The 144,179-nt window shown below is 41.2% G+C and overlaps 1 long non-coding RNA gene and 1 pseudogene across 1 annotated transcript; one reads left to right on the top strand and one right to left on the bottom strand.

Annotated features, from left to right (window-relative positions):
• The first annotated feature begins 37,980 nt into the window (after positions 1–37,980).
• On the top strand, positions 37,981–140,940 carry LOC131394024 (uncharacterized). Its single transcript, XR_009216041.1, has 3 exons — positions 37,981–38,098; positions 122,417–122,465; positions 140,911–140,940. It is a non-coding gene; the product is annotated as an uncharacterized LOC131394024 (long non-coding RNA).
• Positions 140,941–141,318: 378 nt separating this feature from the next.
• LOC131394132 (exocyst complex component 3-like) lies at positions 141,319–143,535 on the bottom strand (annotated as a pseudogene).
• Between the last annotated feature and the right edge of the window lie 644 nt (positions 143,536–144,179).

The following is a 144,179-nucleotide window of genomic DNA, read 5'->3' as shown; positions in this document are numbered from 1 at the left end:
GATTCTTTGTTCTATTTCTGTGAAAAATTGTTCTTGGAACTTTGATAGGGATTGCATTGAATCTATAGATGGCTTTAGGAAGTATGGACATCTTAACTATGTTAATTCTTCCAATCCAAGAGCATGGAATATCTTTCCATTTCTTTGTGTCTTCTTCAATTTCTTTCAGAAATGTTTTATAGTTTTCGGTGTACAGATCTTTCACCTCTTTGGTTAAGTTTATTCCTAGGTATTTTATTCTCTTTGTTGCAATTGTAAATGGGATGGTATTCTTAATTTCTCTTTCTGCTACTTCGTTGTTAGTGTACAGAAATGCAACTGATTTTTGTGTGTTGATTTTGTATCCTGCAACTTTACCATATTCGTTTATTACTTCTAAAAGTTTTCTGGTGGATTCTTTCGGGTTTTCTATATATAAAATCATGTCATCTGCAAATAGTGACAGTTTCACTTCTTCCTTTCCAATTTGGACCCCTTTTATTTCTTTCTCTTGCCTGATTGCTCTGGCTAGGACTTCCAGTACTATGTTAAATAGGAGTGGTGAGAGTGGGCATCCTTGTCTGGTTCCTGTTCTTAGAGGGATGGCTTTCAGTTTTTCACCATTGAGGATGATATTAGCTGTGGGTTTCTCATACATGGTCTTTATTATGTTGAGGTACTTTCCTTCTATACCCATTTTATTCAGAGTTTTTATCATAAATGCATGCTGTATCTTGTCAAATGCTTTCTCTGCATCTATTGAGATGATCATGTGATTTTTATTCTTCATTTTATTAATGTGGTGTATTACGTTGATTGATTTGTGAATGTTAAACCATCCCTGCATCCCTGGAATAAATCCCACTTGATCATGGTGTATAATCTTTTTAACGTATTGTTGTATGCGATTTGTTAGTATTTTGTTGAGGATTTTCGCATCGATGTTCATCAGTGATATTGGCCTGTAATTTTCTTTTTTTTTTTGTGTTGTCCTTGTCTGGTTTTGGTATCAGGGTAATGTCAGCTTCGTAGAATGAGTTAGGGAGCTTCCCCCCCTCCTCAATTTTTTGGAAGAGTTTGAGAAGGATAGGTATTAAGTCTTCTTTGAATGTTTGGTATAATTCACCAGGGAAGCCGTCTGTTCCTGGACTTTTATTTTTGGGGAGGTTTGTGATTACTGTTTCGGTCTCCTTACTGATGATTGGTCTATTCAAATTCTCTACTTCTTCTTGATCCAGTTTTGGAAGGTTGTATGATTCTAAGAATTTATCCATTTCTTCCAGATTGTCGCATTGGTTGGCATAAAAAATTACAATTCTTAGAAAATATTTGGGACATACATAATACCCATAGCAACTTTTATACAAAAAGAAATCAATAGTAAATAAACATCTAAAACAAAATGTGTAAGTGCCATGAATCAATCAAGAAAAACATTTCAAACTAATAAACATATGAAATTATGTTTCAATTAACTTGTCATCAAAGAAATGCAAATTAAAATAGCGATACTTTATTTTGCTCATGAAATTTGAAGAATTAAAAAATGGTTAACATGGAAAAGTTCTATAGTATATTATTTAGTGGAGAAGGGTGGTATCAAAACAATATATATAATGATATATCTGATCTCAATTTTATTTTAAGGTAGGCAGCACACACATATATGCACATACACACAAATTGCAAAGTGTTAACAGTGATTACCTCTGGAAAGTGGAATTATGGGACATTTCATTTTTATCTTGGTGTTTTCCTGTTGTTTTAACATTTTCTTCAATAGATGTGTATGACTTTTGTAATCAGAAAAAAAATATTTTTAAAATCAGCGTGGCCACAATGTGGAGAATGAATTTTAAAAGCATAAACCTAAAGCAGAAAGTGGGGACCAGTCTTGGTGGCTGGCAGGATGCAGGTGCTCATATGTTGGGTTTGAGGTACCTATTGGCCTTCCACTAGGAAAGAGGTTGCAGTTCAGAAGGAAGGTCTGGGTGAGATCTCTCTTTCTCTGTCTCTTTATCTATCTATCTATCTATCATCTATCTATCTATGTCTATCTATCATCTATCATCTATCTATCAGGAAGACATTCACATATAGATGATTACTGGATCCAGGATGGGATGCCCCATGGAGATTTTGCAAAGAGGGCTGAGCCTAGAACTTTGAGCAATGTCTACATTTAAGGGATGTCATTGAAGGTATTGGCCAAAGAGGAGACTAGGAACAAGTCTGAGAGGTAAGAAGAAAGCTGAGAGAGTGGAGTCATGGAATCCAAGGGAGGAGAAGATATCCAAGATCTAACAGAGGTAAGAGCCGTGAAAACGCCGGAAGATGCGACCCTTGACTGCTGAAGATAGGGGGCCAGGTTGGGGCTATGTGCATTTAGGAAAGAGGACGAGGTCAATAGTGTCAAATGCTGCCAAGAGGTGAGGAAATGAAGCCTTAGAAATTCAGCACTAAGGAGGTAGCGGAGATTTGGGCAAGAGCTAGTTAGATGGAGTAGTAGGGTGGAAGCCTGACCGAGGTGGATTGAGGAGAGAGAGAGGTGAGGAAGTGGAGACAGGGAGTGATTCCTCTTCTGAGAATCTTGGCTGTGAAAGGAGTGGAGGCAGAGAGGGTGCAAGCTACAGGGGCCAAAGGGGTATTTTTGTTTCTCAGCTGCTTTCAACTTGACCCTGTTTTTATGCTGATGAGAGAAACAGCAACAGTGTGTGGGGAAGAGTGTTGGGGGTGACAGTGGGGGGCACAGAGAAGATAACTGGTGGGATCTCCTAGGGGAGGAGCAGAAGTGGAGAAGATCTATTCCCCGGGTGGGACGTGCTTCATCTCAGACATGGTGGAAGGAGGCTGTGCGTGCGTGTGCGTGTGTGTGTGTGTGTGTGTGTGTGGGTGGGTGCTTGGCTTGCCAATGGTCTTAGCTGGGAAACAGAGGGGACAGGGAGAGCAGTTGCTTCCCAGAACACGTTCTCCATAAGTGGTTGGTGCCTTTTCAAAGGTAAATTGTTTTTGCAACTGAAAGAAGCATCGTGAAAGCCAGGGTCAGCCATGAGACTCTTATAGAAGAGAAAGAGTGGCAACATTTTCTGTGCTCACCTCTTAACCCCCAGTGGTGCCCATCCTGAGCATGTTTCTGCACCCTCCCCACAACCTGGCTGCCTGTCTTCAGCAACCAAGCCTGGCTCCTTTTAGGGTTTTCCCTCTCCTACTCCGTGTTAGATCTTGGATATCTTTTGACTTCTATTTTCATCGTGAAGTAGAAGCTGAATTAGCTTACTAATAGAGATGGAAGATGGAGTGTAATGTGGAATTTGAGAAGATTTAAAATACCAATTTTATTATGTGGGGGAAGAACAGGTAAAGGGAGCAGCAATGGCGAAGGCCTTGAAAGGGGGATTTGCTGGCTTCTTGGAGGAAGAGCAAGGAGGCCAGAGCAGCCAGAGGGTGATGAGGAAGGTGCAAGATGAGGTCACAGAGGGAGCTGGGGGTCAGATCATGTGGGAGGAGACTGCAGTGGTCTAGGAGAGGGATGCCTAGGGCAGTAAAGGGGGAGGTGGTGAGGAGAAGTCAGATGCGGGCAATATCTCATCCCAAATGACTTATAGAGGGATTGGACATGAATTCTGAGATGGGGCCAGGACGGTGCTGAGAATTTTAGCCTGAGTAGCTAATTGAATGGTGGTGCCATTACTGAGATGGGAAAAGGTTAATGAAGCAGACGAATCTCTGGCAAGACTGATCAGGAAAAATAGAGAAGATACACACGTGCATAATACATAGTTAAATGAGAGACACTACAGGTGAAATAGATTTTTAAAATGAGAGAAGACAATTTTAAGCAACCACAAGTCAATATATTAGTAAAGTAAGGTAAAATGGAAACTATTTGGAAGAGAATACCCAAATTGGCAAAATGTAGATTAAACTATGACAAAATCAACAGTTACTTTAAAAATTGAAATAATTTCCATTATTGCCTCACCTTCTAGTGTCTGCATATATATGTGTGTGTATATATAAAACAAATATATAAGTAAATACATTTCTAGGCTTTGTTTTATATATGAATTTTACTACTTTTAAGAGATAATAATTTTATATAATTTTTCAAAAACAGAAAATGAGAGAACACTGTCCAATTTATTTATGAGTGGAGGAAAAGTAGTTGATATTTTCTGCTTTCCTCACCATCTTAAATATCAAATCATTTCACCTGTACGTAAAACTCCTGTATGCCTTCACACAGGCCGGCAACATCTACAATTGTATTAAAGATTTTGGGGTGATCCTGACTCCTACAGTGATGAGCTGGTTCTGTGAGACTTAAAGAAAGGAGGAAGGTGGGTAGGGGACTCAGGGCAAGTATTGGGAGGTGTGTGGAGAAAGAGTGGCATGGACACCCCCTTGAAATGTTCTTGGGTGTAAGGACAACTGAACACGGGTCTGTTCTATATCCAGAGAGACTGGATGTGGAATCTTTGCTGGAGCCTTCCTGCTGGAAATTCCTGATAAGAAGAGTTCTTACGGTCCTTTATTCCCTCACTTTTCTTCACTCTCTTCCGTCAGAAATCTCCTTCCTGTTTTGTGGAAGAGCATGGCCTGGAGTCTGTCCACTGGGTGACTGCAGGGCCTGCCCGAGTCTTTCTGCCTGGATTAATTGCATCCCCTATAGGCACCCTCTGACTGTTGGTGAGTTCCTCTCCCTGGGGGATCTCCTGTCACCTCTCAGCTCAATCCCTGAGACACCCGCTCCTCTCACTCTGAAAACAGGGTGGAGGTTGGCCTTGGGCTCCTTCCCACCATCTGGGTTTGTGAAATAAAGCCGAATGGCAAATGAGACCTTTGGAAGTTCTGGGCAGTGACCTGAGTGGCAAAGGAAGTCTCCCTGCACTTTTAAAAGGTGGACAGCCATCTGGCCTGGCAAAGACATTCATTTTACATTTCCACTGGTACGCGACTGAAATCATTTACCATTAAGTTCTATTTGAATAAAATGGTAGTAGACATTTAGGTAATATTACAGAGCAATAAATGTTTAAGACCTTTGGGGTATGAGCTTTCCAAACGCAGTTCAGACTCAGATGCTGAAAATACTTCATATATATATTACATATTACATATATATATATATATATATATATAAAATCTTTTTCAGTATTTTGGTTCTTGCGCACGTAATGGAGGAATTTTCTCCCCTCTCTTTTTGTTCACATTTTGAATTGTTTAAGAGTTTCCTGGCTACAGTTCCCTCCCCCTCCCCTTTTCGTTTTTTCTTTTCTTTTCTTTTTTTTTTTAACTACACTGGGTAGAAGAAGCATGAGGGAAATGTAGTTAAAATTCAAAATGCTTCCCCTTTATCATTACCATGAATCAACACAATAAATGAGCCCCTTCAGAGCACGGTAATAAGAATTTGATAAATCATCAGCCAAAAATTAACTAGATGTCAAAACAATCTTTGGGAAGTGTGATGGATTAGGGGTGATAGCAGCAATTAATCTCCCAGCGTGAGTTCACCGGAGAGACACAATGTAGGGAGATGGATGGGGGGGGATTCGGGCCTTGCAAGGTCAGGACTCCACTGAAAGGAGTGGGTGTAGGCTGGAGGGGAGAGAGTAGAGAGAGGGAGGGAGAGGGAATGAGAATCATCTGAGTCTGCAATACCCAGGCACCCAGCAGCTGAGCTAGAGGTCAGTTACATGCCTTTGACAGCGTCTGCCTCCAGCTGCTCTCTGATGAGGCAAGCACTTTTCCTCTGGTGCTAATAAATGCCGCAAGTCGGCTCCCAGGGCTCAACACATGGCCTCCAAGAGTGGGAGGCTGCGGAGGGCTTGCTTTACAGAGACGGGTAGCTCCTTGTAAACAACAACCAGGAGGGAAGGGGTCTGGGAGGAGCAGGCAGGAGGGGAGGGCGGGGAGGGAGTCTGGGAAAAGCTAGAGCAGTGACAGGAGCACTCTGGAACTCGGAGTTCAGTTCTGGATGTTCCAGGGCGCAGCCCAGGGAATACTGATCGTTCTACAGAAAGAGGAGGACAGCCTCTGCAGGCACCAATCTCGTAAATCTCCCTCTTCTTGACAAGGCTGCCTCTTTTCTTTGCTTTTTTTTCCCAGTAGAGTTCACAAAATCTGAGGAAACGGCAATTCAGGATGAAGATGCAGACGAGCTCCTGTTTTCACCTTCTGGAGGGGCTGGAATCCTCAAATAGGGCCACATCTCCATGTTTTGTGATCATAGGTTCATGGACCTAAAGTGGAACATGTAGGCTGAACTGATGGGACGGTGACAGGTGATTGGCAGTGAGTGGAAGGAGGAGAAAGAGAGGGACGCAGAGCTCCATTTAGCTGGTGGCAGGATCAGACCTTCAGTTGTCACAGAAATGCTTCATACTCGTTGGGGAGGGGGAGGGCTCCTCTGGGTCCTATATAATGGCTGCAATATTTGGGATGCACTGGTCAGGCCATGGGAGTTGGTGTTCCTGGGTTGTTCCTTTAATCCCCCAGGGAAATAGAATTCTTTATTACCAAAGATTCCCAGAAGATTTACCTGGCCAGGGCTTTGATGCTGCTCCTATTAAATTTGTGCTTCCTGGCTAGCTTTATAATAACCATAAAACAATCATAATGTCTGGCAACTGTCTAATGTTTTTTTGTTTCCAAGCTCTATGAGAATCATGGGTCTTTCCCAGGGGACCCTTGATATTTTTCTATGATACACCTCCCTAGTCTACAACAACAGAATCCTAGAATTTAGCCATAGTCTATTTGAAACTCTTCGATTCTCACATAAGGAATGTTGGCCAAGAAGTTTAAATGATTTGTCAGGTATCACTGAACTGATGATTGGGAAAAGAACACCTGTGGAATTCCCCAGCCCCACTGCTAATCCTCTCAGCGTTGCCTCAGAGGGCATTTCTCATCTTTAAATTCTCCAGCTCTGGTATTGGAGGTGCATTTGAGGTTGAGTGACTTTGTATTGTTTCCAACACAACCCAGCTCAAATGCACAGCAACTGTCTAGAGCTGAACACTGTTTAAAGCAAAGACTAGTGCTCTCTAGATGCCAGGAATGAAGGATGGTAACCTGGTCTGGTCTTCAGGATAATGAAGAAAACTTAACGATGATACCAACCTCTGGAGAATGGAAATGGTTTCCTTGCTACTGACTCACTGTTGACCTTGAGCCAGTTACTTATTCTCTCTGTGTTGATTTTCTCATCTGTAAGGGGGAACACTCATCATTCTACCTCATAAGTTGTGAGGATCAAACGAGTTCGGTGAACAATGTCTGCTATGTAGTTCTTCGCAGGTGATGATTAAGGTTCTTCTGGAGCTGACAGTTTTGTCCTCTCTCCATCATGCCTATGAGCTCCCTATTGGCTCCACAGGTCTTAGAGTGCACGCTGGCTCTTGCTCTGTGATTAAAAGCTGATAAGAGGAAGTCTCCATGATACCAATGAGGAGGCTAAGGGTGTGGCACAGCCCACCCAGGCCACCTGGCCCCCCAACTCTGGTCAGTGCTATAACGAAAGGCCCAGAATGTCGTCCTCTTTTCCACATCAGTCTCAGAGTACTGCCTTGTTTTCTCCTGTTAATAGGCTACCTCACCAAGGATTTGGTGTCCAACATTCAAACAATATCCTGTTTTTGTATAGTACTTTACCCTTTCTCAAGTACCTTCTCATAAATTATCTTTTTCTTTCATGAGAGTTTTGATTAACCTGAGCCAGTCATTCTTTTCTATCCATTTCCTGTTAGCCAGCCTTGATGGGGAAGTTTCTGGATTCTTTTGATAAGCTGGAAACATAGGCCCAGGCTCTTTATTTTTCTTGCCACCATATTGTTTCAAACGGTCATGAGGGCTACGAGTTTAGAAGAACAGGCCTTTTACAGAGGTCCTGCTGTTCTCTCTCCAGATTCTGGGTAGGGGGCAAGGTAAGTGGATTTCTCTCTCCTCAATGAGAAGGGAATCTGAACACCAATGGGTTCTAGAAAGTGGAAGTTGCTCTTTGGGGCTCACAGGCCCAGACAATCCATAACAGTTCTTATTTCATTGCTCAATACAGTATCTAGGATTTTAACAGAGATTTTGTGCCTTTATTGTAAACACATTTATAAAGACTGACAGACATACACACATATGCACAAACCTACATCCGTAGTCATACATTCAGTCACATGTACATGGTCATATAAACTCACAGATGTAAACACACACAGATGCACACAGTAACATCCATAGAGCACACACAGAAACACACATACATCCTCACACAGTCACATATACAAACATAAATACACTGATTCACACACACACACATACTTAGACACAAAGTACCAACTCAGAAAAGAAACACAGCAGAGGCTTTTGCAGCATTCCACACCTTGCTGGGTCTTGAGATTGAGGGGGGTGAGCTTCTTGTGATCAGGTGCTGGGTACCATCCCTAATCCTTTGCTGCAATTCCTAGTGCTAGTTCTACACCGTGGATGCTTACTAACTACCCTTTCACTGACCAGATCAGGAACAGATGCTCAGTAGGCAGCTGTGCAACCTCAAGGTCAGAATCAGAACTGTTGTTAAGACATAGTCTTATGGGTTGAATTGTGTCCCCTCAATAAAGATATGTTGAAGTCCCAATCCCTGGTACCTCAGAATGTGATCTTTTTTGGAAATAGGGTCATTGCAGATGTAATTAGTTATGTTAAGATGAGGTCATACTGGAGTAAGGTGGGCCTCTAATCCCATATGACTAGTGTCTTTATAAGGGAAGTGCCATTTGATGACGGAGGCAGAGCTTGGAGTGATACAGCTGCAAGCCAAGGAACACCAAGGATTACCAGCAAATCACCAGAAGCTAGGAAGAGGCAAAGAAGGGCTCCCTTCCATGGTTTAGACAGATCATGACCCTGGGGCACCTTGATTTTGGACTTTTAGCCTCCCAAATGGTAAGACAATATTGGTAAGACAATAAATTTCTATTGTTTTAAGCCATCCAGTGTGTGGTACTTTGTTAAGGCAGCCCTGGGAAAGCAGTTCATATGCAGAATTTGAAAAGAAAAAGATGTATTCAATATTTTACTATAATTTTATATTTTGAAAATCAATCAAAACAAAATCCTCTTGTTTTGAAAGAACAAGCATCAAAAATAAAGCACCACACATTCTTCCAGGCTGGTGCATATGAGTAGAAGACATGAGCCATCTGCTCACATCCTCCGACGTGTCCTCATTTCCCTGGCATGGAGGCTGAACTCCTCATGGCGGCCTCCCAGGCCTGCTTCACCTGCCCTGGTGACTATCTGACTCAGCCCCACTTCTCTCCTCCTTTCTTGCTCCACTCCAGCCACACTGGCCTCCTCTCTCCTCAAACACACCAAGCGAGGTCCCATCTCATTGCCCTTGCACAAGTCTTCCTCACCTGGAATGTTCTGCCCCAGATAGCCTCTTAGCTCATTCCTTTAAGTCTTTGCTCAAATGTCACCTTCTTGGGGAGGCCCACAACCTCTAAAAATCACCTCCTCCTAATTCTCCTTTGTTCTATTTTTTTCCGTAGCACCTACCACCATCTGGCACACTATATAATTAACTTACTGTCTATGTATATTGTCTATCTCCCCATGAGAATCTTAGCTCCAAAAAAGCAGGAACTTTTTGTTTGTTTGTTTCTATTTTGTCTTCTGCCCTGTGCCTAGAATAGCGTCCGGCATATACTAGGTGCTCAATATATCTTTCTGAATGAATGGAAACTACTTTTCTGTATGTCCAATTTTTATGGATGTTGCTCTTGGGAAAGTGTCAGAATTCCTGGGATTTAATACATTTAGGTTTATCCAGAGGAGGCATAGGCTTAAAAACTAAGAAGCATGAAACTAGGCAAATTGTGGCCTTGACTGAGAGGCTGTACAGGCCAGTAAATGGAGCCCTGAGCTGGGCCCTGAGTGGCTCATCTATAAGAGACAGATGAGCCCACCTGCTGCCTGCTACCCACTTCATGGGGGATGTCGGGAGGATGAAGGAGATGATGCATTTAAAAGTGCTCTGAGGTCCTTAATCAAAAGGCCTTCTGTGGAAATGGAGTGTTATTACATAAACTAAACCCAGAAGTGTATCAGGAAATAGCTGAACTGAATCACAGCCAGTCTCAGAGCAATTTTTTTACCTGAGAAATTTATTTAATAGAACAGCCTACAAAACTATGATGCAATTTTCTTTCTTATCAAAGCGTTCCTACCTCCTAAATTCCAGCACAGATGCTATTTTCTTTTTTCCTAGACGATAAACAGATCCACGATAGAATTTCTGGATTGGACTGAGGGGTGGGGGCTGTGCAAATCACTGGGCCATGAAAATGCCTTTAGAATTTCTCTTCTTTTACAGCAGTTCTTACTACAGGGAACAAAATGTATTACTCAGAACAAATGGCTGCGTATTTAATTATGTCAAACCCGAAAGCACTTTTTGTTTCATATCTCAAGTGTTCTTTGTTGTGTAGGAGATGTGGAGAATTAAACTATGGGATATTACTTCTTTTTAAGGGCAGTAAATGTGACTTGAATGGTAGGTGCTCATGTCAGAACTACTGAGTACAGACCCTAGATACTATTTCCTTCTTCCTTTGCCTAGGCCTCATGCTATTTAGTGCCCTCTGCTGTCTGGAGGAAGTGTGGTAAAGCTTTGGGTTAATTGCCTAGCCTATTTACATCACACACAGTTTTTTTTTTCTTCGGTAGATTTTAGTGCAAATATTAACTAGCACCCATTACAATTCTGAATCCTATTAAGTTGCTGTTAAATGGCTCTCTTTGGCCACCCCAGTTGTTTAGAGAAAGCTGTGAATAAATAAGAGTTAATTTGCAAAAGTTGATTCTCTGTTCTTTGTTCCTGCTTTCAGAGTATATCCCCAGTACACCTGGCCCCGAGATGGATGGGATGAGGGGCAGGGAAAAATCAGGGCAGATATGTCACAATTTATAAAGAACTATCTCAAAGTACAGTTAGTTAGTACTTTGGTATCAAAAAAAGGACAGCTCTGGAAATTTCCCTGTTCATTCTTGGTTGAGCCTCATAGATAAATCCTCAGTCTTATATGTTTATATTTTAGGACTTTCCTCCAAATTTGTCAAAACATATTAATTCTTTGATGATTACTATTTTTTAAAAAATTATTTTTGTCTTGAGAGGTAGCATGGTATAGAAGTAGTTTAGACTTTGGAAGTCAAAGCTGGGTTAAAAATCTATGTTGTCTTCTTTATTAGCTTCAGTTTTCATACCTCTAAATGTGGAAAATAACTCCATAGGATTATTTTGAAGATTAAATGAGAAAATGTAAATAAAATTCTTATTGAAAGACCTGACATATTGTAGGCACCAAATAAATATTTTTTTCATTTCTCCTCTATGTTTGATTTTAATTACAAGCTCAAATCATATCTTTATTTCTATGTTCAAATAAAAGACTTCTCAGACACTTTTATTTTCTTTCTTTAATATGATACTATCCTGGCTTGTTGGTAGGGCAAGGGGCGACAGGAAAAGAGAGAGAGAGTCAAGGCTACGGGGACGTTTGCAATTATTATTATTTTTGTTGTTCCTGCTGAAAATGTGAAATAGAAGAACATTTAGCTGGGAGATCAGTCCAAAATGTATTGTTCTTCTCTAAGAAATATGTAACTTGGGCTTAGATAAGACATCTACCTGAAAGCAGGTTAGGAAAAGTCTTTCATCTGGAGGGGACGTATTACAGGGCCTAAGATTTGTTAATAGTTATATAAAACCATTCTTGACTAACATTTAAGCATGGAAATAAATAATGTCTCCTTAATTCCACTAATGGGTCAAAACATCCAGTATTTGTGATTTTATTTCTAGTTACCCTGAAAATTCCGAGGCTGTTGCTAACAAAACTAGCCTAGATTAGAAACCAACATTTTTCCCCCCTCTACCCTGAGAATCAATTGATTGGGAAGCAGAAGATGGTTAGTGTCAAGCGGAAAAAGCAGTTATGCCACCTATTACTGCCTCCTAAAGATGCCTTCTGGAGAGAAAGACACATCCTTTTTGGAAGCTTCTTTACACTTCATAGAGTTGACACTTCATTTTAGACATCTGATAAAACACTGAAAAGTTCTTCCAGATAAAGTCGTGGAGTTTTCAGTCTGTGGAGTCTTATGAACATCCCCAGTCTGGGTGATTGGAGATGGTTGCTGGTGCCTAGAAAAAGGGTTCTAGACTGGATTCTGTTTTCAGCGCCTCGTCAACTCTAGAGTTCTTTGATCTTTCAGCATTTGACCAGAGTGATGGAAATCAAATGAGGATGGGTAGGTGGGAGGAAGTCTTAGCGTCGTTAGCCTCTGGGTCCATAGTCACACTTACCTCAACATGCCTCAACCCTCATAAACGCATTGGAACAAAGCAAGCAGCTGGGCCTTGAAAGGGGATTTTGCACTATGCTGGTACTAACCAGTGGTGCAGAGGGAAACAAGTTTTTTTAAAAATTTGTATTTTGAAAGAACTCGTTATTTGTGAGACTGGACTATTTAAATTTCTACTGAGGTCTGTCTGTTTCTATACATTGTATTTCCATTTTTGTCTGGTGATACATATTGTAAGAAAAAATCATGGGTTTGAACTTATTTGAGTTTGAATTTCTGCTTTACAACTTACAGTGTGATTGTGTACATAATTTATTCATTCAATATTTACTAAATATCTGCTGTGTGTCCTGTGGTAGGGGTTTGTGTGTGTGTGTATAGTGGTACAGAAATGAATAAGACGTGTAGCTAGCCGTGTGCTTTGGTAGGAAGCACAGAAGAAAGGTGGAAACATGCACCAGAAGCTGTAGGGGCTGAAGACCACCCATCTCCGGTTGGAGTGGGAGGTGATCAGGGAAGATTTCCTGGATGGTGACATTTGAACTACACACTTGAAGGGCCAGCAGAAGTTAGCAAGGTGGTGTGGGAAGGAAGGGAAGTGGGAATCAAACACATTGAAGAACACGTGAACAATCACAGAGATCAGGAAACCCTAACATAGTCACGAGGCTGTCGGTAGACCCGTGTGGCGGGAACATTGGGTAGACGTGGTAGCGTAGTGACAAGAGATGGTGCAAGGGAGACAAACAAAGGCTAGATTATGAAAGTTCTTGCACAACATTCTGAGGACTTTGAATTCTCTTCTTAAGGTGATGAAGACACTTGTAGCATCTTAAGAAGTGGACTGACGCCCTCAGATTTTCAGCACAGAAGGACCAGTACAGAGGTGGAAAGGAAAATTGACTGGAATAGGTAAGCCCACACATCTGAAGGCTTGTGGAAGACTTCCTTTATTGCAGGAGTGAGAATCTGAGACTGGTAAGAGGAATGTGGGGGTTGCCGTGAGATAGTGGTTGGCGGAATATTTAGGAGTTGATGCTCTCTTCCATGGGAAGAATGGAATGACAAAAATAGAATCTGAGTGCAGTCTTGGGATTCAGCAATACTTAGCCATGGTGGAGGAAGAAAGGCAGGTAAAAAAGAGACAGGAACAGTCAGGGACGGCGAGGAGAACCTGGGAGGGCTGGTGTCATGGAAGTCAAGAAAGGAGGATCCAAGAAGGAGGGGTGAGTGGTGTCAAATCCTTCTGGGAGGTTGAGTGAGTTTATTAATAAGAGACCATTCGGTACATATGAGATCACTGATGATAGTTACTGATAAAAACATTGTGGAGAAAATAGGAGTGACTGGGATTGACAGCATAGGTGACTATCTATCTTCCCACTGTGCGTTCACCCACATTCTTGTTTTTGGTGTTAGCGAACAAGAGATCCTTGAAATTTGTTGCTTTTCATTTCTATTGTTGCAGAAATTTGACCTCTTTTTGAAGCCACATATGTTAAAGGGTTTGCATTCAACCTTCCTATTATAGCCGACTGGAGAGCATCATTACCAAGAGAAAAACTATCAAGTTATTTTGCATTTTGAAACCAGAAAGTAGGCAAGGGGGTTACATTTATTTACTCAGTTCAAAAAGAAAGAAAGAAAGACACATTGTGATCACAATTTCTCTAAGCAACACCATAAGTGCTATTATCCTCTGTGATTATTTTGACTTGATTTGAAATGTTTATTCACATAGTTACATAAATGACTAATCAAAAGGATTGTTAAAACTACCTTAACGTATGTGAAACACCTTCACAATAATGACAAGATTTGCAGGGAACTTATATTATGTTTTTAATTGCTTTTGTCAGTCAAAAATATCAGTTGAGCACCCACTGGAAGCTGAATGCTGCCTTTGAGCTGGGAGATGGCAATTCAAAGAAAGCAAGAAACCCTCTGTTAACTTGAATGCTTGGGTCACGCGTGCCCTAGTTAATCAGGTTTTCAGGCTAGCTCCTGGTGAACCCTTTATGAACTGTAATGATTTTTTTTTTCAACTCTTAAAAATATTGGTCAAACGTTCTGGAAAGATGGTTACCCTTGCATAGGTGTCTAGCTCCCTCTCTTTCTGATTCTAATTGAAATGACCAACATAATCTAAACATAGAAAAAATTCTATTTCAGGGCAGGAAACAGAGAAGGGAAGTCATCCACGTGGGAAACACTTGAAGAAATTTCATCTAGATACAGCCCAGAAGAGCTGGAGTCAAAGTGGTGAATCACCAGCTCTGGAAGCAGATGACTCGGATGCCATTTCCATCTTTACCAACAACAGAGCCACTGAATCCCACAATTCACTCCTTGGTGACTCAGTGTCCTCATAAATAAAATGAAGCTGCTGGATCAAATAATCCCCAGTGTCCTCTTCAGCTCCAGGTTTCTCTGAGACCACATTGATTAAGGCACAGTGAATATAAAGTGATGAACAGCATTAGTTCTCCAGTAGGCTACATGGATTCAAATCTCAGATCTTCCACATACTATGTCATGTTGGACAAGTTACTCAAACTCACCAAGCCTCAGTTTATAAATCTATAAAAGAGGCATAATAATTCCTTCCTCTCGAGATTGTTGCAAGGACTAAATTAGATAATGTATGTCAAGTCCGTAGCAAAGCATCTGGCACATGTTAAACAATGAAGAAAAGCTATTATTATTATCATCATTATTATTCATGATACCAAAGGAACATACCACAAATTTGTAATTACACTTGCACAGACCTGTATTCACAAATGCAATCTCCACAAATCCTGTTGGGAATGAGGTAGAAGATACATACTTATGCATATATATGTGTGTGTATATATATACTATATGTATTCATATACTTGTGTGTGTGTATTGTAAATCAGGTACAGTATACACACATAAATATGTAAAATATATTTACATTTGTAATAAGAAGTTGCTGGAATGAATAGAGACCAAAGCTAAATAAGATGAACTTGGGATGGTTTTCCACGCCATGTGAATTTTAAATGTTGTTTTGATAAGATGAAAAACGTCAGTATTGGTTAAGCAAGAGTCTGATCAGCTTGCATAGAAAGACAAAATAATAATAGCTAGTTAGTTTAATTGACACAGTTAGTAAAAATTAGCAAGCAAGGCCAGGAAAAGGCCTTAGGAGCTTCCTGGGCCAATGGAGACCCTGAACTTGACTTTCCCTTTCAAGATCCAGACATATGTTGGCCATAGGTTCATCCTCAGAGGCTGTCAAAAGCAGGGGTCACAGTCCCTACTGCAGGGACTCTGCCACACTCATTGACTGGTCTATTACCCTCTATCTGGCTAGAATCCCAAACTCCTGAGACAGAATCTAACTGGGTCAATTAGTTACCATACAGTATGGGGCACTCTTATTGGACAGAGTTGTTGAGTCAGACCGCCTCTTAGGCTGTGAAGTTTCCTGGTTTACATTTGGCTAGGGTTTGTTATGGAGTGAGTTGTGTTCTGCCAAAAAGACATGTTAAAGTCCTAAACCTCAGTACTTTAGAATGTGACCTTATTTGGTAATAGGGTCTTTACAAAGGTAATCAAGTTAAAATGAAGTTGTTAGGATGGGCCTTAATCCAATATGACTAAATTTGGACACAGAGATGTGCATAGAGGGAAGACGGTGGGAAGAGACAACGGCAGAAAGCCCGTGAAAACAGAGGCAGAGATTGGAATTATGCGTCCACAGCCAAGGACATCTGGGACTCCCAGAAGCTGGATGAGGCAGGAAAAGATCCTTCCCCTGTGGTGTTCAGAGGGAGCGTGGCCCTGCCGACACCTTGATTTTGGACTTTTAGCCTCCATAACTGTGAAACAATAGAGTTCACTTGTTCTAAGCCACCCAGTTTGTGGTACTTTGTTATGGCCACCTTAGAAAATGGATACAGGTGTCTTTCCTGGTCTTGTTGTTTGTGGCTAGGATGGCAGTTCACACAACCCACACTGGGGTACCGCCTGAGCAGGGAACAGCTGATGGCAGCTTTCCTGGGAAGGAGGCTGTGGGTGTTGTACAAATTGAGCATTTCGTAGATTAACCAACACAGACCTGATTGGGTTGAGATGAGGCTTCAGCAAATGTCTGCTGAGGTTTTATGTATTGGTATTTTACAGCATGATTCATTTATGTTTGCATGGCCACTCAAGTGTATGACTAGACAACATTCAATTAGCAGACTGTGACTTCCTTGAGGGCAGAACTGTGCTGCTGGCAGGCAGGGTAGTGTAGTGTTGTGGCTAAAAGCAGGGTTTCTGGAGCCCACTGCCTGGGTATAAATCCTCCCCTCTACCTACTAGCTGTGTGACCTCCAGTAAGTTACTTAACCTCCCTATGCTTCAATTTCCTCATCTATTAAATGGAGATGATCATAATAGTACTTACCTCTTGATCTAAGGATATTTTACTTAAGTTATTTTATTTAAGGCACTTAGAACAGTGCTGAGGACAACCAAACACTCCATCAGTGTTATTGATGTTATTATGTTAGTTTCCATATTCCCCAGAATCTAGCATGGGCCATGACATAGATTATGAGCTTGATGGCTATTTCTTGAGTTAGACAACAAAAAAATAGTGTGGTTTTGCGTAAAATTATTATGATTTGCCAAGTGATGGAGGACATGGCAGACAAGTTGGGGGATTTTAATAGGCAGAATCTTGGTCTGTAGCAATCACGGCAGAGGCCTGAAATGTGGGCCCTCGGGGTCATGGGACCTCCATGTTTTCTTTAAAGGGAAAACTGGGAACAGGGGCTCAAGACTGAGGCCCTCTGAGTCCTCATATATCTCTGACTCCTTTCATTGGGATTATAAGAGGCACAGGAGGGAAGGCCATTTAGAGGAAGACTGTTCCACACCTGCTGCGTTGATAAAAGAGCAGTTTAGTCACCAGGGCTGATGATTCATTGCCTCCAAATTGATTTGGGAAAGAAGTTTTCAATCCATTTCAGTATGAGACAGAAGGGAAAACAATTAGCCTGAACACACTGAGAAAAGAAAAAGAAAAATGACCCATTGCTTTTCAACTGAATAATGGATGCTTTTTTCTTGCAAAAAAAAAAACAAACAAAAAAACTAAAGACATAACTCTTTCCTTACTAAGTAACATATAAGTACTTTTCCCTCCCCACTGCTGTTTCCAAGCCATTTCATTGAAGTTTATTCATTGTTCAAAATTCTGGCAATATCTGTTTAAACTTCTGAAGCAGTGTCAACATTGTCAGGCCACCGTGACTCTGCCTAATATCACAAAAAGTGTATATAGACCATCAGCCAAAATGGCTAGAAAGAAAGGCCCATTGTGAAGCTAGAAGTTCACATCTGTTGAAATCCATGGAGATTCTTCGTCTTAGTGAGGCTTCCATTCACTCTAGTGTGTAGATGCGAGTCTTTACAGCAAGTCTGAGGTTTGAAATCTTGTAGTTCAGCAATGTAAGCACACACCATTGATTGACAGCTCTTCCTCTTAAAAAGAATGGGAGAGGAAGAAGGTATTCTTTAGTAAGGGCACTCTTGAGGCTGTGTATATTTTTAGGTTTGAGCCCTATGTAGTACAGATAGGCTGTGAGCCTGAGCTCAGACTTTTTATTTAGTGATCACCAGATACTTAATTTGCCAGGAACATGGTGCCAGGTCAGCAGGGCCAGGTATGCCCCTCCTTGCCACACCTCCTCTCTCCTTGGCCTAGGGAGCAAACATTCTCCTCCACTTAAAATGACAGGCCATTGGCACTTCGGGATGTGTCAGTACTTGGGGTCTTGGCTGTAGATGCCTCCAGAGAGCGGCCCCTTTGGAACTGGGCAAGAAAGACCCATGTTCAGGCCAACCTGCTAATGTGCCAATCTCCTGAGCAAAAGTTCCTTTTCCTTTGCCCTCATTTTTTCCCTCTGAGAAACTTGAAATCCTAAGTCAAGTGTGCCTCTAACAGTTTCAAAAGATTATCACTTTCCTCTTTGTCGTCCTTAAAATCTTATTATTGCCTTCAACTCCACCTCAGTTTTCAGGACCTGATCTAATTCTTTTCATTTTGAAAATAGCCTGGGGCCAAGATGGAAAAAGAAACAACCTGAAAACCAATTTTTAAGCAGTTTTTAACTTAACAAAAATGTCAAGGTATTGCACCTTTTAAATCTCAATAGATCTATTTGTAGAAATTATACCAAAATCAGCAATTTCCCTGTTCTCATCTTCCCTCTATCACTCCTTCCATGAATCTGTTGCAGAAAGCCTCCTGTGTCCAGGTGGCTGTGGGAGGCCCTGTAATTGGGTGTAATCAGATCCCAGAGAAGATTTTCCAAGGATGCTGAGATTCTTTTGTCAGAAACTTTTGAGAAGTGGAGTCGATATAATGAAGTCCAGAATTTTCCAGACTCCTCTTAATATATCCATCATGTCCAGCCCCATCATTGACATGTCGACTCTCTTGTTTCTGATTTAAGCTGTCAGACTCAGTAAAATTGCCCCAACAACTTTAGCATATGTGGCAGAACACTGACAAGATGTTACTTACACCTAATTAAGGCTGAGAGCGTAATAAACAATCCCAGCATCCTAGCAACCTAATTTCCTCTGGTTTTGAGTTTTCTGGATCTTGACCTCAGCACTTTGAAATTCAGGAGAATTTGATACAAAGATTCTTAGGGATATTGCCATTGCCACACTTGAACATCAAAATGGAAGATAAGAGTGCAGCAAAGAGAATTTGAGAAAAGAGGCAGAGAAGTCACATACAGGGCCAGAATGGATATCTGACCTGATAAGAACGGGTGGTTGGACTGGATGGCCTTTAGTTCCCCTCTGCCATTTTCAACTGTCTCTGTGGATGGGGATGAACCCAGTAGGACAGGTAGTAGATAAGCAGTAAAAAAATCTCTTGCTGGAATGGTAGAAAGGAGGAAATGAATACTGTGCTTAGCACAATGACTGAATATAGAATGTGCTAAACTCAATAACAAGCAAAACTGTTCCAAAAAGTCATTACTAATAAGGCCATGGGATACACTCCAGGGGGAAGAAAAAATCCCCTATGTTCTAGTTATTTAAAACAAGTTTTGATGGAACCCTCTGTGGTGACGCGGGATGGAGTCACTCCATCTTGGCCTGGGCGAGGGACTTGTGGTTGTCCTGTCCTCACTCTTTCCTCGCCACCTTTGTCTTATGCTGACATAAGACCTCTTTGTAGGACCAGCCGTTCCCTCCCATCCTCACATAGTGAGGTCACTGAACATCCCAGGATGGAGGGCAGCTTGACCTTCTCTACTCCACCCCTTCTCACAACCCCCAGTAAGAATTCACAAACCCAGTTAAGGGTGAAATTTTGCCATTTCCTCTGTGGAATACAGAGGTTTTATGTGATGACAAGTGAATGGATTTCTTCTCTGCTAAGTCTCCAATTCTCACAGAGTTGCCAGAGGCAGAAAAAAAAAAAATCAGCACTTTGGCAGCAATAAACAGCCTTTTGCCTTCAAAAATGCTTCCAGGTTTTTTTTTTTTTCTCTCTCTCTCTTTAAAAAGTTTCCTTTTGTGTGTGTATGTAGGAGGGAGAGTGATTTTTAGTTTTCTCTTGCTTGGTAGGAGACGGGGAAAAATTTTAGGTGAATCACAAGTTGTCCAGCTCCGTGGCCAAAGGATCTGTGAGGCTTCTCCCCTCTTTCATTGCCAGCTCCAGGGTCTCCTGCATTCCCTGGCAGGGCTTGCAGAGGGTTAGTTGCAAAGAAAATTCATCCTCTAATATCTAAATGATCCAGCCAGGACTCGAGAAGAACTCAATTTCCTGGCCTGACTTTTTTGGACTCTGATCTCTCCAGGTGTTGGGAACACTCAGGAAATAGGAGGCAGAACATTTATGCGTGTTTTTAAAAAGAACACAGAACACTTGCTGGTGGATGACCCAGACACTTAGCCAGGCTGTTGGCCTGCAGCAGAGTGAACCCTGGAAAAAAAAGGAAAGGTTAATAATTACTGACAAAACAAAATGAAAAGTGCCAGGGATTCACATGATTTGAAAGGACAAGCTCTTTTGGAGCTTCATGTGAAGCCAGGTGATGTCTCCTCTGTGGGTGAGTCTGTGGGTTATTCCAGCGTTGGGGAGAAGGGGAAGAGGGAGAGTGTTTAATAAGAGAATTATATGTTTTGTTGACTTCATCATGAAAAGCAATAAATTTTTTAAAAACAAGTTCATTTTAATAAATAGGAGGCTTATTTGGTAAGTTTAGTTCAGCAAGAGAATGGCGTTACCTTGGCAATGGCCAGGCTCAAAACATCACCTCCTGAGGCCATTGGCATTTTCGTTCACTAGAAAATCCTGTGTTCTGTGGTCTTTCTCTCCTCACCACCTGTTGGGACAGAAGACTATCAAGTTCAAGTCTCCTTCTGAAGCTGTCTGGATTGAGCCAACCCTCTGGCTTTTCTGACTGGCACTGTCTCCAGCCTTTCTGGGAAGGCTGAACAGCTTCAGGTAATCATGGACATTTTGAACTGGAAGGACTTTAGGGTTTGTGTTGTCCAACATCACACTCCTTACTACCACCATTTACGAGATTAGGAAACTGAGGTCCAGAGGGGTTACATGAGTTGCCCAAGTTTCAAAACTGATTAGTAGCATAATTAAGTTCCACGACCAGAATGTGATCCTCTTTCCTTTATCATGTCTCAAAGCGTGTTCTGTGTAATAATACAAGTTCTACAGTATGTTAATAAATTTTATGCAAAAGGAGAGTCAGAAAGAAAGAGAGAGAGAGATCCTTAATTAAAGAAGTTTAAGGGGGCCAGCCCGGTGGCATAAGTTTGTGCGCTCCACTGCAGTGGCCCGGGGTTTGCAGGTTCGGATCCCGGGCGTGCACCGATGCACTGCTTGTCAAGCCATGCTGTGGCAGTGTCCCATATAAAGTAGAGGAAGATGGGCACGATGTTAGTCCAGGGCCAGTCTTCCTCGGCAAAAAAGAGGAGGATTAGCATGGATGTTAGCTCAGGGCTGGTCTTCCTCACAAACAACAACAACAACAACAACAACAACAACAAAACAAAAAAAAAGTTTAGAAAATGTTGGGTTGAGCTAAATTAAACAGGTTTGTTTATAGTGAGATTTATTTCGTAATATGCTAACCCTTTTTGGTGCAGCATCTCAAAATATACTGCATCTCTAGAATGCACTTTGGGAAATATTTCCCTGCATTCAGCTCAGCCATTTTTTGGTTAGTTAAGTTAGCAAGTTGCTTGCTTTTACTCCTCTTGGCCTACAGCTTTTCAGCTGTCAACTACCAGGACAAATGTTTTATTTTGGGAAGAACACTAGTCTAGGGATGCGAGCCCTCGATCCATCAGTTCTGTCACGTCTATTCATACCTCCCTACGTCAACTGTTAATTTCTCTAGACCATGGTTGCACCATGTGTAAAAAGGTGGTGTGGACCCAGTGATTGTCTCTTTGGCTCCTTTACTACTTCTGAGGTGAGATTGTGGTTGTTTTCTACCTGAGTCTGGGAAAATGCAAGGAGAGAGATTTGACCATCATTCAGGAGGTTGATCTCAAGCTCTCAAATCCTTAGGGATTTCTGTGTTTAAAAAAGTTCTAAGCAGAAAATATCTCAACGTTGAGAATGCTTCATCCTTGATAGCTCTGAATCCCAAAATTCAAAGTTTCAGGTAAAAATTAAAAAAAAAATAAAATTAGAAAAAAAGGTAGCCCCCCAAGTGTTTACACTTCAGGGAAAACAAAGGTGCTTTGAATTCTGGACCAAAATCCGTGTCAGAGAGCCATTTCATTGCTCCAGTTCACTCCATTCTTAGTCCCTGATCTAGACACTTAGTTTGCTGTTGGCACCTGGGCTGGAATTCCTGAGGGTGATTGACAAATAGAAAACAGAATCTCAGTCCATTTCAGCAGAGTGCATGATTGATAGCAAGTAGGGTTGAAAGGGGTGTTATAGAAAACAGAACAAGTGAATGCCCCAGCTGTGGAAAACACCCGTGAAAGATCATAGGCGTCTCTCTCAGCCACTAGATTCCTTAGGTACTTGTCTGAGGCTTTAGGGCTCCTAGGCCGTCATGGGTCATTTCTGCTCACCAAGTGCCAATGGTGGTGAGGTAACAATGCAGGGGGAAGTTAGGGCAGTTTCTTTCCCAACTGCATGCTTGAGATGAGTGTTTGTCAAAAATAGGGGTCCTCTTGTGATCCTGCCACTTTTTCTAGTAATGTGTGGAAAGTTCTGGATTAAAAGTGTTCCCCTTCTGTTTCCTCATCTGCCTCCTCACTCTCTGACAGGAAGATGAGGAAAGGGGGTTGCGGCCTCTCCTGTCAGGGCCGGGTGTGGATTCTCAGGGAAGGCTGGCTTTGCTCCTCTGGCTTTGTCCTTGGTCCTTGTGTTTGTCCAGGACTCTCTGGTGTCCCTTTCTTGCTTCTTCTTTTCCAGCTGGGCTGTGTGTGCACTTTGGGGAGTCAGCGGGAGAGGTGATGGTTGCTGACCCCCAGTCATTAATCAAGCTGACTGAGTCATTTCACAGCCAGGGCTGCCGCTCATTGGCTCTGGGAACTGCCTAATAAGATGACAAGAGGCAAGAGTTTATTTCCTGTCCCTGCGTTCCTGAGAGGAATGCGATGACTGAGTGGAAGAGGGCTGGGGCAGGAGCAGGGAGTGGAAATAAGGGGAAAGAAAATGGACTTTGGGGAAGCTGAATTGAGGAGATGGGGTGATTTTTTGAATGGTGAGGGTTTGGGGATTTTTATAAACCATAATCCTGACTAGTCAGACTGAAATCCATTGCCTCCCATAAAGAAATTTAACAATGTGTTCAGTGAAAGGGACTTAGAAGACTGTTCCTTCAGTCTGAGGTTACCTTGTGGCATAGGGTGCTGGTTCCCTCTCCTTGACCCTGGACTCAGCTTGCCCCTGGCTTTTTTTCTGAAGGGACCTTTGAAGACCAGGGAATGGGGGGTGGTTTCTGAACTGTTGCTCCCTGGTTGCTGCCAAATATCTGTCCTGCCTCCAGGGACAATCTGAATCCAGCCCTGTGTTGAGAAACCCCAAGATCAATATGGTAGGTATTTACCTCCAGGGATCCAAACTTCCAGCCCATTAATCATCGGGTCATATGGAGAAGCTGGGTCCCTCCATTCATGATGTTCCCATCTTTGGGGAACTCCTCTAACATCCCACAACTGGCAACAATTTTCTAAAATTAGAGTTTCTCTGTTTCTTTCTCTCCCCTTCCACAGACCCCAGTTTTGCCTGTCCGCCCACCAGCCCTGGTTAATGGGTCTTTTGTTCTGCCTGGGGCTGCCTTGCTAATCAGGGTACGTCATATGGGAACTATCAAGAGAGCAAGGGTCTGCTTAGGAAGGAGAAAGCAGGCAAAATCTGAGTAAGCTTTCATGGTTGTGTGACAGAGTGGCATCCAAGAGAGAATGGACAGGACCTATGGGCAGCGAGGGATACTAAGAATGGAAACCTGCTAACTATCACTCAGGGCTCGTGAAGCTTGTATTAATCTTGACTCCCCACACCCCTCAACATGGAAATGTTTTTTCCAGCTTCACAGATCCCTTTCTGCTTTGAAGTGGGCCATCTCTTTCTGGATTGTTGTTGCCTGGAAACTGTAGCCCAGCTTTGGTCTCAGAAGGCATCTCAGCGGGCTTAAAAGTCTTCCTATTGCTATCCTTCCAGTAGGGGCCATCGCTAAGGAAGCCATCTCCCACCAAACCGCCACATTTCAACAGGAAAAGCAAGGGAAGCAGGAGGCTGTGTTTATAGGTTTGGGGTAGAGCAGTATCAAAAATTTTTTTTTCTAAAAATACCTTCAAATCAGTGTTATATTATAATCTCCTAAAAGAAAGAAAAGATACCCTTCACTCATTTATTTAATAACTACTTATTAGCATTGTTCTAGGTGCTAGTAATATATGAACAATAAGAATAAGATCCTCAAAGGCCCTCCTCACTGTAGCCCACACCCTCAGACAATAACAGCACACACATAAATAAACAAGATGATTTTCTTATGGCAAGAAACACTGTCTAAGTGCAGAACACAGCACACTGGTCTCAGAGTTTTCTTTTCTCCCAAATAATCATAAAAATGAGATTTTTGTTTTGTGCTTTAAAGCTTCACATACATGTCACACTGTCCTCACAACAACCTCATTGTGGGCACCGCAAGCATTATTATTTTCACTTTACAGATGAAGCAATGAGGCACAGAGAGTTAGGGACTTGCACAAAGTCACATGTCAAACTGTAGAGCCAGGACTTAACACCGGATCTTCTTACTCCAAATTTAGTGCGACTTCCTCCATAGCTTGCCACTCCTCCACAGCTCCAAGATTATGGGGTCCGTGAGACCTACTTTGACAATAGTCAGGGACTGAGAGTTAAGGATAAAGAGGAACGTATGTTAGTGGGGGAGGGCTGCAGAGCTGTTCAGCCAAGAATGAGTTTTTCATGAGAGCAGGAAAGTTCCTTAAGTGGCCTTTGGCTTAGCGGAGGCTCTGCTTCATCTCTTCTTGACGTTGTCCCTGGGAAGAGGGGAGCTGGGGTGGGTGCAATGGGGGACGTGGGGAAACTTGTCATTTCAACGTTGTCTGTTATCCATCCACATGGCCCCTGGGGCCCTATTTTCAGACTTGTCTGCTTGCCCAGAAAGGGGCAGGCCCAAGTTTCACAGAAATTAGAAGCACATACACTTGGCCTAACCAACAGAAATGATGAAGAGATGCATGCTGGTTCAAACCAGTGCCTTCAACACTCAGGAGCAGGAGGGAAACTTTTTTCTGCCTGCTTCAATGTGAAGATCTCTAATTAGAATCAGAGCTGCATAGAATATTAGAATTGCAATGAATTTTAGAGATGGCAGTCCAACTACTTCATTGTACAGACGAAGGACTGAGAGGCAAAATGACTTGGCTAGAGTCACACAGTGATTTAGCTAATGCCAGAGCTGGGGCAGGGAAACAGCCCTCCTGACTCCTGATCCAGTGCTCTTCCCTCCCCATCTGTCTGCCTTTTGAGTTAGCTGCAAAAATTGGAGCTTGGTGACAGCTCAGGCAGAGGAGCGGTTGCTGGGCTGGAGGCCGATTTCCACCATCACCTGTGTCTGTTATGTTCAGCCTAGTGAACACCTCCTTGAAGCCTCTGGCAGCCTGGTCCTGTGATTACTGCAGAGAGAAGGTGGTAAATCAAGGTCTGTGCGGGGAACAGCATCATCAGTTCTGGCATGTGTATCTAAGCAAGAAGTGCCTCTTAGGTAGACCTCACTCCCCATTGCAACTATATCATACCCTTTACAAAAAGTCACTTTGAGGTCACTGTTTTTTGTCCAGTATTTCAATACATTAAATGCAATTACTTCATTGTTGATTTACCTGTCATTACAGGCATGTGTTTGAACATGATTTATTGAGTGAGTTTTGTGCCAGTTGACTTGCAATAGATTGCACAATATTCAAAGGGGCTCATTTGCTTGGCATTACATTAGAGGCATGATGATTGCAACACAAAGCAATGTAAATGAATTCTGAGAGGCTCCATCATTCATGTTGTCATGTACTGAATCCTATTATTATTTATTACCATAATTGTACTGTGTTTCCTGGGGCGATAAATTAGGACTGATGGGCCCCGCTGACAGTCAAGGGCTGGACTCGCTCTATATAATTTAATAGGGATACTGTAGGGTCTGTGTGTTTGGAGGAGATTTTGGTAATGGTAAAAATGAAAGAGAATTTTTTTTTACAAAAAGTACAAAAACCTTCCAAGGTTTTTTTTTTTTTTTTCTTCTTTCATGCCTTGGCTGCATTTTAAGGCCTTGACAAAAGCTGAACTATAAGGAAGAAAAGTTCCGTCTTTCAACACAAGATGGTTAAAGCTCACTGCCTCATGCCACAGGCTTTTCCACATTGAAGGCTGACAGGTGGTGTTAACTTGCACACAAACAGGGCATTATCGTGCACAGGGAATCTAGAACCGGCTGAGAACACCGTGGTCAGCACGATGGCAGTCACATTAACTTAAGACATTAACATATAAAGGCTGCTGGACTCTGGGTATCTCATCTAACAGGGCCACACTTCTGAAGAAATTGAAAGGTATGTTTTCCTGGAAAAACAGAGAAGGAGCAACACAGATTATAGATAGAGAATTGCTTTACAAGATGTTAATGTGCTGTGCACATACCAGCATGAGATATTATTAAAATCACACAAGGCAAGTGCTGGAAGCGATCTTAGAGATGACTCAACTCAACCATCTCATTTTACTGATGGGAAAACTGAGAAGCAGGAAGGACACAGCCAACAAAAAAGAACAGTCATTGGAAATACCGGCTAACCCAAATCATATGAATATTATAATCAACTGGTCTTTTGGTTTGAGCGATGTCCGAGGAGTGCTGAGGAGAGTGAAGTGTAGAACTGGACATTAGCACAGGGGATGGTCGAGGGACAAGCCCCAGACAATCTTAAACCTCCCCTTGGATGTCTTTTGTTTAATAAGAAAGGAGTATGACTGTGAAAAAGAAAGTGGCTGTTAGTCAAATGGTGCTAGCCAGAAATCTCTTAGAATCCTCACTTAGCATAAATCCTATTGGATCAATTTTATTTCAGAAAAGAATCAATCTGTCTTTGACCCTGGATCAGAAGTCAGAGATTTCATCATGGCATGGAAAGAAACTTGATAGTTCATGCACGTACCTTGGGTCCTCTGTCTTATCTATTGCAAGCACAAATATCCTGTTTGGGGCTCAATGTATGTAAAAAAGGGGATCCTACTGAATGAAAGTAGGAAAGAAGTAGAATTCTGTTCAGGGAGTTAGGGAGTTAGGAAAGAATTGAAACCAGGGTCGGTTTAGGCTGATAGACATAATCTTCTCAGTAGAGACCTCATCTAAGTAGTTTTATTTTCTATTACTCAAGAGCTTAGAGGAAAGATTTCATCCCACTTGTCTGAAGTCAGCTGTGTTTATGTGTGGCAGTAAACGGTTTCATTCAGATTGATTCAGGCAGTGCCATAAAATCGATGCATTGCCACCTAGTCAATCGGATCGGATTGTTAAAACAAGTGAACTAATCAGCCACTTCTTAAAAATCAGATCAGATCATCAGTGTGTGATTCGCCTGTCCCCTGGGCAATTGGCATTATAGTCAGAATCAACCCCAAATGAGCGAAGCCAAAAGCCTCCTATAGTTCTGGCCCACATTAGCCCCATCCTTATAGTTAAGGCACCAAGAAAAATCTCCACGTTTGGCCAGCTGCGCACACGATCCAAACAGCACCTTATGCACCCCATTCGGTTGGAGATGGCAGTGGGCTTGGCATTTTCACGTCTCATGGCAGGTGGCAGGGTCTTCTGTTTTACAGCATTAAAGAGCAGTCTGGAGCAGCAGCAATTAAGGAAAGGAGGTCGAAAGCTGTTGGAGAAGGAAAGTAGCTGGTTGATGCCTATTACCTTACCCCCTGAAATGGGCTGCTGGATTTATGGGTGGATCCCCAATGCAGAGTAGCCCCATCATGTCTCTCTGGATGACCTCAGGGGTTCTGAGATATCTCAGTCAAAAGATAAGCTGCATCTAGCTTCACCTCAGGCTGACCCTCGAGGTTGAAGTCTTTTCGTCAACAAGGGAAGGCAGGTAATCAGACCATTGGCAAAAGAAGCCCTAAACTGGGTATTCAGGTTCTGATTCCTGCTTTCAGAAAGATGCTGGCTTGGGGCCTAAGTGGATGCAGTGTCTCTCCATCAAAAATTTGTTCTTGCTGGCGTCCTGTCTTTTGCAGGACTCAGGAAATTAGCAAAGTGCATTTATCTATTTATATCATGATTGTGGCCATATCAGTCCATCAGAATAAAATCACCACCACCAGAACATGGACTAGATAACAGCATTATTGGGATAAAAGGCCCCAAATTATAAAATAGTAATATGATTTATAATTTTGACTTTAAAACAGAAACATATCATACATAATTCATGAGATTCTGCATGCAGGGTAGATTTTTGTGTGTCCAAAGGCCAGCCCGGGGCCCAGGTCCAGGATGCACAAAAGCCACCCACCCTTTCTTATGACTACTGGCAGATTTGCTGGGCCAGGACTCACAACTTGAGCAACTTACCAGACCAGGAAAGGTAACAAAATAAGAGTAGTGACTGGGTGGATATAAGTTCGTTTAAGTTAAGAAGGTAAATATGACAACATGGAAGATGTTGGGCAAAATCCATACCTATTAGTCAGTGGTCTGAGCCCATCACAATGTGAGTTATTCTTGTTCTAGACTAGGAACATTTTACACCTAATCTACCTCTTAAATATCTTCTTGTACGTTTTTTGATAGTTTGCAAAGATGGAATTGAAAATAATTAAAACGTAAACACTTGTTGTGTTTAGAGATATTGTTAGCTCTCGTTTCCTCCTTCCTCAATCGTTTTCACAGAGACAGAGAGAGACAGAAAGAAAGCTGCTCATGCTTGCACACATTTTTGTTTAAATCAAGCCAATGGTAGCCCAGTGGAGCTCAGGTGTGTCTTCCCCCAGGTACTAAGGACACAAAGTAAACTAATGTGCTTCAGGCAGCAGGACCCGGCGGGAGGCCCAAATCTGTGGCCTTTCTCCTTGAAGCCCCTGTCTCAAAGTTGCCTGAGCCCTCCTCCCACCGCACAGGCTGGTTCCTTTCTTTGATTTCCTGTAAAGGATATTCTCCCAAGGTTTGTACAGTGTTTTTGATCAGAATGGCCCCTGCCCACAAGTCTTGCCAGCCGCTCAGAGACACCTCTTAACCAAGTAGAGGATGACACTTCCCTTTGTTCCTCAGCCACTGCAAAGGAAGCTTACTGCAATGAATCCCTGTAAATTCTCTGAGGTACTGACCTGGAAGGCGGCAGTAGTAGAGGGGTCAGAATGTGCTGAGTAGGGAGGTTGGCTGATGAGGAAATACCGTGGTCGAGAGAGAACATTTTAGGGCCTTTCTTTTCCCAGGAGAAAGCTTTAATGTGGCTAGTTATCCCAGGAGTGGAGTGGGTGGGCTGAGAAAGAGAGCTTGAGTTTTGGTAAAAACCAACTTGGTTTAAAATCCCGAGTCTGCCATTGTAATGTGCAGCCAGGGTTGAGGACCCGTGGCTGATAGGACTGGGGAGGGTACCCGGGTGGGGAGAGGAAATGTTTGGATGAGGGTAAGAGGAGGGAATGTGGACCAAGGGTCCCGCAAGGATAATGAGAGGCTTCTTCTCTAAGTCCTGAACAAGCCTCGTTCTTTGATTTTCCTTATACTTTCCCAAAGGGAAGTTTCATTTCATACTGGTGGTAGGAGGGCTTTTGGTAGAAGGACACAGGGAGTCCTACTTCCTTGTAGAGAAACAGTATCATTGATAACTTGAAACCCAATTAGACCAGGAGGGAAATGCTTTGTTGGGACTAGAGGGGCCAGAATAGAGTTTTAATGAAAAACACATTTTATTTCTAAAGTAACTGGTCTTATGTTTATTCCAGAGAAAGTCCTCAGGGTGCAGAGGAGAGAAATGTAATAAAATGATAATGAGGGGGCCCAGGACCCTCACAAAGGCACTTGTTGCTGTTAGTAGTTACTTCAAGGAAGTTTCCTGCTGCTTCTCCAGGCTTTTGGCTGTGCCTGGCAGACCCTATTCTTATCCCAAATCAGTGCATGTGGAGGCAGCCCCTCCAAAAGCTGAGAGAAAAGTGTGCTGAGAGAGTGGCTCTAGAAATGGAAACAGAGAGTGGAAATGGCTCTTGTTCTCATCACTTTGGTGTAATCAGACTGCCTGCACAGCCCGCAGCTCTCCAGGTGTGCACGCCAGCTGTGGTCTTGGATGCTGAGCTGGACCATGCCTGAGCCACCAGCCCTCCCTGGCCAGGCCTGAGAGCAGGCTGATGAGCCTTGTGGGCCCTTCCCCTGGTCCCTCACCCTAACCTCGACATCTCACCACTCGACTGTGTAGAAGAGGCAAGGAAGGGCGACACACGCCTCCAAGGAAGGAGAAGGCTTCATTTGGGTCTAGAAAAGCTCAGAACTCCTGATCCTGGGCTTCTTGTCAATGGCTTCTTCTTAAATTCGAGGCAGCTTTGCCCTGTTTGTACCACAAGAGCCACATAATCGTACTTCAGAGAAAGACGATCCCTAAAGAGCACGGAAGAGTCAACAACTGTTACCTGTTTCCCTTGCCATATTGAACACCAAGGCCCTTGGCACCATTGCTCACTAGTACTCAGGGTCTTATTTTTGATGCCCAGTGGAATTCCCTCTACTCAGGGCTGTGCTGACAATACATCTTCAGGGCTTACTATGTAAGAGTACGTTACATATAGTATCTCATTTAATTCTTACCACTATTCCATGAATGATTACCATTATCTCCATTTCATTATCTACATACCGGAAAGGATAAGTGGCTTATCCAAGTCGTACGTCTGGTAAGTAGATTCAGAATTTGAACCTGTGCTCCTAACCTCTGCACAGTTAAGTGAGGAGTAGGCTGGAGCTCCCCCCAGTGGTCATCGTGTGAAACCGGCAGTTCCTACATTAATTGATTTCTGCCTAATTGCCCTTCCTCTTCCGTTACTGCCCACAAGTCCCTCTCCACCTCTTCTTCTCAAACTCTGGCCATTAACGTTACAGTCTTAAATCCCAAATTTCATTCTCTCTCCACTTTAGCCTTTATTTTCATTCCTATCCAGAGTCCTAAACTCTTATTTTGCCTCCGTCTAATTTGAAACTGTGCACTCTATCCCATGGGACTCTTTATATTTAAAAAAAAAGCTCACAGGTCTCTCCAAATAAGCCTTTGTACATCTTCCCACCTCCTAGCGTTAGGCAACCGCTGTCTTTTCTCTGAAGACACCATTGCCCTTGCAATCATCTCCGACGTGTCCTTTTCTTATTCTTTTCTCTCAGCTGAACAGAAGGTGAGGTTGGCGTGGCTGTTCTCCCCACCACTTCTCCCAACCATTGTCCTGTGACCTTTACCCAGCAACCTTGCCGAGCTGAAATTCATACAGACTTGCTCTTCTTAATGCAAGCAATTAAGCTCGTCGCTTTCCTCAATGCCTCCAGCATCTGGCTCTCAGTCTTCGTTTCCTTGCTGAAGTCCAAGGGACTCCAACATAAAAATTGATCCCCTCCCAGCTCTGTGCTCAGGCACAGTGCAAGTTCCACATCCTCAGAGAGTTCTGTCTGCCTCCGTGGAGCTGCTTACCTGGCGTTACAGTCAAGATCATCTTGGGCAGCTCGGCATGAAGTTCTCTGGAACTAATGCGACTAGGTTTGAATTCTAGGTCTGCCACTGCATGCTTCCGAGCAAATGGCTTCGCCATCTTGTTCCTTAATTTATTCATCTGTAAAATGGGATGATAATAATACTACCCTACTTACTGGGGTGTTGTAATGATTTAATGAGATAATACGTAGAAACTGCTTAGCATACTATTTGGCACTTTGATACTACAACCAGTTTTAGCTGTAATTATTATTATTATTATTATTTTTTTAATTTTTTGTTTATTGCAGTAACATTGGTTTCTAACATTGTATAAATTTCAGGTGTACATCATTGTACTTCTATTTCTGCATGGACTACATCATGTTCACCACCAAAATACTAATTACAACCCATCACCACACACATGTGCCGAATTATCCCTTTCACCCTCCTCCCTCCCCCCTTCCCCTCTGGTAACCACCAATCCAACCTCTGTCCCTATGTGTTTGTTTATTGTTGTTATTATCTACTACTTAATGAAGGAAATCATACGGTATTTGACCTTCTCCCTCTGACTTATTTCACTTTGCATTATACCCTCAATGTCCATCCATGTTGTCACAAATGGCTGGATTTCATCGTTTCTTATGGCTGAGTAGTATTCCATTGTGTACATATACCACATCTTCTTTATCCATTCGTCCCTTGATGGGCACTTAGGTTGCTTCCAAGTCTTGGCTATTGTGAATAACGCTGCAATGAACACAGGGGTGCATGTACCTTTACAAATTGGTGTTTTCAAGTTCTTTGGATAAATACCCAGCAGTGGAATAGCTGGATCATATGGTAGTTCTATCCTTGATTTATTGAGGAATCTCCATATTGTTTTTCATAGTGGCTGCACCAGTTTGCACTCCCACCAGCAGTGTATGAGAGTTCCCTTCTCTCCACATCCTCTCCAACACATGTTGTTTCCTGTCTTGTTAATTATAGCCATTCTGACGGGCGTCAGGTGATATCTCATTGTAGTTTTGATTTGCATTTCCCTGATAGTTAATGATTTTGAACATCTTTTCATGTGTCTGTTGGCCATCTGTATATCTTCTTTGGAGAAATGTCTGTTCAGGTCTTTTGCCCATTTTTTAATTGGGTTGGTAGTTTTTTTGTTGTTGAGATGCATGAGTTCTTTATATATTTTGGAGATTAAGCCCTTATCAGATGTATGGTTTGCAAATATCTTCTCCCAATTGTTAGGTTGTCTTTTCGTTTTGTTGATGGTTTCCTTTGCTGTGCAGAAGATTTTTAGTTTGACGTAGTCCCATTTGTTTATTTTTTCTATTGTTTCTCTTGCCCGGTCAGAAGTGGTGTTTGAAAAGATGTTGCTAAGACCGATGTGGAAGAGCGAACTGCCTATGTTTTCTTCTAGAAGTTTCATAGTTTCAGGTCTTACATTCAAGTCTTTAATCCATTTGGAGTTAATTTTTGTGTATGGTGTAAGGTAAGGGTCTACTTTCATTTTTTTGCATGTGGCTATCCAGTTTTCCCAACACCATTTGTTGAAGAGACTTTCTTTTCCCCATTGTATGTTCTTGGCTCCTTTGTCAAAGATTAGCTGTCCATAGATGTGTGGGTTTATTTCTGGGCTTTCGATTCTATTCCATTGATCTGTGTGTCTGTTTTTGTTCCAGTACCAAGCTGTTTTGGTTACTATAGCTTTGTAGTATATTTTGAAATCAGGGAATGTGATACCTCCAGCTTTGTTCTTTTTTCTCAGGACTCCTTTAGCTATTCGAAGTCTTTTGTTGTTCCATATAAATTTTAGGATTCTTTGTTCTATTTCTGTGAAAAATGTTGTTGGAACTTTGACAGGGATTGCATTGAATCTATAGATTGCTTTAGGAAGTATGGACATCTTAACTATGTTAATTCTTCCAATCCAAGAGCACGGAATATCTTTCCATTTCTTTGTGTCTTCTTCAATTTCTTTCAGAAATGTTTTATAGTTTTCGGTGTACAGATCTTTCACCTCTTTGGTTAAGTTTATTCCTAGGTATTTTATTCTTTTTTTTGCAATTGTAAATGGGATGGTATTCTTAATTTCTCTTTCTGCTACTTCGTTGTTAGTGTACAGAAATGCAACTGATTTTTGTATGTTGATTTTGTAGCCTGCAACTTTACCATATTCGTTTATTACTTCTAAAAGTTTTCTGGTGGATTCTTTAGGGTTTTCTATATATAAAATCATGTCATCTGCAAATAGTGACAGTTTCACTTCTTCCTTTCCAATTTGGATCCCTTTTATTTCTTTCTCTTGCCTGATTGCTCTGGCTAGGACTTCCAATACTATGTTAAATAGGAGTGGTGAGAGTGGGCATCCTTGTCTGGTTCCTGTTCTTAGAGGGATGGCTTTCAGTTTTTCACCATTGAGGATGATATTAGCTGTGGGTTTCTCATATATGGTCTTTATTATGTTGAGGTACTTTCCTTCTATACCCATTTTATTCAGAGTTTTTATCATAAATGCATGCTGTATCTTGTCAAATGCTTTCTCTGCATCTATTGAGATGATCATGTGATTTTTGTTCTTCATTTTATTAATGTGGTGTATTACGTTGATTGATTTGCGAATGTTAAGCCATCCCTGCATCCCTGGAATAAATCCCACTTGATCATGGTGTATAATCTTTTTAATGTATTGTTGTATGCGATTTGCTAGTATTTTGTTGAGGATTTTCGCATCGATGTTCATCAGTGATATTGGCCTGTAATTTTCTTTTTTTGTGTTGTCCTTGTCTGGTTTTGGTATCAGGGTAATGTCAGCTTCGTAGAATGAGTTAGGGAGCTTCCCCCCCCCCCTCAATTTTTTGGAAGAGTTTGAGAAGGATAGGTATTAAGTCTTCTTTGAATGTTTGGTAGAATTCACCAGGGAAGCCATCTGTTCCTGGACTTTTATTTTTGGGGAGGTTTTTGATTACTGTTTCGATCTCCTTACTGGTGATTGGTCTATTCAAATTCTCTACTTCTTCTTGATCCAGTTTTGGAAGGTTGTATGATTCTAAGAATTTATCCATTTCTTCCAGATTGTCGAATTGGTTGGCATATAGCTTTTCATAGTATTCTCTTATAATCTTTTGTATTTCTGAGGTGTCTGTTGTAACCTCTCCTCTTTCATTTCTGATTTTACTTATTTGTGCCTTCTCTCTTTTTTTCTTGGTGAGTCTAGCTAAAGGTATGTCAATTTTGTTGATCCTTCCAAAGAACCAGCTCTTGGTTTTATTAATTTTTTCTATTGTTTTTTTGGTCTCTATTTCATTTATTTCTGCTCTGATTTTTATTATTTCCCTTCTTCTACTGATTTTCGGCTTTGTTTGTTCTTCTTTTTCTAGTTCCTTTAGGTGCATTGTTAGATTGTTTATTTGAGATTTTTCTTGTTTGTTGAGATAGGCCTGTATCGCTATAAACTTCCCTCTTAGAACCGCTTTTGCTGTATCCCATAAATTCTGGCATGTCGTATTTTCATTTTCATTTGTCTCCAGGTATTTTTTGATTTCTTCTTTGATTTCTTCGTTAACCCAGTCGTTGTTCAGTAGCATTTTGTTTAATCTCCGTGTATTTGTGGCTTTTCTGATTTTCTTCCTATAGTTGATTTCTAGTTTCATACCGTTGTGGTCAGAAAAGATGCTTGGTATTATTTCAATGTTCTTAAATTTATGGAGACTTGTGTTGTGGCCTAATATGTGATCAGTCCTGGAGAATGTTCCATGTGCATTTGAAAAGAACGTGTATTCTTCGGTTTTTGGATGGAATGTTCTGTATATATCTACTAGGTCCATCTGTTGTAGTGTGTCATTTAAGACCAATGTTTCCTTATTGATCTTCTGTTTGGATGATCTATCCGTTGGTGTAAGTGGAGTGTTAAATTCCCCTACTATTATTGTGTTACTGTCTATTTCTGTTTTTATGTCTGTTAATAATTGCTTTATATCTTTAGGTGCACCTACATTGGGTGTGTAGATATTTACAAGTGTTATATCCTCTTGTTGGATTCTTCCCTTCTTCATTATGTAATGACCTTCTTTGTCTCTTTTTACAGTTTTTGTTTTAAAGTCTATTTTGTCTGATATGAGTACTGCTACCCCAGCTTTCTTTTCATTGCCATTTGCATGGAGTATCTTTTTCCATCCCTTCACTTTCAGTTTGTGAGTGTCTTTAGGTCTGAAGTGTGTCTCTTGTATGCAGCATATATATGGGTCTTGTTTTTTTTATCCAGTCAGCCACCCTATGCCTTTTAATTGGAGCATTTAGTCCATTGACGTTTAAAGTAACTATTGATAAGTATGTACTTACTGCCATTTTTTAACTTTTTTTTTTTTTCCTCAGTGTTTTAGTAGTCCTTCTCTGTTCCTTACTTCTTCTATACAGAATTGATGGTCACTTTAGTTTGACCTCTGTCTGAAAGCTGTACTCTTTAACTCCCCTTCTCCCTCCTTTTATGTTTTTGATATCATATCTAACCTCTTTTTTGTGCATTTGTATCCATTTCCCTCTTGTCATGGAAATAGATAATTTTTCCTATTTGTGGTCTTCTCTTTTCCCCTTAAATCAGTCCCTTTAACATTTCTTGTAGCACTGGTTTCTTGGTGACAAACTCCTTTAATTTTTGCTTGTCTAGGAAATTTTTGATCTCTCCTTCCATTTTGAATGATAACCCTGCTGGGTAGAGTATTCTTGGCTGTACGTTTTTTCCTTTTAGCACTTTAAATATATCATGCCACCCTCTTCTAGCCTGTAAGGTTTCTGCTGAGAAGTCAGCTGATAGCCTTATGGGGTTTCCTTTGTATGTAACTTGACATTTTCTTGTGGCTTTTAGGATTCTCTCTTTATCTTTAATTCTGGACATTTTGATTATGATGTGTCTTGGTGTGGGCCTCTTTGGTTTTATCTTGTTTGGGGCTCTCTGTGCTTCCTGTACCTGGATGTCTGTTTCCTTCCTTAGGTTAGGGAAGTTTTCATCTATTATTTCTTGAAATAGATTCTCTGCCCCCTTGTCTCGCTCTTCTCCTTCCGGGACACCTATAACACGGATGTTAGTGCGCTTGATGTTGTCCCAGAGGTCCCTTAGACTGTCCTCACTCTTTTTAATTCTTTTCTCTTTTACCTGTTCACCTTGGGTAATTTCTTCTAGTCTTTCTTCCAGCTCACAGATCCGTTCTTCTGTATCCTCTACTCTGCTTTTGAGTCCCTCTAATGAATTTTTCATTTCCAGTATTATATTCTTCATTTCTGATTGGTTCTTTTTTATATCTTCCATTTCTTTGTTGACATTCTCACTGAGTTCATCTATTCTTCTCCCCAGATCAGTGAGCATCCTTAACACTCTTAGTTTGAACTCCCTGTCAGGTAGGTTGCTCATTTCTGTTTCACTTAGTTCCTTTTCTGGGGTTTTGCCCTGTTCCCTTACTTGGAATGTATTCTTTTGCCTCCTCATTTTGCCTCTTTCCCTGTGCTTGTGTCTACGTATTAGGTAGGTCAGCTATGTCTCCTGCTCTTGGATAGGTGACCTTATGTAAGTGATGCCTTAGGAGGCTTCCAGTGTGCTTCCCTCAGTTCTCAATGTTCCAGGGGTGACCCCTATGTGGGCTATGTGTGTCCTTCTATTGTGGCCTGTTGGCTCTCCCTGTAGGCACCCAGGGAGACCCAGTTATGCTCCTGGCCAGCTGTTGTAATGCTCAGCTGCTTGTAGTTGTTGTGGGCCCTTCAGTCTCTTTATCAGGTGTGGGGAGCCCCAGCAGAGTTGGCTGCAAGTTCTAATACCACATTTGTGTTGCAGTATTTCTTTTAAGGGAGTAGGCCCCCAGCGTGGCAGGTTGTTAGGCTCAGGGCCTTACAATTGCTATAAGCCTCTAGCCTATTAGGTCTCTTGTCAGCTCTCTGAGGACTGCAGCTGGGTGGGGCTGGCCTCAGGCACAGGAGTGCCCAATTGTTTCAGGCTTTGGAAGGTGGAGCAAACCTCCTATGTGGGTCTTTGAGAAGCACAAGTCTTCTGCAGCTGACAAGCCCTGTTGCCCACAGGTCCACACACACAGTCAACAGTCCTGCTCCGTGTGAGCGCCCCGACCTCCCCAAGCGGACCCAGTCTCTCCACGGCGGGAGCCCTGCACACTCTGCCACCGCCCCACACTCTCCACCCGCTCCTTGTGCACACCCTGCCCCACTCAAGTTGGCTCAGTTGCCAGGCTGCAGAGAATCCAGTCACCAATCTATGCAGGCCCACAAGTTGCCTGAGGGCTTGTTGTTGGGTGGGGCCAGTCTCTAGGGTGGGCTGCCTGCCCTGGCTGAGCTGGATTAAATCGGTGCTCTAGCAGGTGGAGCAGACCCTGGGCTAGCAGGCCTCAGGGAGTACTCCAATGGCGTCTGTGTCAGCACGCTCACACCAGGCCACAACAATGGCCGCCGCCAATGTCCCAGTCCCTGGAGAGGTCTCACCCCTCACCGAGATGCACTGAGGGCCTATCAGGTGAGTCTCTTGTCACCAAAGCACTGTGCACCTTTCTTTCAGGTGATTTTAGGATGCTTTCTGGAACGGGTGAGTTTGTGTGCGGGCCCTTTAAGAGCCAGTTTTAGTTTCTTTGTGAACCGGGTTTTTTGGGGGTGCTCCCCAATGCTTTAGTAGCAGGCAAAGTCAGATATTATGCCGCTGGTCTCGATTGTGCTGGGTCCACAAAATGCCCACAGCGGGGGCGCTCCCCAGCTCAGGGCCCCGCGCCTCCAGGGAGGCTGCGTACCTGTGAGCTGCTCCCGGCGGCCGTGAAGCTGGCGGCTTGTGAAGGCGGCGTTTTTCCTCTCCGGAAGGGAGTCTCTGCCTCTTCTACCCCAGTTAGGATTGTCCGTTGTTGCAGGAGTTCCTCTTATCCAGTTTTCAGTTCTGTCTCAGGGGTAATTTTTCCACGAGTAGTTGTAAATTGGCTGTGTCCACGGGAGGAGGTGAGTTCAGAGTCTGCCTATGCCGCCATCTTGACTCCGCCCCTCTGTAATTATTATTATTATAATCACTGAGAATTCCTCTACCTCTTAGATTTCTAACTCTTAAATTTTGTGAGGTCATAACCTCCTCTCTGCTTTATTTTTCTTACTCCCTCATTTCATTAAAGCAGCTTTTAATTCTCATCGGGATCTTGCCCATCCTTCATTCCTCGTTGGCTTCCTGGGACATTCTGAGTGGTACTTCTACAACCCCTTCCCCTCTCTGGCTCCACTCCCTTCTCATCGTCTCCCTCTCAGTGGATTGCCTCCTCTTTCACCCCTCGAGATGACAAAGCTCTCCAACCTGAGAAGCTTCGAGGCCTTGCCTCTCACTGAGCACCTCTGCTTTTTCTTTGTTTGTCGTTTTATCCACCATCACTGTCTTTACTCTTCTCACGAAGAGGGAGGACTGTACTTTTTCCTAATCCCAGTGAGTCTTTCCACCTACACTCTTAACCCCCTCCCTTCCTACTTCCTCTGAGACTGTGATTCCACAAGTTTCCCCAATCCAGTGGTCACATTCCTCATCCACTCCGTAAGCTGGGCCTTGTTGAGAATCTTTCCTCCTCTAGCTTCCAGGAATCTGCGTAATTCTGGTTCCTCTCTTAATCGATCACCTCCCCCTCCCCTTTGAAAGACTTATTTGATATCTTCTTTCTTTTCCACCCCATAATTGTAAGGTATTCATTAGGCTCTGCCTATTGACTTTTATTTTCCATCCTATGCTCTCTCTCTAAGTGGTCTACTTCACGCCCATATCCATGTCTTCTATATCCATGTCTAGCTCCATGATTATATGCTGAAGATTCAGGTGCACATCTCCAGTTACCTACTGGGCACAAACATCATGGGTTCAGTTATCATCTGAGTTGAGCTGTCACCTGTGTTAAGTTATCATATACCATCCACCAGCCCTCCCTCAACATCCTTCTTCCTAACTTCCACATTTCTGTTAATGGTACCACTCTTCTCCCTTGTCCATAGACTTGAAACTTTGGAGTCAATGTTGAAATTTCTCTTTACTGTAATCATTGCATCAAATCAGTTGCCATTTTCCTTAGAGTCTATTTCCAGAATGTCTTTCATCTCTGTCGCCTTTATACTTCTGATGCCTCTAAGTTGACTCAGGGCCTCATCTTCTGTATCTATCACACTACCTGCCTAAGTAATCTCTTCACTTCCAGATTCTCTTCATTCCAATATAGTCTTCCTTTATACTGTTATTTGTGTGTTGCTTTCTAAAGTCAACTGTGTTCATGACTCAAGTCATTCAGTCAATAATTTATTCAATAATTCATTCATTTCTAAAATTTATTGAGTTCCAACTTTGCACAAGGCCCTACAGATAGGTAGACAAAATAAAACACAGCATTGTTTACATAAAGTTAGTAGCTAACTGCTATAATGTACAACTCCAGAATCTCAGTGGTGAAACATGGTAGAGTCACAGCTCAGTGCAGATTTGAGGAGTGCGCAGAGTTTCGCACAGACTTTTGATGCCCGGCCTTTCCATCTGATGGATTCATCATCTTCTAGAACTCTGGAGATCTCTTCTAGATCCTTTGCATTTGGTGGGCAGAAAAGGGAGCACATGAAAGCATGTATGAGAAGGCCTAGAGGCCAGGTCTGGAAGTGGCACACGTTACTTCTACCCACATATCATTGGCAGAACTGCATGGGGCTGGGAATAGTCTACTGAATGCACCAAAAGAAAAGGAGAAGCAGAGATACAGGTGAGCCTGAGCAGCCCCCGACACTGAGAGCATACAGGGTTTTGGAAGGGCAGTCAAATAAACTGACAATTGAAACGGAATGCACCATCCCCACTGATTTAAGAGCAGGATTTGAGCTTGACTTTCAAGAAATCCCCAACTTTAGCTCTAAGAGACTTTGTCCAGTTTAACTCCTCTGGAAATCTCTTGTGCTCCAAATAGACCTGCTTGTTCCTAAAGCAAACTTTGTGTGTTTTTTTCCCCTCTGGGTCTTTGTGAATTTCCTCAAGAATTTTCTTCTTTGCCATCACCAATTCACCTGACAAAGTCCCACTATTCCTTCAAGACCCATCTCAAAGGCAGCCATGAAGTCTTCCCTGACGTCCTTCCCCCTTTTAAAGCATTCGCACCTCTCTGTGCGATGCATTTTCCATTCTGCCGTGTATTATAGTAAGGTCTCATCTCATTTCCAGACCATGTGCTCTAGAGGAAGTGTAGGCAGAGGCTGCTGCTGCTCTTTGCATCTCCCGAAACACGTAGCACAATGTCTTGAACAAAACTAGGATACAAGACATGTGCTTTATTAAACTGAATCCTCGTTTTTCTTTGTCATTTCTTATCTCCCCAATCACACCTTAAACTCAGGAAGTTTAAGGTATTCCTAACAAAGTGCCTTGTGTGTGACCTTAATACGTGTGTGTTGCTTGGTTTACTGGTTAATTGACAAAGACAGGGCATGGTGTAGACAGAGTGAAAGAGACTTAGGTTCTTGTCCTGAATCTACCATGCGCTAGTTGTGGGACCTCAGGCAAGCCACTGTACTTATTTAGGCTTCAGTTTGATCATTTATAAAATAAAGGTTGAACTAAATGACTTCCATGTTACTTTCTAGTTCTAAGAACTAGTTTATGCCTTGCTGACTCTTCCAGGAATGCCCCTAGGGCTCTGGGTGGGAAGCAAAATGGTTCAAAGAGAGCCCAGTTTTCCAGGCTGCAGTAAAGAAGCTAGGTAAAGAGACAAGGATATGCTTAGTTAAGTTGATGCATTATGAGAGGTAGAGGGAGAAAGAATGAAGGACAGAGATCCTGGATAGTCTGGGGAAAGAAGGTGAGCTCAGGCAAAATGGTGAGCACTTGCAGATCTGCAGCATGACGAAGCTTGGAAAGTAGAGGTTTTCAATATGAATGGGAAAGTGGAGGGCTGCCACCCTGAGGGAGTTGGGAATTCATCAGGGTATTTTCTTCATCATCATAATTGACATTTCATCTTGGATGGGGCTGAGGACAACAGGCATCCTGCAATGCTCTGGGCAACCCCACACATCAAAGAATTATCTTGTTTCACATGTAATTTTCAAATGTCCCACTGGACATATACTTGGGTGAAAGGCCTGTTTAGAATTATCTGAGCCTACATCTATATTATGTGTAAACACCAGAACATTTTTTACACTGTTTTAAAACTCACTGAATTTTTCAGTAAAGCATCAATTCTGTAAATTGACAGAAAATATTACTTTATTTTATGTGAAACGTCACCAAAAGTTGTTCATCATTTAGGAATATTCACTAACACAATGCCATTGCATTGTTTGAATCACAATAAAATATGCCAGTATCAGTCTGCATTTGTCACTGTTGGGTTCCAGTGATTGCATGTAGAAGAGCAGGCGCCTGAATCTACGTGCTGTCTTCTAGAATACTACACTGTGTGCTGTCTTCTAGATAGTCATGTTGTATATTAACATATTGAAATCCTTCCCTTGGATTTCTCCTTTGCATCATTACAAGTAGGGTGTTATACAATTTTTTAAATTATGTGTATAGGTCAGTTATATTATTTATGAATCTCACTTTAGAATAATAAATGGAGCAGTTTAAATACTTAATATAAAGGTAACATTAGATGTAATTGGACCAAGAACCACTGATGTAAAGAATTGAGGAATTAATGAGAAGCTGGCCATAGAAGATTACATGGAATCCACTTGTATTCTTATTGGGACAAAGTTAGTCTTTGATTCTACTATATGGACTTGCAAAAGTGTGACTTATATGTAGTTCATCCATTTCTAATATCCTCACATCTATTAAAACAAAAAAACTCTTCTCCTAATTAATATTTTCTTAATGTTTTATGGTTCACTGAAAATTTGCATTTAGTATATTTCATCTGGTTTTCACAACTAGCCCATGAGTAGGTACTGGTCATTATTATTATCCTCATTATTTGCTGAGGTAGTTGACATAATTAGAGGTTGAGTGACTTGCTTTAGGTTATCTCTCTGGTATGTGGTGACACTGGAACCTCTTAATCACATTTTGTTGTTGTGTCACTCACACTGGAACGACGACATTTTATTAGTACAGAACGTACAAACAAACATAGATTCAAGCATTGACTCTGAGCCTCAACAGAATTAACATCTCGTAGAATTTCTATGAGAATAAAATGAGGTAATATAGGTAAAGTGTTAAGAACAGAGTTTGGCATATGAAAGGTATTCATTACTGATGAGTTCCTTTCCAAACTCCATGGTTACAAGAAGTTACCTTGGTTATTCTTCTAGATGCAGAAAAGACTGGGTGTACTGGATGGTCATGGAGAGCTGGAAGTATCTTGTGTATGAGTGGAAAATGTAAGGGTAGGCTTATATAGAGATCTTCTTGCTTTGTCAGTGGTCAAGACGTATGCTAGGTTTTAAATTTTTTTCCCCTTGTGCCATCTTTGTTAAAGCCACTATGCACTCCTCATCTAAAATGAATAGGCGTGAGAGCTTGACATTTGATCAGTAGCTTACTCCCTACTTAATTGCATTGGTGGAAAGCTTGGCAAACAGGAAGATGTCCAATCCAGCCCTGGAAGTCTCAGAGGAGGCACCGTGGCCCCAGCACAGCTTTGAATTTCCTCCCACCCTCATCTCCCAAGCATGAACCCAACCTGAATAAACAGAGGTGGAGGAAAACAGGAAGCAGTAAAATAACCCAGTGGAAAGTAAGCACACAGTAAAAGGCAGAGACCTTCTCTCTGCCTACTCGGCTCTGTGGGAAGCTGAGAAAATCAGAATCTACGAGGAAAGGCCCTTCTTGTGTTTTGGTCTGTCTCCAATTCTGCCCACTCTTCTGCCAGCACACCCTGGCATGTGCACATACACATGTACACAGAACCCTACTTCCCCACTCCCTGTCCTTCCCATGCTGATCCTGCGGAGGTTCTGCAGGACCACAATACATTTGTTCTAAATTAAACTATGGGTAGAATACTATTTATCAACATGTTTCTACAATGTTCATCTCCCTCTTTATTAAGCTTTTCACCAACGCTGTTGAATGTGGAGCTGGCTATTGACCCAATCATGCCCCTAAATAAATCACTGTCATAGATGAAAAACTTTGGACTAGGGGTCTGGAGTCCTGGATTGTTGTTCTAGCTCTGCCTCTGCCACCTTTGAAGTCAGATCACTCCTCTTAGCTTCAATTTCCTTGTTTGTCAAATGACAGTGCAGGGATAGATGATATCTAAGGAAAGAAAACAAGACACTCTGCATCCTAGTCTAAGCCATGAACATGCAGAAGCCCTTCAGCTACTTAGGATGTGTGGAGTTTTTCCTGATAAAAGGAGATGTGATAACCACTTGAGAGAACATTCCTCTGGCCTAGAGACAGACTGTCTCTGGGGCAGCCAATCGAGTCTCTCAGATCTCCTAAAAGGAGTCCCTACGCAATGTGCAGAGTTAACCTTGCATTATTTTGAAAGTATAGTTGTAGGCTTTTCTATCATTAATTTAAAAAGGGCAATGCACAATGCATAACTGGTCCTATACATAGCAAAATATACATTCTGTAACATACATTTGCTATTGCTTCTCTAAACTTTTATCATTCAGGAAAGATTGTTTCTAGGAGAGGAAAGAACTGGATACCTTCATCCCCACACCTACTCCTTCTCTAAATATGACCATTATCCCAACATTCCTTTGTGAGCGAGGTTTGTTGAACATGACCTCTGCGCTAACATGATCTATAACATTAAGAAACATGTAGAAACCTCAGACCATCCCTGTCCCGGCACAGGAACAAGGAGCTGGTGTTATTTGGCTAAATGCCTCCAGAAAGTTTGCCAGATAGCCATAATCGAGGTCCTTGTCTCCTTACAGTGGGTAAGGGACCATGCATGCCTTCCCATGACTTTGGACCAATGAGTTTTTATTACCCCGCACCTGATAGATAAAACTTGCCTTTCCATCAAAAAAGCTCTTGCCTGTAACCCCTCTTGGGCACCACTAATAGGTTTTTGGCTTGAGGGTTGCTGCATTATGGTTTCTTGGTGGGGTGGGGGAAGGAAGGACAAGATATGTTTTCAGAGCCTTCTGTCAATACACAGGCAGGTCTTCTCCAGACAATGAGACCACTGTGCTGGAGAGGAGCGCATGCTTGGGCCGATCCCAGGCGGCTTGATTTAGGAGGTGTGCAATATCTGCCAGGCACCACAGAGGCATTGTGATGCCAGTTACATGCCAGAGGAATCCAGGATTCAGAGAGGGATTTAAGCACCTGGATTTGTCGACTTGCTCTGTAGGAGCTTGGCTGAGTTTCCAATTTCCCTCCGCATTTTAGGACGTATATTATTCAGTAGCTTGAAGATGTGTTCAGTGCAGTCTTAACTTGTGCAGCCTTTCCAAAGTTGTGTTTTGACTTCCTGTCCTCTTATTCCACTTCTAGCAACCTGCAGACGTTCCTGAGCTCAGGACCCCATTGATCCGTGTTTTCTTTGAACTCTGCTCTGGGACTGAGGTCAAACTGGCACCTTCACGGCCTTGAGAATTCGACTATTGCCAACTCGCTTTATTACTTTGAAGTGAGTCATGGTGCCATCAACATACCATGGGGATAGTCTTTTGGAGGTGATATTATATTTAAAACAGAAGTATAGATTTACAGATTACTAGCACAAGCATCTTGAAGAGGTTTGGAATGTGAGTAAGCCACTATCACTACTGTTGGTTTCAGAAACACGCCATTTTTATTGTGATTTAGGGGTCAGGAGGCATGACCACTGTGACCCGAATGTCACAATGTCCTCCTCTCTGCCCCTCTCCTCATTCATCCCCTGGCATATTAAATTACCGAAATTCATATTATTGAAGCTTGTATTTCTGAAAATGTAATTCTTTGCATATTTGTCTCCTCTCTATGAGCAACTTAAGCCGAGGGATTATATCTTTCCATTTTTTTTTTAAATCAGTTCAGAAAGGGCCTGGCATATGAAATGTCTTTAACAAATGTTTATCAATAAATTAATGGGATTCATATATTCTGATTTTAGACAGGAAGCTAAAGAGTATATAACCTTAGTCAAATTACTTCATATTTATAAGCTTCTAATTCTACATCTAAAAATAAAAGAGCTTTCATTAGGTAATTTTTGAAGTTCCTTTTAGCTCCAACATTCTAAGATACCTTTTCTTATTTAGAGATGTCTTGGGTTAGGTTTTGCCCAAATTTGATTATTGTACAAGGGAAACAGTAAAGCTGAAGTTACAGGCTTGACTCAAGAAATATTTAGAATAAGTTAGCTCAATGGCATTTCTAAGGCCCATTAAGAATTATAACATCTTTCTCCACGGTGGGTGGTGCAAACTGCGCTGTTAATTCACGCATTAATAATTCTACGCCTGGGGCTTAAATTGGAGAGAGGAAGTATAAATGCTGGCAGTGCTCCCCACATCTGTCAAACATTTAAAAACGGGTGAAATGCGGTTAAGATAGGTATAAATGGTAGTCTTTAAAGGGAAATATTGGGGTAATGTATTACTTTTTGTTTTTTTACTTGCTTTCTTAGGATCAAGGAAAAAAAGAGATTTTGAGCAAATTATAGGGAAACAAGTGCTGGCTACGGAAATGCGTCAGAAGGAGGTGACACATAGGGAAGACAGATTCTAGGTCTCTCAGATGATGTCTCCATCCCGCTGCTGTCACCACTGGGAAAGAATTTCAAATAAAAGAAGTAAAATGCTTTTCTAGTATAAATCTCTTGTCTGAAGTCACAGAAGTCTACATATGGATTGCTGTGGGAATTCTGATACCCTCCCAGACATTTTTTAAAAATCCAGAAGAGTCCAGGATTAAAAGGAAGTGCAAGGTAAGGCTTGATCTGTCCCGTCACCTTTAGCACCAAGTTCCTGCTCTGGAATAAATCACTGCCCTCTACTTTCTCTTAAACCTCCCACAGCCGCTGTCTCTCTCCCCATGTGTGGACATACCCTTCCTTCTCTATTCAGCCAGCAGCACAAGCCCAGTGCGATTGCGTGTAACAGACTTAGTGCTATTCAGGGTGAAGTGGAGGGTACTACATTGTAGCACAAAATAACAGATAACCTGAAACCATGTTTTCAGCCTTCTTGCCACAGAAAAGTTTTCAGAAAATATCTCTGTCCTTAGCTGCCCACTCTTGCCAGCGGTTGGGGCCACTTTCACTACGGCTCTAAAAATTTCTTCGGCTTCCTATTTTGTTCTCCATTTCAGGATCCCCATTCTTTTCTGAAGCATCAAAGAGAATATCACCAAAAGCTTCTGGGTTTGATTTGACTTAGTACTTAGACTACTATTACTTTTGCATAACCAGAAGAGTCCAGAGAGGTTCAGAGTAACTAGCATGTCTTCTATATGACAAAGGCTGCAATGATTTCTTTTCTAAAATTGCATTTTCCTCTTGCTTGACATATGTATGTGTAACTCCTTATATTTGTACAATATTTTGTTGTCTTCCTTTTTCTGTCATCCAAAGTGGCGTGGGTCATATTTTAGCACCAGCTGGCTGTGGCTGCCATCCCTGCAGCTCTGAGCATTTCTTCAGTCATCTAAGCAGTCCTCCTGCCTCCCCAAACTTGGGTGTGCACCAGTGCCACCCTAAGAAGCATTTTAAAAATGCATTCTCTTGGGTACCATCTCAAGCCTAATAAGAAGAATTTAGGGAGGGGCGTAGTTTGAGTTCAGAGCCATTGATTCTGAAATTTAAAAACTCTTCCCACGTTATGCTTAGGTAGCTGGTCTCAGGACTGGCCACTAGGAGCTGCTGCCAGAGAGCACAATGCCCCCCTAGGGTCAGTCCAGTTTTCTCTGTCCCTTCCTTCTCTCCCTTCCCCCATTTCTATCTTGCCTCCTTCTCTCCCTTCTGCTTTTTTCTCTCTTTCCCTTTTCCTCCACCAATTATTAGGGTCTCAATATGTGTCTGGTACTTGCCCTCATACTTTCGTTGCTTTGCCCCATTGTGTTAGAGTCACACCACTTCAGTCCCCTTTTGCCTCTACCCAGCCTCAAACACCCCACGTTGCGAGGAAACAACTCGGTCTCCAAAGACATTGACCTAAGCATTTCACGAGTTTTCATCTGTCCTCTCGTATCCAAATGTTTCAGGAGCATTTGGGGAGTCTTTCCAAAGTTACTATGATGTTGCTTGGGAAATATTAAGATATTAATCCTGTATCTCATTTGATGGTGACCATTATCATTTGCAGTGGAGCTGCTCTTCACTTCTATCTTCTTTTAGAATCATTTATAGCTGAAAATGTCTTACTGGCCCAATGAGGCTGAATGTAACATTTATAATAATTTCTAGATAAAAGACAATGGGGAAGATCCATCTCTTAGGAAACCAGTTTGGTACCTCCAGGGATAGTCTCTAAGCCCAGGAAGAGGATACGCTACTCAATTTCTCTGTCTTTCTTTTTTTTAATTTTAATGCAATGAAAACCAGACCATTTAGGAATTATTCTAATCCCAGTTTCAAGTCCCATCCTTTTCTCCAGTCATGCACGTATTTAGACTTTTTATTCCTTCATTAACACAGGGAAAATGCAGACCATTATGACAGTTAGCAGACATAATTTTAGACAAATACAACTTTTTATCAGATAAGCCTGCAATAAGTATTTGATGAACAAGGCTCTTCAATATAACTTCCAACACTAATTTAATGAGAAGTATCAAATGAATTTTTTTTATTCTGATATCTCCCACGAGACAAATGATACTTTGCAGGCCTATTTTTAACAAATGAATTATTGACTTAAACTGGCACAATTAATCACAATATAATGGGATCAGAGGATGTTAGGGGCTCATTCATCATAGCTGATGATGAGTACTGACTCTTCCGAGAAATGAAACTCTTTAATCACTCCTAGATTAACAGTTACATGCTTTCAGATTTCAATCATAGGAAACTGGCAGCGTAGAATGAGAAGGAGCCAGTGCTAGAGGAGAAAATGAAAGGAGGGCATGCAAAGTGGGCTGTCTGCAGTCAGGAATCCAACTCTGGCCAGGACTCTTCAGTGGAAACAGAAACACCATTCATTAGAAAGGCAGTGTTGGTAATGGGCTGGGAACCGGGATGGCAATTAAAATTCTTGAGACCTGGGTTTAACTCTTCCATTGAAAGTCTGTGTGACTCCTGACAAGCTGCTCGGCTTCTCTGAACTTCATCTTCTTCGTCTGTGGGATAAATTTAGTACAAGTCTTCAAGTAAAATTCATGTGAAGATCAAATGCGATAACCTATGTCCTCATGTTTTGGACAATTAGAAAGCAGAGTTCCTTTCATGTGATCCTTAAAATTGCTTTGGGACTGTTTTCCATCTTCAGGTCCCATACCCATTAGATACTTTTGACTAACTGAAGAAAGATGCAAGAAAATGTGAAAGCCAAATAAGGAGCTCAGAAGGAGAAGGTAGATCCACTAATTCAACAAGCGTGCCAACTTCTATCTTAAGTCCTACTGTTATAGAAAGATGAGTCAGATATGACTCTTGTTCTCCAGGAGTTCACAACCATATTGGGCACACAGCAAGAGAGTCACGTCGTTTGGACACATGGAAATGTAAAAAGGCAATAAGGTTTTATTTTATGTTTTTTCAATCAAATGCATGCACATAGTTAGAAAAAATCAAATGGTATGGAGGCTGCTCCCCTTCCCTCCCTTCCCCCTGCGTACTATGGTGATCGTATTTCCTAGTTTGCCCAGTTCAGTCCAGGTTTATGCCTATTTTCCCAGCATAATTATTAATAGCATCTGCTTTTACTCTCAAAAGTGTCTAGGTTTGGATAACACATTTCTGGTCAACCTAATTTTAACCCTGTCTTTCTTCTTTTTTGTTATTGCCAAGTATCTACATAATATCATCATATCTTTATTTTCTTTAACTTATCCTTGTGATATTTAGTCCACTTACTCCCTATCTTTCTAGATTTGGCGTAGCTCACACCTCCCTTGGCTTCCTTCCCCTCCTCCCAATATAGTTAAGTAAGAATTCCAAGTTTCTTCTTTTGTCCCGTCTGCAACTTCAATCATCATACTTAAACCTCCGTCTCATATTCTGTAAGGATAGGTCTCTTGACTCCCCATTTTCATGTTAACACTCGCCCATTCCCTCCATTTCTATACCCTCTTCTCCCTCCTAACTGGCATGTGCTATACGTTTACTTTTATATCATCAAGGTTGATTTTTCAACCTGATATTTTACTTCTTCTTACTTGTACATTTGCTAGTCTTTGTCCTTGATCTCTTTTCCCCAACATATCTTTCTGGGAAACTCCTCATTCTTTCATTCTTCAAGAAGCTGCTAAAATCCCTGCCCTTTTGTGATGTTTTTGTTCAGAATTCCAGCAAAGCCAAGTATTTCAGCTTTCTGCGTCCACAGACCTCAACAGGTTCCACTCTACTGCAGTCGCTGCTTTACACTGCACATGCCTTCTGCTGAATCTGAGCTCCTTGGGGAACATTTCAGTTCTTGGAAGATAGTACCCATTAAATAAATATTTTTGGCTTATATGTTTGTCTATATAAATAAATATCAGTTCTGATTCAAAATGGCATTTGGCTTAAAGCCCCTTGTGTAGCCTCTTACTAAAATATTTTTCACTAAAATATTGATTAAGGTATAGAATAAGATATTTTAAAAATTCATACCACCACCAAAATTTTGTACTGACAGACAACCGGTGGCAAATATTTAACATAACCTGGACTGCTAATGTACAGATGCTTCAGAAATGAAGATTTGGGTCCAGGCAAGAAGCCATGACTAGCTGAGGGAAAGAGAATATGGAATGAATAGAGGAAGAAAGAAGTTATAAAGACTAGCAATGACAACATAACCAGTTACATAAAAGATCGTTTCTTCCTTACCTCCTCACTTGGATCATTTCTTCCTTATGTCCATATATATATGTGAACATCACTCCAAAATGAATGAAATGATGTGGGACTTTTGTATCTGCTTCTGGGAAGAGGAATTTCCTTAGGTTGTATGAGGAGTGTATTTGCATCATATTAGGTGGAGCCTTATTTTTCTATTGTCTTTATTTAGAAGTTAAATATAGTTAAAAGATGCATGTATGATGTCACATTGATAAGGGTTGGACTGTACTGAATTGTTTTATTATCAACTTGGTTGACTTTTCCTAGAATCTCCTTCGCAGTGAGACATGGCCACAAGAGGTACTTGCACGAGATTTGGGAGGCAGAAGGTTATGATAGTTTAGTTGTGGTATCAGACTCACAGGGGCCAGAGAATTCCAGCTTGTCTTTGGATCCTTCAACTCCATGTCCAGCTTTTCTTTTCAACTGCCGCCTCCATGTCCAACTTCTTTCCAACTGGTCCAGAACCAGACACTTGACTGTGACCTATAGATTTCTTCCATAGATTTTTTTTCCTCTCCATGGCCTCACTGTAATGGCTGGGTGTACTAGACTTCTTAAAGTAGCCTGTTATTCACTTCTCTGACCCTCCAAATCCCCTTTCAGACAGCACTCCCCAGGTCCTCCGGTAATTCTGTAATGTCTAATTGCTATAATAAACTCCTTACCCCATAACTTATAGTTGTTCTGTTTATCTAACTGAAAGCTGACTGACGCAGACATCATTGGAATAGACACAGAAAAGAGATTTAGAAGACAAGGGAAAAATTCACAGAGTTACAACAGTAGTAGAAGACTGTAACACATTTCTCTACATCTTTTATAGATCAAATAGAAAAACAATAAACAAGTTATGTAAGTCCTGAATAATATAATTAATAAGGCTATATGGGTAAATGTATATATGTTGATCTTTGTATCCTGCAGAGAACATCCTTTATTTTCATCATCTATAAAACATTTATGAAATATTGATCTACATTATGTCCCAAAGAAAAACTTAGAAAATAATTATAAAAAGCAGGAACTTGGATCAATGGATAAGCCTTGAGTATTTGTAACAGATGTCACAGATGATGCTATCAAGCTGCACTAGAAATAATATAAAAGATAGAAATCAGTATGACCCAATAAACATTTGTTTAATACTCTGACCCAGGTACTATGCTAGAGGCTGGGGGCGTGTGAAGAAAAATAGATATGACCCTTACTTCCTGGTGCTCACAGTCTCACAGGGAAATGGAGAGGACGTTCTAAGCAGGCACAGAGCATGGGCTGTAGCTTGGAATTGAAACTGAGCGTTGAGTGTCCCAGGTATCATGCTGGGAAGTGAGGACAGTTTGTGTCAGGGAGCAATTGAAATAAGATTGTTTATATATGAAGAAAACAGATATTGAGAAACCCAAAAGCATTTGAACTTTATCCACTTGAAAGTGGAAGACACTGGTGGTTTGAGATGTTTCAGGAAGATTAACCTCAGAGGTAGATTGGGGTGGGGAAGCAGCACTGCAGAGAAATTGGAACATGAAGTTCCACTAGAGAGAAGGGCTTAGTGGAGGTGAGTCACAGTGGAATAGAAAAACAAGACAACTGCAAGTAGTGTTTCAAAAACTTGGGGGCTGCTTTGAGATAGGGAGGAAGGAGTCAAAAGTGATTATACCAGTTTAAAACCTGGATGACTGTTAAATTGGTGACACCGTTGACAGAAATAGGTTATTAGTGTTTTCCAATTTCTCAAATGTGTTTTCAGACTTTCAAGAAAGATAACAACCTAAACACAGGCGTCTAACCTTTTGCCTCTAGAGTCCTACAAAGCTCACCTATAGATAGTAACGGGGTTTATTCTGCATTGGAAACTAGGAAAGGTGCAGGACAAGCTCCAGAAACTTGAAGGAAATTTTACTGGAGAAAGCAAAAGTAGAAATCTACCATATCTGGCCAACAAGATATGCACTTTCCTGCATATGAGACAACAGTTTGTGTGGAAAGTAGGCTGAAGAGACCCAATCAAATCCCTCCAATCCGCCACTCACCAAAGGTTCTGAGCAGTGGTGGCTTGAGAATGGACGTGCTGTAGGATGGTTGGGAGGACATCTGTATTCCGATAGTGTGTCCTTGGTACCAGAGGCTGCACCAAGCAAGTAGCTGATGACAATTCCTAATCCTGGCATAAGCCACAGAGAATGGAGACTGGTCCCCACCAATTTCCGACAGACTCACCGTGCCTAAGAAAAGGTCACCAGCAGAAAGGCCAAGTCACCCTGAAGTTACCTCCAGCTCAGCACCTCCATACTTCTCTAATGCTGATGGACACTGGTAAAGCAACACCGGTGTAAATCTGTATCTTTCCCATTTCTTTTCGGGGGCCTAAAAGTTAAATATTTTTTGTATTCTGGCAAGGGCTCACAAAAATCTATGAGAGAAACCATGTTAACTCTTGATACCTTAGTATCTTCAACTTGTAAGAAGCATATGCAATCCATTTTATAATGCACAAATGGAGAAAAATGACCAGCACAAAAATATTCTGTGGTTTAAAAGTAAATCATTCTGTGGAATCAGAGCAATATTCTTCCTATAAAACTCAAACCGCTGAAATACACGGAGAAATTTCTAACGCATGTTCTCTCTCTACAATACTCATGATGAAGATATTACATTTGTGAAATTTGAGCACTATCATAGAGAGGTGACAGTATGAAATTGTGAAAGACCAAATGAAAATTTTAAAAATGTGAGCATAGAGTTTAAAACCTCAATGTGGCGGTGAACAGCTGAATGGATACTGCCAACAAAGTATATTCAGGAAAATGAAGGCAAATCCTAAATATTCTCCCAGAACTCAAAGGGAAAAACAATTAATGAAAGTAGTGAGGGAGCTTTGAAAAGATAAGATCTGGGAAATCCAAAACATTCATAGCAGAAAATTCTTGATAGATTAGAAAGATAAACATAAAAAATGAAATCATTAATGACTCGGAAGAAAATGTAGATAGGTATCTATCTGATATCACATAAAAGCAAAATAAGAAATTTCAGGAGAACTTATTGATAGATTTTTAAACACAAAAAAAATTAAACCCATATTCACCAAAGAGCTATAAACAAAGTTAAAAGGTTTATGATAAATTGGGAAACTATTTGTACCACATATAGATAAAGACATAAATACAAAGCTGTGAATGTATTTGAAAAAACCAGAAGAAAAAAATAAATTTCATAGTAGAAGAATAGGCAAGAAACATAATAAATAGGCATTTTCAACACAGGAAGAAATGCAGTGGTCAATAAATCTATGAAGATAGATTAAACCTAGTAGATTAGTTTGCTATGAATGCTGTAAGAAATTAGCACAAACTTGGTTGCTTAGAACAACAAAAATTTATTCTTTCCCAGTTCTAAAGTCCAGAAATTGACAAGCGGCTTCACTGGACCAACATCTGGGTGCCAGCAGGGCTGTGCTGCCTCTGGAGGCTCCAAGGGGAGTGTATTCCTTGCTTCTTCCGGCTCTGCCAGCATTCCTTAGCTTGTGGCTGCATCACTTCAATCTGTGCTTCTGTGGCCACATTGCCCCTCTTCCGTGTACCTAATGTCCCTCCACCTCTCTTTTATAAGGACACCTGTGATTGCATTTAGGGCTTCCCCAATAATGCAGGATTATCTCTCCATCTCAAGATCCTTAACTTAGTCACATCTGCAAAGAATCACTTTCCAAATAAGGTAACATTTACATCTTTCAGGGATTAGGACCTGATATCTTTGGCAGTCATTACACATAACTAGCCTACTACACGTAACTAGCAAGCAAATAAGTTTAAAACTATTGAGCATTATTTTCATTTATTTAAAAGTCAAAGATCATTAAATCAGTGTTGGTAAGGGGCTGGCTGATAGAATATTGGAAATTGTTTTTAGAGGACAATTCAGCAATATACATCAAGCTACTTAAAAGTATTCGAGCTTTTCACTTTTTAGATATTTTTCAAATGGAGGTAACGAAAACTGTAAACAGAGAAGAACATCACAATGTTATAGTACCGTTTACAACAATTAAACATTGTAAGTCATCTGAATGTTTGGAAGTTTTTTATAAAGGTACAGTATGCCAAGCATACTTTAAAAATCATTTTTTGAAGAATCTGCAAAATGCACATGAAAAAGTGCTAAGCATGCAAAGCAGGGAACCAAACTCGGTAACTCCAATCTTGTTGAAAATATTTGGAAACAAATAAATGCACACAGTCACACAAGAAACTGAAGAACATACCCCATGATATTAGAGATAGATATCTCTGGGTTGTGAGATGATGAATGATTTTTATTGTCCTTCTTATATATTTTTTAATTTTTCCACATTTTTTGCAATGAACATATTTTATTTTTTTCCTCTGTGTTCCCTGTTATACCAAGGTCTCAATCACTGAACCACTTAACTATTTGACCAAAGGGGATGAGCTGAGGTGGGCATCTTGAGAGAGGCAAGAACAGACAGCGATATTAATTTTTTATGCGAAAGTGATGATGGGACATCCAGACATCCAGACATGTGGACTCTGGGGTCTTGGTGATCAAGTGGGGCTAAAGGTGCAGACATGACCTCCGGAGCTGTGCGTGGTGAAGCCCTGGAGGAGCCGTGCTGGCTGTCTGGCCCTGCCAGAAAGGATAGGACTCTAGTACTTGTTCTCATGGAACATGAGCATTCTGACCCCAGATTCCTCCTACTATCCTGTCTTTGTGTGTACGTTTATGTGCACTGGCTGCTTGATCTGCAATAACCCATTTCTCTGATAAAATACTAATAAATTAAGATCTATATTTCATATTGAATGAAATATTTAAAATTATCATTATAGTTATATTTCCATTTATTTATTTTTCTTATTTTGTGGAATGTCCAATGAGTGCAAACTTTCAGGGTCGCCTGTCCCTAAACAATGGAAACTAAAACCCTACACTCAGAGCATTAGGCACATCTCAGTTCTCTCTGCCCAAAGACACATAAAACTGAATCAGTTTCAAAACCCTGTGTTTCAAAAGAGAACATGACGTGAGATATGATGGTTCCTGGGGATAGCGTATCATGGAAACATAGACTACTAGCTATAAGAGAGATCTAGATTTGGCCTCCAGGAGTGTAATTTTTCCTTCTCTCTTGAGCAAAACTCGTATGAACTACAGAGTGGCGTTTTGCAATAACCACAGAGCTGAATGTTGGGCTCTGGGGGGAAGGAATGAGAGTATAGAAGCTGGCAGGTCATGGAGTGCTTGGCCCCTGCTTCCTGAGCAGAGGCCTGAAGAGGCAGCACAGGTCTATAAAGGTGTTTTTTGCAGAAACTCTGAGAACCCAGCAGGGCCTGGAAATAGCAGAAGAAATCACAAATATTTTAGAGCAAATGAAGCTAAGAGGACAGGGCTGGAGCAGAAGGGGTCATAAGGCTATGGACCAATATCCTTATGACCTTGACCTTAGACCAATAGCAAGGACCAGGAAGGGAGATGTGCACGTCAGTGGGTATCCCTCTAGGTAGAGGATCGGAGTCCAGATGTCCACCTCAAATGCCCTGGCATTGCTTAATAGCCTTGAACTTGGATGCAACTCCACGGAGGTGGGAGAACAGGTGAAATGACTCAGATGAGTTTCTACCTCTCTAGCTGAATGGGGGCTCAGATGTTATTAAACTGATTTTGTGGATTGGATTCATGCTGCTGAACCAGTGTGCCCATCAGCTGGGTAACCTTCCCGCTGCAATGAAGGCAGAGCTGGAAGAGAGAAGGCAGAGGGGACAGAAGTGCAGCCTTTCTGTAGCACTTGTTGCAGTACATCACAGTCAGGATGAGGGGAGCTGCAGGCCTGGCCATTTGTACTCCCGAGCAGAGCCTGAACTTTAACACTGGGATTGAGGCCATTCCTGGATATCTCAAGGGACTCTGGTAACCAAAAATGCTCTTATTTATGGACATGTCAGAAAGTTAGAATTGGGAGGAGAGGCCTTGGTTTATAGAGAAGAGGAAATCCAGGGGCCCAAACATCGAGCTGGCCGTGTTTTAATCCACCGGTTCCATTTCACAGCTTCTCATAACATATGCAGTTTACATTATGGTATCCGGCACATGTAGACTTTGGCTGGGGTTATCCTCCTGAGTTCAGAATTTATGATCGTGCAAATAGACATCGAAGCAAAGAGTAGGCGCACCAGAATAACCAGCGAGGAAAGCCTTTGTTCTATTTCTTCTGGGTCGTGTTAACTCTGTCCTCACCAGCAGAAGAACAAAGGGATCTCCTTTTCCCCAAAAGGGGGCTGGTAGGAAATGAATACTCTGAGATTCTGCTCTGAAGTTGGGGAAATGTAGCTTCTTGCTCTTTCTCTTTCAGTTCCCTGGAGCAGGAGGCTTAAGAAGGGAAGGGAAGAAACTGAGCCCTTTTTCGGCTCTAAGAAAATGAGGTCATTTGAGCAAGAAAAACAGCAGGCCAGTCATTTAATAGCAGGACCCAGAAACCATATAAATACTTCCTCATTAGGGCAACACAGAATTTTACAGCCAAACTCAAAACAGGGTCCTTTGAAGTCGAAAGGAGTTGAATTCGAGTAAAGGCTGTGAGTATGCAAGTTACTGATGAATGGTGTTAGAAAACACATTTGAGGGGTTTATGCAGTTGTGTAATTACATTCAGTTAATGTGAGAGTAGTTGTCGGGCGAGGAAACCTGATTAAGTAAAGAGAAAAATAAACCATTGACTGGATATGATGATTTATATAATTATCTGGCTATCACATGCAAATTATAACAAAGTCATGTAATGTTCCCTTCTAGCTTACCTACTTTTTACCTATCAGTGCACCTTTGTGCTCAAGAGTTTGAGGCAGTATCAAACACGACCCAGACTATCAGGGAAAAGAGAAGAGACCATGGAAGAGAGCTAACATTTAATCGGTCAGCTATCACTGGCCAGATACTGTCAAAAGCACTTTATTATTATTTCCACTTTATACATGAGGGCGTTGAGGCACAGTGAGGTTATGTAATTTCTCCAAGATCACACAGCTAGAGAGAAGTTGAGCCTGATTTAAAACCAGGTCTCTCTTCATTCCTTCCTTCAGTCTCCATTCCACTCAACTCCCTCTGGCTTTCACGTTCACCTCTCTCAACACTGCTTCTGGTGGAGTCACCAAAAATGTTAGCTGCCAAATTTACTAGCATTTTTGAGCATTTTGTTCTTTTGTCAGCAATGTTTCACCCTGTCGACCACTCACTCCTTTCCTGAAACTCTTTCCTCTCTGAGGTTTGGTGACTGTGTTCTTCCTATTAACTGTGGACCTCTTTGGCTTCATTTTATATGATAAAATTATAACAAATAATAATATTTGTGGCAGTATTTATTAAATGCTTCCTATGTTCTAGGTACATTATCTCCCATTTAAATTCCACAGCTACTCTATGAGGTAGTTATTATTATTGTTATTAACACTATTTAGCAGAGGAGAAAGCTGAGGCTCTGCAGGGTTTAGTAAATTGAATCAAGGGACACAGCCACTAAATTGTGGAGCCAGGGTAAAAGCTGAAGTCTGTCAGGCTCTAGTCACCTGCTGGCTGAGATTCCTGTGCCTATTCACGTCCTTTGCTCTCTTCTCTTCTCCCTCTGCACACTTTCCTTAAGTAATTCACTCAAGGTCATGCTTTCATCTACCTCCTAAACACTGGTGACTTCTGTATCTCTCTTGAGTTCTAGACCTCGTGTCCAACTACCCAGATGGACATCGTCACCTGGACATCCCCAACGGCCTTCACATTGAACACGCCCCAGACTGTTCCCTGTCAGCCTCCTTGTCACCTTTGGTGCTGTCACCTTTCATGCAATTGTTCAACCAGAAGCTGGAAGGAGTTCTTAGGGTCCTCCCTCTTGTGACTTGCTCACATCCAAGCCAAGACGTTTAGAAGAATCGTCCTAAGTATCTCTCTCACTCATTCACTCATCTCATCCATTCCCTCCGCTCTCACAGCTTCAAATTGAACACAAACTCTCAGCTTCTCTCATTTAGCCCATTAGGACTCTCCTTACCTGCTATGCTGCCTTTTAGCCTGAAGACCTCTATCTAATATTATCACCACCAAATAGGGGTCCTCTACTCACCGCAAAGACACGCCAATAGTCCAGAGGCCAGGTAGTAGGAGAGAAAGGGTCTTTTATTATTACTACAGCTTGCTAGCATGGGGGAAGATGGCAGACTAGTGTCCATAAAGAACCATCTTAAAACTACAAACTTTTGAAACAGTTCTATAGGACAAATGGGCTGAAGGGGGGGCGGTTCGGAATGTGACCATCTGGTGTTGTAGTCCTTGAGACGCCGGATCATCCCTTTTTCTTGTCACTGGCAATGGATACCAGCATAAGGGCTCCTTTCTGAAGGTCATTACATTCCTGGGAAAACTTAAAGAACAAAAAGTTACTGTCTTATCACAATAAGGAGGTTTACGCGTAAGCTAAGGCTGAGAAAGTAACAGAGCATGCATATTGCTCACAAGTAGGTGTGGACTTACCCAGGCTATGTGTAAACTAAAGCATTGCAGACTCAACAAAGGGGTGCCTTGTGGATCAGGATTCTTTATAGCTCCAACATGATTCCCTTCTGCAAGATGGCTTCCCTTATGCTAACTCATGCTAACCTGTGACTACGTATCTATCAAAGCTATTTAAGCAGCACTAACGATATCACACTGAATTTTTCAGGGCCATCATAGTAGTTTCCTATTTTTTTTTTTTTTTAAGCAGTGGAATCCCATTTGCATTTAAAACTTATGAGAAACCCTGATAAACAGGACAGATAAAAGTAGGAGAAGAATGCACTGAGGCTTATCCACTTGGCCTCCCCTTCTTCCCTGAATGGGCTTCATTCACTCCTTCATCAGTGTTTACTGAGTGCCAGCTTTGTGCGAGCACTGTTCTAGGCCCTGGGAATAAAGCAGTGAGCAAAAATTAACCTAAGTCTTGCCTGCAGAGGGCTTACATTCTAGCCATGGTAGACCTATAAAGAGACAGGTGAGAAAACTAATAAATAAGGGAAGGTATAACATGTTGGATGGCGATAAGAAAAATTAAAGTTTGCTGAGAGATTAGGAAAAGCTGGGGTGGGGGTGGGTTTGTTACCGCACCACGTCCGTTTTTGCCTGCCTCCCAGAAAGCCAATCACTGAGACGACGAGATTGCAGCAGAGCCAAAGGGTTTAATAATCACAAGGCAGCCAAGTGTGGAAACAGGAGAATGAATCTCATATCTGCTTCCCCAAAAATAAGGACTCGGGGATATTTATAGGGTAAGGGGCAAGGTGGTCTGAAATGATTGGAGCTGAGGAGAGATGAGGTAATTGACCTTCAAAAGCGTAGTCAGGCTTCAGGCTTCTTTGTAGGACGCATGTCCACAGAATGGCAGCGTTAGCGTGCCCTGAGGGTGGAGTTTTAACCTCTTGATGTAAAAAGGTAGCTTATCGGACATATGTCTGCTTGGGCCCAGTTGATGGGTTGGTGGTCTCAACCGGCCTGAAGTGGACAAGGGGGTTCCAATTCCCGAAAAAAAATAGCTCAAACACTCATTGCCATGGTGACCATGGCTCCCAGGGGGATGTCATCTATAGGAACCTAGTGGGAGTCAGATAGCATATTGCCTAAACGGCACAGTTAACAATGGGTAAGTTTATCATGCAGATTTAAGTCCTAGCCTTCCATTCTGATAAGTTTCTAGGTAAGGCTATCCCTCTCTTCTTCCTGGTATAGGGAAGAAGATACCTTTACAAATGGAGATTTCCTGTACAAATGTAAACACCTCTTACAATGGGTAACCAGAACTAAGAATGGGCTTAGCAAGGACCCTCACAAATACCCGGAGATGTCCATGGTAATGGCCTGTTCTGGGGGCAGGCTTCCCATCCCGCTCTTTTGGTCAGTTAGTGGGGCTGGGAGCCAAAGTGTCTTTCAGGCAGAGACATATTTTGAGGTGTCCAATTCCGATCCCCTGTAGTTACTAGCTGCTTAATCATCAGCGGCTGCTTGCCAGTTTTAGGTCTGTCACTTAAAATAAGGTGGCCCAGGCCCTGTGGCCTAGCGGTTAGGTGCGCGCGCTCCGCTGCTGGCGGCCCGGGTTCGGATCCCAGGTGCGCACTGACGCACCGCTTCTCCAGCCGTGCTGAGGCCGTGTCCCACATACAGCAACTAGAAGGATGTGCAACTGTGACATACAACTATCCACTGGGGCTTTGGGGAAAAAAAGGAGGAGGATTGGCAATAGATGTTAGCTCAGAGCCGGTCTTCCTCAGCAAAAAGAGGAAGATTAGCATGGATGTTAGCTCAGGGCTGATCTCCCTCACACACACACAAATAAGATGGCCCAAAACAGCTTCTCTAATAGCTTGATATTTGGTCAGAGACTTGAAGTAGGTGACACAGGGGATCATGGATGTGTTGCCAAAGAGCCCTCCGGGCCTAGGGAATGGAGTGCCAAAGCTCTGAGGTCTCAAAGCTGGAGGCCCATGTGGCTGGAGATGAGTGAGCGAGAGGATGCGGCAGGGTGTGAGATCAGAGAGGCGTGGGAGCAGTGGGTCAGGTCACATTGGGCGTGGAAGGCCATTGTGCAGACTTGATCAGCCTGTCCTCTGAGTGAAGCAGAGAGCCCTCGGAGAGTTTTGAGCAGATCAACACGATGTAATTTAGATTTTGAAAGTAAAGCGAGTGTATTGGTGGTAGGCTATGAGGAGGCAGGAGTGGAAGCAGAAACCCTCCAGAAGGCTATTCCCGAATACCAGGTGAGAGACGGTGGGAGCCTGACCAGGAGGTAAGGTGGTGAGAGGTGGTCAGATGTAGGACAGGTTCTCAAGGTCAAGCTGACAGAGGTTTCTAACAGAGTTGTTAGAAACAGAGAGCTATCTAAGAACTGCAGGTCTGGGAGATAAATTCTTACACGCCTTTACAAAGCCCAGAGAGTCCCTCCCGACCAGGTCCTCCCTGCACGCCCAGCCTCAGCGGCTTTCCCCACCTCCGCGCTGCGTGTGCCACAGTGATGCTTGCTATCTGTGGTCCAGAGCCCACCACCCTCTCTCCAGCCTCGTGCCTTTGCATGCGCTGTTCCTTCTACCTCGGTCTTGACCTCTTTGCAAACTCAACCTTTAAATCCCAGTTCACACGCCACTCCCTCTTTGAAACCTTCCCTTTGTCCCCAGCTCTATTTCGACGCTTCTTCCTCTATGCTTCAATTTCGTTTGTTCATAATCTCATTAAAGCAACCACTTGATTATTATAATTAATTGCTGCTTTCTCCTCTAAGTCGTTAAGCTTCTTGAATGTCTAGATTGAGTCTTCATTTGGTCTCCTCAGGACCTACCATGATGCTGGCATGGAATGGGTGTTTTATAAGCATTTCTTGAATAACATATAAATGTTTTGACTTGAAAACTCATTTCAGAGTGTGAATAGTTTTCAGGGTGTGAGTCCAACTTCAGTAAAAAGAACCTCAGGGCCAAATTTTTCCCTACATTGTTCCATGTGAGTGGAATTTTGGAATGTGACTCCATGGGACAGTTGCAGGTTTGTTTTTCGAGAAATTTGCATACAAAATATCCACCAGCAAGTTCCTTGAGTTGGAGAAATGGGAGCTGTAGGAGGCACTGTATGGACACGGAAGATGGGCCTTTCACTGCTTGGCCATTTGGGCAGCTTTTCTGAGGCTAAATAAACCAATATAAATTGAATTTTTGCTATAAAACCTTTACTTTCTGCAACACATGAAATATGTATGTGGGCTACTACTGGTCCCACATGCTGTCGGCCCGTGTTAAGGGATGCACGATGAGCTGCCCAGTCCACGATGTGTACACTGGACCCTTTCCCTGAACTGGGAGGTTTCTTTAGGATTGACATCTCTGCTTCCAGTCTAAGCCTTGGCTTGACATCATGGCTTGAGGTGTTATTCGTATAATCACACATTTTTCAAAAGTAAAAACAAAAACATTTGGATCAAAGACTTCTATTTCACAATAGGATTCACAAAAATATATGTATAGTCACGCTGCAGGCTGCCAGCTGTCAGCTGTTAGAAAAAGCCTTGCTGGAAATTAATTTTCAAGTGCATTTTTAGTAGTAGTTGATTTAAAACCAAGGAATAATGGAATTAAACAGTTTTGAAGTAGAGTCTGTATGTTCTTCAGAATGAGAAATAAAACTTATTATGTGCTATTTCTATCCAGGCAATGTGTTAGACACTTCACATTTTTTATCTCATTTAATTCTGACAACAGCTTTTCAAGGTATTTTATTCTGTTTCCAAATGACAAATGAGAGGCTTAAGGTCACATAGCTAGTTAGGAAAGAGAGCCAGTTTTAAAAAAAAATGCTGTCAAATTACAACAAAGTTCTTTCTACTATTTCCTGCTGTCTTTCTGCCTTGGTTATTTCTTATAATGAACACTTTTATTCCACAGATACATGCACTGTTTAAATGAGATTTTTTGTGGTGTGTATAAATCATCTTTGAATAAGGTGGCCTTACCTCTTGGTTTGCCCTGGACACCTCTGGTTTATTCCTGTTGCCTTGGTGAAATTATTAATAACACTGCCTTTCACTCTCAGAATTGTCCCCGTCTGGAAGGTAAATTATATGGTCACCCTCTCTTTGAACTTGTAGATCACATTGCTTATTCAGCTGCTTCCTGGTGAATCCTTTGCCCAAGCTTCAGGGGTAGTTCTTTCAACTTGACTGCTTAGCTCCTAGAACCATCTAGATCTTCAGAAATGAAGGCAAAAAATCCAAACAGAATCATTATACCACAAAACCAACAAGGCAATACAAGCTGATTTTAGTTCACTGAACAGATTGACTGAAAATTTTTCCAGTTGTTCATCTGGAGAACCAGATTTAAATTGCGCTGTGTTAGAAACACTGATATGTTAAAAAAAGATTTATATATATATATAAAAATAGATATACATATATATAAATTGTGTGTACACACACACACACACACACACACACATATATATACATACATATCATGGTGGAGAACAGTTTTCTGTAGGTTTGGCAGTTGGCTGGCAGAGGCCCTGTGAATTTCAAATAAGGAAGAAGTTGATCCTCTAAGCCTCATACAAAAATAACTTATTCTATATTTCTTAAGATTTCTCCAGGTCTTAAGATCTGATATCTTCCCTTTGATAGTAAAACATGCCCCTGCTCTGGGTTATCCAGGTGTAGAGCTAGAGAAGCCAACCTTCCTTTTGTCTTGGTAAGCCTGGTCATGAGGATAAAGATCTGGAGATAAACCTTTAAAATGTGAGCTAAGCAATGCCCCAAAACCATTCCACTCTTCCCAGCCACTGGCTTGCCTTTTCAGGGGAGCCATTCTTCATCAGTGCCAGTTATTCTTGTGGGACTCCACTTCCTGTATTGCTCCGGCTAATTGAATTCCCTAGTGGCATGAAAGCATTTCTGTTCTGGCTTGAGAACGGAAGAGCCCAAATGCATAAACTGTAAATACTGATGACAACAGAATCTCATTCCTCCTGTTGTTATTTATTTTGAGATTTTTTTCTGGGGCCATAGTTTTACGTTTGACATTTATATAGGTCACAGTGAGCTAATTGCCATCTGCCATCTGGGGACTCTTTTGTAATGAACGTCATAGAAGACTATGGAAAAATTCTCTGGCATTTCTGATTTGCACACAAGCAGAAATGGGGCTGCTCTTTACAATATGCTATTCCCGCTCACACGTGCTCCACCTGGGTGCTCAGGCTCGTGCACGCAGGCATGGTGCCTTGGAAGCCTGGGCTGGGCTGAGCAGAAGCTAATTTCTCTGTCATTCTCGGATACATTTTTTTGGCAGGAAGATGAGCTCTGGCTTTCAAGCTAAGGGCTTCAGGAAATCGCACATGGATCTAATAGTACCTGGGCTAGACAATGGGCTTACATTGAACCCTGCTAAGTTTGTGTTTGGTTTTTGAAAGAATAATGGCTAGAGGAGACAGCCCAGAGTGCATTGTCTGCAGACAGCCTGGTGCCATTTAAAGAGCATGTACTGTCTAATGAGCATCTGCGCCCACTCACATCAGACCCTCACTTGAACCCTTGAAGCCTCTATTTCTTCATCTATAAAATGGAAATAAAATGTCAGCCTAATTTATTTTGAAAATTACATGAAATTGTAAATATGAAACACTTAACACACCACTTGGTAAATAGAATTTCCCCTTTAAGTTGTTCATTTCATTTTTTTATTCTTGTTTATCTACCCTACCTTCCTAGTAAAGATAGGGAGCCCTAGGGAAGTAGATGTAGGTGGGGAGGATGGAAGGAGAAAAGTTTCCTTTTAATCCATGCTACTTCTTCAGTTTTACCATTAACACTCTGGTCAGTGAGTCTAATAACTCAAAGGGCCCCAGAGATTGTGTCTGATGTTACAATGGCTGGTTTGTGGGTGTTGGCAAGCTTATTAATCTTTCCCAGAGGTGTGGGTTCAGCAACTCATGCAGTGGAAGAAAAGAAATTGCTCATACTCCTCGTGACCCATGAACAAACCTTGGGGCTACTCGGTGAGGCCCCAGGGAAGAAGATGGAGGGGGTGAAGGGAGGTCAGGGAGCATCGGAGAGATGAATGACTCACAGGGAAGAGATGAGACTGGGGAGGCAGCAACTTTCTTTCTCTCTGGTTACTGGGATCCATTCTTGCTGTTTTTAGGTAACTGTAGTTCTTTTCAACGTGCAGTAAGATATTTTTCAAATACCATTCTGCACCCAAAGATGGAGAAGGAAAGCAAGCTTGTAGACTAGCATAGACCAGATGCTATTAATCCCTGTATGAGAAATGGCTTGTGGGACAAGAAAGCGTTGCTTTGCTTTGTCTCTCTTCCACCAGCTTTTTTTTTGCCATTGGAGTAAATGACCCTGATTCTATCTAACTACAGTGAACTAACATGTAACGTTTGGATCCTCTGTTATCAGTGATGCTGCTGAAAGGAGATTTCTGACTGGACCATCTTCTGCCCCTACAGCCTCAGGGTTTTTTGTTTTGTTTTATTTATTTGTTTACCAATGATGTTACTGGAATTGATTTTGAAACATCTCCTTGACTCCATAACACAAATCTAGAATCCTGAGGCTGGTCATCTGCGACTTCAGCCTGGCCTCTCACCCTCTTCCTCTTTGTTTTGCATTTACTTTCTTCTGTTATCTCTGCATTTATGTGTTTCCTCTACCAGTCTAATAGTTTTATTTAGGGCAAGGACCATACCGTTTCAAGCTGGTATATCCTTAGCACCTAGCACAGTGATTTACATGTAAGAATATACTTAGTAAAAGTTCATTAAAGAAATAAAGGAATGACATTAGGTAGAAGAAAGTGCCCACTCTTGCCCAGGAGCCATCACATCTTCCAGTCTCAGCGTAAATGACCAGCCCCTCAGAGAGGCCTTCTCTCATCACTCATTCTAAAGAAGCCCCCTCCTTTATTATTTTTTTCTCTTAGCATTCTTTTCTTTTTCTATATGGCATTTAGTGCCATCTGTAATTATGTTTATTTAGGGGACCACTTACTTATTGTTCATCTTCCTCAGTGGATGATATAGACTCCATGAGGGAGTCTATTTGTTCATTCCTTTATAGCCATAGATAGCCAAGGGGCTGGGCACATAGTAGGTGCTTTATAAAAAAAAAATAATTAATGAGTAAAGAAGCATCTGTTTGAAAAGCTGACCTGGGAACATTTCCTAGTGGCTGCAAGGAGTTATATAGCCCGTTTTCTACTCTTAGTGAGAAAGGAGGAAAAGATATACAGGCAGAGACTGTTCCCCTCTGTAACAGGCTGAGCTAGGCAAGAGGTGACTGGGTTCTAGTCCTGGTTGTGTCACTAACCAGTCGAGCAACCTTAGAGAAGTCACCTTTAGATAAGATCCTCTCTAGGTCAAGGAGGGATTTGGAGCAGGAACATTCCAGCTCTATATCTCTATATCTCTATATCTATATCTCTATATCTAAGGAACATTCCAGCTCTATAATACCCTTTTGAGCAATAAACCTAGGGCTAATTCTTGCCTCAGGACCAAGCATTTCTTTGCATTTCAATAAATGTTAATAAGTGAAAACATATAAGCAACCCAAAACTATTTACCTACTCCAGGTCCCCAGGTTTTCTTAACTTCTAGAGCTCACTGGATGAGTATGGCTGCTCTACAGGGCATTGGCTATAGAACTCTTTCCTCTCCTAAGAAGTCTTATAGGCAGTGCTTATTTCCTACCACCAAGGTTGTTAAAGTCATCTCCTTGGTGTTACGTGTGGATGGCAGTAGAGAGGAGGATAAAAATAAAAAGGAGGCATCAGAGCTGACTTCTGATTCTTAGAAAGGATGTAAAAACTACATCTAAATATCCAGACTTTCTATCTTCCTAAGGAATATACTAGAGAATGAGTTTCACACAGTCAAAATGACTGGAGAGAGACTGAAAAAAAGATTGGGGGCATTGAGCATCAATGGCTGCTAATATCAAAAAAGATTGAATGCTCCAAATTCTCTGTTCCCTGATGAAATAATGCAATACCACCTAGAATCTTGCCAAGGGGATCAAACCCGAGTCTGGTCAATCCTCTTGGTCCAGTTGCCGATTTGCAGGAAATGCAAATTTCCAGGAGGATCATAATGATCTGCATCCTGAGCTTGCAACTGGCAAAATCTAGACTATGAAAACATTACAGGTCTAATAGCCGGGGATCTTCTGCAGATGAACTGTACAGAAAAGAAAGGGATAGAGGAGAAATCTGTAGATTAAATGAGACTTAAGAGATGTATCAAATTGTTTTTTCCTTGATAAGATTAAATCTTAGTGTGTAGGGATGAACACATGGTGTTTGAACATATAGAAATGCAAAGACATGATTTCTATAAAATTCTGGATACTTTTGGAAAGAAGGAGGGAGCTGTGATTGGGATGGACACATGGAAGGGCTTGTGGTGTGTCTGGCAAAATTCTATTTCTTGACTTGGGTACAAGTGTTTGCCTTATAATTCCCTAAGATTTACATTTGTTTTGTGTGGTTTTATTTTAAAATGAAAAGTTTAAAAAAATAGGGAAAAAATTTACACACACACAGACTTCTAGGTTTAAACAAATGGTAAGATATTCTTTGCTTTTGGATAGAATATGTAAACGTCATCAAGATAATAGTTCTCCCAGTAAAAATATCAATATACTGTTTTTCTGGAGCTAGAGAAGTTGACACTAACATTCTTATGGAAAATAAGCATGCAAGAACAGCTAGAAAAACAGCAGAAGGAAGATCTATGAGAAAGACTGGCCCTCCAGATATAAAAAGATGCTCCAAAAATCTCTGTAATTAATCTAGTGCAGTACTAGCATATGACATAAAGTGAAATGAAATGGAATAGAAAGTAAAAAATAAACCCAAGTACATCTGGAAATTTAGTATAAGATAAATGTAGCGTACTGAATCATGGGGGCTAATATGGACTTTTTAATAACTGATGTTGGGATAACTGGATAGCAATTTAGACAAAGATAAAATTAATCCATTCCTCACACCATTCTAAAAAACTTCAAATGAGTTAGAGATGTAAACATAAAAATGAAATTATATAAGAATTTTTTAATGGATGAATTCCTCTTTCATTGGTTGTAGGAAAAAACTTTATAGCTATAATTCAAAATCAAAATGCACAAAAACGTTTGATAAGTTTGTCTACATTAAAAAAATGCATGACAGAAAACGCCGTAAGCAAAGTCAAAAGACAAATGACAAATTGGCAGAAAATATTTGGAACATATGCAACAAATAACGGACTAATATACAAAGAATGCTTGAAATTGAGGGAAAAATGACCAAAAATCCTATAGAAAAAAGAGAAAGACTTAAAAAGACAATTCATACACACACAGATCAAACATATGAAAAGATGTTCAACTTCACTCATAAAACTATAGTGAAATACACTTTCTCAACTATCAGATGCTCTCTGTTGGTAGGTTCTGGGGGAAGTACACTCACAGAAGTTGTTGGTAAGAATTCAAATAATATATCCTCTATAGGGTTATCTAACAAAACTACATATGCGCTTATCCTTTGACCTAACAATTTACCTTGAAGATATATCTCTAATAATACAAGAATACTTGCACAAGGTTGATCATGGCAGTACATTTGTAATTGCAAACTATTAAAAATTAGCTAAGTGCTCAAATATAAGGCATTGAATAAACTGTATATCCATTCATTGGAGGACTAAGGAGGTGTAAAAAGAATTAGGAAGATTTCTATGATTTGATATAAAATGAATTAAAGATATATTAAGTGAAAAAAGAAAGTGCAAAAGAATGCATATATCGTATATTATTCTTGTGTTAAGAAGAGGAAATAAGAAAACATACAAGTCTGCTTTTTTTTTTTACTTTTTATTTTTGAAATAATTTATATATTTCTGGTTTATTTTGGAAAAAGAATATAAGAAAGTATAAACCAGAGACGAATGAAATTGGTTACCACACAGGGTGCAGGCAGGGGAAAGAGCGTGGACAGGATAGGGGAGGGGCGTTACTTCCTTGGGTATACCTTCTGATGCGACTTCAATTTGGGAATCATATTATTTCTTTTTACAAATCTAAAAATTAAGAGTAAGTCAATGGGCATAGCGGAAAGCCTAAAACTGCTTGGAAGGATAAATAAATAGACCCTACTTTATTTCAATGAACTAATATAACCACACCAAAAAGAGGGATAAAAAACACTCCAAGTAACTTTTGAACACACTGCTTTGACTATATATATATATATTTATCTTCATCTAAGGAAAAACAATGCAAAATATCTTAAACTTTTCTTAGTCATTTTTTTTTACTGTAGTGGTATGGGTAGCCATTTAAAACTATTTTGTTTATGTGTTTTGTAGGATTAAGCAAATGAATAATTATATTGTTTGTTTTGTGAGCCAGGATTCTCACTGTGAAGTAGGGAGATACAAATAAGAAATAGCAAAAGATAAGAAATATGCCCAAAGAATTGGTTTGGAGGTATCAGTATAAGCAGACAATTTCAAAAATGTTTATTATCAGCTCTGTCTGCTGATAGGACCTTAAAGTAATGTCATCCTAAAAGCAATGCCGCACCTGACACCCAGGTCTTGATTTTTAAATACCATTCCTCACTTGAACGAACCAGGATTCCTTGGATAAAGGCTGATTTCAGGGATTAGTCAGGGAAGACACAAGAAGATCCTGGAACATCTTATATTGCCAAAAAGTAAAAAAGATCTCAAAAAAAAAAAAAAATGGGCACATGCCAAAAGGAGAAAAGAGAGCTTGCTGGGGTTCCTCCGGTCAAATCTGGGATAATCTGAGTGCCAAAATTAATAAGGTTGGCAGTGGATTACAACCCAGTGAGTGAAAAGCAAAAAAAATCACTGGTTGCTAAATTCATTGTGGGGATTGATGGAGAACAGAATATTTACATGATCTGAAAGTACTTCATGCAAATTACTTATTAATTACAAAAGGAAAACTAGTAATTCTATAGCAGAGAGGTCACTGATCAAAATTAACATCATCAATAAAGAGCAAACAGGCTTAGTGTGCCTCCAGATATGATAGCCTGAAAAGAACGCATCACTCATGCAGTGTTCCAGCCAAATGAGCATGGCCTGAATCTAATTGTGTGCAAACAGTAGGCAAATCCAACATGAGGGGCATTCTATAAAAGAACTGGCCTGCACTCTTCAACAGTATCAATTTTATGAAAGATAAAGAAAGGCTGAGGAACTTTGCAGATTAAAGTAGACTAAGGAGACGTGACAATTAAGTATAAGACGTGATCCTGGATTGGGCCTTGTATGGGGAAAATGTCATAAAGGACATTATTGAGACAACGAGAAAATTTGAAAGTGAACTGTGGATTAGATATAGGTATTGTGTGAATGTTAAATTTCCTGGATTTGAAAACTGTAGGAGAATGTCCTTGTTCTTAGAAAATACACATTGAAGTAGTAAGGGGAAACAGGCCCAAAGAAATCTACTCATAAATGTTTTGAAAAAAATTATGTGTGTGTGGACATAAGTAGATAGATAGAGAACACAAATGTGGCAAGCATTAAAAATTGATGAGTCTGGGTAAAGGGTATATGGAGATCCTTCACATGATTCTTTCAACTTCTAAAAGTTTGGAATAATTTCAAAATAAAGGTAATAAATTCAGACTTTCTTTGTGGGGAGTTGCCTGAGGGATCATGCAATTATTGGGTTATCTCTTGTGTGATCTATTATTTAAGGTTATTTTATCAAGTATTTCTTGCCTACTTTGTGCCAGAAACTGAGCTAAGTTTTAGACATTGACCTGCTCTGCTCCTTTATGCTTTCTTTCATCCAGTAAAGTTAAGATGGCATGGAATAATTTTATCCCTTTTAAAAATTCCAGGTCTCTCTAGGCCCCATTCTCCTTATTTGTACAACATGGACAATGAAATAGGTGTTCTCTGGTCCTAATGTTAATTATTCTAAGTCTCTTTACCCAGTTCCTCTAATTCTTTTTGTGTCTTTCTTCTCTGGACTTTTCTCCCTCTTCTCTGGACTTTACTCCAGATTGTACCTGAGTGCAGAATGGCCATATTCCAGGTGTTTCCATGATTGGTTCAAGGAGGCCAAATGCAATGGCCTTTCATAAACAGGAAAGGCAGCTGGAATTCATTCAAAGAGGTATAAGTTGGTAGAATTTACTTCTTGCCTCCTGAACCATTGTCATTTTGGCTCTAGAAATGCCCCCAACACTTAAGCAGGTAGGGGTCCGCAGCAACCTCCCAACCACAGGCAAGGTATGCTAGTTTTAAATGTTGGCACTTTACATTTCTATTCATCATTGTGTGCATACGGTTTAGAGAAACTATAACTCACACGTCCCATGGGGTATTACACCTCTCTCCCTCCACAACAGAGTGGGGAGTTGGGCATTGGGGAGTTCCTCCATAAGCCTACGGCTTGTAAAAAAAATAATAAAATGAAACCAAAGCCCAAATCAGCAAAAAGCAATTGGGACATTTAATTTTATTTCCTTTATTTGGAGTTTAACGGTTAGTCACTGTTTCTGATTAAGAAACTTCTGAGCGGGAACAAAGGCCTTTAAAGAGAAACACGTTGTGTTTTGGCAGACAACCATAATAACGTAGAACATAAACCTTTGTCAAAGGAGCAGAAGGCCCTGATGGTAAAGGGAGGCCAGGCCGAAGGCGGTAACTCATGTTGGACCTCTTCATCATGTTCTCTCTGCTAAGTCCAGGAAGCAGGGGGCCTGGAATCTCCTTCTCATATAAATTAGCTGGCTTTATTGTGTCTAAGGGGAGGCCTATTTATTTTCCTAGACTGAAGCCAACCTTGAAGTTGATGAGACCCCTGTGCAGAGGCACAGGGGAGGAGATGGCAGTGATGTCTGAGAATCAGGTGAATTTCTCTTATGGGTTTGGGAAATGAAGACAGATGGAGCACATCTGGCCAGATAGTGGGGACCATGGGTGTAAGCCGTAGTACTTGAAGTATATTATTCTCATTCATGCATCCTTTATTTTCTCAACATTTATTAAGAACCTTCCACATTTCAGACATGATGCCAGGCCATGGGATGCTGTGGGTGAATAAGGTGCTCATGGAACATACAGTCACTAGGGCAAACTGTCCCATAGCTGGATAACCACAACTCAGTGCGGTAGGTGCTGTTTTGAAGTTCTATGGGAGCATAGAAGAGGGAAAAATTTACTCTGCCATGGCTGGGTCGGGGTGAGGCAATAGAAGACTCAACAAAGGAGGTGATATTTGTGCCGGATCTACAAGAATGAGTAGAAGTTCAAAGGACGAAGAGGAGAAAAGACATTCCAAGAGGGGGAAAAAGGCAAACACTTATGAAAAACCAAGATGTGCTATTGAATTGGGCTGGAGTTTCAGATGCTATGCAGTGAGGGGTATGAGATATACAGGAAGTGTGGATTGCAGTATGACTTTGGAGGTCCTAGAGCACTATGTTATGGAGTTCAGTCTCGATCTCACCTGTGGGTAATATAGGAGGCTAGGGAAGGGCTGTGAGCAGGGGAGTTAGGTGCTCACTCCAGTAACTGTGTAGAGGTGGGTTAATGGGCTGGTAAAGGTTGTAACAGTAATCATGATGAAACGGTGTGAGGTTCTGTATGAGTGCTGGAGTCAAGGGAAGGGAGAGAGTTGGTGGGTTCAAACATGCATATTTGGCGATAAATTGGATGTTGAGGATGAAGGAGAAAAAGGAGTTAAGGTGGGAGCCTTGTTCCTTTCTCCGAAATCTTGCCTTGTACTGCTCTTCTTCTTCCTCCCCTTCTCCTGTCCTCTCCTCTCACTCCCCTCCTTCACTTTTCCTTTCTCTTCCTCCTCCTCTTCCTTCTCTTCCTCTTCTTCTCCTTCTTCCTCTCCTCCTGCTCCTCCTGCTCCTCTTTCTCCTTCCTCTCCTTCTCCTTCTTATTCTCCTTCTCCTGCTTCTGCTTCTCTTCTTCTCCCTGTTGTTCCACAGTAATCCCCAGAGGTCCTCTGAGAAAGTGGTCTATGTTCTTGAGGAAACATAGGTTTCCCATCTTACCCAAGTTCCAGTGACACCTAATCCACATCTCATTTTTTTCAGACATCTGGAAACTTTCAGGGTGATAGAAGGCTGCATTTCCCAGTTCTGTAGGAATCCTACTTCATATCCAAAGAACCAGACATTTCATCTGCATGCAGACTGGTGATGTACCCAAAATATTCCGGCCACTGAGTGGAATTTCCCAGAGGGTCCTCTACGTTCACTGAAGCATTCCCAGAGGCCTAGTATCCACTCACTGGGTAGTGGGGTTGGTGATGTTTACACTTCTAGAGCTCTAATGAGATCTACTTCCTATGCTATCATCCTAGTTTGCTCCCTGCATTAGTTTCCTAGGGCTGTGATAAAGTATCAGAAATCAGGCAGCTTAAAACAACAGAAATTTATTATCTCACATTCTGGAGGCTAGCAGTCTGAAATACAGGTGTTAGCAGGGCCATGCTTTCTCTAGTGGCTTTATGGGAGAATCCTTCCTTGCTTCTTCTTAGGTTCTGGCAATTCTTGGCAATCCTTGACTTGTAGATGTATCACTGTAACCTTTGCCTCCATTGTCACATGGCCATCTTCTCCCTGTGTGATTCTATGTCTTCATGTGGTATTCTGCTTTCTTATAAGAACACCAGTCATATTGAACTAAGGGCCCGCCCCATTCCAGTATGACCTCATCTTAACTAATTATATCTGCAATGACCGTATTTCCAAATAAGGTTGCATTCTGAGGTACTGGGGCATCGGAACTCAACAAATCTTTTTGGGGATACAATTCAACCCATAACACTTCCTAACGTCCTTTTGCTTTCTCTGAGAAGATTGGGATTCATTAAGCCTCTATAAACTGAGCCACGTTTTTTTCCATAAGAGAGTATCTTCTAAAACTGGGCTGAGTGGGAGGAATATTGAAGACCTAGAAGTCTTTTACAAAACTGAAAATAACCTTTCACATCTCTTTAAATAAATTTATCTGCAAGGTTTGGATCTAGCCCTCATATGACCATTTGGGATCAGACTAAGGACCAAGAGTTATGCCTGTAGTTGTGACCTGATTTTCAGGTCGTGGTATATAAGCAAACATTGTGACTCCTGATGATTTCTTTATGAGCTTATGTGTATGCACATGCATACGCGAGCTCAAGACCCCTGGGTACGTCTGAGAGCCGTAGTGATGCCTCATGCTTTAGTGACTATATCCCATGTCTCTCAGATACCAGGGGAGTATCTGCAGCTCTTGTCTGCTTTTTAGGTCTAAGAAAATTCAAGGAAAAGTCACAAATAATGACAGAGGATGTGGGGCCGTTTATTTGTTTTTGTGGTGGGTGAAATGCAACTTTCACCCTTACCATAAAACCATTCTATGGTCTCTGCCCTAAGGTCAGGAAAAGAGTCTGAATTTTCTTTTTAAAGTAGAAATGTTATGAGTTAGGGTGTGCCATTCATTGTTAGTTAATGTGAGCTATCATTATAAAACAACTCAGGGCAGGGTGGGTGAAATGCTATGTAAGTCATAAAGACAGAGCTAGGATTTTGCAAGACATATAATCAAAGGTAGATGTGGAAGGGAGTATATATTTCTAAAATAGCACTAGAATTCAGTGAGGGGTGCAAGTGTGTGTGCAGGACTGGGTATTTGCAAACGTGTTTAAATTCAGATTATTTAAGCCAACACCAGCTGCAGCCTGAAGTGGAGGTCTATGGACTCCTGGACCATTCATGGTGGACCTCATCCTTCCCTTGAGCCCAGGGGCAGCCAGCAGACTCTGAGGTCAGAAAATGTGGCTCCTTTCCATGTGACACCAGAAATCCAGAGAAGGAAACTACTTCTGACGCTGAAAGGATGCAAAAGGTTATAAAACTTACAGTTCACATAAAGGGATTGCCAAGGTGACTTAAACACTTTCATTCAACAGAATGTGTTGAGCACTTGTATATGGCAGTTACTGCCCTAGGTACAGTAGCCACTCCAGTCAACAAGACTGAAGAAATATTCAGGGTTCCTCTTGTGGATGTGCACGTGTTGCTTTGCACAAGAGCACTGACTGAGGGGCTGAGTGGGCAGTGACACTTATGGTGAGCTCTCTTTGCCTGAGAAGCTGTGACTACCTGAGTGGGGGTGGGGGCAGTGCCTGTTTCTAATTCTCACAAAGGTTTATTCTGGGCTCTTGGAGGTCATGCACGTGGTCTCTGCTCTCACGGAGGGGTCTCTGCTCTCCAGTGGTGTGAGAAAGAGATTAAGTAAGTAAACATCTTATAAATGAGAGAATTTCATAATAAGTACTGTAGGAGACCCCTCTGGTGCCCATGCTATATTCCTTTCATCCCTCCTCTGATTTCAGCCCGTGCTCATGGTGGACAATCCCTGTGAGCTCAGACTTTCCTGGAGCTCCTAGTGTACTGCTTTCAGCCTGCATCCTGTGTCTCCCCCATTCTGCCTCAGGGTTTTCTCAGATGCCTCTCAGGAGCTCCTTGGCGAGTAGCAGACCAGCAGTGAGGGGCAATTCATGCTTCTGGGGGCAAACTTCAGTGATCAGGGGACACCAGGAATTGGTGGGTAATGCTCTAGTCTCCCAGTCCTGAAGGCTGACAGTGCTAGGCTGTGCTCTGACCTCTTCTCATCTTCTCAGGCGCCACAGTGGAATCGAGCTCCCTTTTGCCCACATCAGGGACCGTGATAATACATATTTATATTGGCTTTTCCTCTTTTCCCCTTCCTCACTTCTGCTTCCCGGGATCACCTGCCAAATAAACGACCTACACCCAAGTCCTTGTCTCAGGTTCTGCTTTTGAGGAAAACGAGACTTGAAGACACACGATGAAGGAAATAAAAAACACAGAGACTAGGAGTTAGGAGGGAACTGCTCTAACTAGAGCAGCTTCCCTGAGGAGAGGATAAGTGAACTAGGATAATTACTCACCTCTTCAATGAAGACCTGCTTAAACTGTCATCAGGGCCACATGTGATTTTGGTTTGGGGAGGAAATTGTGACAGTAACTTTCAGGTTTGGCTTGATTACCCACCACAACACCCGAATACCAGTGGAGTCACCCAGTGGAGCAGCCTCACTGGGCACCGTGGCTCCACCAAAGATGACCTGTGCTTCCCTGACTGGAGGAAAAGCAAGGCCAGCACCGTCCACTTTCCCCTCCACAGAGTGTCCCTAGAGAGCATATTGCCGAGGGACAGCAAAACGAGGCTCCTGATGTGGCTTTATATTTCAAATCCAGCAGTCTGCTTCCAAAACAGGATTTGAGGCATCTTACAACAAGAAAGGCAGAGAAGGTTGGGTCTGAGCTGACCTTGAAGGCCGCATGGGTGCTTTACTAAGATGAAAGGGAATACTGAGGACCTCAGATAAGTGGGAAAACTTGAGTGTTGACACCGAGGCAGGAAATACCACGTGTGTGTGGCCAGAGATGAACTAGCTCTCAACTGCAGCTCTTCGCCCTCATTAGGACTGTCTAGGGACATTTCAGGGAATGCCTGGAGGAAAACAGCTTCATAACAGAAATGCCCTTCATGTCTGCAACTCTTAACCCTTCACAGCCATGGCGTCACTGTTTCCAGTACTCATCGGCACTCGTGACTGCAGGGCTGACCTCTGGTTCCAGCACGCTTTAGCAAGGCTCTAGACAGGAGCACAAAATCAGCCAGGGCCTGTTTCCACACCACATTTTCCTGCACCCTGGAACAGACAAGGCTTTGGAAACAGTTCAGTGATTGGAATTTAAAATTAATTTTCCATTCCACTGTTTCTCTCAGTTTTTGTTCCAATGTGCTCACCCTGGCATCTTTCTGGTGACCTTGCTTGGTGCCTCAGCTCTGGGATTTTGTAGCTGTGATGAATGACCTCCACTCAGATAAATCAAAACAGGCATGTCCGAAGGACAAGCTGGTGCAAATGTAGCTCATTTTACACAATAAGTTGTTTCCCATGAGTTGCCTGTAAATTGCTTCTCTTGGCTTATTTTTTGGAGGAGGCAGGCACTATCTGCCCACCTACCCATCTGATTGTTCTTCATTCAGTAACACGGGCCCCTAAGCCCATTAAATGCTAATTTCCCTGCTCTGCTCCAGCCCCTCAGTGACATATACAAATGCATAAACATTGCAGGAGCTTACCATTGAAAGACTCATTTGTAACATGAAAATCCTCTAATGATCGTAAAACGTCCCATACACCTGTCTGTTTTGTGACCTCTCCTTGGCAGGTCCTCAGCATGTTACCCTATTGCACATGGCTGCCCTTGTCCAGTGTCAACTGTTGCCCACCATCTGACTTTCCCTCATTGCTATATCAGAGGCACAAAGAACCCACAGGTTCTTTGCTGCAGTTCCTTCTTGCTGAAGCACTGCCTGATGTTTGGATTTGTACACACTGGGTTTTCACAAAGTGGGACTCATTTATATTGCGATATTTGCTTTGGCCTGATGGTTCTCTAGCAAGCTCTAGACCATCAGAGAGAGGTCAGTGTTTTAAGTTGGGGGCAGTTCAGAAAGTAGGTTTGCTTAATTTGGCCTTCTCACTACTTTTTCTTTATTTTAAAATTGTTTTTTAATATAAAAGTAACACATAGCTATGACAAAAAATTTGACTTCCCATCTACCCAGAGGTAACTACTGTCAAATCTTTTATGTTTCCTTCCAGAAATTAAACACAGTAAATTTAAACAGACACACACATTTAATAGAAATTGGATTTTATTATACATACTCTTCTAAAACTTGTTTTTTTCCATTACAGAACGTCTTTTCACTTTAGTGGAGGCAAACTACTTCAGAACTTTATTCTTGCTTTCTTTTCCTGTTGCCAACGCTTATGAAAGTCTCACGTGGCCACTAGTGGTGAAAGGTGTGTGGATGGAATTAGGAGAGACCCAATCAGCACTCAGGATTTGGAAGGAACAGGGTTAAATTTGTAGGCCAAAAAGCAGAAGCTGGGAAGTGTGTTTGGAACCAGGATGGGCTTTGGAGGGTGGGCGTAAGGATGCGACTGCTGTATCTGAACTCAGTTAAGTGGATGTTGACCACAGGGGGCCCATTTTCATTTCTTTTTTTCCCACTAAATAGTGGGAAAGGCATCATACCTGCATAGTAGTAGCTTTGCATGGCACAATGTTAGGCAGTGGGACAAAACATATAACAATAATTGCTACCATTTATCGGCCACCTGGTTTTCAGAAAATGGTCATACAAGGCCAAACACATATTCTGCACTGCGTATGCGTGATCTCAAATGCCGCCAGGTAGAAGGCATTAGCCACATTTCGCAGTTAAAAGAGATGAGGCTCAGAGAGCTTAAGGGATTTGCCTGCAGCCCTGAATTGCGCATGAGGCAGAACTCGCTCAAACACCAACCTGCCCACCTCTGGAATCCATACTTTCTGCCGCATCACATCGGTTCCCCTAATGGCAACGTCCTTTTTCAACTAAGAAAGTCTCTGCGAAGGAGAAAGCCACGTTAATAAAATAGGAAAAACACTATTAGAAAGAAAGAAACGTCAGCTGAATTGATAACATTTTGCCTGGCTTTCACAAGCTCAGCCACGCTGCCTGTTGCCTTTTAATGAGCAGGACCCACAACCTAGCACCTGAAGCCACAGACCGTATCGGAAGAGTCTGCTGGACCCACAGAGATGAGGTCTAGAAGCCACCCAAAGCTTACTTAATACATGGAGTTTTAGCATCTCTTTGCAGTTTTATTTATTTTTTAATGGAAGACGTTTGTGATATGGTTAAGATTAAAATGGAGGTTGGTAAACATGAGTTCTATCTTCCCAGTCTTGGTGATGTGACAGTCCCCCTGCCTGATTTTGATTTATCTAATTCCAGTGTGTCCTTACTATTTAACTGCTTGAATTGTTTGCCAAAGGCATGTGGTCGTATTTTAATTTCTAAGGGAAATATGTATTGATTTCATGTTGTAACTTAAGAAACAGCCCAAGAGATTTTTCTCAAAAAAGAAATGTGTACACAGGCACAAAATCTATGTAGACAGGTTGATTGTACGCAAGCGGGTCCACCTTTGGGCTGAGACCAAGCGTCTGTGTTTCGGCCAAGGAGCCGCTGTGCTTCCTGGAAAAGCGGGGGAATGACGGGGAGCCCTGTGTTCTCTGTCGGTGCACAAACTTCTGAAATCAAATTAGTCCCGTCAAAGCAACGAGGGTGTCTGTCTGGAGCAGCTCTGCGGGCTGACACCGCTCAGCACCCTTCAGCAGCTTGTGTGATAATGCTCCAGCCCAGCAGTGAATAACCTAATCGAGCCATTAAAGGAAACAGAAGCCCTCTGCCCTGTTTGATTTCTTCCCATAATGATATAAAGTGCAGTTTAATGAAGTCAGAGGGGTCCTGGGCCTCTCACTGTGTTCAGGCCTTGGGAGGCAGCACTATTGAGTCTGCTGCTGATGTCCATTACCAGCCTGCTGCCCTCAGCCCGGCCGACAAGCAGGCCCCGCTGCGAGCTGCATTGTAGCCCCGGCTTTCTGGGGCAGTTTTCTGGTTGCCACAGCCCCGCCTGAATTTTGTCTACATAAATTAGACCTTGTGCAGCATATTGGCCTGTCAGGGGACTAGGAAGAAACTGTATATTGTTTCTGGCATGCCTGAGCCCTTCTGCCCCTGACATCTGCTGTGCTTGTGACAGGGAATACATTCTTGACTCATTATCCGAGCAAGTGGAATCCCGCCCTGACAGGACCATTAATCAGAATCAAGCAGTCCGGCAAATAAAGAAGCGGGCGGGCGAGCGAGCATGAGAGAGGGAGAGCGACCACAGCAAAGAAAAGAGACACTTTCTAACTTTGGCTCTGGTGTCATTCGAGGGTCTGGACAACTAGCAATCTATCTTTCTGAGTGACAGACCTGATGGATGGCATTATTTATGCTTTTGTGTATTAAAAGACAGCTCTGGCACCAGCTTGTCATTTTCACAGAGGTTTACAAAAAGTTGAAATTTAATTTGGAGGAAAAGGAGGGCAGGGATCAGAGGAGGCTGGTGATTTGACAGTCTGCAAAGACGAGACGGGGAGCTGAGGGCATCTGAGTCCAATGATTCACTGGACAGAGGTGGGCGGCAGCCACGCAGTGTGGGATGGTGTGCGTAGGTGCACTTGAGTGTGGCTTTCATGTGTCTGGATGACTATGGATCTCTGGGGCTTTGAAATTGCATTCAGCATGTATTAATCATTTTGTCGAGGTGAATGTTGGGGTTTTTGCTGAGAAAAGATGGAAATGGAAAATATACTTGAGTGCTTAGGAATGTGTTTTTACACATATAGGTGGAGAAACTTTAAATGATTATTTCCAAAACTAGGGCATTGCCTGAAGTTGAAACTTCATAAATATAACTGGTAATGCTGTCATCCACTTCACACTAAGTCCTGGATAACAAGTACGTGTAATTTACCTGATCCTGTTGGTTAAACCACAATGGTGGACCATGAATGTGTACGAGTGCTGGGTGGAGTAGAGAGACATAGAGATGGGGAGGGGATACACAATTCTGTAGCACAAATTTCTCACGCTATGTGTCACTCCTATAACCTGGAGTAGGACACAGGGGGGAGAGGAATAGAGGATAGAAGTGAGAGATTACATCAATGCATATGTATCAATTAATTAATTAAAAATTAATTATTAAAAATTAAAAATCCAACTTTATTGAGATGTAATTAACACACAACATTGTAAAAATTTAAGGTGTATAACATTTTTTTTTTTGTGAGGAAGATCAGCCCTGAGCTAACATCTGATGCCAATCCTCCTCTTTTTTTCTTGAGGAAGATTGGCCCTGAGCTAACATCCGTGCCCACCTTCCTCTGCTTTATATGGGATGCCGCCACAGCGTGGCTCTACAAGCAGTGCGTTGGTGCGTGCCTGGGATCCAAACATGCGAACCCCAGGCCGCTGCAGTGGAGTGAGCGCACTTAACCGCTTGCACCATCCGGCCGGCCCCAGCTGTATAACATTTTGATTTGACACACTTATAGATTGCAAATGACACCTCCATCATGTCACACCATTATCATTTCTTTTCTTTTTTTGTGTGTGTGAGGAAGATCAGCCCTGTGCTAATGTCTGCCAATCCTCCTCTTTTTTTTTTTTTTTTTGCTGAGGAAGACTGGCCCTGGGCTAACATCTGTGCCCATCTTCCTCCACTTTATATGGGACGCCGCCACAGCATGGCTTGCCAAGCAGTGCGTCGGTGCACGCCTGGGATCCGAACTGGTGAACCCTGGGCCGCTGCAGCAGAGCACACGCACTTAACCGCTTGCACCACCGGGTGGCCCCCTATCATTTCTTTTTTATGGTGAGAACATTTAAGATCTACTGTCTTAGCAATTTTCAAGTATATAATACAGTATTGTTAACTATAATCACAGCAATGCATGTTTATAACCTTCATTTATAACACTGTGCTCTTGAATGCCTTACACTTGGCTATTTCCACAGACATCTGCTTTTGAATCCACCAGCCAAAATGCACCATTTGCTTTAAACTAATAACTTAAAAAACAGTCCTTGACTTGTTCTCTTTTTCTATCCTTGTATGCCGGCATCTCATACCTTCTCCCTGAGGGTCCTGCCCCTTAGGCAGCTGCAGCACTGACGACATTTCCTGGCAAGACAGCAAAGTCCAGCCCCTTGTTCATGAGCCACGGAAGGGACAAAGCCTGCATCTCAAGTGGGCCTAGCATCAACCTCCAGCCCAACCATTGGCTGTTCTTCCTCCCCCTGTGTCTTTCTTCTTTCCTAGAGGGAGATGTATGAGGGTCTTGCTCATCAACTCTGCTTTTGCCAGAATCTTCCTGGGTGTTGTCAGCTCTAGGCCTTGACCCTAGAGAATCATGGGGAAGCTAGAGGATCATTGATATCCCCTGAGAATATACAGATGGCATGGAAGCAGAGGGCAAAGATGCTGCAAGGCAGGGTATTTCAAGTTGGGGTTAGATTTGTCTTATTTCAAGTTGGGGTTAGATTTGTCTTAAAGGGAGGGCTTAGATCAGGATAAAGCTCTAACATGAATCACTGTATCAAAACAGCAGCCTTCCACATTTAAGATGGGCTCATGGGCTCCTTACTTCAATGAGCAGGTGGGTCAGAGACACCTGGTATCTAGATTAACAGGCATTAGACCAATACTTGGCCAATCAAGAAGTTGTTGTTGAGGCTGGCCCCGTGGCTTAGCAGTTAAGTGCACGTGCTCCGCTCCTGACAGCCCGGGTTCGGGTCCCGGGCACACACTGACACACCGCTTCTCGGGCCATGCTGAGGCCGTGTCCCACATACAGCAGCTAGAAGGATGTGCAACTATGACATACAACTATCTACTGGGGCTTTGGGGAAAAAAAAAGGACAAGGATTGGCAATAGATGTTAGCTCAGAGCCGGTCTTCCTCAGCAAAAAGAGGAGGCTTAGCATGGATGTAGCTCAGATCTTCCTCACACACACAAAAAATAATAACTTGATGTTGACTACCAAGCTATGTAGAATGACTATGATGGTCAAAGAATTCTCTTTGGAGGAGGAGTTGTGTTTCTGTGACAAGTATTTAGACTTCCCAAGCCACCTATTTTTTGGCTTTGTTGTCAGACAGTCCTGGGTTCTAATGTCAGCTCCATTACTTTTTAGCCTTTCAATTCTCAGTGCCCTTATCAATAAAATAAGGATAATTATAATTACTTCTTTGAGTTGTGAAAATTAAAGGTGACAGTATATGTAAATTACACCATAAAAGTGCTGGCACCTAGCAGATGCTCAAGGAACATCTCAAACTTAAAGTGTCCGTGGCCCTAAAAGGAACACAGTTCCCTTCTAGAGTTTTCACTGATGTCTTTAGTTCCTTACGCCCAACTGGGAAACCATTCTTTTGAAAGAGTACCTTGATCTTTCATTTATCATTATGAAGTCTCATATAGTGTTATGGACTATGTCTCAATTTGAAACTAGAAAATTAAAGATTGATTAAAGTCTTACCTTTCCAAGAGAGAGGTGCCCTACAGGGTTACCTGCAGAAGTTTGGAGCTGGCTCTTCTAGGCACACCAGCATGCTTCCTTTTTCTGGTATGAACAGTTTCATAAACAAGGGGAAAAGAAGTGAACTCATCTCCAATGACCTAACTTTAAGGCAAAACAATTAACATTGATGGGCCTCAGTTTCTTCACTGGTAACATACGGATGATCACACTTTCTTTAGAAAGTCATTAAATTACAGATATTACATGGAAAGTACCTAGCCTGGCACATTGCTTGGAGCACAGGGTTGGGTGTTAAATAAATGGGTCTATTATTATTGTCATAGTCTGGCTCTGAGAAAACAAGCTTGCACAGATGGATTGGGCATTGACCCAGGGAAAGAATCTATATGCAGTAACTGTCCCCAATCAGAAGTCTCCTTTAAGAAAAGCCTACTATAAATAGATTTACTTCTATATACTTTCCCTCCAACTGAATATTTAAGTTTGAGTATACAAAGTTTTAGTCACTCTTGACGGGATAATTAGAAAGACAGGAAACTGTACATTGGACAGAGAAAAAGGGCATAAAGCGGAAGAAATAATAGAAAGAATAGGCGTAGAGACTTCTGCAATGCTGCTTTAAGAGAGGAAAAGGAAATGGAGACAAACTAAACCTGGCCTTTGGGACACATTCTTGCCCTCATAGCAAGGTGGGAGCTGAGACTTGAGTGAAAGGATGGGCAGAGTTAGGTCAGAGTGCTCTGCTGAGCTCTTGTGTGAAGTTATCAAGGGTGGAACAAGGCTCCAGCAGAAGGGGAGGTGGATTGATAAAGCCTCGCCTTTCCCAGTGCAGGAGTCCCAGTTCTTCTTCGTCTCTAGGTCCATGGTGGGATCCAGGAGAAGGGAGTCAATAGCTGAGTCATTATAGACAAGACTCTGAACATCTGGATGAAGAGGCAGCCACAGATGGAAAAATCCTCTTGGTATTCATACTATCTGCTGCTAATTAAAAGACATTTATATGCATCTCACTGAAACTGAGAGCCTGAAAACATTCTAGCATGCGGGGAGTTGTAGAATAGATGGAAATCAACTCTAGAGTAGCCAATAGTAATAATTAAACATCTGCAAATTATTTTTGATAGTATCTTTAGTGTATTGTCTTCATTATCTTAGCAAATCTAAAAATATACTCTTAAAGGCTTCCATTTATCCTCCTGGCCCCTTATGTTTTTCTCATAGTCTAAGCCTCTTATTTACAAATTCTCCTATTATGGGAATTTCATGGCTTAGGGAGGAAATATGGCAGACATCTGCCCCCATGTTTTCCAGGCGGGGTAGGTGGGTAACTTCTTGCTGAACAGGTCACCCAACTGATAGTGGAATGAACAGATGTTACCAGTCTAAATTTTCTCTGGGCTAGTCCTATGACCTTAAGCAAGACAGCAAATCGTTTAACCAACCCCCACCCACCACCCCACCAAGACCTCAAGCCTTGGTCATTTATTTTAAAATCCTGATATACTGCTTTCACGGGTTGTTGAAAAATGCATGCAAATTTCTTAGCACAGTGTCTGGCCCTTCCTATAAATGGTTTCTATTCTTATTATCACATTCCTGTGACAGTGGTGATCACGTACAAATGGAAATTCTAGAGCTGATACATTTTACTTGATGGAGAGTGAGAGGAAAGCCAAGTGGAATTGGAATATGAAGCAAACCACCTCAGAAAGACATTCTACCGTAATTTATTTCCATACAACATACCTCTAGAGATCATAGAGGTACTGGAAACATAGAGGTGAAAAGACACAGTCTTTGCCCTCACAGTCCAGCGGAGGAAATAAATGCACAAATTCAGAACCCCTCTGGAGATAGGTACAGAAGAAAGAGGTTCTTCCAAGAAACAGTCCCTAGGAAGCCTCCGGGGCCTGTTAGCTGCCTCCATGGGGCTCTCTCTTTGCTCTTTGGACAGCTAGGAATGGTATGGTCATTTTCTACCCAGAAAAAGGAACTCTTTCTTGCTTTTGGCTCAGAAGTTCTAAGCCCTCAGTATCCTCCTAGGACAAATCTCTATTAGGCAGGCAGCTTGCTTCTGGGTCCCTGAAGTTCATTTGGTGGACTCAGCTGTTTGTGAAACCCAAGGCAGTTGTTCATTAACATCAGTAAGAAATGCCTGACTAACATCTGGCTTGTTGGGGGCTGGGCTTGGTTAATTCTGCTTGGAACAACACCAATATTAGTTCTGCTTGGATTAACACCAGCACTAATGATGACATAAGACTCTTACTTCATTAGCCTGATGAAGGGAAAATCTTGCATGTTCAGCCGGAGCCAAAGAATAGAGCGCAGGTCCAAGACTCAGGAGCAGAGCCTAATGAGTGAATCAAGCTAACTGGACAGGGGAAACAACCCAAGCATAGAGGGCGGGCTGCAATGGGGTGTTGCAAGGGATACCCTGAGCCAAGACAGGTGCATTGGGAACACCTAAGTATTTTAGAAGTTATAGAGATTGGAGGCATACTGACCTGAGGCTCAGTTTTTAAGGACAGTTAAAGTAATCAGACAGCTGCTTTGGTTTTTATATCTGAAATGTTCCAATGCCTACTGATATGGGGAGAAATGGCCTGTGCTCAGGAAATAAAACCATCAGCAGTTTGATTTGGAGTCCTTCTCTTCCTCCCTACACCCCATTGTTGCGCTCAAACACATATACAGTTATAGACACACATCTTCTCATTATCCACTCAGACTGCAAATATTTAATAAGCATATCCCATAAGTCTTGTAAGGTACCAGGGCTATAGCAGTAGATGAAGTAGACATGCTCTCCACTTCATGAAACTCAGATTGGAGTTGGCGGCATACCAACAAGTAAGCAGAAAACTGAAGATATCAAGGTCCTGTGGGTGGAACAGCACTTTACTCAGATGTAGGCAGGGCAAAGAAGGTGGATATGGAAACCCCTGCAGCCAGGAGGAAGATGAGTGATGCAGGGGAAGGATGCTCTAGCAGAGAGGACAGCTATTCAAGACCCTCCAGAGGAGGGAGTCTGGGGGGTAGAGGGGCTAAGAGACCTCCAGTGAGTTTTGAAATAGAGATAAGAGTAGTGAGAGCAAGTGGAGAAACAGGCAGGAATCCGATCATAACTTGACAATTGTATTGAGGAGTTTATCAACCTCTCTGTCTCAGATGATACCTTTGAAACTCTCTAACCTAGAAGAGTGTTCAGAAATTTACTCCGGAGAAAAATTGTGAAGTCCTACTAGCTAATATGTTCCTACCATTCTTTTTCAGGTCTAAGGTATTTGGTGAGCTTGTGGCTTTGTGGTTTGAGTTCAGCTTCCTCTGTACTTCCTTGTTTCTCTGGAACCTGGAAATGAAAAATGTTGAGAGAAATGATGGTGTTTCTGCTGTCATTCTCACTCAGACATGACCAGGACACCCACCAATGGCGGCCAGTCCAAGGAGGCTGCCAGCCCAGAGAACACTCTCAGATCAGGAGCTCCTGGGAAGAAACCAGGGGACCCCTTGGAGACAAGAAGTCCCTTTCTAGAGGTTTGGCTGCCTTCACCTGATACTCAGCTATCCAGTGTCACCCATTAATCAGTCCCAAATTAATAAAGTTTTATTCATTTCAACTGTTTGCATAACACTTAAGTCTCAACTGCATGTTTATGCAAAGGTAATTGAGCTGCTGTTTAAGTTATGGAAAGAGTCAACAAACTTGCTGTGACTATCTTGTCTAATGCCATTAAGTGCTTCCAATGCCTCAGAAGGTGTTTCCCCTTTTGTTTACTTATTGTATTAAGTGGGTCGCTAGTGGTAAACGAATCAAATAGCCCCACAAACTCAGCATCGGCTCCAGATCCTTAGCAGCCAGCAGAATTCATTAGTGTAGTGGGAGGCTGCAGTCTTATTCCCAAACCAAGTATCTAGCTAAGGCAGGATATGAAGACTACAGCTTAAGTCCCCCGAACAAACAGAAAGCAGTTTGCTGGTGAAACTTAGCTGAGTTTATTACAATTGACAACATTAAAATTAAAAGCAAAAATTGCTTTTTTGCTGGTTCTGCTTTTCAGTGACTTAATGAAACGGAAAGGGACAGTAGGCAAAGGCCGGTGATTTTGTTTTGTTTTCCTCTTTGTGGCGGGGAGCTGAGGTCTGAGGCCTTTGCTGTTCCTTTGGCAGCAAGACAGCTTGGAGGGAACGGCTGGGAGCAGCCACAGAGCGGATTCTGGACTCTCAATCCTCCCACCTTTTCTGCCCCGAATTTGCTGACGTTCCCTGACCAGGAAGTTTTCGCTGCCCTGTGCCAACCCCTGGTCATAAAAGCAAATGGCTATAAATGATTAGCGAGGTCTCTGCAAACGTAAAATTTAATGAAGACATCTAACAAAAGGATAGAAAGTTCAGTTTTAAATCTGATTTTTCTTGGCAGTAAGAAAATATGTTCCATGACATTCAGTTTAGGAGGTAAATGGATCAGTTTAGATTTGCATCAGGGATAAGAGGTTTGAAGGAAGTAATAGCTGCTAATCAAGAGGAGCAGGGTCAATTCTGAGTTCCCCGTTTAAAGAAAGCCATCTCAGATATCAGCTGAGTTCTGTGGGACGTTGAAGCCAATATTGCTTTCAAGGGCATCTAATGTTGATTAAGTGTATATATTAAATGAATTACATACATCAGTCATTTAGTTCTGAAACTGTGAAGTAGACACTGGCCCTTCTTGTAGAAGAGGAAAGTGGGGCTCAGAGAGATTACGTAACTTGCCTAAAGACACACAGCTAAGTATTGGGGCTGGGATTTAATTTGTCTGATTACAATGCTTGTTCTTTTTCCACTATACCACCCAAAGGGCATGGGAAAATGTGATGGGGTTTAACAAATACTCTTGTGTTTAAGGGATTTGGTTCTTTTTATGTTATTTTCTGGGGAAGGAAGTTGGAAGGATCAACCTTATGGTCTCTCCTGCTGGATTGTCCATTGTGAGTAGATACCCCTTCCCCCACCTCCACCCCATAGGCCATGGAGTGGTTAATGCTCTCTCTGTTCTGGATACTACCTTGGCCACTCCCTTCTGCAAAGGCAATGCGCGCGCGCACACACACACACACACACACACACTCACACACCCCCACATAGCCCTGAAGAAGGCTCAAGCAGTTCTTCACTCAGAGGCTCCGGTAACAGGTTCAGATTGCACAGAGGTAGAGCTGGAACTGGACCATGAGTTGAGGGCCTAATGTATCTTGTTCCCGTCAGTGTAAGAAACAGCAGAGTCTCACTGCCAGATCATATGTCCCATGTGGACACCCCCTGAGCTTCCAGGAGGTGTTCCAAGCAAATGCTCTTCCTTCTCCTTGGGTCCTTTGTTTGTTTTTTAAACCCTACCTGCCCCACAAATCCTATCTGCCCACCATCATTTTTTCCGACATAGTAATCCTCCTGCAGAAATCATACATCCCCATATTTGATTTGTAGATTTCCCTGTCTCTGGTGCTTATTGTGAGTCCAATGTCTTCCCTCTTCTGCCCAGTTTTGTTGCTCTGAGTGGGGAAATATGAACTTCAGTGCCCTCGGCAGGTAAGAATGAGGGGAAGATGGGTGGACACACTGGATCTTTTTCTCTCTAGGTTGTAGTTCACTTTTTCGTCAAATATCTAATTAGTCACATCTCATTCTGCAAAGATGAGTTTATTGCCCCCCAAAAAAATCTTCATTGGTCTGAATAAAGTAACACTTTTCCTCCTAGTACCATAACTCTGACCTTACTATGCTAAAAGAACAATTATATCTGCCAACCCCTGCCTACACACACACAAGTATGAATTACATTTCAAAATCCTTTTCCATTACTCTGACCTCTCCTAAATTCCTGGATTTCTCCCCTGGCTGCAAAAGAGGATTAGAGGGTGTGTCTTTGGGGGGCATGCAGAGGTCATAATCATGTTATGTTTATAACTAGTGTTATATAGTATATAGTGAAACGTGTAGTTTCAAAGTAGAACTCAATTCGGAATTATTTTCTGAGCCAACTAGCTTAAATCTGATGTCTTTTTGGTCTCGCGTATGGGATGCTCTTGATACCTACTGATTGTGGATATAGACAAGGGTTAGGTCCTCCAGGTTCTCCTCTGCAGACTTTCGGTACTTGACTCACATGCTAATATAACCCATCTGTATGAATTTCCTAGAGCTGCCAAACAAATTACTACAACCTTAGTGGCTTAAAACAACAGAAATTTATTTCCCACCGTTCTGGAGGCCAGAAGTCTGAAATCAAGGTGTCGGCAGGGCCGCACTCCCTCTGGAGGCTCTGGGGGAGAATCTGTTCCTTGCCTCTTCCAATTTCTGATGGCTGTCGACGTTCCTTGGCTTGTGCTACATCTCTCTCTGCTCCAACTTCACGTCACCTTCTCCCCTGTGCATCTGCCTCAAAATGTCCTCTGCCTCTCACCCACAAGGGTACACGTGATTGCATTTAGGGTCCACCCAAAAAACTCAGGAAAAGTTTCTCCTCCCAAGATCCTTAACGTAATCACAACTTTTGCCATTTAAAGTAATATTCTCAGGTTCTGAGGATTAGGAGGTGGTGGGGGCCGCCATTCAGCCCACTATACCATCTCTGCTTCTTGCCTTATTCCACCTCCTGCCATCAATCCTTGTAGTGTGGCATGACTGTTCCTTCTTGAGCCGCATCGCTGAAATGATTTATGATCTTCTGTCCCAAGAACTATCTTCCATCCTCACAGATCCCAGGGGCAATGGAGCACATGTGTGCCTGACAGTGGGGGCCACCCTCACTCTCTTGTTTTTTTTTTTTTCTTTCTTGTCAGTCAGATTTTGGATTCCCAGATGGAAAATCAGAGCCTATGATTCCTTATCCAGGGGCTGTGATGTACTGTATCTCCCTTCCCTGATCCACCCATCCTTTGCCCTGCCAGAGCAATGGCAGCTCCCCACCACAACACTATCCATGCAACATCAAATACTGCAGTACTGAACTGCAATGTTCCTTGGTTCTGGATGAGGAACATCAAGAAAGATTAAGAAAAGAAACAACTAGTACATTAAAGAACATTTCTATCTTTAAAACCATTGATTTCCCCTGAACTAAAATGCATCAGAAAAAAAGTGAGAAAAATGTTCAGTTCATGTAGAGCTAATGAGTTCTAGAAAACCCCGGCTGATGATGAACTATCATTCTAGACAAGAAGTTTTCTGAGATCAGGAATCAAGACGAAGCACAATCCAGCAATAATAATTTAGACCCGGGAGTCAGGAGACCTGGATTCTAATCTCAATTCTCTCACTAACAAGTCATGTACCTGGGAAAGGTACTTTATCTTTCTGAACCTCAAGTGACACATCTGTAAAATAGGGTAATAGTATCAGCCTTGCTTGCCTCACAAAGTTATTGTGAGGCTCAAATGAGATGATAGTTGTAAGAATACTTTGGAAAGCTTAAAACATCACGTATAACGTGTGCTGTTATTCTAGCAAGTAGACAAGAGCTTGGGCTTGCTTCATACAGACCAACCTCAACCTTGGCTCTGGGACACCTCCTGCCTCTCACTCCACTGTCTCCTCAGTAAGTCACTGGATTTAGTCTGCAGACATGACTGTGAATCACATCCTTGCTCTTAATGTGTGTGTGAGATTGCCGGTAAATATTACTATATTCAAACCTCAGCTTCTTCATCAGTAGAATGGGGATTCTTGTCTGTATTCAATTTAACCACATGAAATCATGTATTGAGAAAGCCCATTTTGAAATTACAAACCAGTCTACGGATTGAAGGTCATGTGATTAAGATGAATGAATACCCATCGTCCTTCTCTTCTGATGCTCCAACAATCAGGACAAGCTATCAGATGCACACTTTTCACCCAACCTGAGCCCAGGAGTTCACGGTTGGTTCCATGGTCCTCCCTTACTCAGTATGACAGTGGAGATGAGATGAGAGCAGAAGCACCATCTCAGATGTGTTTTCTTTTGTGAATCTCACCAACAAAAGTGGTATCTTAGTTAGCATGGGATAACTGCTATAACAGACAATACATCTCAGTTGGCATAATACAACAAAGGACTATTTCTCACTTATGTCACAGTCCAAAGCAGGGTGGGAGGAGAGGGCAGGGTCTGTGCCCCACACAGTTATTCAGGACCAATGCTCCTTCCATCTTGTGGTTCTGCCATCTTCTCAGAATCTTCCACTTCATTTTATGCATCCAGACTGTTGATGAGCAAAAGGAGAGGGTCTAGAGGACTATGAGGGAGGTTTTAAGGCCAGACCTGGAAATGGTGTACATCACTTCTACCTACACCCCATTGGCCAGAGCTCAAGTACCTGGCCTCGCATAACTTTAAGACAAGTGGGAAATGTAGCCCAGTGGTGTACCCAGTATGAAAAGGAGAAATACACATATTGGTGAGCCCTAGCAGTCTCTGCCAAAGTGGAGCCCTTTAGGTTGAGTTAGAGACATTTAAATTAGGGTCAATTTTCCTTGGTCCATAGCCAGAGACAATAGACTAAATCTAAAAGATATTAGGCATTAGTCAAAACAAGTATATGTGTGTGTATGTGCACGCGCATGTACATGCGTGTTCCATACCTAATGGATGGGTAAGGTGCTTAGGATTTATGTGTAAGTCAGTTGTTTAAATTTAAACACATTTCTTACAAAACCAGAGGAAGCTGTAGAGTATGCCAGTTAAGGTGTAAGACCTGGAGTGAGATAGCCTAGGTGCAAATCCCAACTCACCATTAGCTAGCTGAATAGCCTTGACAAAGTTACGCAATCCAGTGGCCTTAGAACAGTTTTGAATATGCATACACACACACACATATACACATACCATTTATATATACATAATACGTATACATATATGTGTGTGTATAAATATGAATGTATAAATGTGTGTATGTACATGTATATACATGTATTGTATACAATTAGGCTGGTGGAATCAATTTCATTGATTTTATACCTAGTAATGGGTCATGACCTTCAGTTTGAAATCATTGACTTAACCTCTTATTAGTGTCAGTTTCATCAACTGAAAAATGGGCTTGTGGCATGCATCAAATAAACTAATTCTCATAAAGGATTCATACACTGAGCATTTAATACACGTTAGCAATTATTACTAATATTATTATTATGCTATTTTAAACCATAGCTTGCTAAAATTCATACAACTAGTAAGAGGTGAGACAGAATTCAAGCAAGGAATTGCTGTCCTCTTTCCATGTTAGCTCAGTAGGATTATTTAATTATTCCTTCTTTCCTCTTCATTCTGTCAAGTAGGAAATATTTATTTAGTGCAAAACATGTATCACAGGCCTGTGATAGCACTGGGAATAGAAGGATGAATAAATTATGGCTGCTGTCCGTACACAGCTTGAATATCTAGAACTGTACTGTGCAAACAATGGCCACTTGCCATGTGTGGCTATATCCATTTCCATTTAAATTAATTAAAATGAAATAAAATTAAAAATTCATCTCCTCAGTCACACTAGTCACATTTCAAGTGTTCCACCGCCACATGTGGCTAGCGGCTACCATATTTGACAGCACAGGAACACTTCCATCATCACAGAAAGTTCTAAAGTATAAACAAAGAGCCTTGATGAAATGGACATCTATTCCTCAAATTTGGAGGATGAAGAGAAAGAGAACTCATATGAAATGGACTTCATATTCTGAGAGACTTGAGAATTTCTCAAACATGTTAGAATGCCACCCACTGATCCAGCAGAGTGCTGCTTTCAGTTTGCCCTGTTCTCATGTACCTGGGCAGGTATCCTTGTCGCCTGTGTCTCTTCTGCTCTTTGCTGCAGGAGGTATCCCTCACAATAGCTGAGAAGCTATACCTGGATTAGAAAATAGAACCCTGTTTGTGAGGAAACAAAAGGGACATGCCTGATTCCAAATACAGATGTTAGTCCCAATTGGAGTCTTTGCCTTTCCAGCCCTGCCCAGCTGCTGGATATAATACATTCCTTTCTCTGGAATGTGAATGGAGCCAATGAAAGCCAGAACTAGTGGTTCCCTGGGAGCATCTCGTCCACTAGAATGAAGGTCTGGGGAGTGTCTGCAGGTGAATCTCGTCCCAGAGGCCTGTTGAGCATGGGGTTGTAGCCCCCTGTCCATCACTGTGTGTTGACAGAAGGACTGGATCCTGGTTCCTGATAGGAACTGAGCCTGCCTGCTCAGCTGGGGACCTTGGTCTTCTGCCTGATGACTTCCAATCCTTACTTTGGAGGGTTAGATTCACTCTGGGTATTCACCAGCTGGACCCCATCTTAACTTGGACAATTCTCCCTGGACATGTGGTCCTGACAGATCCCTGACACATAAACCTACTGAAGACTAGAAGCATCTGTTCTGATATACTGTCCCCACCTTAAGAGAGAACCCATGCATGTAAGAACTGACAGCGAGCAGAAATGAGTCTGATTTGGACTTGGTGACTTGGTGTGGATGGGACGTGCTGTATTTAATCTAATGCAAGAGCAAGAACTTTGGAAACAGCCTGGGCTCAAAATCACAGTCATTTATGACTGAGAGCTTAAACAAGTTACCCATCGTTCCCACCATTAATCGATCCCCCTCGATCCATAAAACAAGGATCAGAGTAGACATGTAAGCTGTCTAGGATTTAATGAGGTAAATGAGTGGAAAGGGACTATACATAGTTGGTCTAGCTTTCTTTTTCCCTTCTCCTCCACTTCTTCTCCTAGAGGCTTACCTATCCTGGCCTTGGCTCTCTCTGCCCTTGAGCCAGCTCTCCCCACATACTCTGTGCCCAGGGCATTGCAGGTGTTGCTCCCCAGTCCCCAACCTTCAGAGAATAAAGGGGAACATCCAGAGGTGGAGTGACGCGAGAGGTCCCATCTAAGGGAGGGTTGGCACTGCATTCCCTAGGGTTGGGGGGGAAACCTTGATCTGCGCTGGGACTGATGGTGGTTTTCTGTCTTTCATGCTCAAGGATAAGAGCCTTTCATCTCTGAAGGCAAGTTCACTGGGACCATGGAGCTTATGACCCAGGGAAGCAGATTATGAGAAATGAGCAGTGAAATGGGTGTTGATACAATCAGTCTGATTATTTGCAACTCTGCAGAGAACAGATCTTTTACATAGGGATGAGGAACTTAAGGGAACTCCCCCTGGGAGGAAATATAAGAGGACTGCTAGATGCATTACTGGGGTCACATTGGTCCTTGTTCACGTTTTCAAACACCTAAGCTCTTTCCTACTGTATGATCCTCACATATGTGCTCCTTATGCCAGGAAGGCTTCTCTCCCTCCCAGGCAGTTTTTGGCCATGTCCTGTTCAACATTCATTTTTCAGCTATCAGTGAGGCCATCTCTGATACCCCAATAAAAACCACGCTTCCTGCTTCTTCTACTTCATGGCACATGCTTTATTCATAACACTTGGGAAAATGTGGAGTTAATATATGTGTTCATTTGCATGATTATTTAATTTTTATCTCTTGAACTGGACTATTAATTTCATGAGATTATGGAAGCATGCTCCAAACATGGGACCATGCTTGACCTTTTCTCTTCTGTATATGTAGTGTCTAGCCCAGTCACGTTGTCCCTGGTCTCATGGCATGCTAGCCCTTGGTAGCAAGAAGGCTGTGGTCCACGTGTACACTGTTCTTTGCCCACTCACATTCTGAACTCTGAGAATAGGTACAAAAATCTTAGAAGGGGTGAGCTGGGATTGAAGAGTGAATGGATGTAGGTGTTAGTAGGCAAATTTGGAGAAAGAGGATTTCATGGGATATAGAATTAGTGTGTCAGATGATGATCTAGGAGGGAACTGATGATCTCAATTAGAAATTAGGAGGATTAATATAACTGCATATCAGTGAGACTGTGTTGGGGCCAGCTTGCTAAAGGACCTGCTCAGTTTGCCCACATTTATTAGTGGGAGGAACAAATTCCTCCTGGCCATGTCCTCTTAGACTTGTGAATAAGAGTGTCCCTGGTTCAATAAATATTTATTGAATGAATGGTAGAGTTCAAATGGCTTTGAATTAAACTAAAAATAAATATTCTTTTAAAAACCCAGGATAGTAAGGGCAGAACAGAGATTTCACACACTTTGGCCTAGGTGGGAGAATTTAGCTTTGAACCACCAGCTTGTTTTCTTGAGGAAGGTTGGACTAGATGCTCTCTGAAGTCCTTGCCAATCGAGTCCTTTCCAACCACATCTTACGTTCATTATAAACATTGCTTCAGCGAGAAAGGGATTCTGAGTTCCAGCTGAGGAAATTAGGACATATCCCCTTCCTCTTAAACAGAGGAATTGATGAGGTTTCTTCCAAGAGAAGCAGAGTCTCCATTTGGGCATAACCCTGCCCCAGTCACCCCCAGTGTATTCTGAGGGGTAAAGACTGATTTCTCTGGGGGTTGAGGAATGGTACAGGTGAGAGTGAAAGGGGCGGCTCCAAAAAAACCTCTGACTTCTTTCTCTCTCAAGAGCCATTAATTTGGTGTTCTTATGTCTGGAGATACCTCTACAAGGACTGCAATGAAAGTGCTGGCATGTCACATCTGTAACTGACTACCGCCCATAAAGGCTCCCTCGGGGACCCGGGGGAGCAAACTTCTCCCTCATCTTTCAAGATCCAGTTCAATTCCCTGACTCTCCTTCCGTGATGGCTCCTCTGACCGCTCCCCAACAAGGCATCCTCTCCCTCCTTTGGCATCTTACCGTTTGTTACACCTCTTGTTCTTTAATCATGTATAACCTGGTTATTGCTTGGCTGAATTATATTGGCCAGGGTGGGCTATCCATTGAGGACATTGTAGTAGACAGAAAAGTGGTGCCTGATGACATGCCTGGAGCCTGTGGACATGTTACCTTCTATGGCAAAACAGTCTTTGTGGATGTGATTTTATTAAAGGTCTTAAGATGGTGAGATTATTCTGGTTTATTTGTCTGGGCCCAATGTAATCACAAGGGTCTTTCTAAGAGGGAGGCAAGAGGGTAAAGTCAGGAGAGAACATGCAACAATGGAAGTAGAGGCTGGAGCAATGAGCTTTAAAGAGAGAGAAAAGGGCCGTGAGCCAAGGAATAAGGTGGCCTCTAGAAGCGGAAAAGGCAAAGAAACAGATTCTCTAGAATCTCCGGAAGGAATGCAACTCTGCTAACACCTTAATTTTAGCCCATAAGATCTATTTTGGACTTCTGACCTCCTGAAGTGTAAGATAAAAAATACGTGTTTTTTTTTAAGGCATTAAGTGTGTGGCAATTTGCTACAGCAGCAATCAGAAACAAATACAGACGTGCTCAGCAAACACTTGTCTGCCTGAATTAAGGCTTTATGGGACATTCTGCAGGCTGATATAATTTGGACCTATTTGGAAAACAATGAAAGGGCCATGAAATTTTTATGTAATCTATAAGGAAAGTGTGGTTATATACGGAGAGCCCTGGAGGCTAACTAAGAACACAGCCCCAGCCTGCTCTGAAACTAAGCAGAGGCTTTACGCCTTAGCGCTGCTCCCAGCTTGAGGGGCACTTTGCAGCATGGAGCAGTTTACAAAGAGACTCTATGTAGCTGCCACGACTCTGGGAAGAGGATGTAGCATAATTTAGCTTAAAGTGGGCAAAGCCTCTGCCACTGACATTGTGTGGCCTGTCCCAGCAAATGGAGCAGCCTCTCCTTTCCTGCTGGACCCTCTCCAGGCCCCTGGTGGAGGCAAGGCTGTTATTCCTGTGGAAGTCAACATGCAAAAGTGGTGAAGGAATCCAGCGCTGTCTGGCTCCCGGTTGAGGTGGCGCTTGTTAAGCAGCTTTCCTCCAAGCCAAGGAAGCACAGCTCTGCCAGGGAAATCAAATTAAAACAGGAAGGTGGAGAAATGATCTTCATTAAAAGCATACCTGCCACACTATTTCTTCAAGCCAATTTGGCATGGAACCTTGCCTCGACTGCTTTTAATAGGTGTGAACTGATGTTTTATTTGACCGTCCACCTTCTCTCAGCTCCTGATGCTGCCTAGAAAAATAAAGGTTTTAAAATTTATTTCTGATTTAGCTGGCCATGAGTCCAGGCTATTCCCAGGGCTACAGCCTCAGGAAAACATTAGAAAGAATCCTCATTTTTTCAGAATTAGGTATTTCATTCAAAAACTACTGAGATACTATAAATCACATTTGGAAACATCTGAGCTCTTTTTTTTGGGCACGGAGGTTGTTTCTGTTTTTGCAGTATTAATTTTTTTCCTAGTGGTTATTAATCAATTTAAATGTTCTTACTTTTTTAAGCTTATTTGTGTAATTTATATTTTTCAATGAAATCTTTATTTCCATCCATTTTTCAATTTTACAGGTGTAGTACCAAACGAAGGGTTTTTTAAGTCTACTAATTTCCATCAAATCTGTGAAAAATAAATAAATAAATCTACAAATATACCCCCTTTATCTCATACAGTATGATATATTTGTGTTTTTTTTTCCTCCCCAAAGTCCCAGTACATAGTTGTATATTCTAGTTCTAAGTCCTTCTAGTTCTTCTAGGTGAGCTGTCATCACAGCATGGCTACTGACAGAAGGGTGGTGTGGTTCTGTGCCTGGGAACTGAACCTGGGCCACTGAAGTGGAGTGTGCCAACCTTTAACCACTAGCCCATCAGAGCTGGCTCTTCTTTGATATTTCTTGACAGACAAGTTAGTGGATTCATCTATTTAGCTGTTTAGATCTTACAAAACTCTAATTCATTGAATTTTGGTTTTATCCTTGCGAATTTATTTCATATGTTTTCCTTAGACTTGTTTACTTATTCTTCCAACTTTTTGAATTAAATACTAATTATTTATACCAGTTTCTGTTAAGTAATAATGTTGTTTAAGGTTATGAATCTTCCTCTGAGTACAATTTTGTTTGCATTCAGTAAGTTTGAATGTGAAATTTTCCCTTATTGTTAATGTTTTAATTAAGATTTTGACATTCTCTTTAACTTGAGGTTTTTCTTAGAGTTTAAAATATTCCAGTTTGTGAATTATTTGTACCTTTGTTATTTATTTCTTGTTTTGTTGCATTATGGTCAAAACAGGTGTTGAGTTATCTTTGGAATTTATTTAAATGTTTTTCACATTTTATATGATCAATTTTTTAAAAAATGTAACATTTGTACATAAAAAGTCGGTGTATTTTTATTTACCAGATATGGAGTTTGATATATAGAATTTGAAATTATATAATATACATCATAACTTTATTGATTATATCTTTCAGAACAGGTATATTTTATTTAACACATTGAAGGCTTTTTATATTTGATTTTGAATCATGTTTGTTTCCTAATCCTAATGTGTTTCAGTAAAATTTTTGTTGTATTTAAACAGATTTTTATTTTATGTAGCTTAATTTTATTCTATTTGACATAAACAAGTAGAGGTTAGATACAAATTCGTTGAGTATTATGTCTTCATCAATAAAATATAGGACCCTTTTTGTCCTATTTAATCTTTTAATTTTAAGATCAATTTTGCAAGGCATACTTGGTTTAGTTATATGTGGTTTTATTTTACTTTTCGTTTATCTGCTATGTATTTGCACATCATTTTAGTTGCAGCCTTAATGCATCTCTGCTTTATAGAAAGGTATGTTTTTTGTAGATTAAAGTTATATCTTCTTTTAAGCCCACTCTGGGAGTTTTTCTTTGAACAGGTAAGTTATCAATTTGCATTTATGTTTATAAAATATATATTTGACATTATTCTGTTATCTTATGTTCCTGTTTCTTATGCTTTTTGTCTTCTCTCTTTTTATGTTATTTTATTTATTTTAAAATATCCTTCTTGCTGCCTCATGCTCTGTGCTTGCTTGTGTATCATTTGCTATATATTTATATTCCCTGTGGGGTCAGTTTTTTGACAACTACACGTTGTTTCTTCTGCTTGTGAATATTTGATGAGTTTAACTAATGTGCCAAAACTTATAATTATTACTTAATGGAGTTTATAAAGTAAATAACATTAATGGATTTTTTCTATTAAAGATGTAGAAATGAGATCATTTAGACTTTGCTATCTGGGTGCATTGTTATATTCCTGTATGACTCTCTTACTGAAATTATTATTACTACTTTAAATTATTAAATTATATTTCAATTATTATTTTTTATATTATGTACTTTGTCCTTAAAGAATTATATATCTACAATCTTTTCCTTCAACATAATTAGCAAAATTACTTGGGGTCAACTCTGTGTTAATGTACATTAAATGTTCAACATTAGCTTTTCCCAAATATTCTGTATTCATGACCTCTTTATTTTGATTAATTTCTTTGTTGGTTAGACTCTATATATTTTTTTTTAATTTTTTGTTTATTGCAGTAACATTGGTTTATAACATGCTATAAATTTCAGGTGTACATCATTATACTTCTATTTCTGCATAGATTACATCATGTTCACCACCCAAATACTAATTATAACCCATCACCACACACATGTGCCTAATTATCCCTTTCGCCCTCCTCCCTCCCCCCTTTCCCTCTGGTAACCACCAATCCAATCTCTGTCTCTGTGTGTTTGTTTTTTGTTGTTAGTATCTACTACTTAATGAGTGAGATCATACAGTATTTCACCTTCTCCCTCTGACTTATTTCACTTTGCATAATACCCTCAATGTCCATCCATGTTGTCACAAATGGCTGGATTTCATCGTTTCTTATGGCTGAGTAGTATTCCATTGTGTATATATACCACATCTTCTTTATCCATTCGTCCCTTGATGGGCTCTTAGGTTGCTTCCAAGTCTTGGCTATTGTGAATCACGCTGCAATGAACACAGGGGTGCATGTATCTTTATGCATTGGTGTTTTCAAGTTCTTTGGATAAATATCCAGCAGTGGAATAGCTGGATCATATGGTAGCTCTATCCTTGATTTTTTGAGGAATCTCCATACTGTTTTCCATAGTGGCTGCACCAGTTTGCACTCCCACCAGCAGTGTATGAAAGTTCCCCTCTCTCCACATCCTCTCCAACACTTATTGTTTCCTGTCTTGTTAATGATAGCCATTCTTACGGGTGTGAAGTGATATCTCATTGTTGTTTTGATTTGCATTTCCCTGATAGTTAATGATTTTGAACATCTTTTCATGTGTCTGTTGGCCATCTGTATATCTTCTTTGGAGAAATGTCTGTTCAGGTCTTTTGCCCATTTTTTAATTGGGTTGTTACTTTTTTTGTTGTTGAGATGCATCAGCTCTTTATATATTTTGGAGATTAACCCCTTGTCAGATGTATGGTTTGCAAATATCTTCTCCCAATTGTTAGGTTGTCTTTTTGTCTTGTTGATGGTTTCCTTTGCTGTGCAGAAGCTTTTTAGTTTGATGTAGTCCCATTTGTTTATTTTTTCTATTGTTTCTCTTGCCCAGTCACACATGGTGCTTCAAAATATGTTGCTAAGATGGATGTCGAAGAGCGTACTGCCTATGTTTTCTTCTAGAAGTTTCATAGTTTCAGGTCTTACATTCGAGTCTTGAATCCATTTTGAGTTAATTTTTGTGTATGGTGTAAGGTAAGGGTCTACTTTCACTTTTTTGCATGTGGCTGTCCAGTTTTCCCAACATCATTTGTTGAAGAGACTTTCTTTTCTCCATTGTATGTTCTTGGCTCCTTTGTCAAAGATTAGCTGTCCATAGATGTGTGGGTTTATTTCTGGGCTTTCCATTCTAGTCCATTGATCTCTGTGTCTGTTTTTGTGCCAGTACCATGCTGTTTTGGTTACTATAGCTTTGTAGTATATTTTGAAATCAGGGAGTGTGATACCTCCAGCTTTGTTCTTTTTTCTCAGGATTCCTTTAGCTATTCGGGGTCTTTTGTTGTTCCATATAAATTTTAGGATTCTTTGTTCTATTTCTGTGAAAAATTGTTCTTGGAACTTTGATAGGGATTGCATTGAATCTATAGATGGCTTTAGGAATATGGACATCTTAACTATGTTAATTCTTCCAATCCAAGAGCATGGAATATCTTTCCATTTCTTTGTGTCTTCTTCAATTTCTTTCAGAAATGTTTTATAGTTTTCGGTGTACAGATCTTTCACCTCTTTGGTTAAGTTTATTCCTAGATATTTTATTCTTTTTGTTGCAATTGTAAATGGGATTGTATTCTTAATTTCTCTTTCTGCTACTTTGTTGTTAGTGTATAGAAATGCAACTGATTTTTGTATGTTGATTTTGTATCCTGCAACTTTACCATATTCATTTATTACTTCTAAAAGTTTTTTGGTGGATTCTTTACGTTTTTTTGTGTATAAAATCATGTCATCTGCAAATAGTGAGAGTTTTACTTCTTCCTTTCCAATTTCAATCCCTTTTATTTCTTTTTCTTGCCTGATTGCTCTGGCTAGGACTTCCAGTACTATGTTAAATAGGAGTGGTCAGAGCGGGCATCCTCGTCTGGTTCCTTTTCTTAGAGGGATAGCTTTCAGTTTTTCACCATTGAGGATGATATTAGCTGTGGGGTTGTCATATACGGCCTTTATTATGTTGAGGTACTTTCCTTCTATACCCATTTTATTCAGAGTTTTTATCATAAATGGATGCTGTATCTTGTCAAATGCTTTCTCTGCATCTATTGAGATGATCATGTGATTTTTATTCTTCATTTTATTAATGTGGTGTATTACATTGATTGATCTGCAAATGTTGAACCATCCCTGCATACCTGGAATAAATCTCATTTGATCATGGTGTATAATCTTTTTAATGTATTGTTGTATGCAATTTTCTAGTATTTTGTTGAGGATTTTTGCATCAATGTTCATCAGTGATATTGGCCTGTAATTTTCTTTTTTTTTATGTTGCCCTTGTCTGGTTTTGGTATCAGGGTAATGTCGGCTTCGTAGAATGAGTTAGGGAGCTTCCCCCCACCTCAATTTTTTGGAAGAGTTTGAGAAGGATTAAGTCTTCTTTGAATGTTTGCTAGAATTCACCAGGGAAGCTCGGTTAGACTTTATCTTCAAGTAGGTTTTTCAGGGGGTGCTATGCTTCAATGTTTGAGCTTGTCTTTGTTGTCAATACACATGAAGAGAAATTTGTCTAGATATAAAAGTTCTTAGTTCACATTCCCTCGCCGTTTCAAAGCTCTGTAGATATGGATATGGATATTATTCCGTTTTCTTCTGGAATATTTTGTTTTTGAGGTTTTGCTTTGAGGCTAGTTTGATTTTTTTTCCTTTGTAAATCAATTTGCCTGACTGCTCATAGCATTGTTTTTACTTTATTTTTGAAATTCAGAACTTCATTCTTTAGGCTATGTCTTGACATTTTTTGATAATTTTGATGAATTATGGCAAATTCTTTCAGTCTGTACATTGAAATCTTCATTAACTTTAGGAATGTTTTCTTCTGTTATGTCTTTGAATACTGTTTCTGTCTGGATTTGTTCTGTTTTCTTCTTTGGGCCCATTTAACACCTGTATGCTTGTTTTATACCAATTGTCCATCAATATTACTCTTTTTAGTGTTTTGTGATTTTTCTCTATAGTTTAGATTTTTTGTTTTTGCAAGCCTGTTCTCCATATCCCTATTTCTATTGCTGTATTATTAATTCTGATCTTTGCTGGATTTTATGCCATTTAAATACAGTGGCATTATCATATTAAATTATTTTATTATTTCTAGCAACTCTCTCTTTAAAAAACCCAGTCTACTAATTATCTCTCTTTTTTAATTTTTTTCATAGAATTTATTTCCTTTAACTTCCTTGAGAGCATGATGCAGTCTACATTTTTCTTATATTTTCCTATTAAATCTTATTCTAGAGGATGAGTTTGATCTAAAATTTATGATTTATATTCATTTTCATTGGGGGGATGTACATTTATCATTGCAGGATTTTTAAATGGGTCTTGTGTTTGTCTGCTTGTTTTGTTTGTTTTCGTGTTCATCATTTTTTAATGAGAAAATCTCTTTCTGGGCTTGCTGTTTGCCAGACTAAAGCGAGTTCTTCTTGTTTCCATTTTCAGTTTACTTCTACACCATTTTAATCCCCCCTTTGAATTTTATTTGGAGGTATGTGTAACAGATTGAAATGTTTAGTTCAGATATTCAGTAAAGGACAAGGAGCTCAGAGCATGGGCAGCTCAAGAACTTGGTGCGCAAATTCCATCTCTATGGTAATGGAAACAGCTCTACCAGGGCTGTTTCTGCTTCAAACCGTGTTTCTCTGTATTAGGAAGGGTGTCTTTGTTGCAGAGTCAGCCTACACCACCACTAGGAAATCATGTTAGAGAGAAAACAATGTGGCATGACTATGCAATCTTCTATCCCAATTGTTGGGTTTATAGGGTACATTTGACCTCAGCCAAGAAAGAAAATCAGAGTAGTGTTTGCTTTTTTACCTATGGCTGGTTCATACACTCAAGCTTCATTTCAATAAATTGGGGATTAGAGTCTTTAAAAAATTATTATATAAAATTTCTTCATCTTCCCACAACACGGCATAATCCTCTTAAGAAGTGAAGGTGGGTTGTCAGCCTTTGATGACTGATTTCAATTTGGACCAGATTGTGTATGATACATATTTCTCAGGGCTTAATGATATAAGATACGGATCATTCCCTCAGTTCAGCTGGAATAAAGTATGTTTCTCTACTTTGCCTCTTTTTGGTCCTTTTTCGGCAATATATAAGAGTGGGGATTATAAATCTTCACTTATGTTACCATCCTTCCCAAAATTCTCCATGGGATTCTGCTCATTACTTTGCTGAGCAGCTATTAACACAGTAATCTCTAGTGCGTTCTCTCTCCTCTAATCTCATGTCTTTTCCTTTTCCTAGAATAACAACCACCTCCCTTCTGTCTATTTGAGTTTTACATATCACACAAGATCTTAATAGAGTCTCACCTGCTATGTGAAATCTTTTTTGAACATCATACCCTGTGGTCATCTCTTTCTCTCCAACATTTTACATTATTATTGTGTGTACCACTTGGTACCTGGAACATACAAAGACATAATATTTTTCTGTGTGCACTATACTCTATCTTCTCCCCAGCCATATATTAATTGCCCAACATAATGCTTTGCACATAATAGGTTGCCATAAATTTTTGATGGCTTATAACAAATAGCTCTTAAGCGGGAAGAAGAAAAACTATCTTTTCAGATCTCTCCCCAGTAATGACCCCTGCCCAACCCCTTCCTAGTCTACCACCTGGATTAGCTTAGAGTCTACAAGATAGTCTTCATTACTCTAAAGTTTATTTGGTTTTAAAAATTTCTCTGAAATCTCAATTTAAAGGGTCATCAGTAGGTCAACTGTTTAAATATCTCCACCAGCAATGTCAACAGTGAATCAAATTACCTATTCACTCAGGAGCCCTTTAATTCCTTCTATCCCTTCATCATTCCCTCCCTTTTTATTGTTCTCGCTCATTTTATCCCTGTGGCAAGAAAAGTTAAGTGAGACTGAAAAAAATGCATCTGATTAGGGCAGATGAACCAGCTCAGGGAACTATCTTCCTAAGCCCAATCAAGTCTTTAAAACAGATCAATTTCATTTTCCGTAGACAGCCTGGCACCTGAGGTATGGGTGACTTTAAAATCTCATATGTTTTTGCTTTCTGGCTGAGCCTTAGGTTTCTAATGCCAAATAGAGTAACACGGAAGAATAAGGAAGAAGCACTTTTTTCGAGTATTAATATTTTCCTGATTTCCTACACCTCCCCCAAAGATCTCTCAGGAAATCATTTCCAGGGGGTCTGCAATGTGGCAGCATTGTGAGGGAGGTGATGGTTCATAGCAAGATTAGTCAGAGAGGGAATGAGGCTGGTGAATATAATTCTATACTCTATGTGCAACACACACGCAGAGAACAACAGTGGAAACCGACTTCTCATTGAACGCTCGCTGACCCGATGGGTCAGGATCCGTCCCTGAGATTGCTGCTGCTGCTTTGGGGTCTCTTGGTACTGTTCAGGCACTTGTTATTCCTCCTGCACGGAAAATCTTTAGGAGTTTATATTCTGCTCCTTTTATCTCTGTCTGTCCTTGCCTCAGGCTTGCATTAGGGCCCGGCACTCTTTCAAAAGTAGAATGCCCAGAGTTTTCAGCAGTATCTTTTTTTTCAGATGAGGGAGCGGGCAAAGAGAATAAGACCACAAACTGGTGGTGCTCACAGGTGGAGGTAAGGCCCGGAGCTTTTGACAGGGCAGCCAGCAGAGAATCTTAAAGCCCTATTGTCAAACGTGTGGAAAAACCCCAGGCTCAGTGTCAACCATTCAACACTTATAGATAGCATAGACGTTGGGCACTAGGCCGGATGCTTCGTGTGCTCTCACTGGCTGGGGGAGAGAGAATATACACAAATAACTAGACTATGCAGATAGCATGTACAAAGTAAGGTCTCCTCAACTTCGATATGCGTATACATATGCATAACTTTATGCATATGTAGCCAGGAGTAAAATTATGTTTGGGGTGAGAAAACATGCAAAACAAATAGAAAAACAAGCCCCCAGTGATAAAGTAAGATGCCCCACCCAACCAGAGAATGTTATTGTCCTTCTTGATCAGTGGCTAGAAGTTTCTGACTTAGCATCCCTGGCAGCCCCACAAATGGAGGAGGTCATGATTAGGGGGCTCTAGAGAGATGATGATGAAAGTGGGAGCTCCCAGGTGACTGATTTCATGAGACTGTGGGAGAGGGGCAGGTGATTATGTCTACTTCAGTGCCAGCATTCTACCCTCCCAGGGGAAACTTGAGTCCAGCAATTGCATCAGGGCCATGGGTGATGTGTCAGAAGTAAGGCAGAAATCAGATTTCAGCAATTTGGGGCAATGAAGCATGGCCTCTGCTAATTCCAAAACAGTGGGTTGAGCAGGTCAGGGCAGAGTCACACCCAAGATCTCCTGAGCAACAGCATCTGGGTTACATTATGTTCCGAAATGTCCTGGAACACTAGAAGAACTCTTCTGAGGCTTAGTATGTGGGTTAGAGGTGCTGACTTATAGTGCTCCCATCTTCACGGCTTGAGGTCATTATTATTTGTCAATTCTACCCTCTATTCCCGCTCCATCATTAATACTCGTAGTCTCTTGCTTTCTCCCATTTTCCTTTTGTTCCTGCTTTGCATATTTGCTGGGAGCAGTAATTCTCAAGTATGGGTCCCAGACCAGCAGCATCAGCCTCACATGGGAAATTATTAAAATGCAAATTATTTGGCCCCACTTCAGACCTAGTGAACAAGAAACTCGGGGACTGGGTCTCAGCAATCTGTGTTTTAACAAGCCCTCCAGGTGACTCTGAGGCCTGCTAAAGTTTGAAAAGCACTGGCTAGGAATTGGGGTTATCCTAGGCAGTAGCAGATGGTAGTTCTCAGGAAAGGAAGTAGGCCTGAAGGAGATGTCAATGAATGTTTATCAATAGTCTTTCTGATGCTCCCTGTGGTAGACTGCTAGTTGCTTTACAAATATTTGTTCTAATTTTCCCTCTCAAAGGAAATTTCACTTTTAGCTAGGCACATTGTCCCCTGACTAAAGACTACATTCCTGGCCTCCCTTGCAGTGAAGCATGGCCATGTAGCTTGGTTTTGACCAATGGACTGCAAATTGCAAATGGATTGGTCATGTGGAAGAGGGCATGCTTTTCCAACTCTGTTTGTCCATCCTGCTACTTGGAAATGAATGTGATGGCTGGAATTATGGCAGCTTTCTTGGACCAAGTGGGCAAAGACTATATTCTGGGTTTTGCTGGAACTAGAAGTAGGAAGGAGCTTGATTCTATCCAGACAACTTTGGAACTACTATATGAGTCTTGTACTTATCTATCTCCAACTTCTCTTATGTAGGAGAGAAATAAACTTCTACCTTATTTGAATTACTCTTTTCTGAGTCCCTGTTACTTACAGACAAACCTAATCCTAAATAATGTCATTCTTGCTGAATCTGCAAAACAATACCCTTTCTTTACTTCTACTTCTCTAATCCTTAAGAAGAGGAGGCGATTTCATATAACTCTGCTAGATGTCGCATAGGAATTCAGAGCATTTGGCAGAAAACTGCCTAATTCATCCACATAGTTTAGGTTTAGCTTATTGACTGTTAAATGAAGCAGTGTATAAAGGTAAAAATAATTTTCTCATAGGTTACTTTTCATTCTGCAATGCAGCACAGGCTGCCTTGACACCTATGGGAATATTTAGCTTCTCAAAAAGGGATGAGGATTGTTCTGTTTTACAGATGAACAAACTGAGCTAGAGGACAGTGAAGTCACATTTTTTTAGATCGTGTAATAGTACTGTGAGCTCCTTGAGGGTAAGGATTGTGTCTTATGTCCTTCATGCCTATAAAATATGCTTGGGACATAGTAAGTCTTCACTAAGTTTTGTTGAATGAATGAATGAATTGAGAGAGAACTAGGGCCAAATTCAGCTGCCTAGTCCCTCAATTTCAGTGAGATAAATCAAGTGGCGATGAGTTCCGGGTTTTCAGTGATTTTCTGAACTGATTTTTAGCCTTAATTTTAAACTGGAGTACTGAGGAAGAGAGAAAGAAATAATAGGAAATGTAGAATTTCAAGGGGAAGAGAGTAATTTCCTTATCATGATAGTTGAAGATCTCTTTACAGTCAGTTTTGCCCATAGTAAGCTCTGGTAATTGAGATGATTCAAGAAAATTTGGTCTAACTTTTATTTGCTCAGCCAGACTGTTTGTTGTGGATTGTGCCAAGAAGAAGAAGCATTTTGATGTTATTAGTCTCATCCTTAACCCCAAGTTCGCCCATTGTGGAGTTCCTATTAGCCTGTTCCTCCCACCAGCCTTCTTTAGGGTGAATTTCCTTTCATTTGTAGACTCCATCATTGACACGACACCTGGCTCCTGTTCTCAGGACCTTTCTGGACCTCACCCTATGTACTTCTTCATCTGGTTATTCAGATATCCTTTATAATAAACTGGTAATAGTAAGTACAGCACTTTCCTAAGTTTTATGAGTAGTTCCAGAAAATTATTGAACGAGAAGGGAGAGTTGTGCGAACCTCCAACTTTGTAGCCATGTTGGACAGAGTGTGGGGACCTTCTGGGTTCCTGCTGCTTGTGACTGGCCTCTAAAGTGGGGGCAGTCTTGTGGGACTGAGCCTTTAACCTGTGGAGTCTGATGCTAGTTCTATGTAGTTAGTGTCAGAATTGAATTGAATTGTAAGACACCAAGTTGGTGTCAGAGAATTGATTGGTATGGGGAGAAAACCTCATACATTTGGTGTCAGAAGTGTTGTAAAAACAGTTCAGACCACTCCAAACATGAGAAAAACATCAGACAAACCCAGTTTGGGGGCATTCTATGGGATACCTGGCCAGTGTTTCTCAAGACTGTTGAGGTCCTTGAAAACAAAGAAAGACTGAGAAATTGTCACAGACGAGAGGAGACTGAGAGACATGACAACTAAATGCAATATAGTACCACAGACTGGATTTGGAGCAGAAAGAGAGCGCTGATTGAAAAACTGTTAAAATCCAAAGAAAGTCTGGAATTTAGTTAACAATAGTGGATGAATGTCAGTTTCTTAATTTTGATAAATGTACCATGGTAATGTAAAATGTTAACAATGAGGGAAACTGGGTGAGGGTCTTAATAAAGAGGCAAAATCTCTGTACTATTTTTGCAACTGTTCTGTAAATTGCAAATTATTCCAAAATAAAAAGTTTATTAAAAAAAATACACTGGAGAGGGGCCAGCCCAGTGGCATAGTGGTTAAGTTTGTGCGCTCCACTTCAGCGGCACAGGGTTCGCTGGTTTGGATCCTGGGTGCGGACCTATGCACTGTTCATCAAGCCATGTGTGGCAGCGTCCCATACACAAAGTAGAGGAAGACTAGCACAGATGTTAGCTCAGGGCTAAGCTTCCTCAGGAAAAAGAGGAGAATTGGCAACAGATGTTAGCTCAGGGCCAAACTTCCTTATCAAAAAAAAAAAGAAAAATACACTGGAGAGACTTAACATCAAATTGGAGATGACAGAAGCAACAGTGAACTTGAAGACAGAGAAATAGGAAATATCCAACCTGAAGAAAAGAGTAAAAAAACAAACAAGAACCACAATGATGTGTGAACCAATACCAATATCAAAGGGTCCAACAAAAGTTGAGGTGCCAGAACAAGAGGAGAGAGAGAATGAAGCAGAAAAAATATATATTTGAAGAAATAGTAGTCAAAATTTTTCCTAATTTGGTGCAAGACATAAATTTACTGATCAGGAAGCTCAGTGAACCCCAAACCTGATAAATACCAAATAAAAATAGCAAAAATAACCAAATATTATATTTAAAATGCTGAAAATCAAAGAAAAAGAGAAAATATTGATAAAAGTAGTAACACTGTTTGACTATATAAATGCATCATTTTTTGGAAAACCCACTGTGGTATTGGAGTTGAGGAGAGAAGAGAGAACATAGTGACTATGTATATTAATGCAGCTGTGTCTCTATTAGTATTCACATATTTCCACTTTGCTGCTTCTTATTCTCCTGTTTAGCATGCCTCTGGGACAAAATTAACTTGCTTCATAGCAGTAGGTATTCTATGTTCTTATCAAGTATCATGAATAAGGAAGGAAAAAATTAGAATTCAGAAGCTGAAGTCTTCTCCATCCAATCTCTGGAAGGGTGAGGTAAATATCCAGGGTTTCACAGGATCGCTAGAAATCCTCAATTTATCCTGGGGCTTTCATCTGGATCCTAGGAATTTAAGGAGTGTCTATGAAATTAACCTCTTGTGAGGAAAACCGGGAAATAGTGCTCTGGCCTTACTCAACCTTTCCCCAAATCTTAAACCCCTATGTAATGCTATTAGTCCTTGGGAAATAAAGAACATCTCAAATCATCTTACTCTACCTTTCCTTGTATTCTTGATCCCTCCAGGCCTTTCCTTCTCTAAAACATTATTCTTCTAGCGACTCTTTTCCTTTCCACGTGCCTCTAGGGTACATAATGACTAATATGTGGCTGAGAACGCTCTAAAGGGCAGGATAGGGTCTGGTGGTGGGATGACCATGGCATGATGCAGCAGAGCGGGAGATGGAAACCCGGGGGTGAGTGGGATCATGGGAGGAAGGAAGCAGAAACCAACCTGCTCACGAGATGCTGGCCTGTAACGCAGGGAGGAATACCTGACTCTGCTTAAGCCTTCTTACCGTCATTGGGTATTAGGTCCAATGCTCTACCTCTTTGAATAAGTATATTGTGAATTCTACCCCCTATTCCTGTAAAGACAGATTTGTCAGCTTCTGTGGATGTTGGCAGGCGGGGTATGCAAAGGAGAGGAGACCTTTCATAAAGAGGGCACACCCCTGGGAAACTTACACTCACTTCCCCACACATAAAACTTTTCCCATCAGCACACTTTCTTCTCTTCCCCACCTTGTCTGCCACTCCCCTCTCCTCCCCCATGGCTGGCCTCCACCAACCTGAATGAATGCCTCTTTCAGCAAAGGGAGTTTTCCACATGGTTGACTTGATGAAAGCTTTATGAGTTGACATTATGTGAAAAAGAAACAAACTGAACTCAGTGTGTGTGTGTGTGTTTGCAGGGGCAGAGGTTCCAGCAGCTAAAAAGAGCTGCTGAAAACTTTGTTATAAACTAAGAGACATTAGAAGCAATAAATCACTCATGTGTCTGCCATGAGGCAACAGAAAACAGGGCTGGTTTCGGGAAGAACTGGACACGCGTGCACCTCCTCTGCTAACGGTCAGGGGTCCTGTTTCTCCTTGAAGCAGGCCTGGGCATTGTTGGAGACCTTTTCCTTTTCCCTTTCTCTCTCTTTTCTTAACCCAAAGAATAAATAAAATCACTTGAAAAGTGTGGAAAAAAGAAAAAGCCATTAGCTGCCTGGGAGGTGGGGTTTTTAGTTTTCCCCTGCCTGCCGTGAGAAGTTTAAGAAATTAGGCATCTGAAGCAAGCTTCCCAAATCAGATGTATGTTTTTCAATTTGTTTGTGTGTGTGTGTGCATGTGTATGTGTGAGCTTCTTGTTCTTGAGTCTTCTCAACTTTTTCTTAATGGGGAAGATAAAAATGCCTTGCCCTTACATCACCGCAGGTCCCTTCCAAAGAATAGGGCTTCCTCATGACCTTCACCCAGACCTTGGAACTGTCCATAGCTGTAATAAAGAGCGCCACATGCTTTTATGCCCTACTCAACCTCTCACCCCTTGACACAGTCCCATCTCTCAGTTTCAATCTTCTGGAGAGATCAACCCCAAGAAAGATTTATTCAGCTCATCATTAGGGACTATCAGTTATGTTCAATGTTCCTCTGTACCTCACTCCCCACAAAACTTCTAAGCCTCCCTGGGCATTTCTTGACACCAAGACTCTCATCCCATAGGGCTCTGTACATTAACCAACTAACCTGTTTTAATTAAACAAGGAGGTCATTGGACTGAGGTGGCTTTCATGCTTGGGCAGCCTATGTAAACAAACCAAAACTTAAGCCTGAAATGCCTCAAAGGTAAGAGATTGAAACCTAGGGACAATGAATCACAAACAGCCAACTAGGCTTTTCCAAATAAGACAAATTCTTTTTTTTTTTTTTGTGAGGAAGATCAGCCCTGAGCTAACATCCATGTTAATCTTCCTGTTTTTTTTTTCTTTTGCTGAAGAAGACCTGCTCTGAGCTAACATCTATTGCCAATCCTCCTCCTTTTTTTCCCCAAAGCCCCAGTAGATAGTTGTATGTCATAGTTGCACATCCTTCTAGTTGCTGTATGTGGGACGCGGCCTCAGCATGGCGGGAGAAGCGGTGCGTCGGTGCGCGCCCAGGATCTGAACCTGGGCCGCCAGTAGTGGAGGGCGCGCACTTAACCGCTAAGCCACGGGGTGGCCCAAGACAAATTCTTAAGTGACAGCCAATCAAATAATTTCCTTGCTTTGCTTCTGCATCTTCCTTATGAAAGCTTTCCCCTAGCTCCTGTCTGTGGAGCACTCCTAACCACTTCTGGTTTGGTGCTGCCTGATTCCAATAGATTTCTGGTGCTGCCCGATTCCAATAGATTTCTGCTCAAACAAACCCTTAAAATTTTTAACCTGCCTCAATTTATCTTTAAACACACCTCAAGCTTTCATCTTTGTCTATCCATTCAAATCGTTTCCTATTGCTGTTTATCATCAGCAAACCAGTGTATGTTCAGACTCTTCTCCGATTTCTTCATTTCCTGTTGTCGCTGAAGCCTGGTCGCCCCTAGGACACTGACTCTCAAGTAGGGGCTATTTTTTTTTCTCAGCAGAGCCTTGGGGTGGAGTACTGCCCACCTTCCCCTCCTTTGCAGCTTCCAGGCTTTTATTCTTACCTGCTCTTTGAAGCACACACCATCCTCCATTCAGTTACAAACTGTGCTTCTGGGGTTCCCATTTTTATTCACTGAAGATTTAGCACATTTTTCTCCCTGCCCCTCCCTCACTATGGTGGTTCCCTTCCCTCCAACACTACTATTCTTGTTTTCCTTCTTGGCGGCTTCAACATTAAGGTGAGAAGATCCATCTAACCCCCTGGCCTCTCAGATCCTTAACCTCCTTCTCAATAAGAATGCATATTCTGCTTCATTTTAGCCACACACTCCCTTGGTCATAGCTTACTCTTTCTCATTACTAATAATAGTACTACCCCCCAAATCTTGATTTCTAGCATCCCATCCTTTGATCATCACTTTCTAACATTACTGCTCATTCCTCCTAAGCAACTTAACTCCAACAAATCTTGAGGTTAACAAGGATCGCCAATTTTTCGACCCTTGTACTTTTCACTATTCTTTACTGCCCACTGCCCCCAGTAACTCCATCTTATTCTTTACCCAGCTTAGACTCGATGGTCCATCACTACAATTACTTTCTTGCACACACCCTCAACACCCTTGCCTTCTCTCCCTTCATAATATTTATCCAACAAAACCCCAACTCTGAGTGAATCCCACTCTCTACTTACTCTAAGCACTTCTAATTTTGTATGACTGTGGTTTTTCTTGATATAAAATAGGCCTCATATTCTTTGGCTAAGGATCTGTAAAAGAAGAGGAAATACAAAGTGATTATAAGTTTGTGAAGAAGTGAGTGGCCTTCTCAGTTGTCTTCTCCCAGATATCTTTAAGGAAATGGACACCTCAGGGAAAGACCCTCCTTTGGATTAAAGGGCCACTGGAGCCTAACAGTAAAAAAAGAGACTTAATTATAATTGAGAGAAGAGCCTCTACTTGGACAAGATGCTGGGCTAACTCAACAACGGTTAGGGACAACTTTAATCTTTTTTTATGCTTTAAAAGAAGAATATAGGCTCATTGAGAAAACTTAGAAAATAGAGAAAAGATGCCAAAAATCATCTATAATTCCTTCACCCAGAGCTACCCACTGTGTCTCTACAACATGTATTTATATATGTCCATAAAACTTACGAATGTAATATCTATACCTATGCTACAATTGGACTTATATTTGTGGCAGCCTCATAAAAGACTGGCCAGTTTGTTTTGCCACCTTTCTATTGCCCTCTGGAGACACTAAAAAAAGGCAAATTGCTCCTTGGTGGCCCAGGGTGAGTGATTCCTCACTGGATGATTTTAAAGGCTGCAAGAGGGTTTGGTTCAGAACTTTGAAATTTGAAAATGTCATTTACAGCTATTGTGACCAGAACATTGTTGACCTAGCCAACTCCATGGAGAGAGAACTTCAAGGAGAAAATCTTTCAGAGCTAAGAATAAAGCTGAAGTTTCTGGAGAATGTGGTTCCTTTTCCTTTTGAAATGAGAGTATTATTATTTTATTATTACCAATCCCAACTCACCTTATAATTGTTATTACAATTACAACTTCTACGCTGTTTTAAAATTAGGGAGAGGGCGACTTAAAGAGGATTGGTTACAAGATCTCATTAAGTGCCAAATGCAAAGCTAGATCTTAAACAGTTCTTTTGTCTATAGAGCCAGTGCTTCTGCTATACCCCTGTCCCATTGGATTAGCATATGACAACTTCCAAATTGCACTTGCCCTTTCTGTCTCACTTAATTCTTATAGAAATTCTTTAAATTATGAATTACTTATCCTGGGTTCTGTCTGGTAGGACTGTCTGAGAAGACATGCTACAGTAAGTGTAAGGGTGAGTCAATGACCTTCCATTTCATGTCAAGGAAAGCTCCCCTCCGGTATTACAAAAAAACAAACAATAAAAAAATCAATGTGCACAGGATATGTGGGCTATGTCCTAAAATTAGGTAGGTAAGAAAGCTGACTTGCTCCCTTCAAGGTTTATCCTTGGCTCTCTGCCAGCTCTCCCAATTTTCCAACAGAGCCAAGTTAGGGAGAAACCCCTGGAATAGCTCTTAACCGAAATCTCCACCATCACTTCACTACCAACTTCCCCTGCCCTGTAATTATCAGCAGAGCCAAATTGCCAAGCAAAGCTTTTTACAATCCACAAACAAGGCCCCTCCCTCCTCCTCTGCCAGGTCCAGCTGCTGTGCTCCGCATTAGCTGAGCCTGCATTCACCCCGTTCCTGGTCTCTGGGGTGCTACTCTCTGGGATGCATTTTGCAACATAAGCTATTCTCCTGCTCTGTGAAGCAAAGCCAGGAATTAAAGACAAGCCTGAAATTAGAGCTACCACAGCACTGGGATTCAGAGAATCAGAAAATCATAGCATTTTTTTAGTTGGAAGGGAAAAGATCCATAGAGATGTCTTCAACCTGCTGATTTTACGTGATGGGGAAATAGAGGGGGGCATGGAAGAAGGAGAGGCTGGAGGGGAGCCTAGAACCAGAAATGTCCAGTACTGGTGGTGTTGCTAAGTTGTAGACCATGGACTGGGCGACCAGGGTGGAAAGAATAAGGATAAATATGCTAAATTTAGAGTTTTCTAGCTGAAGTCTGAGTCTTTAGTTGCTTATGAAGGTTCTGTGGCTACAAGGGCTCACTAAATGTTTTAGAACTCGAACCTAGGTCACTTTCTTTCTTGACCATCACATACCATTTTCCTTTAAATTAAATGAGATGGCCAAATGCTTTCATCCTTTAGATCTGGGTAGAAAAGGGAAATTTCCCTGAATATCATAGCATATTAAGTTTGACTCATTGTGTTTTCAAGCAAAGGTAGAAAAGTGGGGAAAATGCTTTGACGGATCTTCTGATGTCTGCAAAGATATTAAAAAAATTCAAAGGACTGAAGTCACTTTCAGGGAATGTGAGTTGAAGGCAGAGTGGCATCATTTCTTCCCAGATTTTAACTCTTTCGAAGGGCCTACCTCCACAGAAATGTCATTACCACCTGAGGATTTTACTCCCTTTCTCTTCCTGCCTCGTGAAGGATCAAGCCATCAAGCAAACTTCCAGAAGGGCTTAGGACAATAAGAATCCATGGGTAGGTCAGTAAGGTCCTGAATGGTTTGCAAACTTCTGTGCATTTGCACATTTTCCCAGGGAGTCCCTAGCTTCTAGCACCTTCTCAAAGGGATATGTTATAGTCAAAGTTATAAACCATGAGCCTAGATTGTTAGGGCTGAAAGAGCTCTAACCTCCCTGTATTAGTTTTCTAGGGCTGCTATTTGGGTTCTGGACCCAATTCCAACACCACACAAGCAAAGTTTGAGACACCAGCTGGGTGTCCTACCAATCAACTCAATTTTGACATTATGTACCTGGAGACAGCATCAGATTCCATAGGTAAAGACCTCAGTCCCACAAGACTGCCCTCCACTTCACATGCCAATTATAAGCCCATGTTGTTACCTATGCTTCTGACCAACTGGCTATAAATCAGAGGTTCCTACAACTCCCTCCTTGGGTTTGTTAATTTGCTATAGCAGCTCACAGAACTCAGGAAACCAGTTTAATCACTAGATTACCAGTCTATTACAAAGGATATTAAAGGATAAGAATCAAAAGTCAGATGAAGAGATACATAAGGCGAGGTATATGGGAAGAAGCATGGAGCTTCCATGCTCTCTTTGAGCTTACCACTCTCCTTGAGCTTGCCAGTCTCTCTAAGTCTACATGTGTTCACCAACCTGGAAGCTCTCTGAACTTCATCCTTTCCAGTTTTTATGGAGGCTTCATTACATAGGCATGATTGATTAAATCATTGGCCATTGGTGACTGATTCAACCTTCAGCTCCTCTTCCCTCCCCAGACATCTGGGGGGGGGGCACTGAATGTTCCACCCCTCTATTCATGGTTGATTCGCCTGGCAACCAGCCCCCATCTTTAGGTGCTTTCCAAAAGTCACCTCATTAACATAAACCTAGTAGTGGTGGAAAGGGGCTTTTTATGAATAACAAAACACCCATTTCACCTTTATGGCTCTGAAGATTTCAGGAACTGAGGATAAGAGACCAAATATGACAAAAGATGCTCTCACTGCTCTTATCGCTCAGGAAATTCCAAGGGTTTAGGAGCTATGAACCAGGAACCATGGACAAAGACAAAATATACATAAGAGATATAATTTGGTCATCTGACTGACCAAATACATACTTCTTATAAATCACCATCTCTGCTGCCATAACAAAGTATCACAGTCTGGGTGTCTTAAACAACAGAAATTTATTAAATTATTAAATTTAATAATTAAATCTGGAGGCTAAAATTCCAAGATCAAGATGTGGTAGGGTTTGAATGTTTGTGTCTCCCTCAAAATTCTTATGTTGAAATCCTACCCCCCAAGGTGGTGGTATTAGGAGGCAGAGCCTTTGGGGAGTTGTTAGGTCATGAGAGTGGAGTCCTCATGAATAGGATTGTGCCCAGAGAGCTCCCAGCCCCTTCCACCACATGAGGGTGCAAGGAAAAGTCTGCTGCCTGGAAAAGGGCCCCCACCTGACCATATTGTTGCCCCAATCTCGGATTTCCAGTGTCCAGTACTGCGAGAAATAAATTTTTGTTGTTTATAAGCCACCCAGTTTATGACATTTTTGTTATAGCAGCCCAAGCAGACTAAGACAAGGTGTTGGCAAGGTTGATTTCTTCTGAAGCCTCTCTTCTTGGCTTGTAGATGGCACTCTTCTTATATCTTCACATAGGCTTCCCTCTGTGAGTGTCTGTGTCCTAATCTCCTCTTCTTATAAGGACATCAGTCATATCAAACAAGGACCCACGCTAATGACCTCATTTGACCTTAATTACTTTTTTAAAGACCCTTTCTCCAAATATAGTCACATTCTGAGGTACTAGGGGTTAGGATTTCAACATATGAATTTTGAGGTGACACAATTCAGTTCATAACATTCTTTACTTCTTTCCCTCATTGTTTGGGTGAGGAAACTGAGTCTTGGAAAGGTTTAAGAGTTGACCTTGAGCATATGGCGGAGTCAGCTTTTGAACCCAGTCCAAAGCCCATGCTCCCCACTAGTCCCCACCCGTCCTCAAAGCCCCTGTCTTTACGTAGATCACAGTTTAATAAAGAAAGATTGACACATAAGCAAACTACTATTACACACTGCAAAATGCAATTGTATGTACGATGCCGAAATGGGTAACGCCTTGCTGCATGGGGACTAGGATGATGGAGCCACCACTTCTGCCTGAGAAGGCCACCTGTCCAAAGTGCTCCTAAAAGTCATAGCCACTGGGTTCCTTCGGTCCATAGAGAGGCAGTATGTAGTGATGGGAAGGAAACTGGACTAGAAAACTGAATACATACCCATGTTCGGGATCAAAATCATCTCTGTGATTGCATTTTCTGGAGATGGGCTGTTCAAGGTGGGAATGAGCAGGAACTCGGAGAGGGATAGGCAGGCTTTAGTCACCAGCCAGAGGTGGTACATTCATACTCTAGCCTTGCTGACAGGTCCCTGATTCTGCAGCCTGATTTCAGGAACTTGTGCTTGGCTTTCGCTTTTCTCAGGGTAATGAGTTTCGGCCTCACACTTGCTAACACTAACAAACAAGGCCGATTGCAGCTGGCTGTGGATTACCTTTCAATAGTGGGTTGACAAGGAGAACAATGCATGTGTTTGCTGCTGTAGAGTCTTCAGGGAGGATCTGTCATCGTGGCGGTGAGTGTCAAGGGGTGTCAGGCTTCCAGTGACTGTCAGAATAGACGAGAGTAGGAAGGTGAGTTCAAACCTGCTGAAACTTCTTGGGTGAAACTCAACCACCTTTTCCTCTTCTGAGTTTCAACAGGAATAAACTTTGTTCTAGCTAAAGAGGCTTTTAACTATAACAACTGCACTCTGCCAATTAGTGTTTTTTTTTCCTGGAAGGTATTTACCCTATATAACACCTACACATTCATGGTTAAAGGATGGAGGAAGGGTATCTGCCTTCTATATGTAGAAGTATATGTTTACGCCTAAATAGAGCAATTGTTCTCACCTTCATTTCTCTGTTGATATTATCTGGGCTAGAGGTGGTCTTGTGTCTCCTGGAAGATTCATTTTGGCTATTTGGAAGGTGATAAGCAGAACAACATGCTTACTGCCAAGCCTCTGGTGAAGCTGCCCTTCTATTAGCTGGATGATCAGATGGGAGGTTGGTAGGGGTCTCAATTATTAGGAAATTTACCCTGAAGCACTGGACATTACCCACTGATATGCACAGTCCTCTGCATTTTTCAAAGGACAGGAACTTGATGGCATAGGCAGAGCTGCACAGAGCACCTGAGGCAGGGATCTATTCAGGTGAAATTTCAACCTCCAATAGTTTACCTATTGGCAACCCCGCGAAGGAGGCACAGAGACCTCTGCTTACAATGGAGCCTCTTGCTCACAGAGCCTCTGTTTCCCTGTGATGCTCTGAGGTGACTATGATATTCTTCGTGAGCTGGGTATTATGTCATGGTTCCTGCTTTCAGACACCATTTCTGCCAGCTTCCTATACAACCTACTTTTTTTTGAGATCATTAACTTGAGCATCTCACAATTCCTATCCAGTTGGATGTGACGGCACCTCCTTACAACTCAGGGATGCGTTTTAAAAAAAAAGAAATTTAAAGAAAAAAAAAAGACCCTTTGAAGCCATTTAACTTAACCCCACACTTTCCCTCCCATCTACCTTTATGAGGTCACCATCCAAAGTAAGGTTTTTTTCCTTTCAAATTTGGTGGAAAGAAACCTTAATATTCATAGATAAGAGATTCTGCACTATGGAAAAGAGAAAAAAAATACTGTGAAGACCTATGAGAAAGAACTTCTAAAAACTAATTGAGGAAGAAAAGTTGTTTCTGTGATCCAGCTCCTGCACTGGGCTCAGGGTTCCCTTGGGTGGCGCTTGCCCTGCGTTCCACAATTCAATCTAGGGATTATTTATCCTGCAGCAGAGAGCTAAAAACTGAAGCTATGGTGCTTCCATTAGCCCAGGAGTGAGATGGTTTGTCCCAATTTTATCTCTTCTGATAAAAGAACAGGGTTCAAAATCCCTCTCATTTTCCTTCCTCCTCCTCACCAAAGACAGGGCTACTCAATAAGCATTTTGTGTCTTAAAAAGCGTGAACTACAAAACGTCCTGCCCCAAGCAATTGAGACACTGCCTAAGGGGTTTTTGGCTGCTCTTTATTTTTTTTGAAAGAGCATTCACTTAGGAAGTCAAGAGACTGGCTTTGCCACCCATTCACTATCATGAAGGTATTAAATAACTCAGTTTTTAAGGATTTTCTTACCATGAAAATTCCATGAATTTCCCTGTCTGACTAGGGCAATCCAACCTCTCTTTTTTTCTCAATTCCAATTCCACCTCCTCCATTAAGTTGTCCAGGGAGCACTTTGTTTTGCTTGTCCCTCCTCTTTGATATGTCCTATCTTTTTCCCTGAATTATTCATGAACGTGTGTGTGTATCTGTCCTGCTGAACGATGAGGCCCTTGGTCACTGGCACCCATCAGCTCTCCTGAACATGTCTTTGAGTGAAGGATTTCGTGATTGATCCTCTGAGGATGTGGTGTCTGAGGCCCTCAGGCTAGTGTTACTGCTGCTCTTCATTGTCAATCTTCCTCCATCTGTCCTCCAAACAACAGCAACACCCTTCTCCATGTCAGGATCACTACATTTGCTCTCACTTATAAAAACTGATGGGAGAAGGACTCTGTAAGCAATATGAGACTCTAGGATAACGAGTATCTTGGACACAACTGATAGTGCCAGTTGAGGGCCACAACCATTCCTGAGCAGGGAGAGAAATTATGTAGAACCTTGCAAAAAAAGTCTAGGCATAGGAATGAGATAAGAATGCATGATGACTCAGGTGGTTATGAAAATAATTAGGATTTATGACTTCTCTGGGTTCTCACTTATGTTTGACAGATGAAGGTAAAATGTAAGGGCACCGTCTACAGGGGATTCCTGATCAATAGCTTGTGATGACTTCGAAAAGAATAAGATGTTTACATTGCCTTTTAGAACTGCTGCCTCTCCGTGTGTCTAGATGGCCGCATGGGGCCTGGTGGACCTCAACTCTAGTGACCTTTTATGAAACCTGGAACTTGCTGCTCTTGGGGTTGGGTGGTTGTCCCTGGGAACGGTGAATAAGTTGATTTCCATGCTGTGAGTCTAAAATGAGGTTGTATTCTTCTATAGGAAACATTTATAGTATTTTGCTAAGTCGTGACTACTTTTTTTTCTGCAAAGGAAAGTAGTTTTTCTGAGAAATCCTATAGAACAGGAGTTGGCAAACTTTTTCTGTAAAGGTCTAGACTAAATAATTTAGGCGTATGGGCCACACAGTCTCTTACAACTACTCAACTCTACCATTGCAGTGCAAAAGCAACCGCAGATGATACGTAAACAAATGAACATGACAAAATTCCAATAAAACTTTATTTCTGTACACCAGCAGTTGAACTTAATAAAATTTCCACGTGTCATAACATATTCTCCTTTTGATTTTTATTTTTTGTGAGGAAGATCAGCCCTGTGCTAACATCTGCCAATCCTCCTCTTTTTTTGCTGAGGAAGACTGGCCCTGGGCTAAAGTCCGTGCCCATCTTCCTCCACTTTTTATATGGGATGGTGCCACAGCATGGCTTGCCAAGTGGTGTGTTGGTGCGTGCTTGGGATTCGAACCGGTGAACCCCGGGCCGCCGCAGCGGAGCGCATGCACTTAACCGCTTGCGCCACTGGGCCGGCCCCTCCTTTTGATTTATTAAAACCATTTTAAAATATAAAAACCATTCTTTGCTCCATACAAAATTTAGGCAGCAGACGGGGTTTAGCCCATGGGCCATAGTTGGCCGAGCCCTGCTATAGAAGAAAACTATTTACTGTGGAAATCTCTTCCTCCAAGCACGGGGTGCTTGCGCTAGCCCTCATCCTGACAGCCAAATTAGGGTGTCTCTTCAAATCTGTGAGACTAAATAAATGAGGGCAGGCCCCTCTTACCACCTAGAATGCAGTGTGTGTACACTGATGTTATTCCACGTATCAGATTCCTGCACGGAAAACACTGTCATGCCATTAATAATCTTCCTAGGAACACCTTGAAACTTGACTCGTGGAGGGCACGTTGCAAATGGGCTCTAATGGCTTTTATTTCTCATTGTTGTCACCTCAGATCTAATCAGCTGTTTTGTCATTTTTAATTCTGATTTGGCAGGATTCTCCAACTTCCTTGGCCTTTTATAAAGGCTCAGAGGAGAACTAGGCCCTGAGGCTCTAAGGACCGGGCAGTAGATTAGGGAGATGGGGGCTGAGTAGATAGTGACCTTCAACCTTGGCTGATTCCCAATCCCCACACCTCCCTCTTCTGGGGTTCACTTATGTCTTGAAATTGCTTTCTCTGGGGAAAAGATCTGTCACTCCTCAGTTAGTAATGAGGTTCAAAACTCATATCATTCTGTGTTGGGTAGGGAGAAGATAAAACCCTGAATTAGAGGCCTCTCAAATGTGTGCTTTTTCTTGTGGGCTCAGACGTACGTCACTCAGAAACATCTCAGAAAACATCTTATTTCCAAAGTCATCACAGGCGCTTGATCAGGAATCCCCTGTAGTTGGTGCCCTTACATTTTATCTTCATTTGTAAAAGATAAGTGAGAGCCCAGAAAAGACATCAATCCTAATTATTTTTGTATCCATCTCTGAGTCATTAAGAAAAAGCAGCAATTGGGCTCTGGTTCAGCTTCCCCCACATCCACACCCATCTGGCCCCGCACAACCGAAGGGCCACCTTTGACTATGACTCCACCTTCCTTGAAAGGCAGTATGGAATTGTGAATAATGAAACACAATCTATTCAATAAAAATAAAATTACAATAAATACATGATAATTAAAAATAAAACTAATAGGAGCTAAGTATTTTTTAGTGTTTTCATGATAAGCACCTTACCTATATTAGCTCATTTAATCTTTATTCTAACTCAAGAATATTGTTGTTTTCACTTGTAGATCAGAAAAAGGAGCTCAGGAGGCAAGTAGTTCTCAGAATCCACAGCTGGTAAGTAGCAAGAGTTTATAAACGGAGATATATCTTGCTTCAGAGTTTATAATCTCAATACCCATTAAACGGCTGTGCATCTCTGCCAAAGTATTTTACCTCTCTGAGCCTCAGTCCCCTCAGCTCTGAAATGAACCTTAAAGCTATAAAATCTCTAACTTCATTTCTAAATCAAAATTCTAGTTTTATTATTTTCACTCCTCCACTTTCAGGAGAGGAAAAAAGTAAACACATAAGTTCCTATGGTAACTTAGTAAAAAAACTAAAACTACATTTCCAGGGTATATTCTGAGTCAGTACTCATTTAGTACAATCTCCTCTGCCTTCCTTATATAAACCTATGATGCAATCAACTACTAATTACAAATAATTAGTGCTCATACTCTGCTAGACTTGGTAAAGAGACAAAATGGGGACTTGCTCTGATCTCTGTTTGCAAAAGACTTGTAAACTATCTTGAAAGTAGATATAAATCAGAGCAAAGAGTTTTCAATCAAAAATTGAAGATTCTGAATTATTAAAAAAAGCATTAGGCTTATTCTACTATATTTATTAAGACAGAAAAATTGTTGCTAGCAAGATTTTCCAGCAAGGATTGAAGCTCTAGGCACTTGGGAGTTTAGCAGAAACTTGTTTGATTCATCGTTTAAATTAGGAGTATTTCTGTTTAATTCTGAAACTTAAAGTATCGAATTAACTAAATCTCCCATTCTGGGAGTGTGCCAGTATTGAGCGTCAGAGATAGAGGGAAGGATCAGGGCTGGGATGATAAAATCTAAAGCCCTCCCCTGAACACTTCCTGAACACAAGATTGGAGCAATTTCTTTCCAGCCAATTAAAGCCAAAAATCTAGGATCTATCCCAGCAGGGACATGGAGGATATCAGGAGGGTGAGATCTCTAAATCAAACCAGTGATGCTGGCCAATCAGATCACAGGGAGGAACCACCACCAACCTCCCTACAGGTCACAGCTGTGGCATTAAAAAAATAGTCAAGAGAAAGTACCTGGCAGAAGGCAGGTTTCCTTCTCTGTCTCATGGGCTCTCGCAGGTGACCTGCTCCCAGCTTCATTTATATGCCTCATTTTGGTTTCTCAAATATTGATTTTTAAAATATTCTCCAGGAGAAAGCCACTTGGGGACCTTTAAGTGGGGGTTCACAAATGATGCATGCCCAGATGCGTTTATTGCAGGATGGAAATAATAGACTTTTCCCCTCTCCTCCTTTCCCTCCACCTAAGTATCTCTTTATTCACTACTTTAATTACCTCATCGTAAATTTCTTTAGGGGGTTACTTAGAAAGAAAATTAGCATCAAAGCTTGGCAGTAAATTCAGGGGCTTTTGGAGACAGTCCAAGTTGTTTCACCTGTGATTAATTAGATGTTTTTTTTTTTTCCTTTAAGTGCCAGAAGGCTGTTGAGGTCTTTAAGCTTTACATGACTGCCGGCAGTGCTGCAGTGATGATGGAGGCATGCGTCTGGAGTCTGGGGCTGCAGCCTGGCTTTTGCTGTTGGTGGTGGTGGGGGGGTGTGTGTCTGTGTGAGAGACAGACAGAAGGACAGAAACAGACTTGGGAAGCAGGAACTTGGAAAAACTCCAACGGTTTCCAAAACACAGTTAAGTGCAAGTCTAGAAGCTTCAGGCCAGGATTTCCTATCAAAATATCTCAAGAATTTCAGAAATGCTTCTTGAGCAGTCCACTTCCTCACCATGAGTCACTGAAGTCCTTTGCAGAATCTTTGCATAAGCTCTCTTTATGGCATACACTAAGGAATGCATATTTTCAACAATTCTTTTGCTATATATGAAGCAGAGCAGTCACACCTGTTTGAAGAGAGACTGTGTCTCCTTAACATTTCACCCTGGTGAAAATCAAGAGGGGGAGAATGCAGTCTCTGCGTAACTCTTTGGGTATAAAATTACCACCAAACACTGGCATAAAGTCAAAGCAACCTCTTGGTATGTTTGGAAAAAAGTTAATAGTTCCAGTCACAATGTATGTGCTATCAAGGATGAAACATAGAAAATTGTTTTATTATGAGAGCCAGTTTGTCATTTTTTCTTTATTCTCTGTGTGAATGAGGGGAAAGGATCCTTCAAACCATTTGACTCAGTCAAGGTAGTAGAAGGTTCAAAGTTTTTGCCAACTTTTGCTGAAGTGTCTGTATAAACTTAGAATTCCTGAGCCCCTAGAATTGAGAGCATTATCATCTAACATGTGTTGCTCCACCTGTCTATAACGTCCATGACAATATTTAAACAATGAATTAAATCTGGCACTAACCTGGCCTCTGAGGACTAACAGAAGTGTTAGTCACATGGGTTGGTTACAGAGAGTTCTGCTTGCCTAGGGCAGGGATCAGCCAACTCTCTCTGTGAAGAGCCAGAGAATCAATATTTTAGGCTTGTGGCCCATAAAGTCTCTGTTGCAAGTACCCAATCCCACTGCTGTAGTGTGAGAGCAGCATAATCAAGAGGCAAATAAATGGACATGCTGTGTTCCAATAAAATGCGGTTGCTCACCCCTGGCCTAGAATACTGCTTCTCAGACTTGCATGGGCATACGGCACACCTGGAGATCTTGTTAGAATGCAGATTCTCATTCAGCTGGTCAGCTCTGGGCCCAAGATCTGCTTTCCTCACCCCCTACCCGATGGCGATGTTGCTGCTGGTCCGTGGACCTCACTTTGAGCGGCAATCCTACAGTGTCTTCGTGAAATATGTTCTTCCTTTCTATGTCCAGGGCATTTCCAATAACACTTAGCTCAGAGAACAGAGACAGGCTCTTAGTTTATTAGGAATATTGCTATAGGACTAGTGTTAGGTTTATACCCTTCAAATCTGTAATCCTCAAAGGTTCCTCGAGCATTCCACCCCTCAGGAGAGCCCAGATTTCCCTCTGCTGAACATTACCTTTCCTTTTCCACCTTTAAGATTGGTTGTTTAAGGTCTCACATTCCTAAACGGACAGATGGTTCCAGCTGTAGTGCAGCAGAACGCACAGCTCATCACAGCCATTTACACCAGCTCCGCTGCCCAACTGCCAGCACCTTCCCCTCCTCGGCGTGGAGGGCTCTAATGGCCAAGCAAAGGGGCCTCTGGCCCCTGCCTAATTGGCTGCAATGCAAGAGCTAATGTAGGTTGAGAGACCAATTAACTGGGCTTGTTTCTACCAACGCAACATCTGAACATCAATTATGCTAAACAACACGCTGTATTAAGACATTTCCCTGCCACTATCATTTGCTATGGGACAACCTCAGAGCAGGGCAGAGAGGAGCTGCATCTCACTGTCTGCCTGAAGGGTTTCTCGCTGTCTCTCAGTACAGAGGGCTGGCAATTGGGAGCACAGTTTTAGAACTAGAAAAAGCACAATGCAGGGACATATCTGACACCAATTAGTTACCTTGTCTGTGCCTCGGTCTCTAGACCATGGGGTTAAGGTCCAAGAAGCCAGAGAACAGGTTGGGTGAGGGATGCTGGTCATCCTTCTGCATGACCTGCTGATTCCACTAAGAAATGGAAAACACTAGACACTGGGATGCTCAAAGGATACGTTCCCTAAAAATGGAAACGAAATATAAATAACTGGAAGTTGCTGGGAGAAGGAAGACAATCGTATTTTCTTCTACAGGTTTAGCTAGTTTTGAATTCCATTCCTCCATCATCTCACCTCGAGCTTCTCCTTTGGAATGTACTTCTTGATTTTTACATCAACACTTTGGTCTTGAAGCAGCCCAATTCATTTTAATTCATCCTGGTCATGCAGCTCCCATGTACTGAAAATGCTGAGCAATCCAACCAAATTTAAGACACAATGGAGTTTACCGTTTAGTTGGGAAGACTGAACTAATTCAGACATTTACTTATTTACTCAATCATTCATCCATTCAACAAATATTTGTTAATCACCCATTATACTTCAGGTACTCTCCTAGGCTGGAAGCACTATTCCTCCCCTGTCTAGGTTTATTGCTAGATGGAAAGGCAGGTAATCAAATGAGCAACAGTAATGTGGTGTGAGGTGTGCTATTATGTCTGTGATAGTACAGATGTTAAGGAGGGAACAAAATATACAAAAAACAATAGAACAATAAAATTGTGTCTGTGTATTAAAGCATTAAAATGTAATGTAGGCTTAAAACAGAGTGTTATGCCCTCTCCCATTCCCCACGTTGCTTATTTCAAACTTCTACCACTCTCAAACTCCTTGGAACTTCAAGAGAAAACTGAGAATATCAGGCACAAGCTCCCTCAATTTCCAGCAATCAAAAAGCTAATGATATTTGCATTTATTCTCATCCCCATCCTTCTGGTCTTGCGGGAAGAGCTATTTCTGTGGTTAAGGCCATTCTCTCCAGCTGTGCTCTTGCCCAACCGTCCTGTCTCACCCAGGACCTGCATCTGTGATTCCTTTTCTTCTTCCCAAATTGGCAACTTCATCTCGATTGGTCCCTTCTGCACAGCATAAAATTATGATCAAGTCCGTTGTCCATCTTAAAAATAAGGTCCTCCTTTGACCCTGCATCTGCTCGCCTTTTCTTACCTTCCAAGCCTAGAATTCTTGCTTCTTTACTTGTTTTCTGTTATTTTGACCTTCTGCTCACTTGCTCTTCAAACACCTGTAGTCTGGCTCCTTCTCTCTCTGCAGTTGAGGGGGAAAAAAGCAAAAGGCCCTAATAATCTTCTCCAACTAAACCTAATGCATTCTTTGTTTGACTTCATCTTTCTTGACCTTGACCCAATATTTTACATTAATGGCTACTCAATTCTCTAACTCTTTTCTCTCTTTGCTTCTCTCCTAGTTCTCTACTACTTCACTGACCAGTCCTTCTCCTGTCCTCTGTTGACTCTTATTTTTCAGCATGCACCTTAAATATTGGGTTTTCCATGTATTTTTCTTCCTTGGACCTCTTCTCACTTCATACCATCCCTGAGTGATCCCTTCTGATCACCTGCTGTCACTTGCCACCATCTGCTGACTTTCAAAATACATTCTGGTCAACTCTGCTCCTCGAGCTTAAGCCCCATCTACCTGCCTCTCAGCGTCTCAACTTGCTCTAAACAAAAGTCATCAATTTTCCATCTGCTACTCCTTCTGTCTTGGTGAATCCTTCTATCTTGGTGAATGGCAATATCATATGAAAGTTGGATGTTATCATCGACTCGTTTCTTTTTCTCACCTTGACACCCAATCAATCAATAAGTCCTATCAACTCTATTTCTCTAACATCTATTACATCTGTTCTCTCTTCTCCATTCTTTCTGCTCTTGCCATAGTTCAGGTCTCATCATCTTTTATATAGACAAGGGCAATTAGATTACCATCTGATTTCTTTGCCTCTGACATTATTTCTGATTTTGTACCCTTTCAGTCTTCCCAACACATTGTGGCCAGGGTTACTTTTCTAAAATACAAATCTGCTGGAAAACAATAGCACACATAAAACCTTCTGTGGCTCGCTATTGCCTTGCAGTGGTTGTCAAACTATAGAGGGGAGGGTCAGCTAAGCTATTTGAGCAGCCACTCTGAGAGGAGGTAGAGAGGGTAATTAAGGACTTTGAATTCCAGGCTCCCTCTTTCTGCCCCCTGCACCGCAGCCAATGTTGTGCTAGCAGATGTTTAACAACCAGCTCTCAAAAAGTGTAAAAACAAAAAAAACAAACTTAGTTTAGAGTTTGCTGGTTTCCGTGGTGCAAATACTCCCACTATGGCCAATTCCAAGCTACCAACATCACTGGAGTTTGGAAGAAATGTCCCCAGTTGACTCTCACAAAACCACAGATCGTGTTCTCTTTCCTCATATTGGGCATCTCTATGGTGGGGGCCCGTGAAAAAATGTTTCCCTAGCCACTTCTGGTCCATTGTGGGGGAGGCTTCTGACAAGCCTCTCCTGGTATCAACAGAGCCCTGGATGAGCACAGGCCTCGCTGTGGGCTGTGCTGAACTTCGGGAAGAGACAATGGCAGGCAGAAACTGAAAGGAAATTGATGAGATGCCTGGGATCTATAAACAGAAGATGAGGTGGAGTCGACGCTGATAGCAACCCTAGGCAGGTGCTCATGCGAATGCCCGCTTTTCCACACAGAGGACAGGGAGGCTCAGTAAAGGGCTGCTCTTGCTCATGAGCTGACCCACCACCTCACTGATGCCCTGCAGCTGGCCTGCCTGGAGGCCACCTTCCCAGACAGCATTGCCTCTATTGCCCAAGCAACACACATATAACTTTTTCATTACTGTGACCGAATGGATTACTCCTTTCTGCACAAGAATGTATGTCAGTGTCAACATCAAAAACTTCCCTGCTTCGCTCTGGCAGCACCTGCCTTATTGACTGGGTGCCTTCTGAACAACGCACTCACACAAAGCATTTAAACCTGTCTGACTTCAAAAGTAAGGTAAGACAAGCCCAGTTGAGCAGTATAGCACACACATAATATGATTATTTCTCTTCTTCCTGGTGATAATAGAATTATGCAAAAGCGGCCTTGACCCAGTAAGGATTTTCTCTGCAGAATCAAATCTCTGCTTTCCCCTAACTCATACCTCCTCCCTCAACCCCCATCTTTCTTGCTTTCTAGTCACTCATTCGGTCCTGCAGCACTTCTTTGTGTACCATTTTGCAAATCCAAGAGTTTCTGACCTGTAAAGTATAGCAAACTAATGAAAAACGTGGCCAGATTTATCTAGTAGGTAAATGATGAAGAGAAAACATCCATCTTCATCTACTAATTCATTCTGAAATGTTTATTGATTCTCTCCAGTGTGACTGCAGTCAGCTCAGGTGGCTACATTTAATTTAATGAGTAAGACTTTTTATAACTGTCTCAGGATTCCCCTATTTCTCATTGTCTTCAAGTTGTCTGGATCCTGGGAAGAGGTAGTCCCTGACACTGGGCACTAGTTATAGCAATCAGTAATAGTTGATTGACAGTGACCAAAATAGAGCCGTTGGATGAAAGATCAAGAACAAAGCAGTTTTCAGAAACCAACTAGCTCCAGGCATGGAGCTTGCACATTATCTATGTGCACGTCCCAGATAGAACATGCCTATATTTCACAAGCATCTTACAAAGGAGGCATTACTAGCAACCTTTCTTGGGTCAGAAAATTAGATTTGGAGAAGTTAGGCCACATCTCCAAATTCATGCTCAACAAACCAGCAGAACCAGGACTGGAGCCTGGGCCTCTCTGTCTATAAAACCAGCTTCTTTTCCTCATCACGCATTTCATACATGACTGGTACTCAGATTTTCCTTCACCCCAATAGGAAGACAGCATTTGCCTGATGAGGGTTTGTTAGGTTATTTGGTTTGAGGGTTATTTAAAGGCAAGAATAAAGTGAGGATGCAGTGAGGAGGGCATCCAGGAAATGTGGGAGTGACTTAAAGTGGGTTCTATTAATAAAGAAAATAAATAATAAATGAAATAAAGTTGGAACTTTTAATAGTGTACTCTAAATGCATGGATTAAGAAAGGACACACTTTAAGAAGAATATTTTCAAAAGAACAATTCTTTCCAGACTTCTTGGAGTACTAACTCCTCGGCAGCAGGCTAGGGAGGTTTCCTTTGAGTCTCAAGTCACAGCCCCGTCGTGAAGATGCCCAAACACAGAGTCTCTTTGAGAGCAATAAAATAATGAGCTGCCGTTATTCTGAACTGCTTTTGGTCATGTCTTTAGTGGTATGAAACTTCAGGACACATTAGAATGAATTATAAATTTATTTGTGAAGTAAGTGAGATTTTGTAAAAGTACAAAAAGCATTCCCTTGGTATGAAATCTCATGTTTATTATTCATTTATTCATCTAACATCTATTCAGCACCTAATATGTATGAAGCACTATTCTAAGTGTCAAGAATTCAGTAGCAAATGGGACAGTGAGTCTTACAAAAAATCTCGCTTAAAACAAACTTACCTAGAACTTAAAAGATCTCCTAAGAGGCCAGGAAAACAGTCCAGTTGTGAAGTGATGAACTAGGGTGAATTAGGTGGTAGAAATAGAGAGGCAAGGAGTAGATGGAACCCACATATATTTTAGAGGTATAAGTGACAGAACTTGCTAATGGACTGGATATGGACTTGAGGAAAGGAGAGAATAGGGCCTTTTTCCTTTGGCCTGAGCAACTGGGCACATGTGGGTAGAGTTAACTGAGATGCAGCATAATGGAGGAGGAGAGGACTGGGCCAAGAGAGTGGTGGAGTCAGTAGTTCTCTCTTGGCCATATTAAATTTCACACATTGTCAGATATCCTGGTTGTTGAAGTTATAGACACATGGAACTCAAGGGAGATGTAAGGGCTGAAGACATGAATTTTAAAGTCATCAGCATATAGAAGATATTTAAAGTTATGGACTTGAATGAGATCACCAAGGAAGATTATAAGCACAGAGAAGATGAGGCAACCTAGGTCTGAGCTCTGGAACACTCCATACATAAAAAGAGGGGATAATGGGATCTATTCAGTATGCCTGGGAAGAAGTGACCAGTGGAAAGAAAGAAAACTAAGAGAGTGAAGTATCAGGAGAATGAAGTGAAGAAGGGATTTTTAGAAGAAGACAAAGATAATCTATGTAAAATGCTATTGAGAGGTCAAATGAAATGAGAACAGAAAGTTAGTCCCTCTACTGAATAACATGCAGGTCACTGGTGACCTTGAAAAGAACTGTTTCCATGGAGTTATCCGATAGAAAGACCATTTGGAGTGAGTTGAAGAAAGAATAGGGAGTAAGGAAAGAAGTCAGCAACTAAGAATCACCTTGATTGCAAAAAATATTACAATAGCCTTACAAGGACTCTCAAAATAATCTCGGCCACATGACCAAATAAATATCACATGTCTCATCTGGAAAGTAATAGGGACTTCTAGAAAAGCTTCTCAAGAGGTCTGGTCTCTAATAGAATGGCAAGTTTTGCTCTAAATAAATGGCAAGCATCTTAGATTTTTTAGGATCAGAGCTGATATGTGGCTAGTATGCTCTTGTATGGCAATACTGGTTGATATATTATTAAAATACTTTCATGCTGGTTAGTAAATAGTCACTGCCTTAAGTAATCTTAGTTCCCCTTCCACCAAACCAAGTGGCCCAGCCTTCTAGAGCTATTCAGAATTTAACAATGATGTAACCATTGACAATGTCGGGGAAGGATTGGTGATCAAGGGCTCTTCTCCCTCTCTACAGACAGCATCCAATCTGATTTTTCGGTGTCTGTAATATACATTATTTAGACAATGCACTCTGCACAATGCACTCAATGCATTATTTACAGCACTCTGCTCAGGTCCATAATTTCAAATACCAGTAGCAATCAACTCAGTATTGACAATTTTGTAGTGAGATAAGTCCATTTTAGTGTGGGTTACTTTGTGGATGTCTATTAAAGGAGACTTCTAAACCAAGTCCCTAACCACACAATATCCATAAGAGCCAGAGTTTCTTGTCCCAACCCTGATCAAGCCTCTAGTCTCCTCAGCAAAATCCCAGGGCTTACTGAGTATGCGTTATCTAGCTTTACTATCAAAGTAAAACTTATTTTAAGACTATTCTAGGAGCCAGGACAACAGAAATTCAGTCAGCTGAGATAGTAGTTGTCTGCTTTGTATTTTATGAGAATAAGGGAGACTTTCAGGCACCCTATAGCAAGTATTACCATCTCTCAAATATCTGTGCATTCTATTCCTATTTGCCAATAGACTAATCATCAAGCAGAAGCAGATGTTAATTATCACTCTGTGCAGCATCCTGCTGGTTGGACTCCACATCCCATCGTCTGACTTGCCTAAAGTGTAGGCGCTTTGCTTATAGCAGATTCAAGCACCAAACACGGGTAAAATCCATGTGTAAAATCAATTGACCCCTCAGGAGAATTGTTAAACTATTAAGGTGATTGGTCTTTGCTGTTCAAAATAATGGAACATTTCCTGCTGTGGTGGAAGAAGGCCAGACATAAGGTGACACAGGAGCTTAGCCTTTTCCTGGTTGCAAGCGCACTAGTTGGCTCTTCCAATACCAGCTCCACTCAAGTTACTGTGGAGAGACCAACAACTTGGGAGGTCCCAGAAGGGGTCTATGTAGCAGGAACAGTAAGTCTAATGTCTTTGATTCTGTAATAGATTATCCTGTCACCTTTTAAGAAAGGTAAAAGAAAGGGTACAACAATCTGAGAGTTATATATACGTATATATGTATGTATACATATATGTTATATATGTGTGTATATATATACACAGAACTATAGAAGCAAATAAACAATTTTATGGTATAAATGGTATATGCTCCCTCTATACAGACAGCATCCACTCTGATTTGTTAAACCACTATGCCACTATCTCTGCCAAGGAAGCTCTCCATAAGAATGCCAGTGTACATGCCAAGAGTGCTTTTCCCTTCCTAATTCCCCCAAATGGTCACTCCTTAAAATGCCAGATAGTTTTGACATGCAAGAATAATTGAGTTCACGGTCATCCACCTACACCATCCCTGTGTCATGCTTTCACCTGGCCCCTACATAGCATTGCTTTTGACTAGAATTTGTCAAAGTTAGTCATGAAAACATCTCATTTGCTTTCCAGCCAAAATAAACTAGAACTTTTGCTTCTGTCATTACAGCCAATAGGTGTCATGGGAGGGCCCTTTCGCTGCAGAACAAATACACCCTGCATAGGAAATGTTCTTTGGGGCATTGCTGGTTCCATAAGAGGTAGAGGCATTCTCTATGGACCACAGACCAAAACAGGGAAACAAAAAAACAAACAAAAATCTATATGCTATGGCCAGAGATGCAGCAGGTTGCTGGGCCCAGATAGTGGACAAGCAGCAGGGATGCCGTGGACCTAGGGGCAGATGATATTATCAAGCTGTTAATAGGATGTGTGTGTGTGTTGCGGGGAGAAGAGGTGGTGGTACTGAAGTGATTCTGGTCTGTAGTGCCTTCTGAATACTGGCACCAGTAGAAGCAAATCCTTTCTGGAAGAAAGTTTCACGATTATATACAAATGATTCCACAGACTAAGATCAATAATAAGCTTGAAATATCAACAAGCCAAAAGAATGCGAGTAATGATGAAAGCAGAAACACAAATCAAATATTAAGATGTTTAAGGACTGAAATATTAGAATTGTTAGGCATTTTATGTATAACATGCTAACAAAAAATAAAGGATATAACCACAAATATGCATATTCAAAAAGATACCATAAAAATTAAATGCACAGAATTGAAAAAGAACACAGCTGGAATGTTTAGAAATGAAATATTTGATAGCTGAATTTTTAAAAATCTCAGTATAAGAATTAAATTATCATTTATTTTGATTATCGATAGCTGAAGAGACAATTAGTAAAGAAAAAAATATATTCAAAGAACTACTCAGAATACTACACAGAATGATAAAGGAAATGGAAATCATGAAAGAGACTTTATGATATATAGAAGATATGTTTAAAGTACGTTCAATCAGAGTCCCAGTAGTAGATAATAACATGGAAGAGGGGTAATATTTCAAGAAACAATGGCTCTAAATTTTCTGTAGCAAACAAAAGTCCCACTAGTACAATGTATTCCAAGCAAGATAAACAAAAATTAATTCATATTTAGGGCCATAATAGAATAACAAAGACAAAGAAAAGGTCATAAACATTAAGAGCAGATATTTAGAATTACAACAGATTCCTTAAAGGTAACAGTGTAATCCAGAAGACAATGGAATAATAACTTCAAAGTATTGAGAGAAAATAACTTTCAACAAAGGATGTTATATTTAAGAAATGGTCTTTTTTCCATAATGAGGATGAGGTATAGATATTTACAGAGACATAAAAACTGTGAGAGTTTATCACTATACATTTGCTAAAAGAATTTCTTAAGATGTGCATCTGGAACAAAGAAAATTATTATAGAAGAATATTTTGATGCAAGATGATATGGTGCAAATAACCTAGAAGAAATGAATAAATTCTTAGAAACATACAACCTACTAAGACTGAGTCATGAAGAAATAGAAAATCTGAGCAGACCTATAAATGTTGGGGAGATTGAATCAATAATCAAAAATCTCCCGATGAAGAAAAGCCCAGGGCCAGATGGCTTCACTGGAGAATTCTACCAAACACTTAAAGAATTAATGCCAATACTTCTCAATCTCTTCCAAAGAATTGAAGAGGACAGAACACTTCCAAACTCATGGGGCCAGTGTTACCTTGATACCAAAGCCAAACAAAGATGCTATAAGAAAAGAAAACTACAAGCCAATATCCCTGATAAACATGGCTGCAAAAGTCCTCAACAAAACACTAGCAAACCAATTTCAACAACACATTAAAAGCTTCATACACCATAACCAAGTGGATTTATCTTTGGCTGCAAGGATGGCTCAACATGCACAAATCAATTAATGAGATGCACCGTGTTAATAGTATGAAGGATAAAAACCACATGGTCATCTCAATAGATGCAGAAAGCCTTTGACAAAATTCAACATCCTTGCATGATACAAACTGTCAAAAACAAACACAAACAAACAAACTAGGAATAGAAGAATATTACCTCACTATAAGAAAGGCTATGTATGAAAAGCCCATAACAAACATTATACTCAATGGTGAAAAACTGAAAGCTTTTCTTCTAAGGTCAGGAAAAGGCAAGGACACCCACTCTGACCGTTTCTATTCAACATAGTATTGGAAGTCCTAGGCAGAGCAATTTGGGAAGTAAAAGAAAAAAAAAAAGGCATCTAAATTGGAAAGGAAGAATAATATTGTCTTTATTTGCAGATGACATAATCTTATATGTAGAAAAACCTGTTAGAACTGATAAATGAAATCAATAAAGTTGTAGGATATAAAATCAACATGCAAAAGTCAGTTGCGTTTCTATATACTTACAATAAATAGTTCGAAAAGGAAATTAAGAAAACAGTCCCATATACAATAGCATCAAAAAAATTAAAATACTTAGGAACAAATCTAACCAAAGAGGTGAAAGACCTGTAGGCTGAAAAATACAAAACAGTGTGAAAGGTTGATAGCTTTTCCTCTAAAATACCCGCAGCTAACATCATACTCAACCATGAAAGGTTGAAAGATTTTCCTCTAAGATCAGGAAGGAGACAAGGATGCCTACTCTTACCACACTGTTCAACATAGTACTGGAAGTCTTAACCACAGCAATTAGGCAAGTAAAAGAAATGAGACATCCAAATAGGAAAGGAAGAAGTAAACCTGTCTCCATATGCAAATGATATGATCTTATATATAGAAATCCCTGAAGACTCCACTAAAAAACTATCAGAATCAGTAAACAAATTCAGTAAAATTTCAGGATATGAAATCAACATGTAAAAATCTGTTTCATTTCTATACACTAACAACTAACTATCTGAAAGAGAAATAAAGGAAACAATCCCATTTACAATAGCACCAAAAAGTAAACTGAAAACTATAAGACATTGATGAAAGAAATTAAAGACGACATTAATAAATACAAAGAAATCCCAGGTTAATGGATGGGAAGAATTAATATTGTTAAAATTTCCATACTACCTAAAGCCATCTAAAGATTCAATGCAATCCCTATCAGAATTCCAATGGCATTTTTCACAGAAATAACACAAACAATACTAAAATTTGTATGGAACCAAAAGAGAATGTAGATTGGTACAGCCACTATGGAAAACAGTATGGAAGTTCCCCCAAAATTAGAAATAGAATACCATATGATTCAGCAATCCCAATTCTAGGTATATATCCAAAGTAAATGAAATCACTATCTTATTAGTGATTACTGATTAGTGGAAAGACATTTGCACCCCCATGTTTATTGCAGCATTATTCACAATAGCCAAGACATAGAAACAACATGTGTCCATCTATGAATGAAGAAAATGTGATGTACACACACACACACACACACACACACACACACACACACAATGGAATATTATTCAGTCATAAAAAAGGAAATCCTGCCATTTGCAACAACACTTATGACACTTCAGGGCATTATGCTAAGTGAAATAAGTCAGACAGAGAAAAACAAATACTATATTATCTCACTTATATGCAGAATCTTTTTTTTTTTTTTTTTGCTGAGGAAGATTAGCCTTGAGCTAGCATCTGTTGCCAATCTTCCTCATTTTTTGCTTGAGGAAGATTAGCCCTGAGCTAACATCTGTGCCAGGCTTCCTCTACTTTATATGTGGATCACTGTCACAGTGTGGCTGACAAGTGGTATAGGTCTACATCTGGGATCTGAACCTGCGAACCCAGCCTGACAATGTGGAATGTACCAAACTTAACCACTATGCCACAGGGCCAGCCCCAACACATGCAGAATCTAAAAAAATCGAACACACAGAAACAAGGAATAGATTGGTGGTTGCCAATGGCTAGAGGGTGGGGGAAATGGGTGATCATGGTCAAAGAGTACAAACTTTCAGTATAAGATCAACAAGTTCTGGGGACCTAATGTACAGCATGTTGACTATAGTTAACAATAATGTATTTGTGAAAGTTGCCAAGAGAGTAGATTTTGAATGTTCTCACCAAAAAAAAAAAGAAAAGGTAACTATGTAAGGTGATGGATGTGTTAACCATATTATGGTAATCATTTTCAATATATATGTATACCAATATAAGTATAACTTTAACTTATACAGTGTTATATATCAAATACATCTCAATAAAGCTGGAAAAAATAAGTTATTCCTTAAAAATCTCTAAATATCCCCATTTATACAAAGAGTATCTCGCTATTTTTTTAATCAAACTTTGATTCTGGACATGAACGGGCCATTTACTAGAGTGACTGTACACTGAGAAAAAGAAAATACTCAGGCCTGTCAAAGATGTCACTATGATCTACCAGTCAAAGTAGAGGCTGATTATGAGGTTAATTATGATCAGGTAGATGATTCTTAGTCCAAGTCCAACTCGCATTGGCCTGGTTGGTACATTGACTCAACCTGTGTTTTTCTCCCCTCACAGTCCCTTTATGTTCAGTTGGAATAGACACACTTGGGAATTGGCAGGATCCACACATTGGCACTCTAGACCCCTGGGGGTGAGTGTCATTATGACAAAAAGTGTTAAGTGGAAACCTCTGGAAGTTCCCCTCCCTAGGAAGAAAGTAAACCAAGAATAATACCTTATCCCTGAGTGAACAACAGAAACAAATGCCGCAATAAAAGACTTGAACAATGTAGGGATGGTGATAACTGTGATATTCCCACTTACCTCAGTGGGTGGCTTCCTAGACAGTTTCATCAGTACCTCAGTGTGTGGCATCCCAGTGAGTTGTCCTGGAACCCCAGTGGGCGGCTTCCCAGAGTTACACCCACTCACGTAGGTTTGTTTCTAGTGAGTTTCACCAGCACTCAAATAAGTCGTTTCTGTGCACAAGTTCCAGCCTTTGGCATCTCGGCAAGATTACTGTGACATTCAGTGGGCCACAGTCATACCCAATGCTGTCTGCATCTCAGACCTGGGAGATCTTGTGTACTCACCTTCAGCCCTAGAGGCCATGGCTGCTTCCAAATATGCCATTCTTCTATTCTTGTGCTTCTTTTTATCCCCCATCACAATTAATCCTGTGTTATTAGTTTATCATTTATTATATTAAACATTCCCTCTTTAAATTAGTGGTGAGATTTCTGTTTTCTGACTGGACCCTGACTCACACAGAAAAACTCCAGATATTTCGTTTATTCTCATGACATTGCAGATAAATTATACTTTTCAAGGAATTTTCCCAATTTACCCAAATTGCCAAATCTATTGCATAATGTTGTTCGTGTCTCTTATAAAAGGTAAAATCTAAAAAGACTTTCTCTTTTTAAATTCTAATGCTGATCGTTTTTTATCAATATAATTTTTATAAAAATAAGGAAATATAAAAATTAAGAATTTTCTATTTTTCCTTAATTGGTCTGGTTAGGTGTTAACTGATTTTCTTAATATTAGCAAAGACACAACTTCCGGCTTTTTAAATTTTCTCTATTGTATCATTTTTTATTTTATTAACTCTACTCTAAATAATTTCTTTACTACCACTTTCTCTGGGTTTAAATTCCTTTTGTTTTTATTACTTATGGAGAAAGATACTTAGATGGTTAATTTTTAGTCTTTCTTCTTTTCTAATATAGGTATTTAAAGCTATAAATTTCTTCTGAACTATAGCTTTAGTAGCACTACTTAAGTTTTCTATATAATATTTTCATTATAATTCAATTCCCAGTGTCTTCTAATTTCTATTCTGTTTTCTTCTCAAATTCATGGATTTTTCAGAGTGTATTGCTCAATTTTTGGTCATTGGGGAGGTTTCCCAGGTTTTAAAATATTAGTTTTTAGCCTAATTGTTCTGTGTTCAGAAAATATACTCAAATAATTTCAGTCCTTAAAAATTCATTGAGATGTTATTTATAGCCCAAGTATGATCAAATTATGGTAAATATTCCATGTTCCCTTTGAAAAAATGTGTATTCAGCAGTTGTTGAATAGTGTTCTATGTCAATTAGGTTGATTTATGCAATTATGTTACTCAAATCTTACACATTTTTAGTGGTATTTTTCTTCTAAATATATCACTTACCAAGAGATGTTTGTTAAAATATCCCACTTTGTATATTTGTCTATTTTTCTTTCTCTTCTGTCAATTTTTACTTAAAATATTTTCAGGTCATACTATAAGAATGATTTAAAATTTTATATGTTCTCATTAGATTAACACATTTATAATTATGAAATGTCTCTCAATATCTCTGTTAATATTTATAGCCTTTAAGTCTATTTTATTTGCTATTTGTTTAGCTACACCAGGTTTCTTATTTTTATGGTAAGTGCTTGTCTATCCTTTTATCCTTTTACTTTCAAACTTTTTGTGTCATATATTTAAGCTGTATCATAAGCAGTATATGGTGTACTATCGTTTATTCAGTCTGAAAAATTTGTACTTTTGGAATGAATAGTCCATTTTTATTTATTTTTATTTTTTGGTGAGGAAGATTAGCCCTGAGCTAACATCTGTTACCAATCCTCCTCTTTTTGCTGAGGAAGATTGGCCCTGGGCTAACATCCATGCCCATCTTCCTCTACATTATACGTGGGACATCTGCCACAGTGTGGCTTGATGACTGGTGTGTAGGTCCATGCCCAGGATCCAAACCCACGGACCCTGGGCTGCTGAAGCAGAGCACGGAACTTAACCACTCTGCCTCCAGGCTAGCCCCCCATTTTTATTTTTAAAATTTGCCATCTTGCTACTTGATTACTATTTTTTAAAATAATTTTTAAAATTTAAAAAACAATTAAAAAAAAATGTTTCCCTCTTTTTGATTAATCAAGTTTGTTTCCCCATTTGGCTCTTTCATAGTTCATTATGCATTCCTTGCATTATTCTTTTAATGTTTACCCAAGAGAGTCTAATGTGCATCTTTCACTTAATAAAGTTACTGTGAGTTAGTATTTTCAGCAGTGTTTTCTACCATTTTCCAGCAATGCACAAACATTAGGTATCTCTAATTCCATTTATCCCTCTCACACGTTTATTTTAAAATTTTAAATCCCACAAGACAAGATTACTATGGTTAAAAATAGTCAATATTAATTTGTATTAATCCATATATTTGCCCTTTTCTTTGCTCTTCATTCTTTACTGTATTTCTGTACTTCCATTTATGGATCTTTTCCTTTTGCCTAAAGAATTCCTTTTGGTATTTCTTTTAGTATAAGTATAAAGGTGATAAATTCTCTCACTTTCTATTTTCTGGTGATTTTTGTATTTTGCATTTATTCATATATTATATTTTCACTGGCCATAGAAGGCTAGGTACTCAGTTTTCTTTTTTCAAACCTTTAAGTGTGTTATTCAAATGTACCATGACTTTGATCGTTTCTGTAGAAAAGTCAGCCATAAATCTTATTGTCACTTCTTTGAATGTAATGTGTCTTTTTTCCCCTCTGGATGCCTTTAAGATCTTCTATTTTAGTTTAATTTGAAGATTTTTTACTATAATGTGTTTAGTACTTCTTTTCATTTATCATGCTTGAGATTCAAAGAGATTCTTGAATGTGTGGGTTGATGTCTTCAGTTTAGGATAATTCTTGGTCAGTGTTTCCTCAAATATTTTTTCTGTCTCATGTGCTCTCTTTCTCTCCTATTTTTCTCAGGCTTCAAATACATTTTAAAACTTATTACCGTGTCCCGTATGTCTCTTATGTGCATTTATGCATATTTTCTTTTCCATGCTTTACTCTATTTTTTTCCTACTAACCTACTTTCCGATTCAGTAATTTTACCTTCTTGTCTACTCAAATAGCTGTTAAACCCACCTATTACATTTATAATTTTACTTCATAAATAATTTTTTTGGTAGATCATCATTTTATGGTAAATTTCTCCATCTTGTCATCCAATTTTTCTCTTTCTTTTTCATTCCTATGCAGGAGTTTGGACTCTTTTATTAAGCAGCAGAGTTTCAGAAGTCTTTACTCCATGCAGAAGTGAGTGAAGACCAAGAGGTGAGTGAAGACAGAGCCTCTTCCCCCTTCATGCACCTTTTCCACTGTGATAAACAATCAACCATGAGCCGTTTTACATCATAATCCTGCCTCACAAAGATGTTTACAACAAAAATGAGAAAGCCTGAAGAACCACAGCCATCAGAGTGCTTGTTCTTTAAGAAGCCATGTGTCTGGGCACCTCATAAACAACATGTTTGGCATCTCAAGAGACAGGCACAGGGAACTGAAACATCTAATGTGAACCGTTGAGAGTTACTTTTGCTTTAATATATTTCTGAGGGTGGGGATGATGAATGCAGAATGAAGGACACAAAGCTGGAAACTGACAGGCTACTTGAGAAGCTTTGCCATGTTCAGACTTAGACCTACAATTTCCTTGAGTATGAGCACATAGCTTGGAATTGCCTGCCTCAGGCCCTGTTCCAGAGTCTCAGTGATGGTCTTCTTATGTCCCAGCTGGCATCCCCTCACATGGCCAGCAGCCTGTCGATGTGGTCATCCCAGACAGCTGGGTATTTGCTAGCCAGAGTCGAGACTTCCAAGTAAAGCAGAAAAGGGTCCATTAGCTTAATAACTTCTGCAATGGTGACAATAGTGTCACAGTGCCCGTTTGTATCTTCACCAAATCCAGAAGACAGATTCTGGAACAGGAAGAGGAGCTACTCAGCCTTCCTGACCATCCTCTCGGCACCCTCCTTGTGCTTCTGGGCACTCCCGAATGAGGTGCACTTCTGCATGATGGCCCACGGGTACTCCACCACCACCTGCTACCAACCTGTTTTTATACAGTTTTTTTTAATTTTGGCAAAATCATTGAAATATTCTTGTGTGATGACATAGATGATGTCTGCAGCATTTGAGCCTAACAGTCACTTCTTTGTCACCAGCTCCTTGACATATTGCTCGAGATCCAGGAAGACCTCCTCTGGCTGGCTCCTGTAGCCCTCCTTTGCACTGGTGTCTAAAATCCCATCCATGTTTGGTTGGCTCAGAGATATGCCCTCTTCCACTTCTTTTTTTAAATACTTCCTTTTTAAACTGACTATGGATTCTTTAAAGGTCTGGCAGTTGTTGACAGCACATTGAACATAGTGTGTGTTGCTAGATTTCTCAGATGTTCTTCACACAACTGAACGTCACCTTTGTATCTACTTAACAAAGAATTCATTTGCTAAAGACACAAACTAGTACCTTTGTTTTCAAATCTTCACTTATCTGAGAGCAGCAACTTGAAGAATCTGTTCAAACATCTGGAAGAGAGTGTTGCCTGTTAGGACCCCCTTGGGTCAGCTTCAGGCTCAGTCTCTTTTATCCAGTCTTTCTCGTCTGTTTCTAGTGCTTTCCACAGCTAAGCAATGATGTTTGAACTGAAAGCTGACATGTACATGTGGAGCAGTAAAGAGACCACTTAGAGAAAGTAAAGGGCCAGGGCATTGATTTCCACTTCTGGGGCCAGCTCTACATTCTGCATCATCTTTGCACCTGTGTAGGTGTTTCACACCCACATCATGGGTCATGATCTCATTTGCTTCTAGGTCGTCTGACTGAGCTTCTGCATCCGTATACTCAGGACCTGGTGGTACATGTTCAGGAGGTTTCTGAAAATCTCATAGTGGGGAGGAAAACAATCAACAGGTTTTTGGCAATGATGGGTAATCCTAGATGTACTTCCTTATGATTTCCAGGTGGCACACAAACCATATCTTGTTGGACTCCCTGAGGTCTACCCATGTGCCCTTAATTTTAGTAGTCACTGTTCTGTCCAAGATGGCAAACATTTTCTCCTTCCAATTCTTGGCCCTCAAGGAAGAAGAAAGCTAGTTTGCTTTTTTGGGTCAGATATGCACTGGTGAATTTTTCTTCCCTTTAGATGATGCTGACAACTGAGACCAGCAAAGTGGAGTCACAGGGGATGTTGACCAGTGACCTCTGCAGCACCATCTACAGCTGCTTGGCCTGCTCATCTGAGATCCCCTGTGTGCTCCCAAAGTAGCCATGGGTGAGGGTCAAATTGTGCATGTTCCCACTGTCCAGATGGTACTGCTGCTGGGAATGTCAGCCCATCTCGGGAGCACTCCATGCCCATCAGCCTCCAGCGGGCCTGCAGGAATGCCCCTTGTTCAGTGAGATCCTGGGTCTCCCTCACCATCTGGGGCACTGAGAAGATGTTCTGGAGATTCTCCACAGCTGTAGTGTGCTGGCTGAGCCGCACAACACAAGTCGTTCTTCATGTCCTTGAGGCTCTAGATGGTGTTGATTTTCTGCCTCTGGTCTTGGCTGACACGAGCCAGGGACTGCTGGATGTCTTTAACGTCATTCAGTGCGTTTTGGGGCTGGCTTAGGCCCGTGTGTACCCCATTCAATTGTGACTGGATTGAGGCCTTCACTCTGGCCTCCATGGAGGCCTTTTCCAGGCCTCTCTTCTGTGATACTGCTCCACTTTGTCCAGCTGGTCCAGGCACTGAAGCATCCCAGGGCCCTATGGAGTGCTGTTGCAATAGCTTCCCAGTCTGTCTCCTTCATGGTTAAAAAGCAGGTGGAATCCCCGCATCTGTCATATTAGAGTTATCCCTCTGCACTGCCACCAGGCGCCTGACTGGAGTGTCATCCAATTACTTGAACGTGTTAATCACAGTTACTTTAAAGTCTATGTCTTATGTATTATATCCAGATCATCTGTGGACCATCTCTATTATCTATTTCTTTTCTCTTGGTTTTTGGTCATTTGAGTCTTTCTACTGTCATTCATGGTAATTATTTACTTATTTATTTCTTGAAGGAAAAAAGGAGTAAAAGAGACTATTAACTTTGCCATATCTCAGAAACTAGAAGGAAATAAGCCTTGCTGGCCTATTTGGAGGCTAGTTTAGGTTGTTAGAGAAAAGTGTAAATTAAGGCAGAGATAAGGCTGACTCCAACCATTTTTATTGAGTGCTGGATACTGTGGATAACAAGTGTAGAAACTGAAAAAATGCTAATTTCCAGCAGAGAGGATTTATTTATTTTTTACTTATAGGTAGTTATAGCAGGGATTGGTCACCTTGATACAATCAGGGGACAGGAGGCATTAAAGCTGATTTGTGAGAACTATTCTACTTCCAGTTTGAAGTAATCCTCAAGTAGGACCTTTCAAGAATCTCCTCTGAAAGCAAAGGTGGTTTCCCTGGGCCCATACCCTTGCCAGGCCTTCA

Source organism: Diceros bicornis, chromosome 29 (assembly GCF_020826845.1).
Source record: "Diceros bicornis minor isolate mBicDic1 chromosome 29, mDicBic1.mat.cur, whole genome shotgun sequence".
Taxonomy (NCBI): domain Eukaryota; kingdom Metazoa; phylum Chordata; class Mammalia; order Perissodactyla; family Rhinocerotidae; genus Diceros; species Diceros bicornis.
This window is presented reverse-complemented; position numbering and strand designations above follow the sequence as displayed.